Source organism: Leucopleurus acutus (genome assembly GCF_964270905.1).
Source record: "Leucopleurus acutus genome assembly, chromosome: 3".
Lineage (NCBI taxonomy): Eukaryota > Metazoa > Chordata > Mammalia > Artiodactyla > Delphinidae > Leucopleurus > Leucopleurus acutus.
This window is the reverse complement of record NC_139145.1, coordinates 7,064,014-7,200,705: the sequence shown is the minus strand read 5'-3', so window position 1 is coordinate 7,200,705 and position 136,692 is coordinate 7,064,014. Positions and strand designations below refer to the sequence as shown.

Genomic DNA, 136,692 nt, shown 5'->3' with positions numbered 1-136,692 from the left:
GGGCAGAGTCTGTGTGGTGCTGCCGCCGTAATCGCCGCTGCTGCCGCCGCCGCTGCTGCTGCTGCCAGAGCCGGAGCGGGCTGGGCCGCGGAGGCAAGATGGTGGACTACAGCGTGTGGGACCACATCGAGGTGTCTGACGATGAAGACGAGACGCACCCCAACATCGACACAGCCAGCCTCTTCCGCTGGCGGCACCAGGTAGAGCGCGCGCGCCCAGCGCCTTCCCCCACTCTCGGGACTCCGCTTCAGAGTTCTGACTCCTGATACTGCTGGGGGCCCAGCCATTGACACCTGGGTTTCCCACCCTACAGTCTGGACTTTCAGAATCGCCCGGGGTTCTTTGATTCAACTCCGGGGCAACAGAATTGCCGAGACCCTTGAGTTCCTTGCCCGCGATCCTGGGCCCTCCCCCCTCCCCCCTCCCCTTCCAATTTCTTCTTGGAACTCCCAGTTGACCCCTAGGGCACCTTCTTCACAGTTTAGACTACCAAGACAAGCTTTGGATGTGCCCCCCCAATCCATTTGGGACCTTCCACTTACACCCAGAATTCTACCTCAGAATCTGCACCCTGAACCTTTCGGGTACCCACTTATGATCTTGGATGTCCCATTGGCCCCTCCAACCCCCAGAGTTCCCAGTACTTTAAGTCTAGTCTGTGACCTGACTTTCGGAATCTTGACGGTGATTCACATTTAGATCTAGAGGTTCTGCTCCTCTCAATAGAGCAAGGAGTTCTGTCCTCCCCCGAGATTTCTGTTCCTGGCCTGGGACTCCAGCCCACACCCAGGACCCCTTCCCTAGAACGTAGACCGGTGCCCCACCAGGACCCTCAGTCCCATCTAGGACTGGAATTTTGAAACCTGGTTCCCCTTCAGACTGAACCACCAGCTCCGCCCTGATGGAGCATCCAATTCCGGCTGCTCTCCTTCAGCCTCATGCACTGTAGACCCAATTTCCTATTGCATCAGGAAACCCTACCCACGTGGCGTCCTGCCCAGCCAGAGCCCCTGCCCCTACTTGGTACTGCAGGCCCAGTCACCGCCCACCCCCGAGACAGGCTTCCTGTAGGAACCTCCGCCAGCATTGGAATGCCTCATTCAAACCCAAGTCCAGGACCTAAACCCACCCCAGCTTCCTTCTGACCCCAGTTTGGTCTGCTGTTCCCAGACACCCACACTGACCCTGCTTTTACCAGGAACCCTCCCAGTCTGATTCCAAATTCCCTGCCCCTTCTTTTATTTATTTTCTCCCAAATCCAGACCCCAGAATCCCAAGCCTGTGTGTTCTCTCACCCCTCTCCATGACTAGCAGCGCTCTCAGGCCAACAGAATGGCTCTCATGAGACCTAATGTTCTAATCTGCTCCACCAAATCAGAGCTCCTGCACCCACATTCCTCTGCTTGTTACACTCTCAGACTGAGGGCATATGTCTCTCAGAATCTTCCAGTTAGGAATTCCTCACCCCACCTTCCCATATATCAGCTCCCAGTCGTTTATCTAGAAGCTTCTAGAAGGGCACTTCCCCATCCTGCCAAGACCCAGCATTAGTCCCTACATCTGGTTCCCAGTCCCAGTTCCAACCCATTCCTTAAAGCAGCAGCCTCCTGGGTAGTGTCTGCCGGGTGGGCCCCTGGAGTGTAAGGAGAAAGTTCTAGCACTTCTCTTTCTTGCCATGTGTAACATTTTATTATGAAATATTGAAGATCTCTGCAAGCTCTCAAGGCAATTCTTGGGAACACCTATTTCTGTAACATAGTTAATCTATATCACCGTGGGGAGGACGGTTTGGTCCTGCTGAGTTGGGAGGCTGATGTCCCCTCTCCTGCAGCATCCTCCTCCCACCACACCCTTCTCCCTCTTGGCACAAAACCTTTTCCTGGCTTGCCGCTGGGAGCCCCAGGGCTGGAGTGGAGGCAGGGAGCCTGGTGTCTCCAGCACCCGGTTCAGCGGCCACCAAGCCTGGGTTCTCATCCCAGCCCTGCCACAGGGCCATTGCTGCTTTAGGGGGAGCGAGACCCCGCCTCCCTGAGACCATCGTAAGGATGACATGAAATGAGATCTGAAAAGAACTTGGCTCAGGGCCCGGGAGGGAGTAAGCAGGACCAGAGGGGAAAGGGGGATTAGAGAAAAGGTTGCCTGGTGTGCTTCTGAGCACAGGCCTGCCCACCCAGGTTCAGATGCTGGCTCCTGCTGAATCACTGACCTGCTGCTTTGCCCCCAGTGAGTGTTGATCTCTCTGTGCCTCAGTTTCTCCAGCTGGGGATCTTATCAGTATCTACCTCATAGGGTTGTTGTGAGGGTTGCCTTATGTATTTAATGTGTGTAATGCTCTCAGGACAGCACCTGGCATGTAATAAACTGTGTAGAAACTTTAGCCACTATCATTATTATTACTCATGTAATTCACGCTCATGGTAAAAAAATAATGCAAAGGTTCCAGAAGGGGACCAGCGAGTCTTCCCGGCTCCAGCTCCAGCTCCCTGGCTCCCTTGCCCAGAAACAGCCACCAGTACTAGTTTCTTGTGGCTCCTCCCAGTGAGCTGTGTGGTATCCAGGTTCTGTGAGCTTTGGGTCCCCTGTCTGTAAGGAGGGCAGTGACACCTGTGGCCCCTTCTCGCTGCCAAGGCTTCTGCCCTTCCCAGCCTGCTACAGCCCCTCCCGGAGGCGTAAAGCTCAGGCCGGGCAGGCTGCCGCCCCCAGCAGCTCCAGGAGGCCTTTATTTAGCTTTGGCCTCCCTGGCGGCTGCTCAGAGGATGCCGGGAAGATGTTGATGGCCGTCCAGCAGAAACCAGCAGTGTGGTAGACTCCTGCTGCCACCCAAGGCCAGCTATAATGCCAACCGTAACCCTCATAAGGCAGCAGGAAGGCTCCAGGTGACACAGTCCCATCATGGAAAAAGAGAGGTGGCAGAGGCAACAGTGTGTCCTCCGCAAGGCGAGGGCCTCATCCGAGTGGGAAGAGTGAGGCTCAGGGTTGGCCATGTCGGTCCTGTGGGGCGTTAGAGAAGGATTCAGGTCTCCCGATTCTCACCCGCCGTCTTCCTGGCCCTGGGCTAGAATCTGGAGATACGGCCTCTAATACAGCACAGAAGCAAGTTAGCAGACCATTCTGGCGGCCGTGGCCGTGGCCGTGGCCATGACGGCGGTGATGGCAGTTGAGGACACGTGTACTGAATGCTGTGTTGCAGGCAGTTTCCTGGGAGTAACTCATTTAGTCCTCAGAACAACCCTGTGAGACCCCATTTCATAGAGGGGGACACCAAGGCAGGGAGAGATATGAGACTTGGCCAAGGTCACATCACCAGTAAGTGGTGGAGCTGGGCTGCTTTGATGATACAGTAACAACTGCTCCCAGTTACCAGTTATAAGCATTTACTGGATATCGAGCTAAGCACTTGAAGTACATTTTCTTGTTTGAGCCCCAGTACAATCCCCAGAGAGAGACAGATTGTCCCCTTGGACAGACAGTAATGACAGTAGCCAACGTGGGAATGGTGCTGACTGAGCACCCAGCACGGCTCTGGACTGTCTACTTTTATAACCTTTTTTGCTTTTCCCAGTGCAGCCTTGGCACTATTGTCTGCATCTGACAGATGAGGAAACTGAAGTTAGGGGATTGGCCCAGGGACACCCGGCCATTACATGGTGGCTGTGAGATATGACCCCAGGTCTGGTGCCCCAAGGCCTTCCACTAGCGTCTCATCACGTCATCTGATGATCACAGAGGGGCCTTTGGGGCTCAGTGACTCTGGGGGTCGGGCACTTGGGGAAGGCTTTGTCGAAGCTGAGACTTGGGGACAAAGCAGATGGAGTAAGGGGAAGAGAGTTCCAGGTGGGAGGAACAGCATGTGCAGAGGCTAAGAGTCAGGAGAGAGCTGGTCCATTCAGGGCTAGCATCAACCACAGGGGCCGGCATCGGCCTGCAACCCAGCCCCCCAAGGAGCCTTGGCCATCTGGCCAGCGTGGGGCAGGGGTCTGGGGTCCCCTCTGAACCCAGACACTCCAGTCTGAGGTAGCAGGGAGGGCTGTGGTCAGACAGGTACATTTCAAAGACTCCTGTGGCAGGTTCCGAGCCTGGATTGGGGCGACAGCAATGGAAGATGGTGACACCTCTCAGGGTTCAGTCATTGGTCTGGGTTGAGCAGGCACTGCTGGGAGCCAGGCAGGGTTGGAGAGTGACAGGGCCCAGTGATCTGATAGGGGTCGGGATGGGGGACTGAGGAGATGGGGTGCAGTGGAAGAGGAGGTCTGAGGAGTGGCGTCTAGGGTAGGGGGGGACAGGAGGCTGGTGGGCACAGGAGGCTGGGCTCAGGAGGACCTGCTGGCCTGGAGACAGAGCTGGGCGGGCCTCTGCAGATCCAGGTGCAGCACCCGGGGTGGAGCAAATTGGAGAAACAACTGGAAATGAAAAGTGTCAGGGGAGTTTCCTGGTAGCCTAGTGGTTAGGATTCTAGGCCTTCACTGCCGTGCCCCGGGTTCAATCCCTGGTCGGGGAACTGTGATCCCACAAGCCACGCAGCGTGGCCAAAAAAAAAAAAAAAAATAGTGTCAGGATTTGGTGGCAGAGAGGGAGGGACAGGGCTCACAACAGGCCTCAGCTTGGGACAGGAGGCGGGGGCAGGCTCTTTGCTGAGGGAGGACACAGCAGAAAAACAGGTCTGGGGGGCTCCAGTGGGGAGTTCAGTTTGGGGCACAGAATTGGAGGTGCCTGTGGGACACCCAAGCAGCGGTGGCTTGAGGGGCGTGGTGGGCGCAGGAGGGTGCCCGAGTGTTACTGAGGGTGGCTCCAGGGAGGAGGGGGAACCTGGGACCCCGGGGAGGGGTGAGGCCTCTATCCAGCATCTTATTACTTTATTACATCCAACAAGGCTTTCCTGAGTCCGTACTGTGTGTCAGGCCCAGTTCCTGGCTCTGGAGGCACAACACCTTCGTGGAGCCAGTATCCTTGGAGGAGGACAGTGCCCGAAGCATGATAAATAATTGTCACAGGCTGTTGTCGGGTGACAAGTGCTGAGGAGGAAGATCGAGCAGAGCAGGGTAGGGGGAGATTGAGACCTTCAGCTGGGTGGTCAAGGAAGGCCTCATCTGTAAGGGACTTTTTTTTTTTTTTTTTTGCCGCACTGCGCAGCTTGTGGGATCTTAGTTCCCCAACCAGGGATTGAACCCGGGCCCTCGGCAGTGAAAGCACGAAGTCTTAACCACTGGACCACCAGGGAATTCCCTGTAAGGGACATTTGAAGATGATAAGGGGGACTTCCCTGGTGGCCCAGTGGTTAAGACTCTACACTCCCAATGCAGCGGGCACAGGTTCAACCCCTGATCAGGGAACCGCAATCTCGCATGCTGCAGGGCGCGGTCAATGAATAAATAAATAATATATATATTTTTAAAAAGAAGATGTTAAGGATGCCGGGGTGGGGGGTATCTGGGGAGAGAACATTCCAGGCCAAGGGAACAGCCAGTGCAAAGGCCCTGAGGTTTGAAGTGGGTTCGAGAAAAGGTGAGGCAGCCAGTGTGGCTGGAGGGAGGGGGTGAGCAGGAAGAGGTGAGGCCATGGAGGGCACGGGACAGATTGCGCACGGCCCTGCGGGTCACAGGGAGGACTTAGGTTTTTGCTCCAAGTGAGGTGGCAGCCGTAGAGGGTTCTGAGCAGAAGAGGGACCCGCCCTGGCTCAGGTGCACCTGTAGGAGCGAGAGCGGGAGCTGTGAGTCCGGCACACGGAGGTTGGTGCTGACATTCTCCGGGGTCATCCCAGGTGCAGCTGTTGGGGTCCTGGGCCTGGGGCTGGGGTCAAGGGACAAGCTGTTCCGCAGAGTGATGGGCCGTGCCTGTCCCACAGGCCCGGGTGGAGCGCATGGAGCAGTTCCAGAAAGAAAAGGAGGAGCTGGACAGGGGCTGTCGCGAGTGCAAGCGCAAGGTGGCCGAGTGCCAGCGGAAGCTGAAGGATCTGGAGGTGGCCGAGGGCGAGGGCAGCAGGGCCGAGCTGGAGCGGCTGCAGGCCGAGGCACAGCAGCTGCGCAAGGAGGAGCGGAGCTGGGAGCAGAAGCTGGAGGAGATGCGCAAGAAGGAGAAGAGCATGCCCTGGAACGTGGACACGCTCAGCAAGGACGGCTTCAGCAAGGTGTGCGAGGGCCGGGCACACTCGGCAGACGGTGGCAGGTGTGGCCGAGGGGACTGCTCAGGTCCAGGGACGGGTGGACGGAGGTGGCAGGTGAGGGGATCATGTGTGGGGGCCCAGGCAGGTGCGGCACCCCACCGGTACCCCCCCTCTGATCTGCCCGAAGGCCCTAGTCCGAGGCCACACCTGCCACGCCCACGCTCCCGCCACGCTGATGTTCATGGCGCCGTCACCACCTCCACCCTGGATGGGATGGGCGCTGCGGCCGCGGCCCACCCGGCCACGCTTGAGGCGCCGCACAGCCTCGCCCCAGCCCACTCCCCTTCTCACCCCACCACAGAGCATGGTCAATACCAAGCCTGAGCGGGCGGAGGAAGAGTCGGAGGAGGTGAGGGAACAGAAACACAAAACCTTCGTGGAGAAGTATGAGAAACAGATCAAGCACTTTGGTAAGTTGGGCCCAGGTGGGGGCCCGGTGGGCGCCCGGTGGGCGGTGCACGTGACAAGGGGCTGGCCTCCGCCTCCAGGGCCCTTCCAACACCTTGCCAACACCTTCCCGCAGGCATGCTCCGCCGCTGGGATGACAGCCAGAAGTACCTGTCGGACAACGTCCACCTGGTGTGCGAGGAGACCGCCAACTACCTGGTCATCTGGTGCATTGACCTAGAGGTGGAGGAGGTATGTGGAGCCCGCCCTTGGGGCTGGGGAAATTTCGGCTCTGCCCTGGGTCCGCCACTTGGTGACGCCGCGCTTGTTTTCCCCTGACAGAAATGTGCGCTGATGGAGCAGGTGGCCCACCAGACCATCGTCATGCAGTTCATCCTGGAGCTGGCCAAGAGCCTGAAGGTGGACCCCCGTGCCTGCTTCCGGCAGTTCTTCACCAAGATCAAGGTAGGGAGGGGCCGGAGTGGCCAGGGCAGAGTGGAGGGTGGTCCTCCTCAGGGAACCAGCCTGCGGTCCACTGGGGGAGACAGACATGGGTTTACTCGGACTCAAGCCCCTGTGATCAGTCCTCTCCTCAGTCAGGAGAGGGCTGGGCCACAGAGGAGCTGACGAGTGGTCAGCTCCTGGGCAGATTTGGAAAGCCGAGCTGGCACGATGTGCTGAAAGTCCTAAGCTGGGGTGAGGGCCAGAGTCAAGGATGCCTGTGGGTTTCTTAGCTGAGCACCTGAAGATCAAAGCTATCCCTGCTGAGCTGGGGGAGCTGCAGGACAGACTAAGGGGTGTGACCGGGAGCTCCGGGGTGGCTGTGTTGCATTTGAGATGCCCGCTAAACTCCACAGGAGGACCCGGAGGAGGTGGGTGTCACGAGTCTGAGGTTCAGGGGCTTGTGCGGGCAGGGGGTCGTGAGCACAGAGGTGTAAAGTCGAGCTCAGAGGAGGCAGAGGAGAGCCCTGAGGCCCAGGGTGCCCGTCTGTCAGTTCAGGAGCAGATGCAGGGAGCCCTGGGGCGTCTCTGAGGACCTGCAGTGGGGCGGTCTTGGCTCCCCCAGTTCAATCCTGTGCATGCCCCTGCCCCCCGCAGACTGCTGACCGTCAGTACATGGAGGGCTTCAACGACGAGCTGGAGGCCTTCAAAGACCGCGTGCGGGGCCGGGCCAAGCTGCGCATCGAGAAGGCCATGAAGGAGTACGAGGAGGAGGAGCGCAGGAAGCGGCTTGGCCCCGGCGGTCTGGACCCCGTCGAGGTCTACGAGTCCCTCCCTGAGGTGCGGCTCCCTGGGCCCTGGCGGGCAGCAGGCAGGCAGCCAGTGGGGTCCCCAGGCTCCCTGGGACCCAGGTCCTGACCCCACCCCTCTGCACCCACAGGAACTCCAGAAATGCTTTGATGTGAAGGATGTGCAGATGCTCCAAGATGCCATCAGCAAGATGGACCCCACCGTGAGTAACTGCGCCCAAGCCCACCTGGGCGAGCGATGTGTCTCCCCCGCCCCCTCCAGCTCTGCTGCCCACATCATTGGTAGAAGGGTCCCTCCTGGGCTTCTCAAAGGAACAAGGGACGTTTTGTCGCCGTGTGGCCAGCACACGAGGCAGCCAGGCTTTGTGCCACCTGCCCACTTACATTTATTGAGCACCTACTGTGTGCCCGGCGTCCAGATTGAGTGTCCCTGTCCCTGTGGGCTGTTGATGAGCACACCAGCTGACCCCAACTTTGCCAGCAGCTCAGAGTGGCCCAAGGAGGGGGTCCCTTTCCAGCCTCAGTTACCTCATCAAACCACTTTCTCTCGATATTACCTCACGAAATCCATGGGGAGGGCTGAGCACGTAGTAGGTGCTGGTAAAAACAGCAGCTGTTTGGAGCAGTCACCGTGCTGGTAGATAAATACTTTGAGTCTCGATAGACCTCGGTTTGACCCCATTCCTGCTGCCTGTCTCACCCCGTTGGCCACACTGCTTTCCTCATCTGTAAAAAGTCTAGTCGCAAGACCTGGCCCAGGGTTTCTAGACGCTTCTGTGGGAATGAACATCTAGACCAAGGGTCTTCTGCCTATGGCTTGCAGGCTCATTGCCTGTCTCTACATAAAACTTGATTGGAATGCAGCAGCCAGGCTGGTTTATTTTCATCTTGTCTGTGGCTGGTTTTGTGCTACAACCATAAAGTTGAGGCATGATGGGTTGAGAGGTTTTGACAGAGACCATAGGGCCCACAAGCCAACGATATTTACTGTCTGGCCCTTTACAAAAAAGTTTGCTCACCCTTGTTCTAGACTACACTGTTTCAACTTGAATTAAAGTTAAGTGAGCTTTAAAGTTCCCCTGCACCAGCCACATTTGAAGTACTCGGTAGCCACACGTGGCTGGTGGCTACCATATTGTACGGCACAGATTACAGGCCATTTCCATCACTGCGGGCAGTTCTTTGGTAAAGCTGTAATCTAGAAAGAGCAGGAAGCAGGCTCGAGGATGTGCGGGGGACAGGCGGGCCACCAGAAGGTGGCAGCCCAGCCTCACCAACCCACCCTTCTCCCTGCAGGACGCGAAGTACCACATGCAGCGCTGCATCGACTCCGGCCTCTGGGTCCCCAACTCCAAGTCCAGTGAGGCCAAAGAAGAGGAGGAGGCGGGTCCCGGGGACCCCTTGCTGGAAGCCTCCAGTCGGGGCGACGAGAAAGACGTCAGCGCATAACCCACCTCAGCTGCTGCCCGACTGCCTGCAGGCCCCTGTGCGCCCCTTTTCAGAAAACAAAAATAGACACCATCTCCCCAGCTCCTGGCGCCCTCCACTTTGGCTGCTCCCACACCTAGCCCGGAGGGGCCTGCCCACCCCCCTCCACTGACCCCACTCCCCGAGCGCTCATCCAAGTCTGCTTTGAGTCAAGGGGCTTCACTGCCTGCAGCTCCCCCACTTCAGCATTATGCCAAAGGCTTGGGGGTCCAGGGAGGGGTAGAGGTTGCCAGGCTGGTCCACAGGGTATGGGTGGGGTCCCCAGCTGAGGGCCCTGCCCCAGTCACTGTGGGCTCCGTTTTCACTGTTCATCTGCTGTTGAGTCTCCTACATAGTAAGCAGCAATTATCTTCCAATAAAGGATTTCAGATGCTCCGCGAGACCTCAGGAGGGCTGGCACAGCTCTTCCCTTGCGGGGTGGGAGGGAACCCTGGTCAGTGTTGGCGGCTGGGCTTGTGATGCCCCCAGCTTTGCCCTGCAGCAGATGGGCAATGTCCTCCGTCCTCACTCCAGGCTCTCCAGGAATGTATCGTTCCGCCGCCTGGAACACTTCCTCAGGACACCTTTGTGTCAAGGGTTCTCACTCCCCCCCCCCCCCCCCGTAAGTCCTGGGATTATCTCATCCCTCTGAGCCACCCCCCACCGTCCGTTCAGGGGCATCAACTTGCACCGTGTCTCACCTTCCACGTGGCCAGCTCTGCCTCCAAAACAAATCTTGAGTCTGTCCACTGCCCTTCGTCCTCCACCCTGGTTCAGGTCCCTGTCACCTCTGGCCTGCATGCCCACTCCAGCCTCTTCCCTGTCTTCCTTGCCCTCACTGGACCCCAGCAGGCAGCCGCCAGTGGGCACCTGTGAACGCCTGAGTCAGGGCACATCCCTCAGAGCAGAAGCCTAAGACCTCCCTGCAGTTCACCAGGCCCTACACCATCTGCCTGGTCACCTCCCTGCCCTCGTCTCATGTCCTCCCCTTCTCATCAGCTCCCTCCTTGCTGATCCTTAAGCACTTTCAAGTTTTTCTTATCAGTGTGACCTTGGGCACTTTCCTCAGCCTCAGTGTCCCTCTCTGTACAATGAGAGTAATGTTCATGCTCTCCTCCCAGGGTTGCGATGAGGTGTAGGTGAGATAATGTACAGGCAAGCATGGCGCCTGGTACCCAGGTGCTCAAAATCTGGGCCTCGGCACATGCCCGTCCCTCTGCTTGAACACCCTTCCCTTGAAAAAGTAATCTTTTGAAAGCAGTCTTCCTTTAAAAGATAATGGAATATTCGGGCCCCAGGAAAGGCTTAAAGAATACTATAATAAACAAGGACACATCAACTTTTAAGACATGAAATACCAAGGGTCCAGTGAAGCCCACTGCCCACCTCTTCTGGGGGACACCACCCGCTGGCAGCTGCTTCTCACTGCAATCAGAGCTCTGCCACCTCCTCCCAGAGGTCCTCCTTGACCCGCCTTTTGAGTCACGCATCACGTCTGGCCACGCAGCTTCTTCACCTGCCTGGTTTTGCTGATGTGTGTATTGCTGTCTCCTTTATTCTGTGAGCAGCACCACGGCACAAACTGAGTCTTTCTTGGTCCTAAAATATTCCCAGCGCCCCGAAGGGGTCCTGGCCCTCAGTAAATGCCTTTGTGTCCAAGCTGATCACCACCAGGGGTCAACAGTGAGCTGCAAACCTGAGTGGCATTGCCTAATGCTTTTCATATAGATGAGAATGGCTGGTGGGGGGGGGTATGGGGGGCCCTCCTAAGGCCCTGGATAAACCCCACCCATCCAGGATCCACTCAGGATCGTCAACTTGTTAATTCTTTACTGTAAAACTTTCAAAGATAGAATCCATATTCCTGATATTTTTGTTTGACCTCAGGCTTCAGTAGAATTCAGTGCTGTTACTGATTTTTTTAAAAAAATTATTTATTTTTGGCTGCATTGGGTCTTCGTTGCTGTGCCCGGGCTTCCTCTAGTTGCAGCGAGCGGGGGCTACTCTTCGTTGCGGTGCGTGGGCTTCTCATTGCGTTGGCTTTTCTTGTGGAGCACGGGCTCTAGGTGCATGGACTTCTGTAGTTGTGGCGTGCAGGCTTAGTAGTTGTGGCGCACGGGCTTAGTTGCTCCGCGGCATGTGGGATCTTCCCGGACGAGGGCTCGAACCCGTGTTCTCTGCATTGGGAGGCGGATTCTTAACCACTGAGGCACCAGGGAAGCCCTGTTACTGATTTTTGACTTAAAATTTCAATGTTTTGTTCATCATGTTTTTTTTCACATTAATGGTGTTTTTGGAAAATATTACATTAAAATATTTATCTCGATTACTGAGTTGGCGCCCTCTTTGCTTTCATGCCTCGCCTGCCTCACCCTAACACCGGCTAGGATTTAAAACACCAGCTATTAAGAGAGACACATAGAGTAGGTTCTCTCTCTACTCACCCACCACCCACGCTGTTCCCTGCCCCCAGCCATGGGAGCCCACCGTCTACGGTGTCTCGTGACTCCTTCCAGGGTTTCTTTTTGTAAGTTCAAATGTAATCTTACCCCTTCCGTTCCTTTTTCACACAGAGCTAACACACTGCAGTCAGCGACGCGCGGCTTTGCTGTTTCTCACTGAACCTTGTGGCCCTGCAGATTTTTCCTTATCAGTTCATCAGCACTTCCTCATTCTTTCTACTCTGGTAGAAAGCTCCAGTATGTGCACATCTCAGCATTTATTTCACCAGCGTTTTTAACACTTGCAAGTTTTTCCGTCTCTAATTTTACAAGCAATGCAGCGAAACACCTTTGCGCACCATTTTCCACGAAGACAGGCATCCCACCTATAGAGTAAGCTCCCAGAAGCATGATTGGCTGGGTCTTAGCGGCAAACAGAATTCCACTCCAAAGGGTTTCACTGAACAAAATGTAATGATGTGAGTGGGACAGGAGAACCAACAGATGTGTGTTGAGTGGATTCATTTTCTGTGGCTGCTGTAACAAATCACCACAAACTTAGTGGCTTCAACACAAATGCATTACCTTACACTTCCGCCGGTCAGAAGTCTAACATGGGTCTCGCTGCGCTAAAATCAAGGCATTGGCAGGGCTGTGATCCTTCTGGACGCTCTGGGTAAGATCCATTTCCTTGCTGTTTCCAGCTTCTAGGGGCTGCCTGTGCGCCTTGGCGCATGGCCCCCTTCCTCCATCTTCAAAGATGGCAAAGATGAATCAAGTTCTGTCACATCACTCTGACCTCTTTTTCTGCCTCCCCATTCCACTTTTTAAAAAAAGAAATAAATTTATTTATGTTTGGCTGCATTGGGTCTTTGTTGCTGCACGCGGGCTTTCTCTAGTTGCGGCGAGCGGGGACTACTCTTCGTTACAGTGCGCGGGCCTCTCATTGCGGTGGCTTCTCTTGCTGCGGAGCACGGGCTCTAGGCACTCAGGCTTCAGTAGTTGTGGCACGTGGGCTCAGTAGTTGTAGCTGTGGCGCACGGGCTTTGTTGCTCCGTGGCATGTGGGATCTTCCCGGACCAGGGCTCAAACCTGTGTCCCCTGCATTGGTAGGCGGCTTCTTAACCACTACACCACCAGGGAAGTCCAAGTATGAGAATTTCTGTATGCATTAAACACTTAAGTCCCCACTCATAAAATATCTGTAATTTTGTTCCTGGCTTATTTCACTTAATACAGTGTTTTCAAGTTTCATCCATGGTGTAGCATGTGCCAGAATTTCCTTCTTTTTTTTTCTTTATGGCTGAATAATATTCCATTGTAGAATACACCACATTTTGTTTACCCACTCATCCATCGTTGGACACTTGGGTTTCTTCCCATCTCTTGGCTATTGTGAATAATGATGCTATGAACACAGATGTACAAACATCTCTCTGAGTCTGTGCTTTCTTTGTGTATACACTCAGAAACGCAATTGCTGGATCGTATGGTAATTCTTTTTTTTTTTTGGTGGTATGTGGGCTTCTCACTGTTGTGGCCTCTCCCGTTGCGGAGCACAGGCTCCGGACACGCAGGCTCAGGGGCCACGGCTCACTGGGCCCAGCCGCTCCGCGGCATGTGGGATCTTCCCGGACCGGGGCACGAACCCGCATCCCCTGCATCGGCAGGCAGACTCTCAACCACTGCGCCACCAGGGAAGCCCCTGGTAATTCTTTTTGAGGAACCATTAAACCATAGCATGTTTTGAATTCAGTAATGAGATGGGTGTCAGGGGGCTGGAAGCAGAGTGGGGACTTGTCCTCAAAACCATTTTGTGCCTTTTCGATTTGGAACTATGTGAATGAATTACTTATTTTTTAAAAAAATCCAAAAAACAATTAAAAAGAAAAAAAGGGTGGGAAAATTTTGTTTCCTGGAGACATTGAAACCACAAAATTGGATTTCACATAACTGTCCATTCACGGGGGAAGGGACAAATAAATTATAGCCTATTAATGTGTACAGTGCTGCATGACAGAGCAGTGAAACCAGGGAGAGTAACTCACATCAATATGGATGAAATTCATGAACAAAAATGTGGTGAACAACAAGAGAAGCCACCGCAATGAGAAGCCCATGCACTGCAATGAAGAGTAGCCCCCTGCTTGCTGCAACTAGAGAAAGCCCACGTGCAGCAACAGACACAATGCAGCCAAAAATAAATAAATAAATTTTTAAAAATTAATTAATTGTTAAAAGAAATAATGAGGGACTTCCCTGGTGGCACAGTGGTTAAGAGTCCACCTGCCAATGCAGGGGACATGGGTTCAATCCCTGCTTGGGGAAGAACCCACATGCCACGGTGCAACTAAGTCCATGCTCCACAACTACGGAGCCTGTGCTCTAGAGCCTGCGAGCCACAACTACTGAGCCCACGTGCTGCAACTACCGAAGCCCGCATGCCTAGAGCCCATGCTCTGCAACAAGAGAAGCCACTGCAATGAGAAGCCTGCGCGCTGCAGCAAAGAGTAGCCCCTGCTCCCCACAACTAGAGAAAAGCCCGTGCACAGCAACGAAGACACAACACAGCCAAGAATAAATAAATAAATTAATTAAAAAATAAAATTAAAAAGAAATAATGAAATGAGAAGAAGAAGAAAAAAGAAATGCGGTGAAGCAAGTTACGGGGCCCAGCAGATAGATAGGAATTACATCAAGTTCAAGGACAGCCTTCTCCTCCAGACCTTTGTCTCAGCTGTTCCCCCTGCCTGGTACACCCTGCCCCTGACATCCTTGTGTCTCCACCTCAGCTCCTGCAGATCAGAAAGATGGTCCCAGGCCACCCAATCTCCAGTGACGTCATCTCCCTCCTTTGCTTTTTCTATATCGTATCACTATCTGTCACACTATATATTTTTACTTGTTTATCCTTGTGCTTGGCTGTCATCCCATCTAGAATGTCACGCCACAAGTGCAGGGAATTTTATCTGTTCTCTTCCCTGCTGTGTTGCCAGGACCTAGAACAAGGCCGAGCGTAAAGTAGGTGCTCAAGAGATACGTATTGACTAAATGAAAAGTGGCCCTTACTCATTGCTTAGGGGGAGGAAGGGACAGCAACTACTTCCCTCCAGGGATGGGAGTGGAGAGTGGAACTCTGAGATCCTCCACGGTATTTATGCTGGTTTTGTTTTGTTTTGTTTTTTACCTCAGTGGAGGGCACACAGACAATTTTTTTAGATTTTTAGAAAATTGAGAGGGAATTCCCTGACAGTCCAGTGGTTAGGACTCTGTGCTTTCACTGATGAGGGCGCGGGTTCAATTCCTGGTCAGGGAAGATCCCGCAAGCCCTGCGGCGCAGCCCCCCAAAAAAAAGAGAATTGAGGTATAATTGACATATAATATTATGTTAGTTTCAGAAACAACATAATGATTTGATGTTTGTATACACTGTGAAACGATCACCACTATAAGTCCAATTCACATCCATCACCATACATAGTTACAAAAACTTTTTTCTTGTGATGAGAACTTTTAAGATCTACCATCTTAGCAGCTTTCAGTTATACAATACTGTATTATTAGTCACCATGCTGTACGTTACATCCCCAGGACTTATTTATTTTATAACTGGAAATTTGTACATTTTGACCACCTTTGTCCATTTCACTAACCTCACTTCCCCCTGATTTTTTTTTTTTTTTTTTTTTTTTTGCGGTACGCGGGCCTCTCACTGTTGTGGCCTCTCCCGTTGCGGAGCACAGGCTCCGGACGCGCAGGCTCAGCGGCCATGGCTCACGGGCCCAGCCGCTCCGCGGCATGTGGGATCTTCCCGGACCGGGGCACGAACCCGTGTCCCCTGCATCGGCAGGCGGACTCTCAACCGCTGCGCCACCAGGGAAGCCCGAGACAGAGTCTTAACCACTGAACCACCAGGGAAGTCCCAGCACTTGACAGGTTTTCAAGTTTCATGCCCACTGTAGCATGTGTCAGAACTTCATTCCAGGACCCCCCATGGATACCGAACTCTGCAGATGCTCAAGTCCCTTATATAAAATGGCGTAGTATTTGCATATAACCTATGCACACCCTCCTGTACACTTTAAATCATCTCTAGATTACTTACAACACCTAATACAATGTAAATGCTATGTAAATAATTGCCAGTGTATGGCAAATTCAAGTCTTTGCTTTTTTGTGGAATTTCCTTTTCTTTTGATTATTCTCCATCCATGGTTGGTGAAATCCGGGATTCAGAACCTGTGGATACAAAGGGTCAAAGGTATTCCATTGTGCGGCTATATTACATTTTGTTTGTTCATTTCTCTGTTGATGGACGCTGGGTTTGTTTCCGTCTGGTGCCTAGGTGATGTTTTTATTTATCTCGACACCTTTTTGGATGCCTGAAATATTTCATATTAAAACAATTCTGGGACAACATTGTAAAGCAACCATACTCCAATAAAAATTAATTAAAAAAAAAAACACAACAGTTCTGGGGAATTCCCTGGCGGTCCAGTGGTTAGGACTCCAAGCTTTCACTGCCGAAGGACGGGTTCGATCCTTGGTCAGGGAACTAAGATCCCACAAGCCGCGAGGCACAGCAAAAAAAAAAAAAAAAAAAAAAAAAAAAAAAAAAAATCCACCAAATAGATCTATACACAGTGGAAAAGAAAGATATCTAAGAAATATTGTGAAATAAAAAAGATAATACCAGTTGCTCTGCGCCTGGCTCTTTATGTATATTAATTCATTTGATGATCCTGACACACACCTCTGAGTTTGGGACTCCAATTAGCCCCATTTTTTAGAAGAAGAAACTGAGGTATGGTGAGGTTGAGGGATGGCTTGGGATCACACTGGCCTTCTGGCTCCAGCCTTCATGTGTGTAACTCCTCTGTTTCCTCTGGAGTTCAGCACAGAATGTGGTTGTCTGTGGCTACTTATGAGAATGTTCTAGAGGCCATGTGTTCACACACATACAAGGGAAGGATTCCCAACCGACCTCATAGCTGTTTTGGGGAGGGGGCTGACTGTTTCCTGAACCCTCCCATTCAAAAGGACACAAAGAGATTTTTGTTTTAATTTAGCAGCCCCTGACTTTTCCGTGGTTTGGCGGGAGCTCTAGGGAGGCCCCAGCAGGCCTCTCAGAGTCGGGGGAATTCCCCAATTCTAGCTTCCTCCTAAAAAAAAAACCACTGGTCACCCGACCAGTAGTCTCAGTGTGCCCAGGACTGTCCCAATTTTAACCTGGAAAGTCCCTTGCCTGGGAAACCCCCTCGGTCCTAGGCAAACCCCCATGGTTGGTGGGGTAACCCGGAGCCTCCCTGCTGGGGCTGGACCCCAGCTGAGATGTAGGAGTTCAGGAAAGAGGACTCAGGCCTGGGGGGCAGCACATGAGCCTTCCCAGTGGCCTCCATGTCCTATTTTTTCTCCAGCTGTCAAGTGGGGTACTCGTTCCACTTTAAAAGAACCTGAGAGGGCTCAGAGAATTCTCAACTGAGGAATGAGTTGAATTCTCAACTCAAGAGAATTCTCTCTCAAGAATGCCTGGGCCCAGACAGCATCCAGCCTAGAAAAATGTGAACTATTATTAGAGTTTATTATTATGACTGGGTTTATTACCCTTATTGTTATTATTAATCACTCTATCTGACACTTCCTGTCAGTCCCTCCTCGGGTGGTAGACAGCAGGTCCCAGGCCTAGCCCGCCCTCTGTAGTCTGGCCTCCAGGCCCAGCGAGGCCAACCGACCTCATCCAGGCTGGCTGTTGAAGAATCTGGCACACTTGGTTTCCTGCTGCTGCGGTCCTAGTGGCAAAGAGGAAGCTGAGGCCGGAAGGCCATGGCCAGCCCTTCTGCAGCAGAGCAGAACAGTAGCCCCGGCCTAGATCATTCACTCCACCAGCTTCTTGGAACCTACTGGGTGCCAGACACAATTCCAGGCACTGAGGACACAGTGGAGAACCCTTGTGGAGCTGACATTCTGGAATGGAAGCCAGGCATTAAAACTAGTGCTCAAAGAGACTTCCAGTGGAATGTCAGACTGTCATAAAGGTTGCTAAGAAAAATATAGCAGGTGAAGGGGACAGGAAGATGGACTTGCTGATTCAGAATCAGGAGCTTCTGGGGAGTGGTGAGGGTTTATTTCTTGGCCTGGGTATTTGGTTTGTTCTGTTATTGTTGTTTCTTTAAAGAAACTGTTGTTTCTTTAAAACTGGGTGAAGCTCATGAAAGTTTTTTTTTTTCTTTTTATATTTTAAAATATTTATTTATTTATTTGGCTGTGCCGGGTCTTGGTTGCCACATTCGGGATCTTCGTTGAGGCATGCAGGATCTTTAGTTGCAGCATGTGAACTCTTAGTTGCAGCATGTGGGATCTAGTTCCCTGACCAGGGATTGAACCCGGGCCCCCTGCGTTGGGAGTGGGGAGTCTTAGCCACTGGACCACCAGGGAAGTCCCTTAAATTTTTATTTTATATTGGAGTCTAGTTGATTAACAGTGTTGTGTTAGTTTCAGGTGTACAGCAAAGTGATTCAGTTATACATATACGTGTATCTATTCTTTTCCAAATTCTCTTCCCATGTAGGTTATTACAGAATATTGAGCAGAGCTCCCTATGCTACACAGTAGGTCCTTGTTGGTTATCTACTTTAAATATAACAGTGTGTACACGTCATTCCCAAACTCCCAGTCTATCCCTCCCCGCAAACTTCCCCCCCCATAACCATAAGTTCGTTCTCTAAGTCTGTGAGTCTGTTTCTGTTTTGTAAATAAGTTTATTTGTATCATTTTTTTTTAGATTCCTCCTATAAGTGATATCATATGGTATTTGTTTTTTTCTATCTGACTTACTTCACTTAGTTTGACAATCTCCAGGGCCATCCATGAGTCACCTCATTAGCATAAACTCAGGTATGGCTACTCAGGCTTAGACCGAAAAACAAAACATGTTTTTCTCATCTCTCACCTCTGTCACTCAGGAAATTCCAAGGGTTTTAGGAGCTCTGAGCCAGGAACCAGGAACTAAACCCAAATACTATAACAAAACATGATGCTATCAGCTCTTTCACTCAACAAGTTTCAAGAGTTTTCGAAGTTCTGTGCCAGGAATCAGGGATGAAGACCAAATATATATTTCTTGTTATATCACAATATCACACGTGGAAGGGCCAACTCCTTCAGACAAGTGTATTGATGGGGTCAAAGTTCTCAGGGTCATCTGTGTCTGCCCAATATTTCCATTCCAAACCTCTCCAGTCAGTGCCCTTACCTTAGCATAAGAGACCCTGAGCATTTAAATGGTTTCACAATTCTGTAACCCACACAATCAGGCTCTGGGCCCGATCACCCATATCTATAAAGGATAGGAGATTGTGCTCAGACGCTCACAGATGCCCTGTGGGTGATGCAGGGAGGATAGACAAGGAGGTGGGGGTGGGCAGGGGCAAGGGGAGGAGCCTCAGACCAGGATAGAAGCAACTGCATTGGTCCAGGCAAATGATGATGGGGGCTGGACCAGCAGGGGTGAGATTTTGCTGATGAACCCAAGGTTGGTGTGAGACAAATGTGAGATTTTTTTTTTCCTTGAGCTAACCAATATTTCTATATTTCTCTTGAGTCTTCCCATAGGTGGGCTGAGCAGGCACAGGGACATATAACACATTCTCTTTATTCTATATATTTCATTCTGTTATGAAATATACAGACACTCTGGAGATGTCTCCATATCAGTACAGAGCTCCTCTTTTTTTTTTTTTCCCCAGTTGCAAATTATTCCCTTGTCAGGATGCATCACTGTTGATTCCCCAGTTCCCAAGTTCCTAGCACTCACTACCCTCCAAGTGCTAGGCTAAGTCTCTATCTACAACTTCACATTGAATCTCCATAGCTGCCCTGTGAAGAAGAGTCTGTTTTTCCCCACATTTTCTCAGACTAAGATGAGTAGCCACATGCCCTCGGCCACAGCAGTTATGGCTCCACCTTCAGAAATAAACCTGGTTCTGCTCTTTTGTGCTGGGCAACTAACTAACCTCGGAAAGTTACTCAGCCTCTGTTAAAGAAAAAAATGACTCTGACACTTGTTAAAAACTGTCGACTGAAAAAAAAACAAAAGCATGACCTAAAAGTTGAGAGTTATATTTTATTCAGCAGACAAAACTGAGAATTAAGTCTGGGACACGGCATCTCAGATAACTCTGAGAGATTGCTCTGAAGAGGCAAGTGGGGATCCAGGATATACAGGAGTTTTTGCATCAAAGACCAGGTAGTCGGAACATCAAAAGATTATTGTTAATTAAAGAAAACCAGCTATCTCAAGTTAAGGAATTTAGTACTTTTCTATGTATGGGAAGATGCAAGAGTCTGGGCTCACTGAAGTCGTTCCTTTGATAGGCACCTCAGCTATCTAGGGCCAGTATCCTGGGCTTTCTCATCCGGCGTCTCCTCAGGGTGCATCATTGCGGGGGTTGGGGGGTGTGGTGTGCTGTGGCTGATGGCTTGATGGTGGGCATCCTCTTTCTATCCTGAGTTCCCTCCAGGGTCACCATCTGGGGGGCTGTAATGTGATGGCTTGATGGCTACAACATCCTTTGTTTATTGATATGGCAGGCAATATTTTTCATTCACAGAACAGTAAGGAAGACTTTATTCAGGACTATTGCAATAGGCGGATTGCAAAAGGGGAGAGCATTGGGCTCAACTCTGAATGCAGCAAAGACAGCTGGGGATTGACAGCCAGAGCAGAGTGATGAGGTCCATGGAGACATTGAGGGTAGGGGGATTCTTGCTAAAGAGAGGCCAAGGATGTATACATCAATGGTGGGGAATGAGAAACTTGATCAGATATCAAGGGTTGGGGGATGACTTAGAAGGATTCTTTGCTTAGACTGTACTGTGCAGGCCAAAGACAGGACTGTTGCCAAGGTTGAGGAGTAGTCGAGAAGAAGGTTCAGAAGACTACAGTTTGGTCAAGGAGAGAGTCTGTCACCTCTCTGGACCTCGGTTTCTTTCTCTGAGAAATGGGGATAATAGTCCCCAGAGGAACTACTGCTAGCATCAAATGAGATAACGCGTGGAAAACGCTCAGCGCATAGCCTTTCCTGTAAAATGACAGCGACCTACTGTGTAGGCATCAGAACTCGGATCAGGTGGGACGTCCAAGCTGCTACCTTGAGAGCAAGGGGCCCTCGGAGGACAGGGCTACAGGTGATCAGAAAAGGGATGTGAGCTGGTGGGCCGGAAATGCCTCCCTTAGAGGAAGGGGGTCTCAGGCCGCAAAGCAGGGTTGGCCAGGCAGACAGGGACGAAAGGCAGGACAGATGTAGGGCCATATGGCAGGGGAGTTGGAGGACTGAAAGACTGCCGAGCTGAGGACCTGGGCTCGCACCAAGTTCAGGTACGGAAGCCTGACTTAGGCCCACCGCCCGCGTGGGTAATGGAAGCAGCCTTGCCCCAGCAAGACCTCACACTCCCGCCCGCTGCTGAGCAAAGCGTGAAGCCCGCACCAATGGGAGCGCCGCCGTAGCAGCGAGGGGGCGGAACAGAGCGGCCGCCAATGAGTGTGCCCGTTTCAGGCAGCCAATGGGAGGCGGTGTCCCAGCGGCGATCAAGCGGCGGCTGACCCTGGCTGCTGGGCGGGGCGGGGTCCTAGGTTCGAGCCGGAGTTCCCCGGAAAGGGTGAGTCTGGAGGGGGGCGGGAGGGGGCGCGCCCGGGAGGTCATCAAGAAGGATGCGGCCGGCGGGACTGCCCTTTGCAGGAGGTGGGTAGAAGCCCCCACACTGCCTTGGGACTGATTGATGCCCGGTGGGTACACGTCGCGGTTCCCGCCCCTGCCAGAAGGGTTTGGAGATTTCTGTTGGGGGGCGGGGGCTGCGGACCTCACCCAGACCTCATCTTCAAAGCTGGGTCTGGGCCCAATGGGGACGAGGAGGGAGGAGATGGGCACCTGCAAAACCCCATCCCCAAGATCTTATCTCGAACGTTAATAAGATAATAATAGCGAACATTTATCAAGCACTTATTGCACGCCAGGCCCGGTGCGGAGCCCTTTCCCTGTCTCACCTCACTGAATCCTCCCATCAGCCCTTTGAGAGAGAGACTGTTTTATGCCCATTTTCTAAATGAGGAAACAGGTTCAGAGAGGAGTTGATTCTTGACGACTCCGACATTGTGCTATTACAACCTTCTCTTTTCCCCCATCACTGTCATAAACCAGTAACATCGGTCGAATCGCTGACAGCCCCTCCCTGCAAATACTGGAGGCCTCAGGAGGCCTGAGCCCTGGGCCTGGCTCTCGAAAAGTTCCAGATTGTTGGGGAAAGAGCTGAACACAGCCCCTTCTCCGCTCAGGGAGCCAGCAGGGACTGGGGTCGCTGGTGGGGGTAGATGTGGTATGCAGAAATCTCGGCTTGAAAGAGAAAAAGGATTATGATGATAAAACCAATAATGACTTCATTCTTGTTTTTATCATATTTGTTATTTTTTCATGCCTGTATCAAGGTACTGAACATGTGACATGCAGAATTGTGTTGAAACATCACAACCTAATTGATCTACAACTCTAGTGTTTTTAAAAGAAAAGGATGTAGAAAAAATAACCGTAATACAATAATCTGTTTTAGTCACACAATATAAAAAACATGTAAAGTGTAGCAGCAGTAATCAAAATATGAGATGGAGGAGAATGAAAAGTATAATGTTTACCAGTCCTATTGAAGTGAAGCTGTTATTAGCTTAAAATAGGGAGTTACAAGTGTGAGGTATGTTATGTAAGGCTCATAAAATGTCTTAAACTTGTAACGTTAAACTTAGGGTAACCACAAAGGAAAAATCTTATAGTAATTACATCCAAACACAAAGAAAGACAGCAGGATAAGAAACAAGGAACAATGGATGTACAAAACAACGAGAAAACAACAAAATGGCAATAGTAAGTCCTTACCTATCTGTAATATGGTGACAGTGGTGCGTAATTCACTTACAACTCTAGTTTAAAAGTTAAAAAAAAAAAGAATGTAGAAACTTCACAACCATCTCTTCATGGCAACACTCTCAGCATCTCCATTTTCCAGATGGGGAAACTGAGGCCCAGCATGGCTAAGTGACTCATCTGAGTCGACACAGGATTCACCCCCAGGTCTGTCTGGCCACCCCTGTCTTCCTGGTTATTTTGGAAAGGTGGGTTCAGAGCAGATTTAAAAAAAAAATTTATTGGACAGAGCAGATTTTTATATTGGTGAATTTGTCCAATAAAGGGGTTTGGTGGTGTTATTGTTCATGACTGATCTGGTAGGTGGGTACACATACCCCAACTCCATCAAACGGTTGTGGAAACTGGGGCTCAGGAAGCGGAATTGGGTGTCTAAGTTTGCACAGTGAGCAGGGGTCCAGAATCTTCCCCCCAAGCCTCAGTCTGGATGGTTGGAAGGTTGAGGTGCTCAAAGGGGCCTCCAGGCTGAGGCCTGGGGCTGACAGGATGTTGTTCCTTCCCAGACAAGCCAGCTGTCAAGAGCATGCCTCTGTGCCAATGGGGGGCCACCACCAGGGGCAGAAAGCCCGATGGGGATGGAGCTCAGCCCATGGCCACCAGAGGAGGCCTGAAGGTGCTTCTGCACTGGGCCGGCCCCGGTGGCGGGGAGCCCTGGGTCACCTTCAGCGAGGCCACACTGACTGCGGAGGAGGTCTGCCTCCACATTGCACACAAAGTCGGTGAGTCTCGGGCATCAGCCCCATGGCGGGGTGGAGGTGCTGGCAGCCACCGGGGCTCATCCATCCAATCGTCTGCCCATTCATTCAGAGGACATTGAGTGAGCACCTAGTGTGTGCCAACCCCCAGTTACTACATTTGTAGAGCTGATATTCTAATAGGGATCAACAAGAAACACAATCAATAAGAAAACTGTATAGGAGGCCAGAGATCATGGTAAAAGATTTAAAACTTGGGGAGATAAGGGACTGAGCCACGGGTATATCTTGGGGAAGATGGCGCCAGGCAGTGGGAACAGCAAGTGCAAAGGCCCTGAGGTGGGAACTTGCCAGCAACAGTGAGGAGGTCGGTGTGGCTGTAGCCGAGTGAGTGAAGGGGAGACAGGAATAGGTGAGGGCAAGCAGGTGGTGGCACAGGTTGTACGGGGCCTCTTGGGCCTCAGGGAGGACTTTGGATTTTACTCCAAGTGAGGTGGGAGCCACAGAGGACTGTGAGTGAAGAAGGAACGTAATTGGACGCAAGTGTCACAGCTGATCTCTGGCTGCTGTAGGGGGAGCAGACTGTGGCGGGCGAGGGCGGGAGTAAAGTAGGAGGTTATGGGGCAGAAGTCAGCCAGGTTCAGATCTTACAGTGTTTTAAACCCCAGAGGGAGGAGTTTAGGGCTTAAAGCTTTCCCCAGGAACAGTAGTGAAGCATGGAATGGTTGAGAGAGCCTGCAGCACACGTGTTTGAAAGTTAGTTTCTCCTGCCGGAGGGGGAGGTCTCTCCAAGGGGACTTCGCTTACATGCCCTTTCCTCCAGGACGTCCTCTCAAACCCCCTGTCCCACAACTGGATGGGGGCCTTCTGGTAGATTTCTATAACACCTTGTACTTTCCCATCAATGGCAGATTCTTAAAGAAGTACTGGTTTTCTGGGTGGTGTGAAACATGCCTGGCCAAGGACCCAGAGAACCTGATCTTTTTGAGGAAGCAAAAGATCTTAAGAATAACTGGAGCATAGTTTTCAAGAATTTGGAAGGGGAAGTAGGAATTGAAAGCAGAGCATAATTGTCTGGGTCCAGGTCATGGTTATTCAGTGCTGAGGGGGTTGGGCTTTCTCAGGGGGCAAAGGGGAGCGATGGAAGTTTTAAGCCAGAGAGTGGAACAGATTGGTTCTTTAGGAAGTTGTCTCATAGGGAGGCATGCTCTTTCTTTGGGGGGCAGTACACTTGGATGCAATGATTCTTTTCTTTTCTTTTTTTTTTTTTTTGGCCGTGCCATGTGGCTTGTGGAATCTTAGTTCCCTGACTAGGGATTGAATCCAGGCCCTCGGCAGTGAAAGCACCAAGTACTAACCACTGGACCACCAGGAAATGCCCGGATGCAATGAGTTTGGAGAGCAATTTGGCATCGTCTAACATGGTTGAAATGTACATCCCCTGAGGGCACACAGTTCCACTCCTAGATGTGCACTCTACAGACACTCAGCTCATGTGTTGCAGGAGATGTACGTGGGAAAGTTCAGAGTGGCTTCATTTATCTTAGTGAAAATAGGAGACCATCTCAAAGTCTGTGTATAGGAGAATGCACAAATCAGTTTCAGTATGGTTGAACACTGGAATACTATACAGCCAGGAAAAAGGAATTTAACCAAAGTTACATATATCACATGTGAAGCTTAAAACCTATCGTAGCATGAAAAAGCAAATTGCAGGACGCCTATGGTATAATACCGCATTTGAATTTATAACATTCAAAGATGATAGAGAATATGAAAATGATAAACTCTAGTTCAGGAGTATAGTTACCTCTTTGTGGGAGGGGAGAGGAGGTGGATGTAGGTGGGGGCTTCAGTTGTACTTGCCAGGTTTTATTCTTTTTCTCGTGGCTGGTACTTAGGTGATTATAAATTATTCTGAAGGACTTCCCTGGTGGTCCAGTGAGTAAGACTCTGTGCTCCCAATGCAGGGGGCCTGGGTTTGATCTCTGGTCGGGGAACTAGATCCTGCATGCATGCTGCAACTAAGGAGTCTGCATGCCACAACTAAAGATCCCTCATGCCGCAACTAAGACCCGGCGCAGCCAAAACAAAGAAAGAAAGAAAGAAAAAAAAATTTTAATTAAAAATAAATAAATAATTCTGAACTATTTTAGATACAATTTTTAAGTGATGTATATAAAAAATAGATGCTTGGGCAGCCAGTGTGGGGAATGACAGTAAGTTTGGAGGCTGAACTAGGGCTGAGTTTTGGATTTGAAGGAAGTGGGTAGATCCCAGAGAGATGGAGGATGCAGAAAGTACAGGACTTGTGACCAATCTGATGTGGAGGGGGTGGGACGAGTTGAGGACAAGGATGAAGTCCGGCAGAGAGGGGGCAGGTTTGGGGACCTCAGATGAGATCTATTTGGAACAAGGCACATCTCAGGGGGCCCGAGATGTCTAGAGGAAGACAGCCAAGGGGTAGTTGGATATTTCTCTGGGTCTGGAGTTCAGAGAGAGACCAGGCAAAGTGCCAGCAGTCTGTAGAGCTGTCTTAGTCAGTCTATGATAGGTTTTGCTGTAGTAACAAGCAGCCCCCCCAATTCTACTGGGTTAAGACAATGAAAATTTACCTAAAATCTAATGCAGGTCAGATGGTTCCCCTCTATCTTATAGCTTCACCACTAGGCATAAGGGGTTTCCAACATCCCTGGGGCAGCGAAGATGGCAGGAAAGTTTATTTCTAGGCCTGGAAAAATGTACTCCCTTATGCCCACATCCCACTGGCCAAAAACCAGCCCAATGTCTCCATCCTAGCTGCAAGGGAGGCTGGGAAATGTAGTTTTCCTGTGAGGCCATAGGATGGTTTACATATTGCATTGTCCTCTGTTGGCAAGGCAGGAGGCCCAGGGAGGGATTGTGAAGGGAGACAGTGGGCCTGGGGGTCCACAGGGCTAACGGCAGCAGGCATTGACTCCTGACTCATTTCTCCCCTGTCCAGGCATCACTCCACCCTGCTTCAATCTTTTTGCCCTCTTCGATGTCCAGGCCCAGGTCTGGCTGCCTCCAAACCACGTCCTGGATATGTCCAGAGACTCGAGCCTGATGCTGTACTTCCGCATGAGGTGGGTGAAGTCCCCTTGGAAGGCTTTCGTTCTGTCCCCTCCCTCCCCTGTCCCCACCTTCCTGGATCTGGTCTGAATCTGTGCTAAACCCCAGCTGCGCCCCCTCCCTTCCTGCAGGTTTTATTTCCGGAACTGGCATGGCATGCATCCCCAGGAGCCGGCTGTGTACCGCTGCGGTCCCCCAGGGTCCGAGCCTTCCTCAGAACAGGCCGAGCAGGGGGTGCAACTCCTGGACCCCGCCTCCTTTGAGTACCTCTTTGAGCAGGTGTGAGCAGGGCTGGGGAGGTGAGACTGTTGGTGAGGGAGGTTGCAAATGAGGAGTCCTCACTTCCCTCCCAATTTGCTGTAGCTAGTAGGTTTCAACTCATGCCATCTGGGATCCTTTGGCTGCCTGAACCAAAGGGTTTTTGAGACTCTTAGGGTTGTAGGGGTAAGTGCTGTGATTGATTAGTGATGTCTGCCACAGGCATAGGGTTGGGCAGAGGAGGCATACATGTGGGGTCCTTCCCTTCCCCAAAGTGACCAGAAGCTGGGGAGTGAACAGGTTCTCATGCCTCCCTTTCTGCCTAATTCCCCATCCCCAGGGCAAGCATGAGTTCATAAATGACGTGGCATCACTCTGGGAGCTGTCAAGCGAGGAGGAGATCCACCACTTTCAGAATGAGAGCCTGGGCATGGCCTTTCTGCACCTCTGCCACCTCGCTCTCTGCCATGGTGTCCCCCTTGAGAAGGTGGCCAAGAAGATCAGGTATTGAGAATGAGGCGGGAACACTGCATAGGTGGGTGGACATGCCCAGGCATCTGGTGGCCAGGGTAGACCTTGCATACTGTCATGCCTTCATTCATTCAACAAACATTTATTGAGTGCCTACTGTATGCTTGTACTAGTTTTTTTTTTCTTCCAGCCGTGCTGAGCGTCTTGTAGGATCTTAGTTCCCTGACCAGGGATTGAGCCCAGGGCCCTGGCAGTGAAAGCACTGAGTCCTAACCACTGGACCGCCAGGGAAGTCCCTGGTACTAGTTTTGGGTGTTCTGGACACAACAGTCAATAGGACAGACAAAAATCCCTGCCCTCCTGGAGGTCACATCTGATGAAGGAGACAGGCAATAAACAAAATACAAAAATAAAATGTATAGCGTTTTAGACAATGATAAGTGCAATGGGGAAAAATTAAGCAGGAACAGAGGAAGAAGGGGTGTGTCAGGGAATGGGGGGTGTACAATTTAAAGCTGGGTCATCATAAGAACCTGCTGTATAAAAAATAAATAAATTTAAAAAAAAACCTGGGTCATCAGGGAATTCCTCACTGAGAAGGTGACATTCAAATTCAGAAATCTGAAGGAAGTGAAGGAGGGAGCCAGGTGGGTATTTGGGAGAAGAGAATTCTCCACAGAGGGATCAGCCAGTGCAAAGGCCCTAAGATTGTACCATGCTTGATATGTGGCTGGAGCAGGGTGAGCTTGGAGGACTCCCTAGAATTCAAGGGAAAAAAGGAGGCAGGAGTCTGGAGAGCTGCTAGCCTCCACTGCAGTGAGGGCTGGGGCAATCAGGGCACACTGCCTGGAGGAGGCAGCAAGAGAAATGGGTCTTTCAGGACCTGCAGTTCTTTTTTGGCCGCGCCACACAGCTTATGGGATCTTAGTTCCCCAACCAGGGATTGAACCCACGCCGAGTCGTAACCACTGCACCACCAGGGAATTTCCCAGGACTTGCAGTTCTTAAAGCACATATTTTTCAATCCCTGTCGTGTTATCACTGGAGGACTAGGGCTGTGACAGTGAAGCCCAGGAGGCTGGGAAGCCCAGAAGAGGGACCCTATCCAGCCTGGAGATCAGAGGATGCTCCTGGGGGGAGGTGATTTCTGCTAAGACCTGAAGGTTGAGTTGGCTTTATCCAGATGTGGATTGCTTTGGCCAAGCGTTCGAGGGAGAGGGAACAGCATATACAAAGGCCCAGAGGCAGGAGGTGGTAAAGACCTAGTTTCCAGGGGAACTGAACTCGGAATGTGATGGCCCAAATGCAGGAGACGGCCAGGCACTAGTCAGGGAACCTTTTCCCTGAGAGCTCTAGGGAGCCCTGGAAAGCTTGGAAGTGGGGGCAGAAGGCAGCTAGAACCTTGACCTTTAGGATCTTTGTATGCAAAGGTTGGAAGAGGTGGCTTGGGACATGGAGGATGAGGCTTCAAATCTCATCTAAGTGGGCTATACTGGTGCGCAAGTGCAGGGCAGGAGAAGGGGTGAAGGGTATGGCTTTGTGAAGAGCAGAGGGCCTTCCCAGAGCTGTGCCTTTTATTGATAATCACATTAATGATCAAAACATAGCGACTTCTCCAACAATAATAGCCAACACTCACATAGTCCTTATTTTATGCCAATCAATAGTCCTGATTCTCTCATCAGCCCTAGAAGTGGGCACTGTTTGATCCCATTTTACAGATGAAAAGACAGAGCCCTTTAGAGCTTAAGGAAGTTGCCCAAGAGCTGGGATTTCCGACCTATAGTCTCCTCCAAAGTCCTGGGCCCTGGGCCCAGACGCCACCTGGCCTCCCTGTGCTGGCCCTTTATAGCATTCTCTGTCCACCTTCATGACAGCCTGCCTGTTTTTTTTATTGTTTTGGGGTTTTTTTCAGTTTTAATATTTTTTATTTTTATGTTTTAAATTTTTGGCCGCACTGGGTCTTCATTGCTGCGTGCGGGCTTTCTCTAGTTGTGGCGAGCAGGGGCTACTCTTTGGTGAGGTGTGCGGGCTTCTCATTGTGGTGGCTTCTCTTGTTGCAGAGCACGGTCTCTAGGCTTGTGCGCTTCAGTACTTGTGGTGCATGGGCTCAGTAGTTGTGGCTTGCGGGCTCTAGAGCACAGGCTCAGTAGTTGTGGCGCAAAGGCTTAGTTGCTCCGAGGCATGTGGGATCTTCCCGGACCAGGGCTCGAACCCGTGTCCCCTGCATTGGCAGGTGGATTCTTAACCACTGCGATACCAGGGAAGCCCCCCCTAATATTTTTTAAATTGAAATATAGCTGATTTACAATGTTGTGTTAATTTCTGCTATACAGCAAAGTGATTCAGTTATACATATATATACATTCTTGTTTTTTTCATCCTCTTTTCCATTATGGTTTATCATAGGATATTGAATATAGTTCTCTGTGCTATACAGTAGGACCTTGTTGTTTATCCATTCTATGCATAAAAGCTTACATCTGCTAACCCCAGCTTCCCACTCCATCTGTCCCCCAACCTCCTCCCCCTTGGCAACTAGAGTCTATTTTCTATGTCTGTGATTCTGTTTCTGTTCTGTAGATAGGTTCATTGTGTCATATTTTAGATTCCACATATAAGTGATATCATATGATATTTGTCTTTCTCCTCCTGACTTACTTCACTCAGTATGACAATCTCTAGTTGCATCCATGTTGCTGCAGATGGCATTGTTTCATTCTTTTTAATGGTTGAGTAGTATTCCATTGTATATAAGTACCACATCTTTATCCATTCATCTGTTGATGGCCATGTAGGTTGCAGCCTGTCTGTTTTCTAGACGAGGCAGCTGAGGTTCAGAGAGATGAAGCCACCTGCCCCACGTCACCCAGCTGGGCCTGCAATCCCGGCCCCTGACTGGCCCCTCCTGGTCGTCCCCACAGCTTCAAGGACTGCATCCCACGCTCCTTCCGGCGGCAGATCCGGCAGCACAATGCTCTGACGCGGCTGCGCCTGCGGAGCATCTTCCGCAAGTTCCTGCGGGCCTTCCAGCCGGGCTGCCTGTCCCAGCAGGTTGTCATGGTGAAGTACCTGGCCACACTCGAGCGGCTGGCGCCCCGCTTCGGCACAGAGCGCGTGCCCGTGTGCCACCTGGAGCTACTGGCCCAGGCCGAGGGGGAGCCCTGCTACATCCGGGATGGCGGACAGGCCCCTCCCGACCCCGGGCCTGAGTCTGCCGCAGGACCCCCCACCCACGAGGTGCTGGTGTCGGGCACCGACGGCATCCGGTGGCGGCTGGTACAGGCAGAGGTGAGTGGGGCGCCTCTTCCATCTAGCAGTCCAGGGCAGCTGGGGGTGGCGTGCCCTTGCTCAGCCTTGGCCTTGGCCTCCGAAGGTGGTTTTCCCCCACGTGCCTCTGGGGTGTGTCAGTCTGTGCCTGGGAGTCCGTTCCTTTTGTTTTGTTTTGTTTTGGTTTTTTGTTTTGTTTTTTTTGGTCACGCGGCGTGGCATGTGGGATCTTAGTTCCCCGAGCAGGGATTGAACCTGTGCCCCTTGCATTGGAAGAGTGGAGTCTTAACCACTGGACTGCCAGAGAAGTCCCTGGGGGTCTGTTTCTTGGGGAGTGTCCTCTGTCTGCCTGCCCCCCTGGGGACCTGCTTTCTGGGGTCTGGCATCTGGGGCTGAGAGGGTGAGGAACCTCCATTCTACTCTCCCTGAAGTTCCAGTTTCTGGCATGTGTATCTCTCTGGGTGGGTCTCCTGTCCAGCCTGTGACACTGGGGTTGATGGGGGGGTTGCCTGGTCCCTCCAGCTCCCGCCTCTCCCCCGGGGAAAAGTGCAGTAGGACTAAACAGGCACTGCCCTGCTCCATTCACCTGCCCCACGTGCTGGTTTCCAGACTCCCAGTGATGGTGGTGGTGGTGGCGGCAGAAGGATGCCCCATGCTGGCCCATCTGGGAAGAAAGCCAAGGCCCAGGAGGTGGGCAACCAGCCAGTGCACAGACCTCAGGAGGCCCCATGGGCCTACTTCTGCGACTTCCAGGACATCACCCACGTGGTGCTGAAAGAACGCCGCGTCAGCATTCACTGTCAGGACAACAAGTGCCTGGTGGGGCCCGGGACGGGGGGCCGGGCTGACCGTGGGGGGAGGGCTGGGGGACGGTGGGAGCCTCTGGCCTGTGACATCTGCCTGATGTTGTCCTCCCCACCACCGCCCCCTCGCCTGCAGGAGTTGAGCCTGCCTTCCCGGGCTGCGGCCCTGTCCTTGGTGTCACTGGTGGATGGCTACTTCCGCCTGACGGCCGACTCGAGCCACTACCTATGCCATGAGGTGGCGCCTCCGCGTCTGGTGATGAGTATCCAGGACGGTATCCACGGACCCCTGCTGTGAGTGCCGGGAAGGGCGGGCGGGCTGCGTGGTGGTGACTGAACTGGGCATGAGCTCTAGGGACTGTGGGGTTTGAATGAGGTGTGTGCATGTGTGTCTTAGGGTGTGAAGGCCTGTGTGTTCACCCATGTATATGAGTGCACATGTGTGTGCAAGCATCCATGTCTCAGTGTGTGTGTGCCTGTGTGTGCACGTGAGTGTGCATGCACGTGTGCGGGAGCATTCGTGTCTAGTGTGCACACGCGTGTCTGTGCGTGCGTGTACACGTGCAAGGATTTGCTCATACAGCATTGTGCATGCGTTCACGTCGGTGGGTGCTCACGTGGGTGCATGTGTGCACCCAGGGGTTATGGGGGGAGAATGGGCACCTGTCACGGCATGGACGGTGTGTCACGCTGAGAGTGCCTGGGTTGGGGACTGTCACCACACATGTCTGAATGTTTAACAGCCCATTTGGCACGCAGCTGTGTCACTACTCTGGGGAGTGCGTCTTGTTTGGTTTTGTTGTTGGTTTGGCCGCGCCACGGGGCACGCGGGATCTTAGTTCCCCGGCCAGGGATGGAACCCATGCCCCCTGCAGTGGAATCGCGGAGTCTTAACCACTGGACCACCAGGGAAGTCCTCCAACTGCATTTTAAATTGTCAGTGTGTGTTTTTGCACGTGACAGGACGGGTGAGTTTTGCTGGGCTATGCGTTGTCCAAACGCTGGTGGTTGTTCAGATATACGTGTGGGTGTTTACACCCCTGCAGGCATGTGTCTGTCCTGGTACTTGTGGATCACTGTCTGAGCATTCCTGCTTGGACGTGTGGGGCTGAGAATGTGAAGTGTCAGGGCTTATGTGGTCATCAGGTGTGTGTGGCCATCCTGTATGCTGCCGGGTTGGGGTCTGTGACTATCAGCTCATCTGGTCATTGGCCCTGTGCCTGGGTATCTCCTGTCCTATCTGTGACACTTGGACTGGCCCCTGGGTCAGTCTAAGAGGTCTCACCCTTCCAAGCCTGTCTCTACACCAGAGGAGGGTGAAGTGGTCGTTTCACCTCTCAAGGGCTGTGGCTGTACGGGCCACACGGGCCATGTGGCCTATGGGCCATGTCAGCGTGTGTCTTAGTCCATTCGTGCTGCTGTAACAGAATGCCAATGACTGGGTGGCTTAGAAACCACAGATGCTTATTTCTCACAGTTCTGCAGGCTAGAAGTCCAAATTCAAGGTGCTGGCAGATCCAGTGTCTGGTGAGAGCCCCACCTCCTGTTACATAACCAAAGTTCAGTCTTCTGGCTGTGTCCTCATATGGTGGAAGGGGCGAGCAAGATCTCTGGGGTCCATTTTATTTTTGTATTTATTTATTTAAATTAATATATTTACTTAATTTTTGGCTGCGTTGGGTCTTCATCGCGGTGCGCTGGCTTTTCACTGTGGTGGCTTCTCTTGTTGCGGAGCGTGGGCTCTAGGCACACGGGCTTCAGTAGTTGTGGCGCTCAGGCTTTAGTAGTTGTGGCTCACAGGCTGTAGAGCGCAGGCTCAGTAGTTGTACCACACGGGCTTCGTTGTTCCACGGCATGTGGGATCTTCCTGGATCAGGGCTCGAACCCGTGTCCCCTACATTGGCAGGCGGATTCTTTTTTTTTTTTTTTTTTGGCAGGCGGATTCTTAACCACTGTGCCACCAGGGGAGTCCCTGGGGTCCATTTTATAAGTCACTAATCCTATTCGTGACGGCTCCACCCTCATGACTTAATCACCTCCCCAAGACCCACCTCCTAAGGCCATCGCCTTGGTCGGGGGTTAGGGCTTCAACATAGGAATGTTGGGGGGACACAGACATTCAGTCTCTGGTACCACATACGTAACTGTCAGAGTCTGTGTGGCTGTGTCACCTTGTAGTACCTGTTTGTGCTTATGACAGTTGTTCCCTCTGGGTCTGGGATGCCAGTGCCCCTGTGCTGTTATGTTACACAGCGGCTGTGTCTGCGATCTTTCATACTTTTTTTTTCTTTTTTTTTTTTGGCTGCACTGTGCGGCATGCGGGATCTTAGTTCCCCAACCAGGGATTGAACCTGCGCCCCCTGCAGTGGAAGCGTGGTCTTAACCACTGGACTGCCAGGGAAGTCCTCTGTCTGTGATCTTTTCCTTTCGGTGTGTGACAGACTGCATTGTGCGTCACCCTGGGAGTGGCAGTGTCTATGGCTGGGTGTGTGCCCATCTGGCAACTGATGGCTGTTTCCCGTGTGTGTATGTGTGTGTGTGTGTGTGTGTGTGTGATCTTGTCGGCCACGGTGTCCACAGTTGTTACGCACGAGCATGTGCCTGTTCCGGTACCTGTGTCTGTGTGTGAGTTTTCATGCATGGGACAGGGTTACCTGCGTGTGTGTGTTCAGACACAGTGTCACCACATAAGCCGTGTCTGACATTTATCCCAGCTGGAGTGTGCCCTGCTGGGCAGGTTTTGTGTGTCCTTGTTGCCAGGTGTGGGTCCAGCAGTGCTCCCAGGTGCCCTGATGGTGCCCCTTTGTGCCCCCACCCGCCCAGGGAGCCATTTGTGCTGGCCAGGCTGCAGCCCGAGGACAGCCTTTACCTCATCCACTGGAGCACCAGCCACCTCCACCGCCTTATCCTCACGGTGGCCCAGCGTGACCAGGTGGGCCTGGGGCGGGGGTCCTGGGCTGGGGCTGGGCGTGCTCCCTGCCTGGACCCCTGCTCACCGCCCTCACCCCTGCTGCCACCTGCTCCAGGCACCCGGCGTGAAGGGCTTGCACCTACGGAAGTTCCCCATCGAGTTGCAGGCTGGGACTGTCGCGCTGGAGGGCTGGGACCGGTCCTTCCCCAGCGTGCGCGAGCTGCGGATTGCCCTGCAGGGCTGCTCCCTGCGGGCCGGCGACGACTGCTTTTCCCTGCGCCACTGCTGCCTGCCACGGCCAGGAGGTACCAAGATGGGGGTACCACGGGGCTCGGGTTGGGGGGGGCCTCTTCCCTCCGTGCCTACTTTCAGGGACTGCTTCCATCCCCAGAGATCTCCAACCTCATCGTCACGCGGGGACCTCGGGCCAGCAGCAGGCCACTCAACCTCAGCCATCTCAGCTTCCACCAGATCCGCCAGGAAGACATCACCCAGGTGCGTGGCGCGGGGGTGGCCCCTGCGGGCGCGGGGCACCAGGGAGGCAGCCTGGAGCCGTTGTCATGGAGATCTTCCACACCATGTCCCCCCAGCTGTCCCACTTGGGCCAGGGCACGAGGACCAATGTGTATGAGGGCCTCTTGCGAGTGGGGGGCGGAGGCCCTGAAGAGGACAAGGTGGATGGCGGGGACCCCCCCATGCCCGGGGCGGGCTGTGAACAGGAGCTGCGAGTGGTACTCAAGGTGCTGGATCCCAGTCACCATGACGTCGCCCTGGTGAGTGAGCGTGGCCAGGGGATGGGGGGCAGGGTGAAGAGGGTCAGGGTCAGGGCCTGCAGCCCCCTGACCTGCCCCGTCCCCACAGGCCTTCTACGAGACAGCCAGCCTCATGAGCCAGGTCTCCCACGTGCACCTGGTCTTCGTGCACGGCATCTACGTGCACGGCTCCGAGAGTGAGTGGGCCCTGCCCCACCCCCGACATACACACACCCCCCACCCCACTCTGCCCCATTTACAGCCCGACCCCACTTACACTCTTGACCTGCATCCTTATCCCTGACTGCACACTGACCTTTGACCTACACCGCACCCCTGAACGTACCCCAGCCTGTGCCCATCGACTCTCATCTCCAGCCTAAACCCTGTCCACACCATGACCCTTAGCAGCTCCCTGATCCCTGGCTACGCCCCAACCGTCTACCTGCACCCCGACTCCAGACTGCATCCCTAGCTCCATCTACCACCCAGACACCTCTACAATCCAGCCCCTGTGTATCCTCTGACCCCCTCGATACCGTGACAGCATGCAGACCCCAGCCTTGTTGGCCACCCCGATCCTCCCAGACCTCAGCCCCTGCTTCTCCCCCCGCTCTCCCGCTACTCTGTGCGCACCTCCTTGTACAGGGTGCCCACGGCCGCCCCCAGACCCGCCGACCTCAGCACCATGTGTCCGTCTCTCCTGCTTTCCCCGCAACGCTGGCCTAAGTGCCGAGCCTGCGCACCTCTCACTGCACAGGCACCCCCAGCCCTGTGGGATCCCAACCTCCAGCTCCACTTCCTCCACTGGTCTGCACCCTCCCCCCGGTTCCCCAGTCCCGTCCTGACCTTTGTCACTCACTCGCAGCCTCCTCTCTACCCCAGCCCCACCCTGGACCCAAATGCCAGCATTCAGCTCGGCCTCACCCTGCACCCACCTCCGCCGGCCCTCGGTACTGCATTCCTCCTCTCCCCAGAGTCACTCCCGAGCCTCCCCCCACACCCTTGCCCGACACCTTCCCCACCTACAATCCCAGCACCCCCACCCCCCGCCCCGTCCTGCCCCCTGGCGCCCTGGAGGGTAAGCTGCTGGGCAGCACCTGCAGTGGCTGGGCCTTTGCAGATATCATGGTGACGGAGTACGTGGAGCACGGGCCCCTGGACGTGTGGCTGCGGCGGGAGAGGGGCCGCGTGCCCCTGGCCTGGAAGCTCACAGTGGCCCAGCAGCTGGCCAGCGCCCTCAGCTACCTGGTGCGTGGTCTGCGGGCGGGGCCTGCGCGGGTGGGGAGGGCCAGGGCAGCTCCCACGTTGCGTATGGAGGCCTGAACGCACCCATCCATGCACTGGATCTTCCCATGAACCTTCTCTGCTCACGCACCCCTGTGGCTCCCATCTCTCCCCACCTCCTCCACTTGGTGTCCAAGGCCCTGTGGCAGTCGCCTCTGTCACTCTTGCCAGCCCTTCCCGGTCCAGTCACCCCAGTTTCCAGAACACCCCCTGTGTGCCGGGCTCTGTCCTAGGCCCTGGGGACCCAACAGAGAACAAAACAGACAGAAGTTTCTGTCCTTGGGGAGCTGGCATTTTAGTTGGGAGGGACAAGCGAGAAATAATAATTCGTACATTACATTACATAGTACGCCAGAAAGTAGCGAGAACTGTGGGCAAAAAAGCAGAGCTGGAGAGGAGGATTTGATACAGTTTGGGGAAGGGGTGATGTCTTAAACAGGTGGGTTGGGGAAGGCCTCACTAAGGTGACCTGGAGGTGACATGGGGTGAGGGGAGAGCTGGGTAGTTGTGAGTGTATCTGGGGGAAGTGCATTCCAGGCAGAGAGGACAGCCAGTGCAAAGGCCCTGGGGAAGGAGCATGTCTGCCATGGGTTTGGGGACCACAGTAGGGTCCTCTGGCCTTTTGTTCCTGGCTGAGAGCCTTGGCCACCAGCACTGGGAAAACAGGAAGGACCCACTGGAGACCCAGTGCTGCCTTGTCACTATGACAATGGACTGGCATCTCCATAACGACCATGATTGTCTTTTTCACTTGGGCTGTCCCTGGGGGGACCATGTGGGATGGGGTAGGGGTGGGGTCTACAGCCCCCAGTGGCCACGCCCCCTTTCCCCCCTACCCCAGGAAGACAAGAGCCTGGTTCACAGCAACGTGTGTGGCCGGAACATCCTCCTGGCACGGCTGGGGCTGGCGGAGGGCACCAGCCCCTTCATCAAGCTGAGTGACCCCGGTGTGGGCCTGAGCGTCCTCTCCAGGGAGGGTGAGGACGCAGGCAGGGCTGGGCACAGGGGCGGGCTTCCCCCACTCCTTTTACCTTGCTGACCTCTGACTCTGGCCCCCAGAACGGGTGGAGCGGATCCCCTGGACAGCCCCTGAGTGCCTGTCCGGTGGAGCCAACAGCCTAAGCACTGCAGCCGACAAGTGGGGCTTTGGTGCCACCCTCCTGGAGATCTGCTTCGATGGGGAGGCCCCCCTGCAGGGCCGCAGCCCCTCCGAGGTATGTCCAGGGGACCCCTGGGCCCTTCGCACAAAGAGGGCTGGCACCGCCAAGGAGTCCAGAGGGTACATTCAGGGTCCAGAGCTGCCTCCCCTCTGGCTGTGCAGCCTCATCTCTCTGGGGCTCCATCAGGTCATCTGTCAGTTGCAGTGAACTGCAGTCCCAACCTCATAAGGTCGTTATGGCACAAAGCAAATAGATCACATGCTTTAGGCAGAGTGACCAGGGCATCAAGGGGGAGGCACAGGCTGTCGGGAGGAAGGGGACCCAGAGGATGGCCCTGACCCAGCTGAGGGATGGGGCAGGGCTTTCCAGAGGAGGTTTTAATCTAAGTGCAGAAATATCAGTGTCCCAGGCTAGGAAGAGCAGCCTAGGTGGTGGACACAGCCTTTGCAAAGGCCGGGAGGCTTTGGGACATTCAGGGATCTGCAGTATGCAAAAGCGTTCTGGGAGCAGAGGTGGGTGGAAGGCAGGGCAGGAAGGGCCAAGCGTGAGATGCTCCAGCACAGCACAGCCTGCTCTCCTTGGGTTCCAGTCCTGACTGCGGTGGTGGGCAAGGCTGCATCCCGTTGCCGAGGCTCAGGGGCCTCATCTGTAAAATGGGAATGACAAGAACGAGGACCTGGCTGGTCTAGCCCTGCTCTGGGGACTTGACTCTGCCTCTTGGGGAAGGGGACTGAGGGTGTACACTGACTCCTTCCGGTCCCCTCTCCAACAGAAAGAGCGCTTCTACCAGAAGCAGCAGAAGCTGCCTGAGCCCTCGTGCCCAGAGCTGGCCATACTCACCAGCCAGTGCCTGACCTATGAGCCAGCCCAGCGGCCATCCTTCCGCACCATCCTGCGTGACCTCACTCAGCTGCAGCCCCAAAGTGAGCATCACTCCAGGGCGGGGACCCTGGAGGGGGGGAGGGGCTGGGATCCCTGCTGACTCAGGCATGGTGCACCCAAGTCTCTGTACAGTGGCTGAGGGTGTGTGCCGGTTTCTAATTCACTTAAGTAAGGGGGAGGGGAAGCCCCAAGCTCTCCTTTATGTTTTGCTTGGGGAGAGCCACGGCTTCTTTGGATGAATTAGACCCTGGCAAATTTTTTGGTTATTAATGAAAAGTTTGTGCCCTTTACCCAATCTCAGAACATCCCAGGTGTTGGTTATGGTGCAGCCAGCTCTGTGTTTTGGACAATAAGAGGAATTTTCCAGCCCTTGCAAAAAAAAAAAAAAAAAAAAAGTTTGCTTATCTCTGGGATCGGATGCTGGGGATAGCAGTAGCTGGCTTTCTGTGTCCCCAAGTGTGGACCGTTTTGGAGAAAGGGCTGTGTTCCAGACTCACCCACTGTAGCTCTTCCAGATCTCGTTGATGTCTTGTCTGTGAACCCGGACTCACCGGCGTCAGATCCTACGGTTTTCCACAAGCGCTATTTGAAAAAGATCAGGGATCTGGGTGAGGTAAGGGCGAGGCCTGGAGGACCTGCGGCGGGGCATGGGCCCTGGCCTTAGGACTCTCAGCTTCAAGGGAGGCCCCGGGGAATTGAAAGGGAGGCCTCAGCCCCAAGGGGACCCATCCACATGGAGTAGGTGGGGCCTTGGATTTTCCAAACAAACCTGCCTGGAGGTGGGGCCTGGGGAGCTGGGGGTGGGGCTGACGCTCCTGCACGCTCCGGCCAGGGTCACTTCGGAAAGGTCAGCCTGTACTGCTACGATCCAACCAATGACGGCACTGGTGAGATGGTGGCCGTGAAGGCCCTCAAGGCAGGCTGCGGTCCCCAGCTCCGTACAGGCTGGAGGCGAGAGATCGAAATCTTGCGCACACTCTACCACCAGCACATTGTCAAGTACAAGGGCTGCTGCGAGGACCAAGGTGGGCGGGGCCTAGAGATGTAACAGGGCGGGGCTATGGCTTGGGTGTGGCTTGGTGGGCGGGGCCAGCAGGACCTGGCCAATTAGAGCCTCTCAGCCCCAGGCTGGAAGATGCAGTTTGCAGACACCAAGGTGGGCGAGGCCCGGCTGCCTCCTTTCCATCCTTAGGTGCTCTGCTGGGGCCAGGATGGGTGGGAGCCACCGTCAGCTCCCTTGCCTGTGGACGGGTTCAGGATGGGTCCGCCCCACCTGAGGACTGGTCCTAGTGTGGATGGATCTTGGTTTTCCCTCCCCACCTTGGGATAGGGGGTGCAGGGTGGGCAGCCTGTGGTCCGGGTCTCTACCACCCTTACGGGCCGCTCCTCTCCGGTGTCAGGCGAGAAGTCGGTACAGCTGGTTATGGAGTACGTGCCCCTGGGCAGCCTCCGAGACTACTTGCCTCGGCACAATGTCGGGCTGGCCCAGCTGCTGCTCTTCTCCCAGCAGATCTGCGAGGTGGGCCTGCCTGCCCCTGCTCCCAGAACCTGCCCCCTTCTTTGGCTTGGCCTGAGCTCCCTATCTCCCCCGCCAACCCCGCTGGGCCTGCTCTCCTCCATCCTTGTCCATTCAGCAGATCACCTGGCCACACCCCCGCTGGCCCAGGCCCCCACCCCCCTCCCAATTCTCCCGCCCCCTGCCCCGGGGGAGCCCCCCATGTGGCTCCACCTCTGCTGTCTGGCTCTGCTCCTTTTCTCTCTGGCCCCAGCTGCCATCCTGCCCGTTCTCGCGCCTGGTCCCCGCCAACTTGACTGTCCCCTAGCCATCCTGGTCACTGCTTCTCAGGCCCGGTCCTGCCCCCGCGCTGATCCTGACTTGCCCCACCCCCAGGGTATGGCCTACCTGCACGCGCAGCACTACGTGCACCGAGACCTGGCCGCACGCAACGTGCTGCTGGACAACAACAGGCTGGTCAAGATTGGGGACTTCGGTCTCGCCAAGGCCGTGCCCGAAGGCCATGAGTACTACTGTGTGCGCGAGGATGGGGACAGTCCCGTGTTCTGGTAACCAGCGGGACCCAGCCGGAGGGAGGGGTGCCAGGGTCACCTGGAGCAGACAGGGTGGAGGAGATGGATTCCGGGGTCTCAGACGACAGGGCCTGGGTCAAGTGACACTGCCCCCCTCTTAAGGTTGGGGCCCTAACTGGGACCACAGGGCTCCTAAGCCTCAGGTAAGGACTCCAGCTCGGTCTGGCCCAAGGCCTGAGTGCCCTCTCTCCCCAGGTATGCCCCGGAGTGCCTGAAGGAGTGTAAGTTCTACTATGCATCCGACGTCTGGTCCTTTGGGGTCACCATGTATGAGCTGCTGACCTACTGTGACTCCACCCAGAGCCCCCCCTCGGTGAGCGCCAGGCCCGCACCCCGACCCCATCCTAGAGGAGTTAGCGAGGCATGCATTCAGTTCCCAGCTCCCCCACCCTAGCAAGAACTTAACCTGCCTGAGCCTCACAGTCACGTTCTGTAAAGTGGGCCAGTTACACTGCAGAGGGCTTGGATTGTGACCGAAACCCACTCAGATAGGAACGGCTTATTCTGCCATTTGCAAACCCCAAGGGGACAGTGGGAACATGGCTTGATCTAGACCTTCAAATGCCATCAGGAATCCCATTTTCTCCAACTCTCAGCTCTGCTGATTTCCATGGTAGCATTTTGTTTTTTTTGCCGTGCCACGCGGCATGTGGGATCTTAGTTCCCCCATCAGGGATCAAACCTGTGCCTCCTGCAGTGGAAGCACCGAGTCTTAACCACTGGTAGCATTTCTTAAGCAAGCCTTCCCTTTGTTGTGGCAACAGTGGACCCAGCTGAGGGGAGGAGGGTCTTTCTCTTTCCAGCATAATTCAGGACTCTCTGATTGGCCCAGCTTGACTCACGTGCCCTCCAGGGAACCACTCACTGTGTAGTCCTTGGCTGAGGGGAGGAGCCTAGAGTATGTTAGGGGTTTATTCCCAAAGCCAATCAGAGTGCCTTTATAGGAAAATTTTTTTAAAAAAATTAAAAAAATTTTTAAAAAATTAAAAAAATTTTCTGAACAGGCAAAAACAACTTGCTGAGGTTTAATAATAATAGCAAGCACCTAATTCAGACTTACTCTATGAATATTAGTTTATCTAAGTTTCACAATAACCCCAGGTGGCAGATGTTATCACCCATTTTACAGATGAGAGAACTGAGGCCCAGAGAGGCGAAGTCATAAGACCAATGTTATGCAGCTGAGAAGTGGTAGAGATGGCATTAGAACTCCTGCCGTCCGGCTTCAGACTCTTGACCTCTATCTAGGCAGCCCCGCCTCTTAAAAAGAGCTTGTCCTGTTTCTTCTGTAGAAATTCATCGAGCTCATAGGCCTCACCCAGGGGCAGATGACAGTGCTGAGGCTCACTGAGCTGCTGGAACGAGGGGAGAGGCTGCCACAGCCAGAGAAATGTCCCTGTGAGGTGAGACCCTCCCTTTTCCCCCTGCCCCCACCATCGGACCAGGGAGAGAGCAGAGATCACAGCCTCAGTTTTTCCTTCCCCAGATCTATTGCCTCATGAAGAACTGCTGGAAAGCAGAGGCCTCATTCCGCCCGACCTTCCAGAACCTCATACCCATCCTCAAAACGGTCCACGAGAAATACCAAGGCCAGGCAGCCTCAGTGTTCAGTGTCTGCTGAAGCCCGCCAGCAGCTCTGCTTGGGGGGATTGGAGCAGACGGTACCCACAGAGAGGGCCTCCTGCTTCCCACCCTAAGAGGAGCCCAAGAGGGGGTGGTCAGCCTCACTGACTCCCTGTGCCTTACTCCTGTCTGGATGCCCCACCCCTCTGAACTGACTTTCCTTGTCTTAGTCCGTTTGGGCTGCTATAACAAAACGCCACAGACTGGGTGGTTTATAAACAACAGAAATTTATTTGTCACAGTTCTGGAGGCTGGGAAGTCAAGATCAAGGCACCAGCATGGTTGAATTTTGGCAAAAGCCCTCTTACTGGTTCATAGCCTATGCCTTCTTACTATGTCCCCACAAGGTCCAAGGGGGCAAGGCATCTTTCTGGAGCCTCTTTTATAAGGGCACTAATCACATTCATGAGGGCTCCACCCTCATGACCTATGCACCTCCTAATACCATCACGTTGGGTGTTAGGATTTCAACATAGTGATTTTGAAGGGACAGAAACGTTCAAACCATAGAACCTTCCAAAATCATGAGCCTGACACAGGCTCCTGAGGGATCCAGGACAAGCAAGGAGCTAACCAGGCCCTTGAATCTGATCTTTTTATCTTCCCCCAGCTCCTGCCCTTGGAGCCCACTATCTCCCCTAACTGGTTAAAAACTCGTATTTCCTCTGCTAGAGGCATGGTCCTTGGGCCCTTCTTCAGCAAGTGTCCACTCTCCTGGGGACTGCAGCTAGAGCAAGACACTCATTGCAGAAGAAGTCAGATTCAACTATTGAACCTTTGCTCACCTCTAAATCACCGGCCAGCAATTAGACCAATGCCTGGAACACAGAAGGCCCTCAAGATGTATGTTAAATATATCAACAAAGGACCTGGAGGACCACATGCCATGTAAATAAGATTGCCAGTTTCACCTTTTTCTCGCTGTGTGACCTCAGGCAAGTGGCTTCCCCTCTCTGGGCCTTAGCTTTCAACTATGAACTTGGGATGGTCATGCTTGCTGCCTTGTAGGACTAGTGTCAAGAGCTAATGAGGGCTTCCCTGGTGGTGCAGTGGTTAAGAATCTGCGTGCCAATGCAGGGGACACGGGTTTGATCCCTGGCCCGGGAAGATCACACATGCTGCAGAGCAACTAAGCCCATGCATCACAACTACTGAGCCTGCGCTCTAGAGCCTGTGTGCCACAACTACTGAAGCCTGCGCACCTAGAGGCCGTGCTCTGCAACAAGAGAAGCCACGACAATGAGAAGGCCACGCATTGCAACAAAGAGTAGCCCCCGCTCGCTGCAACTAGAGAAAGCCCGCGCACAGCAACGAAGACCCAACACAGCCAAAAATAAAAACAAATAAATAATTTTTTTAAAAAAAGAGCTAATGAGGTCATATCTGTCAAATGCTTAGCAGAGAGATATGCAAACAACTGCTCAATAAACATTTGATATTATTGTTAATCTGGTGTTTGCCAATGTGTTTCTGCTTAACAGGTATACTTGAGATGGGTCTGCCACATTGTGAAAGGCAGTTAGATTTCTTTCCCATGGGACTTCCTAAGACCCTGTGCATTGCAGCCCTCCTGACTGGTCAGTTTCACACTATTTTAGTGATATTTGCTTTTTATAACAGTTTTTAAAATTAAATATTCATTATAATTGTAAATCTTCCTTTTTTTTTTTTTTGATATTGCCGTAGGCAGTGAAATGTTTCCCTCCTCTGTCCATCAGCCACCACTGTCACCTCCCCGGGAGACAACTAATGTTATCTGATTTCCTCTTTTGGCTTCCAGAGACATTTTATCCAGATACAAGGAAATCTGTGCACATGTTACATTTCCCCATCTTTTGCAAGAATAAGTGTGTGCTGCTATATAGAGCTCTAGCCTGTATCTTTTCTATTTTTTCCCCACATAATAGGCCTTGGAGGCAAACAGTGTTTTCTCTTTCTATTTTATGGTTGTGTTGTAGCTCATCATTCAAATGTCATCAGCATTTGTTCATGTAATCATTTCTAATCCTTTGCCATACCCTGGGCTGCTGCAGTGAGTAAGCATGTGTGCACATGGTTTCACCCACATTCAAGGGTATCTGTAGGACAAATTCCCAATGGGAATAGCTGCACGATCTAACCTGGTAATTTGGAAAGTCATTGCCACTAGAATATATTTTGATAGGTGATAGGGCAAGTCTCTCCTCATTCTTTTCTCAAAATTATCTTGGCTTGTTCTTAGGCAGATACTTTTTCTTTTTGCCTTCTTTTTTATAAAAAATTATTTTCCGGGACTTCCCTGGTGGCACAGTGGTTAAGACTCCACGCTCCCAGTGCAGGGGGCCCAGGTTCGATCCCTGTTTGGGGAACTAGATCCCACCCGCATGCCACAACTGAGAGTTTGCATGACACAACTAAGGAGCCAGCGAGCCGCAACTAAGGAGCCCTCCTGCTGCAACTGAGACCCAGTGCAACTAAATAAATATTTTAAAAAAATTATTTTCCGTTATGGTTTATCACAGGATGTTGAATGTAGTTCCCTGTGCTATGCAGTAGGACCTTGTTCTCTCTGTTTTATTCGTTTTCTTTTTTCTTTTGTCATACCCAGTTACATGGAGATTTTTTTGCCTGTTTGGAAGTCTGGTATCTTCTGCCAGAGTTCAGTAGATGTTCTGTGAGAATCCTTGCACATGTCAATTTTTTTTTTTTGGCCGTACGGCATGTGGGATCCTAGTTCCCCGACCAGGGATGGAACCCATGCCCCCTGCAGTGGAAGCGCGGAGTCTTAACCACTGGACCACATGGGAAGTCCCTGTAGATGTTTGTTTGTTTGTTTTTTGCGGTACGCGGGCCTCTCACTGTTGCGGCCTCTCCCGTTGCGGAGCACAGGCTCCGGACGCGCAGGCTCAGCGGCCACGGCTCACGGGCCCCCCTGCTCTGCGGCATGTGGGATCTTCCCGGACCGGGGCACGAACCCGCGTCCCCTGCGTCGGCAGGCGGGCTCCCAACCACTGCACCACCAGGGAGGCCCTCTGCCCATGTTTGAATTGGGTTTGTTGCTGAGTTGTAGGAATTCTTTATAATCTGGATATTAATACCTTAGCAGATATATTATTTACATATACTTTTGATTTGGGTTTTAGTTGGTCTCTGGGCACCATGTGCGAAACGGATTTTTGGGAGGCGGGGCAGGCGAGGAGAGACCTCATTGGGGAGGGTACTCCAGGTGAGAGAGGAGGGGGTGTGGCCTTAGGGATGGGGAGAGTGGATGAATGCTGAGTGCCATCGAGATCTTCAACAAGGTCCCTCTCTGGAGCTCAGGTCAGAGGCACAGGAGGCAGGTCAGAGGCCTGAGAGATGGAACTGATGGAGGTGGGAGTCCCCACCTGACCCCTCTCCCCGCCCCGCCAAGTCCCTGCTGTTGGGGTAAAGAGACCAGCTACCTGGAGAAGAAGGGCAAGGGGGGAGGGGGACAGGGGTAAGAGCCGGTTACAAGTAGCACCCTTGGCAGACGGTGGCTCAGGATTTAGCTGTCCCCCAAGCACTCTACCTCAGCACTGCACACAGGGAATGGGGGACCCCACCCACAAGATCTTCAAAGATAAGGGGCCCTATAAAAGCCACCCAGGCAGCCAACACAGAGCCTAGCACAAGTCCCCAATAAATGTGGGCTCTGTTCATTTTCATGGCTTCACTTATCTTAGGGGTCCCTCGTTATCACCCCCCAAATCTCTTATTTGCCCCCCAGGAGTGTTGGGATCTCGCTCTAACTGTGCGAAGCCCTGCCTAGAAGTCCACCCATTGTTGTTGCCTCCTCGAAATGTTGCCTTGAAATCCCACCCTATCCCTTCAAGGAAAGTGATTATCCCCCGTTAACTTCCTCTTTGGGAACAGAACACCCCCCCTTCACCTAAGTTCAACAGGAAGGAGGTGTCTCACCACCTCCACCCCCTCCCCCCTCCAGGCTTTCCTGTGCTAAAAACAAAGGAAGAAGACTGCATTAGCACTTCCTGTGGGTTCATGGTGGGGGGGGCGGGGGTGTGGGGAGGGGCGGTGACTGAGGTTTACCCTACCTGAGACTCCCTGGAGACTGGCCAGCGCCCTCCACCTCCCTGGGCCCCCCCACTCTGGAGCCCTGGGGCTGCGCAATATTCCCCTGCCCCTCCCTAGGCCTGGGCAAGGTGTAGCCCCTGGACTTCTGCATTCTTAACTGCGGTGGCTGTACTTCCTTCCCCTGGGTGACCCACCTGCTCTCCAGTGCCCAGCGCCTCATTAAGGCAACTTCCTCCTACAGGCTGGCCACCATGATGCCCTCAGGGCCCCTGCCCAGGGCCTGCTGGACTTCGTTCATCTCTCTGCTTCTAGTCTGCTGTCTGCTGCCCCCAGGTGAGGCCCGGCAAGCTGGGGGGGGGCTGGAGTTGCGGGATTGGTGGCGGAGGGGAAGGAGAACAGAGCGCCTCACACCCTGCTGCCCGGGCTGTGCCAATAACACTTCTTAAACTCAGATCGGCCAGGGGGCTCCCCAGTGTCCTCGGGAGAAAGTGGTGGCCTCTTAACACAGCCTTCAGGGCTCCCGGAGAGACACAGTCCCTGCATTTGACTTGTTCTTCTCCCTCTGCACGACACACCCACACACACACAAGCACGCATGCATGCATGCATTCCCTCCCTGGTCCATCTGGACCCTCAACCTCTGCATATGCTCTTCAGTCTGCCAGGATCACTCTTCCCTTTCACTTGGCTAACGCCTCCTTGACACTTTAAAACTGACCATAGTGGTCCCCTCCTCCAGGAAGCCTTCCCTGACTCACCTCCTCCTAGAGGCTTGATCAGGGCTTCCCCTGGCCTCCCTCCCAGCTCTCCTTGGTTCCTGATCCATCATCTGTCTTCCTCACTAAACTGAAGCACCATGAAGGCAGAGACCATCATATCTCGGCAAGAGGAAGTTTTGAATGGTGGAGCCTGCAAATGGGTGGGTTGGGGGGCACTGGAACCCCCAGGAGAGCTTCCTTCTGTTCCCCCAGGTACCCAAGGGCAGGAGTTGCAGCTGCGAGTGGAGCCGCAGAACCCAGTGGTGCCTGCCGGAGAGTCCCTCTTGGTAAATTGCAGTACAGATTGCCCCAGCGCTGGACTCATCTTCCTGGAGACGTCCCTACTCAAGGAGTCGGTGGGCCGTGGCCTGGGCTGGGCAGCCTTCCAACTCAGCAATGTGACTGGTGACACCCAGCTCCTCTGCTCTGGCTTCTGCAATGGCTCCCAGATGATAGGCTTCTCTAACATCACAGTGTACCGTGAGTGGCTGTGCCTGGAGGTGGAGCTGGCTTCGGGCAGCAGTGGGGCTAGATAACCAATGGTGCAGGGGAGCGGGGCGGGCATGAGGGCCCTGAGTTTGCAGGAATGGACCTGGGCTCTGACCCAGAGCTTGGACCTGAATGTGTGTGTGTGGGTGTGTGTGACAGAGACAGAGACAGAGAGATGCATCTCAACCACATGCCAGGGCAGCAGTTGTGAATTAATTTATTTGGGTCCCAATAAGCATTTTAAATATATCTGAGGAATTCCCTGGCGGTCCAGTGGTTAAGATTCCATGCTTTCACTGCCAAGGGCCTGAATTCAATCCCTGGTCAGGGAACTAAGATCCCACAAGCCATGCAGTGTGGCCAAAAAAAAAAAAACCAACAACAAAACAATAGACTAGAAAGTAGCAGAGTACATCAGTCATGGTGCTTACTGTTTTGTGAAGCCATAGAAAAGTGTAGTGTACATGTGTAACTGTGTGTATGCTCCTGTGTGCACCAGTGTCTGTATGCGTGTTTGTGTACCTATGTGTGTGTCTGTGAGCTTCTGTATCTGTCATTATCTCTGTGAGACCGTGTGAGCGTACCTGTGTGTCTGTATATGTGTCTGTCTGTATGTTTGTGTGTGCCTGTGTGTACGTGTCTCTGGATTTGTGTATATCTCTATGTGTGAATGTCTATATATGTCTGCATGTCGGTATCTGTGTATCTCTGTGTGTGAGCAAGTGTGGATGTCTGTGTCAGTACGTGTCTGTATATGTCTTTGTGTGTATTTCTGTTGTAACATGTACATCTGCGTGTGTATATGTTTGCCTATGTGTGTATCTGGGTGTCCCCATCTGTGTGACCGTGAGATGCTTCTGTCCAGTGCTGTGCAAGAGCCTGTTGGTCCTGGCTCATGAGAGTCCATGGTGCTCGTCTCTTCCCAGCTCACTGAGCGGCTGATTTCAAGCTACTCAATGCGTCACACTGAGTAGCTTGAAATCAGCCAAAGTATTTACACCACAGAAATTGGCAAATGCTCCATGTTGGGGCTCCCCCACCTCACCCCAGAGAGCCCAGGCATAATCAGCATTGGCCAGCATACCACTGTCCCTCAACCAGAGGTTAAGATGGGGGCCTCCTTGTTAAATATTCTAAAATTACAGTTAGATGTTAAATATTTTCCGTAGCGGCCAGTCCGTAGGCCTGTGTGTGACAGCTTGAGACCCAGGCTTGAGAGATGCTCCCCCAAAGGAGGCCCAGGGTTTGGTATGTGTGCCTGTGAGGGCCACTGCAGCTGCAGCTGGGAGAGGACCCAGCCTGGGGCTGTTGAGTCCCCAAGGACTGTGCAGAGCACCCTCAGAGGCTGCCCTAGGCCTTGAGCAGCTGGGACTGATTGGGGAGGGCTAGACCAAGCTCTGGGAAAGGCCAAGACCAGAGTCCAGGCCAGAAGCTGGGAGGAGGGGTCAGGGGAGTTTCTAGACCTGATATCAAGGAGGCAGGTGGACACACAGGTCTGGAGTTTGGGAAAACCCCCGTCTAACCCTGGCTCTGCCCTTTCCTGGCTGTGCGTCCTTGGGCAGATCACCTCATCCTCACCTCTCTAGGCCTCAGTTTCTCTATTCATAAAAGGGAAGAATAATAGAAGAGATTTCACTTGGTTGCTGTGTGAATGAAGGTGGATGACATCTGGAAAGTCTAAGGAAAACTCAAAATAAACAGGAAATTTTATGATTACTATTAACATCATAAGTGGCCATAAACTTTAGTCCCCTTCCTTCCTTCCCCCCCCCCCCCCCCACTTAATGGTGAGGTCCTTGGGAACAGAAAATCTGACTTTTATTTCAGTGCCTGGCAAGGTGTCCAACAAAACAGGAAATAATAATCATGATGCTAATGATAATAGCAAACACTTATACTAGCACATTTCTAAGCCCTGGAGGTTTATTAACTCAAAGTTCACACTTCTGCACTGGGCCACCCTTGACTCCTCGCCACTCCCTAGTGTGGAGGCTGCCAGGCTGGCTGCTAAGTTCTACTCTCCCCTTCATACCCCCCACGCAGGGTTCCCGGAACGCGTGGAGCTGGCCCCCCTGCCCCACTGGCAGCCCGTGGGTGAGAACCTCATCCTGCGCTGCATGGTGTCCGGTGGGGCCCCCCGGGACCACCTCACCGTGGTGCTGCTTCGTGTGGAGGAGGAGCTGGGCCGTCAGCCAGCGGGAGACGGGGAGCCTGCCGAGGTCACGGTCACGGTGCTGGCGAGCAGAGATGACCATGGCGCCAATTTCTCTTGCCGCACGGAGCTGGACCTGCGGTCCCAAGGGCTGGGACTGTTCCAGAACAGCTCGGCCCCCAGGAAGCTCCGAACCTTTGGTGAGGGAAGGTGGGTGCAGACGGTGGGTGATGAGCGGAGCCAGAGTAAGGGTGCCCTGGCGGCGGGATTCCTGAAAAGGGAGTGGCCTGGACCTCAAGGGCTTTTGGGAAAACATGCCTTTAGCGACGGGTAGCCTCATATGGGAGGCTTGCAGCCATAGGACCTTTGGAGAAGGCTGTGAGTGCGTGTCCTGGGAAGGGGGTGACCCAGGCCGCAAGGTATCCTGGGAAAGAAGGACCCTGGTTTGTGGGGATGAGTGTCATGGGAAAAGGGGCCTCCACGGCTGTGAGACCTCCTCCCGCTCACTCCCACCCTTCTTTCAAGCCATGCCCATGACGCCCCCGCGCCTCGTTGTCCCCCGGTTCTCGGAGGTGGAAACGTCGTGGCCCGTTGACTGCACCCTGGATGGGCTCTTCCCAGCATCGGAGGCCCAGGTGCAACTGGCGCTGGGGGACCAGATGCTGAATGCCACAGTCGTGAGCCACGGTGACACACTCACGGCCACAGCCACAGCGAAAGCAGAGCAGGAGAGCACTCAGGAGATTGTCTGCAACGTGACCTTGGGGGGCGAGAGCCGCGAGACCCGGGAGAACGTGAAGGCCTATAGTAAGAGGGGGCGGAGCCAAAATAGCTCAGGAGGCAAGGGGCGGGGCCTCCATAGCCCAAGGGGGCGTGGCATCGGGCGGAGACTAAACCGGAGAGGAGCGGGACCTAAGTGACCCGAGAAGAAGAGCCCGAGCGCCCCAAACTGGGCGTGGGCTGCAGAGTAGATGAAGGCGTAGCCTGGATACTCCGAGGGGAAGGAGGCGGGTGGGGGCGGGGCTTGACCTAAGGGAGGTGTGTGGTCATGAAACTCCTGGGCAATGCTCCGCCTTTAGGCTTCCAGGGGCCCAACCTGACCCTGAGAGAACCTAACGCCACCGAGGGGACCACAGTAACTGTGACTTGCGCGGCCGGACCCCGAGTCCGGGTCACGCTGGACGGAGTTCCAGCCGCGGCACCGGGACAGCCTGCCCACCTTCAGCTAAACGCCACTGCGAAGGACGACAGGCGCACCTTCTTCTGCAATGCCACCCTCGAGGTGCATGGGGTGATCTTGCACCGTAACAGGAGCGTCCAGTTGCGTGTCCTGTGTGCGTAGGTCATTCTGACCTTTAATCCCTTGCTTCCTTGATTTGGGAAGACTTGTCTCTCCCTTGTCCCATTGTGCCTCGGGTGTGTCGGGTGTATCTAATCATTTGGTGGTCCCACAGACGGCCCCAAGATTGACCGAGCTACATGTCCCCAGCGCTTGACGTGGAAAGACAGGACTATGCATATCCTGCAGTGCCAGGCCCGGGGCAACCCAAACCCCAAACTACAGTGTCTGCAGGAAGCCTCCAAGTTCAAGGTGCCCGTCGGCATCCCATTCCTCGTCAGGTTAAACTATAGTGGCACTTACAATTGCCAAGCGACAAGCTCACGGGGCACGGACGTTCTGACAGTGATGATGGACGTTCAGGGTGAGCCTAGGCGGGGCGTATTTATTCTAGACGGGCAAGCTTAGGAGGGGCCGAGACGCGTGTATTTATTCCTCGCTTTTCTGCACAGGTCGGAACCCCATCGCCATCACCATTGTCCTGGGGGTGTTAACGATCTTGGGCGTGGTGATCCTCGCTGCGGCCTCAGTGTACGTCTTTGGGGTGCAGAAGCGGCGTGACATCTACCATGTGAGGCAAAGCAGCACCCGGTTGCCCCTCGCGCCTCAACAGCCCGACGAGGCTGTGGCAGTGGAGTTATCCTGAGCATCAGAGTGCCATGATACTGGGCAAAGTGCCGTGATACTGGGCAAAGACGACGGAGGTTTGGCTGCATCCCCGAATTCCGCACTAATAAAGGCTTTAAAATCTGCACACTGTGGCTTGCCATCCCACTGCTCCGCGCGTCCTTTGAGTGACACCTTGATAGCGGAAAAGGGCGGAGCCTGTAGCGCCCAGACGCGGCTTGAACTCTGAGAGGCGGGCGGGGCCTTATCCAATGGGCTGAGGGGTCGGGAAGGAGGCGGGGATTCTCTCGGCCAATCGGCGGACGCGCCCTCGTTGCCGCTCTATGCCGCTCCGCCTCGGCTCGCTGGTCCCAGAAGGCGCCGGGTTTCCCAAGATGGCGGCCGACGTGTCCGTTACTCACCGGCCCCCGCTGAGCCCGGAGGCTGGGGCCGAGGTTGAAGCTGGTGATGTCGCGGAGCGCCGGGCGCCTGAGGAAGAACTGCCGCCGCTAGATCCAGAGGAGATCCGGAAACGCCTGGAACACACCGAGCGCCAGTTCCGTAACCGCCGCAAGATACTGATCCGCGGCCTCCCGGGGGACGTGACCAACCAGGTGTGGGGGGGTGCCCTGTGGGAGCGTGGCGGGAAATACCACCGTGCGCGTGCGCGGGGGGAACCGGGCGACACCAACGCTCTGGCGGGGGGCGTAGGCTGAGTCCAAGCGCGGGATCCACGCGGGGTCGGGAGAGACCAAGAGCGGGATGTGGGGGGTCGGAGATGGAGGATGAAACCAACTTGATTGAGGGGACGTTGTTAGGGGCGACCACAGGCTTGGACGAAACCAAGTGATTGAAGGGGGCGGGGAATGGAAGGGGGCGGGCAGCTTTGGCCACGTTGGGGGATTGTGAATGGGCAGCCAGATTGGGACTGTGGAAACCGGGACGCCAGTTTCTTCCTGCTCTACCATGGAGTGGTGGGACTTCATATCCATAAGTTTCATGGTTGACGAGACTATGCCTTTTCCTAGCAAGCGTTTATTAACTCCTTTTAGAGGTAGATCCGGAAGTTATAGCAGCTTCTGGGGTCTTTTTTCCCCAAAAGCCTCGGGATTAATTTGGAAAAATGGAGTCTCCTCCTGTCCCCATGCCACAGACCTGCAGAAAAGGAGGGGGGGGGTGTTGTTCCACGTAGCCCCCCCTTGGCTGATCTGGCCAAGGGTGCTCTTCTGTTGGGGCCAAATGGGGCAGGACTTCCCAGTGCTCTTTGAACCCAGGAAGATTGCATCTGGTCTGCCCTGCCCATCAGCGATGGAATGGGTTCTTTGTTCCTGCTGTGGAGAATCTCTGGTCTCTGGCCCACCAACACACCTGCCATTGGCTCTCTCTGCCCATGGGTGGTCACATGGCTGGTGGGGCCCTAGGAGTGTTGGGAGGAGTGTGACTTGGGGACAGACCTGGGGCAGGCGCCCCTAAGCATAGTCTGGTTTGTTTCTAGAGTCAGCCATCCTCCTAGTGCCCACACCATCTCTCAGCTGGGAACACGCTGTCTCTCCTGCAGGGTGCACAGTGTGTCTGGCACACGCAGACCCCAGAGCCTCGCCTCCATAGCTGGCTTTCAAGAAGGCAGCCCTGCCAGTAGGAGGGAATGGGGAGGCACGTGAAGCCACACAATGTGGACTTATTAAGTACACAGGGTCCCCAGTCAGGTACCCATGGGTGGCATACCCACTGCTGCCCTGACCAACTGCATGACCTGTGACAATTTTCTTCACCTTTCTGAGCCTCAGTTTCCACATGTACAAAATGGATTTGTTAATACTTGATTTACAAGGTTGTTGGAAAGAGTCAGTCTTGAAAGCCGAGGTTCAGATGGGTTAAACAACTTCCCTGTGGGTGTACGCAGAGCTGGGACTTGAACTCAGACACACCTGACTCTCTAATAAGAGTGTGTTTTGTTGGTTAAAAGCATGGGATCTGCAGCTAACCTCTGAATCCCAGCTCTGCCAGGTATGGCCTCAATGGCCTTGGGCAAGTAGATGCTCTGAGACTCAGTTTCCTCCTTTGTAAAATAGGGATGGTAATTGACCTGCCCTCATAGCTGGTCCATGTGAAGGTGGCACTGGGTTGCTCCCTTCAGCCTTCGGTGATTCCCTGTCCTTTGGCTTCTGTCTCCACAGGAGGTACACGACCTGCTCGGCGACTATGAGCTCAAGTATTGCTTTGTGGACAAATACAAAGGGACAGGTTTGTGGGACTGCGGGGTGGGCTAGGGGCAGGGGATGACAGCCCCTGAAGCTGGGAGAATCTTGGCCCAGTGTCTCATGAACTTGAGGCCCAACATTCAGCAGTGATGGAGGGGATGTGGACCAGAAGGAAGCCAAGAGAATGGAGGGGCACCAGTTGTTCTGGAGGACTTGCAGGAGAAGATCAGACAGGCGTGGGTGACTGGCCGGCCGGGGGGATGGCTTGGGAATGGGTACCCAGTGCCCAGGTATCTGCTGGGTAGCCTGGAAGAGGAACATCAAGGATGCCCCACGATGGGCGCCCAAGATGAGGGACAGATTGGGGCAACAGTCTGTCCTGCGCTTTACCTAGGGTACATCTCTGCCGAAATGGCAGCCTCCCTCTGGCCTCTCTGCCTCCACGATTTTACTCCCCTGCTTGCCTTCCCCCAGACCGCCAGCTCTGATGTGACTGCAAATCTGATCATACCTGGTCCTAACCCTGATCATTCTTCTCTCTTCTCAAAACCTGTCTGAGGCTCCTCCTGATACTACCTTGCAAGGATGTGCCTCAGCCTCATCGTCTCCTCAGGTTCCTAAGGTTCCAGGCTGTTCCCTCTGCCACTGTTCTTAGCTGTCTCCTGTTCCATCCAGCTGGCGTCAGGCAGCTCCTCACAATGCCCTGAGCGCACCCCACCCCCACCCCATCATAGCACCGACCACCCTAGGCTGTCGCTGCCAGCCCACTCACCTTCCTCCTGCACGTGGTGGTCAGTTCTGTGAGAGCGGGGACAGGTCTTGTCAGCCTTGGCCCCCTACATGGGAGGCTCTCCGTGGGTGTCTGTGCCCACAAGGCTTTGGGCCAGATGTTAAACCAGCCAGAGCCTTTGCCTGTGAACTATAGTATGGTTGAGAAGGAACTGAGGACTGGTGAGCCCTCGAGACCTAGCTGGTGGGCCGGAGTAGTGCTTAAGATCTTGGGCCCTGGAGGCAAATGGACCCGGGTTCTAGTCCTGGTCTGTCCTCACTCTGTGGCCATAGGCAAGTGATTTACCCTCCTCAGCTTTGGTTTTCTCACCAGCAAATTGGACATGACCTGTTGGAGTTGGCCGTGAAGCCAAACGTATTAAAACACCTGAAAAACTGTGGGTGCCTGGGAGCCGGCCTGCCTGGGTTCAAGTCCAGGCACTTGGGCAGGGCACTGCTCTGGGCCCATTTCATTGCTGGAAAATTAGTGTTTGTGAGGAGTAAGTTATTCCCATTTGACAGACGAGGAAATAGACCTCAAAGCCACTCAGGGGCTAGAGTTGAAACCCAGGCTCCAGTGACCACATGCTTAACCACTACCCTGTGTGTCACCCGAGTTACACATGTAGTTCTTAGGATGGGGCCAGGCTCCCAGTAGGTGAGCGTCACCGTGGGTTGCAAGGAGGTGCTGACTGTTGTTGCTCAAGGCTGGTGACTGTTCCCTTCAGGTGCTGCCTGCGATGTCCTGGCTGTTCGGTGTTCTGAGGTCACATGTGGTTTGGAGGGAGGTCGGTGCGGGCCACCATGGGGTGGAGGGGCAGGCCCTCGGGGGCCCCACTGACCCACACTCCCTCCCGCTGCAGCTTTCGTGACCCTGCTGAACGGGGAGCAGGCCGAGGCCGCCATCAGCGCCTTCCACCAGAGCCGCCTGCGGGAGCGCGAGCTGTCGGTGCAGCTGCAGCCCACGGACGCCCTGCTGTGCGTGGCCAACCTGCCCCCCAGCCTCACGCAGCAGCAGTTCGAGGAGCTGGTGCGGCCCTTTGGCAGCCTGGAGCGCTGCTTCCTGGTCTACAGCGAGCGCACCGGCCACTCCAAGGGGTATGGCTTCGCCGAGTACATGAAGAAGGACTCGGCCGCCCGCGCCAAGTCGGACCTGCTGGGCAAGCCGCTGGGCCCACGCACCCTCTACGTGCACTGGACAGACGCCGGGCAGCTGACGCCCTCCCTGCTCCACTCCCGCTGCCTCTGTGTCGACCGCCTGCCGCCTGGCTTCAGTGATGTGGATGCCCTGCGCCGGGCGCTCTCGGCCGTCCACACACCCACCTTCTGCCAGGTGAGCCCTGTGCCCAGTGCGGGGATCTCGGGGAGCAGATGCGAAGCCCAGAGCACCTCAGAGAGGCTCTTTGAGTCACCTGCTCTCTCCAGTCTCCTGGGTCCCATTTCAGTAAGGCAGCAGCGATGCCACTTTGAAGGGGCTTCTTGTTAGAAAGGCCACATGGTGCAGTGCGTGACGGCCCACCGAGGAGCCAGGTGGCTGGGCTTCAGATCCCCGCACACCCTCTGGCGACTTGCTTAACCTCCCCACTGTAAAATGTAGGCGAGGCTACCTTTGTTAAAAAAAAAAAAAATGGCTGTGAGGCCTGCTCACCCTGTGTTCACATCCACTTCTGTGCTCACGCCTCCTGGGTCCCAGGCCCCGGGCCCAGCATCAAGGAGGCTACTCTGGAGGAGCCCACAGTCCATTTAAGCCTTGAGGTCAGGAAGTTGGACGTGGCCAGATCCCAGCCCTGCTCTGTGGCAAGTCACTCACTCTCTGAGTCTTGGTTTCCCTTCTCCATAAGAAGGGGTTCAATACTCATGCATTGGTTTAGCAAAACAATCCCTGGTTCATTCTGGTCTCACTTTTTGGGCCCTTCTGTGAGGGTGTCTAGCCCCATGACAGGCGCGGTGGGGCGAGAATAGGCCAGACCCAGCTCTTGGAGAGCTTCCAGGTGGTCGTGCCCACAGACCCCCAGGGTGGACATTCCTTCAGCACTCACTGGGCTTACCTGCAACCCCTCCATCCTGTAACAGCCTGGAGAGGCAGGTGTCATCCGCTTCTTCAGGTGGGGACACTGAGGCATGGAGAGGTCAGTTGACATGCCCCAGGACATACAGCCAGGGTGTGGCAGAGCCAGCATTGGAACCCCAGGCCACCCTGGAGGAGGCTGGTACTGGGCTCAGACCCCAGCTCTGTGGCCTTGGGTGTTGGTGCTGGGGAATTGGCGTTGGTAGGAGCCCCTCTCTTTGCTCACTGCTGCCTCTGCCGTGCACCTACTGTGTGCCAGGCCCTGGATGGGACTCAGGACACAGATGACATATACATATAGCTTAGCAGCCACCTCTTCTCGTGTGGAGATTGTAGGGCTGTGGCCAACTACAGGTTCTCTCTCTGGGCCTTGCTTTCCCCATCTCAAAATGGGTCTGGCCGTGCTCTGTGACTAGGTTATTGCAAACGGCTACTCACGCATTCCTCCACTTAGGCATTCACCAGATGTCTGTTGAGCACCTGCTGAGTCCCAGGCCTTGAGGAGACCGCCTCCGAGGAGCCCAGTCATACTGGGCATCCTGGTTGAACGGTCAGGATGCTCATCCTGATTGAACGGTCCCCTATTTAGGAACCTTGTGGCCTTGATTGCTCTTTGACCCCTTTCTCTATTTGTCTGATGAGACGAGCGTGACTGTGAGAAGAAGCACATCCAGGCCTTGGTGCCGGGCCTGGCCAGGGGTGAAGGTGAAGTGCTCTCTAGAGGTGGGCTGAAGGCCTGAGCCTGCTCTGCCTGGGCACTCAGAGTGGGCACTGGGCCCACGCCCACAGCCTCCCCGCCCCTGCTGAGCACACTGTTGAATCCCCACTGCTACCCTGCCAGGTGGGTCTAGTGGCTGGGCCCATCTTACAGATGAGGAAACTGAGGGCCATGGACGGGCACGTGCAGTGGCTTCCGCAGGCTGGCCTGCCAGTAAGCGGTGGGCTGGGAGCCAAGATCAGGCAGCTGACCCTGGGGCCCCCGCTCTCAACTGGGTGCCCCCGCCTCCCACAACGGGAGTTTGCTGCCCATGTGGGGGGTGTTTTATTTTTGACATAATCAAGAGAAGATCATGAAGGAAAGCCCACAGCAACTCAGTCCAGTTCACTTTGCCAGTTATCCACAGGCCAACTGACGTATCTTTTTATATATGTATATATAATTTTTATTTATATATTTACTGCCGTGCAACATGTGGGATCCTAGTTCCCTGACCAGGGATTGAATCCATACCCCCTGGAGAGGAAGCACGGAGCCGCAACTGCTGGACCACAGGGAAGTCCCTGTGTATCTTAATTGCTTCATTTTATTGCAGAGTTGCTTAAAAATGTTTGAATGCTATGGATGTGTATAAAGCAGGTGTCCCAAGACCCTGGGGTGTTATAAAAAGCCTTTTCAACTTGATTCGTTTCTATGAATGGGCAGTCCAGGCCCATTTCGAAATTTAGCATGTCCACAAGGGCCCTGCAGTGAAGACTCCCTCCTGGCTCCGCAGGGTCTTTTCCTACAACCCCTTCTCAGAGCAGTTTGTGTGTGTCCTTCCAGTGAGATTTTATTATGCATTTCAAATGGATATGTATATATGCTCCTGCATTCCCCTTTTCTTGACTCAAATATTGCCATGCCTGCATTGGTTTGACTTTATCTTGGGCGTCTTTCCATGTTCAGAAATGAGAGCTTTCTCATTTCTCCTGTAGCTGCGCCATATTCCATTTTATGGACTCTGTGCTATGTCCTACTGGCGGGCAGCGCGTTGCCCCAAAGCACACTGCAGTCATCCGTGCGGCATTCTGGACCCAAGAGGAACAGCACTGGTTCTCAGGACAGCCATTGCCGCGCCAAGGTGCCCAGTCCTGTTGAGGGCTTCTTCCTGGCCTTGTCTGACCCCAGCTCCAGCTCTGTGGCCTGGGCAAGGGACTGCCCCTCTCTGAGCCTCAGTTACTTCACCTGCAAAGTGGGAGTGCTGAAACAGCGCCCGTGGCACCTGGCCCAAGGGCGCGCAGGGCCCAGCTGAGTGCTCTCACAGTATCTGCTCGCCCTGGGACAGCCCCGGCCCACAATTCCAGCGCCTACAACACCCTGAAAACCAAGAGTTTTGTTCCGACTTGGGCAGGCTCACTGGGCAGCAAAGCCTGAGTTGAACTGACGTGGGGTCGTCTGTGGCCTTTGTCTTTGCATCTTGCTGCCGGGCTATTCACAAGCTTGATTTCCAGGGTGCCTCAGAACCCACTGCGGGTGACTGATACATAATACAGGGTGTGTGCGGCACCCTCCTTTCTCATCTCCCAAACAGCCTCAATCCTGGAACATATCTGGCCCCAGGGTCTGGAGAGGGGGCTGTGGGCCGGAAGTATCAAATGACTGCATCAAGGGGGGTGAAGGGGCCTCTCTGGCCTGCTCGTGACCACATCCCTGTTCCCGCCACTCACTGGCTGTGTGACTCCACCCTCCGGCCCAGCACCACCAGCCTCAAACCCAAGCTTGGTGGCCACCTGCCTCACCACCAGGCTGTGTGCCCTTCCCAGCCCCATCTGCATCCTCGGCCTGAGGTCTGTGGCAGGGCTGCACTTCCGAGCCACCTGCTTCTTCTGCTGGCCCCTCCTCTTTGAGCCCTGCAGCATGTGCTCGGGAATCCCAGGCAAAGTCCCAAAGTGGCACTGGAGCAAGGCCTGGGGGAGTTGACCCATATGGAGTGGGTCGTGGCTCTGCTCTCCCACCAACAGTATGACCTTGGGCACGCTGACCTCTCTGAGCCTCAGTTGCCCGCTCTGAAAAATGGGCAGAATGTAGCATCCTGGGGCCATTCAGAAGATTCGATGAGCTAACGCTGAAACCAGGCACAGGACAGTGCAGGGCCCCGAGTCCATCCTCTCTGGGGGTCACTGTCATCAGGATCCTCATCTGGTCGCCGTTGTCACTTCACATGATGGTGGTCACTGCCACCCAGGTGCTTATGACTGCCTCTGCCCCCACCCCCCAGCTGGCGTACGGCCAGGACGGGCAGCTGAAGGGCTTCGCCGTGCTGGAGTACGAGACGGCGGAGATGGCGGAAGAGGCACAGCAGCGGGCAGACGGCCTGGCCCTGGGGGGCAGCCACCTGCGCGTCTCCTTCTGCGCCCCTGGGCCCCCTGGCCGCAGCATGCTGGCTGCGCTCATTGCTGCCCAGGCCACGGTGAGCGTGTGCCAGAGGGAGGGTGCCCCAGAGGGTGGAGATGGGGGAGCCAGGGGACCAGGCGGGCACCCTCTGTGGCCAGGCAGGACCCTGAGCTGCTCCTCTGTTCCTTTCTGCAGGCCCTCAATCGGGGCAAAGGGCTCCTGCCCGAGCCCAGCATCCTGCAGCTGCTCAGCAACCTGGGGCCCTCCGCTTCCCTCCAGCTGCTGCTCAACCCCCTGCTCCACGGCGGCGCAGGTGGCAAGCAGGGTAAGGCAAGCAGGGGCCAAGCGCTCTCAGAACCGGGCACCTCCCGCAACCGTTTCCACCCGAGCTTCCAGTGACATGAGCCCATGCGCAGGGGCTGGGATGAGAGTGATGCTGCCCCGAGGGAGCTGGTGCCCTGAGCCCCTTGCAGGGGAGGCAGGGTGGTGGAGGGAGGGACCGTCCCCTCCTGGGGGGGACTCATCTCCCAGGCCCTTTTCTTTGGTTGTCAGTTGCCCTCTGGCAGCTTCAGTTTCCTGCTCTCCACAGGCCTGGGTCTGTGTTTAATTGATGGGGGGTTCCACCCGGGGCCCACCTCCCATTTTCTGGGTCTCCCCATAGGCCTCCTGGGCGCACCCCCGGCCATGCCGCTGCTCAACGGGCCCGCCCTGTCCACAGCGCTGCTGCATCTCGCCCTGCAGACCCAGAGTCAGAAGGTAACGGCCGGCCATGGGCCACGGGCTCCCTCCTCACTCACATCCCGCAGCCCCTCGTCATTCCGTTTCCAACACCGCTTGTACCCACCAACGGGTGGTTCACCATCAGTGGGGCTGTGGACCATCAGACTGTGGCCCTGGGGCCCATTATGGGCCCCGGCCTGTCGCAGGTGCTCAGGACTCAGGAAGTGACTCAGTCAAAGCTGAGGCTGCACAGGGGAGTAGAGGGGCCTCTCATCCCCACCCCCTCAACACACACACACACACACACACACTCACTCACTCACTTTCTCTCTCACTGCCCTGTGTGGTTTGATTCACTGGGGCCAAGTCAGTGGTGCAGATGTGTCTGATGGTAACTGACAGAAGGTAAGGTTGTGTGTGGGCTTGGGCCGTGTGTGGCTAAGAGTGACTGAATCCACATGTGGCTGTCACACGCCATGTGCCTGAAGTCGACGTGGTGGTGTGCGTGTTAAGACGCTGTGCTTCCGTGATAATCAGCAAGCGGGCTGGGTGTGAGATGGTGGGTGCCAAAGAAGGACTGTCACAGTGTAGATATTTCACAGTAATTGACAGTGTGGGTGACAGGCTCTGATCCGCTGCGCATGGTCCGTGTTCCCTGGGTCTCCCCAGCACCTTGGGCAAGCCCTGGCATGCAGGAGGCCTCGGTCACCATCGGCTGGGTGGGTGATGCCCAGGCTATCACAGACATTGGGAGATACTCGGTGTGTCTGCCTGTGATTGGCTGTGGGCTGGAGTCTCGGTGTGCTGGGCATTGTGACCCACTGCCCTCGTCTCCAGCTGATTGTGCTCTGTCCCTAGAAACCCGGGATCCTGGGAGACTCTCCCCTAGGCACCCTCCAGTCTGGGGCCCAGCCGGCCAGCCCCCTCCTCGGGGAGCTGTCTGCAGGTAATGCAGACCCTGCTCCTTCCCATCTCTGTGGGCCCCACCCCACTTCCCCTTCCTGGGCCCCTTTCCTTACTGGGCGTGGTAAATTCCCAGCTGTGCAGCTTTGGGCAAGTGACCTAACCCCTCTGGGTCTCAGTGTCCTCGCCTGTCAGTTGAGTGTGTGGGTGCGCACCTCCCTGGGGAGCCATGAACATCTGGGAGTTGATGCACTTTGAGGGCCCTGCTCAGTGTCCAGCACATAGTCGCCCCCCGGCTGCTAGCCCTGGTCCAAGCGGAGGCTGTAGGACCCTGGGAGGAGGTGGCCTGTGTGGTCGGGCTGCTGACACCCTCCTCCTTCTCTCTGTAGGAGGGGGCCTGCCCCCGGAGCTGCCGTCCCGGCGAGGGAAGCCACCACCCCTGCTGCCGCCACTGCTTGGCCCCTCTGGGGGTGACCGGGAACCCATGGGCCTGGGTCCCCCAGCACCCCAACTCACTCCACCCCCTGCTCCTGTGGGGCTTCGAGGCACTGGTCTCAGAGGCCTGCAGAAGGACAGTGGGCCTTTGCCAACGGCCACTGGGGTAAGGCCCTGCCTGCACCCAGCACCATTGCAGCCCCCTGCCTTGCGAGGGCCCCCCTGCCAGGGGCCCTCGTGAACCCGGCCCTCCTGCCACAGGTCTCGCTGCTGGGGGAGCCTCCCAAGGACTTCCGGATCCCCCTGAATCCCTACCTGAACCTACACAGCCTGCTCCCAGCCAGCAATCTGGCGGGTAAGGAGGCCCGGGGCTGGGGAGGCGCTGGGAGAAGCCGCCGCCCAGCTGAGGGCCCCCTGCCTAACCCCCCAGCCCCTGGAGGTGGTGGCAGCAGCAAAGCTTTCCAGCTCAAGTCCCGCCTGCTCAGCCCCCTCACCAGCGCCCGCCTGCCCCCCGATCCAGGGCTGCCCGACAGCTATGGCTTCGACTACCCCTCAGTAAGTACCTGGCCGCCCTGGGGGCAGCCCTCCCAAAGGCCGGCTGCTGTGGCCCTTTGTCCCTTGGGAGCAAGTCACTCTCCAAACCGACATTTCTCTAGTACTGATTGTGACAGGCCAAGCGTTAGGGAGACAGCGGGGAACGTGCTGGACACAGTCCCTGCCCTTAAGTCTCTTGTCTGTTTGTCTCGGCGCATCATCAAACCCTGCTTCCTGTCAGTCAGTTTCTCTCTCCCAAGAGGCCTGCAGCCACACTTCTGCTTCTCCTTAGAGACAGGGCTCAGCCTCCACTCTGTCTCTCTGTCCTTCTCCCCCTCCTCCCCTCTGTGATTCATGTCTCTGTCCCTGGAGAGCTGCTCTTTCTATGATTCCGACTTCCTCTAGGCCAGACGTTGCAGGCTGGCCACCTGTGTTGTGTTTGGCCCACAGTGGGTTTTTTAAAAAATAACCGAAACAAATGCCAGTGCCAACATAAAAAAACCACAGGAGTTCACACAACCTGGATGCCCTGCTTGCCTTGAGAACTCCAAAGCCCTGGCTCCATTGGGGCCACACACTCTCACAGCCCTCTGGGGTCCAGGTACAGTCACCCCCCTGGGACTGGGTACCTATTCTGTCTCATTGCCCCACCCTGCTGGCTGAGTTTGCCCCCATACACTAGAGTTTGCCCTCTCCTGGAGGGGGCTGACTTCCCCGGTGACAGCTGTGCCGTGGAATTGAATCAAGGGTGAGGTTGGTTACAGACCCCAACCCAACGTGCTTCTCCCACTTTCATTCAGGATGTGGGACCTCGGCGGCTCTTCTCCCACCCACGGGAGCCAACCCTCGGGCCTCATGGACTCAGCCGACACAAAGTAAGAGCTGCCCTGTCCATCCTACCTCCTGGGTGTATCGGTTAGCTTTTGCTGCATAACAAGCAATTCCACCACTTTGTGACTTAGAACAGCAAATATTTTATTATTTTTTCACCATTCTGTGGGGTGGTGGGTGGGCAGTTCTTTGCAGTCACCTGGCAGTTCAGCTGGGGCTCAGCAGTCCATGGTGGCTTCCTTCATATAACTGGCAGTCAGTAGGCTGGGGAAGAGCCTCGGCTATAGTGATTTATCTGCTCCACATGGAGCTCATCCTCCAGCAGGCCCCCCTGTGCTCATGCATGTGGTTCCCTGGAGGAGGGTTCCCCAGAGGAGGAAGGGAGGGCAGGCCCCTCTGCTGGCATTGTCACACCACTGTCGTATTGTCCAAAGCCCAGAGTTGTTTGGGGGACAGAAGGGGTGATACTGCAATGATCCGTCTTACTCAGCCAGCCCCCTTTCTGCAGATGTCCCCCCCACCCAGTGGCTTTGGCGAGCGGGGTGGCGGAGGTGGCAGTGGGCCCCTCTCCCACTTCTATTCGGGCTCACCCACTTCCTACTTCACCAGCGGCCTGCAGGCTGGCCTCAAGCAGAGCCACCTTAACAAGGTGAGGAGCCTCCCAGACTGAGCACAGGTCCCCAGGGACAGCCAGGATGCACGGGGCCCTGTGACCTTCAGTGCCAAGGCCAGGGTGGTGGCAGGGGTCAGTTTTGCTCAGGGCCGAGCTGAAACAAGCCATTCTCCCTGAGCCTGTGTGTCTTGTACCCAGTATTGCCCAGGCTTCTTGGCCTCTCACTTCCTCCCCCGGCAGTCCAGGGTGTGGGTGGTATAGCCTCAATCCACAGATGAAGAAACTGAGGCCCAAAGAGATGAAGTAATCTGACCCCAGTCTCATAGCTAGTAAGTGGCAGCAGCAAGATTTGAACCTGAAACCCTTGCCTCTGCTCTGGAGGCTGCTTGCTTTCCCATCCCACATCTCTCCCATTTCTCCCAGGCGGTCGGCTCCTCCCCACTGGGCTCTGGAGAAGGGCTCCTGGGCCTCGGCCCTGGGCCCAATGGCCACAGCCACTTGCTGAAGGTACGGGCGAGGGGTGGGGACACTCAGCTGGGGAGTGGTGGCCCCTGGGTGGCCCCTGACCCGCCACCCCTTCCCCTCTGTCTCCAGACCCCACTGGGTGGCCAGAAACGCAGCTTCGCCCACCTGCTGCCCTCACCCGAGCCTAGCCCAGAAGGCAGCTATGTGGGCCAGCACTCCCAGGGCCTTGGAGGCCACTACGCAGATTCCTACCTGAAGCGCAAGAGGATTTTCTAAGGGGCCAGTGCTGGAGATGCTCAAGGGCCTGCACCAAATCGCTTTTGGGTTTTCTGGTGTTTTGTCTTGTGTTATTTTTCTTTTTTTTTTTTCTTTTCGGTAATAGAAAAATTTCTGAAAGACTTTGCTGACCAACCAGCAGGAGCCCAAGGAATGTAGGGGCGTCTGGGAGCCACTCTGCACCTCTGGCCTGCTCCCAGTGTGGAAACCCTGCAGCCTTAAGAGGGAGAGGCCATGGCCTGCTCTCTCTCCCCACCCCTGTGTCCGCCTGTGTTCGTCTCTCTGGGAGTTCTCTCCTGCCTCGTCGCTCCTGTATCTTGGCCTTTCGAGTGCCTTGGAGGTTTCCCTGACCTCCCGTGAGGATCAGAGACTGTCCCCCTTTTTTAACTTTGACAGCTGACTTTGGTTTCCTTTTCTAATTTTTATTATTTTTTAAACAATCCAGGACGACCCCCAGCTCTGATTCCTTCAAGGCCCAGCGTGTCTGGGCCTCCATTCCACACTTTTCGGTTTGAGATGGCTCAGCCCTTTTTTCTGTTTCCCACAACTGCTGCAGGCATGGCTGTCTCCTGCCCCTGCCTGCCCTCTCTGAGCTGTACTCCAGGTCCGGGTCCCCCACCCCCTACCACAGCCCCCTCGCCTTCTGATGCCTTAAAAGCCAGGCTCCAGGCCCCAGGCCCCGCTGGCCAGAGCCTCTCAGATGCTGAGCTCCGGAAGCTTGACTCAGGACCAAATGGCTCTGGCCTGGGGATTGGGCCCCTCTACCCGCAGTCCCCCATCGTGGGGACAGTAGAAGGCCAAAGCCTTGGTCTTGGCAAACCAGTCCCACCAGCCCTCCTGCTCAGGCTTAGGTGCAGGGATGGGCTTTCTCTGCCAGCTTAAATTGGTCCCCCTGCTGTCTGTCTGTCAGGCATTGTGCATCTCACTGAGCCTCTGCTGTCTCCTCCATGTTGAAGATGAGCTCTGCCTCTTCATCCCCAGGCCAGATCACCCGGAGCTGGCCTCCCTTTGGCCCAGTGTTAGAAAATTCAACAACATGCCAATAAGCTCTGCCCCTGCCCACCAGCAGGACATGTCAGCCTGAGGTGATCCTGGGCCCTGGTCCTGGCCGGCTGGGCCACCAGCTTCCCTCCCCTGACTCTGGGGGTCCACATCCACTCCGGGCCGGGGGGGTGTCCTCTCCCCAGTCTTCTCACACAGACCTTTGCTGAATTAAAGTTTGTAAGTAAATGGTTTTAAAGAAAGCAGACCTGGCTGGTTCTTGGGGTAACAGTGGGCCTGGTGGGAGGTCTGGGAAAGCCCTGCAGGTCTTGGTGCAGCCGAGCCTGCCCGGCTCCTCACTTTGGCAAGCCTCCTCCTGGACTCACTTCTGTCGCACGCCCCCACGCAAAAATGTCGGCGCTTATGTTCGGGCAATTACGGGCCCATCTCTCTCGCGTGCGCCACGGCGCATACTTAGTCTCTGGGTCACATGATGCCTGTCATGGCCGCCTCCGTGGCCTGGGGAGGCGTGAATGCTGGGTTCCTGCTGCGGGCGGCCAGGGGTGCCTGGTGGTGCCGACCCGGGGGCTTTTGGGGGTCCGGGGAGGCGGCGGCGGCGCCTGCGACAGCCAAGAAGTTCCGGGCGACAGGTACCTGGGGCGCTCCGGACGGGCAGCGTTAACCTATTGGACGCCGGCCGGGCGCGGCATGGCTGCTCACCCAACCGTGTTTTCTAGGCTCGCGCCCGGCGGGGGAGGAAGAAGCCGGCGGCCCCGAGCGGCCCGGCGACGTGTGAGTGTGGGGGCCAGGTCCCCCATTACTAATTTCACGAGGTTTCTCCGGTCCTCACCTAGCCCTACAGCCTCATCCCTGGGTCCCCCTTCTGTATCACCCTAATCCCCTGTCCATCAAGCCCCAAACGCGACTCCCTAATCCTAGATGACACCTGGTCCCTGTGCCCATCATCCAGTTCGTCATCTGCACCCCGATCTGTCCTCAGGGTGAACGTGGTGTTCGTAGACCGGTCAGGCCAACGGATTCCGGTGAGCGGCAGAGTCGGGGACAATGTTCTCTACCTGGCCCAGCGCCATGGGGTGGATCTGGAAGGTGGGAGCCGGGCACAGGGAACTGGGGAGGCCCGTATTCATTCGTTAAAAAAACCCCATAAGTCAGATATGATTCTCCACTACTTAACCCTGCATGGCTTCCCACCAAACATGGGTAAACTTCAGACTCCTCACCACAGTCTCATTCCCTGCCTCTTAACCTTCATTCATTCAGCAGTTATTTATTGAGCATTTGCTAGAGGTTACTAAAACTCCTGCCCTCCAGGAGCTTGTATTCTCTTCCTTTTTCCTCCCTCTCTTCTAGCCACACTGGCTTTCTTGCTCTTCTTCAAACAGCCCAGTTCATGCCTGCCTCAAGGCCTTCGCATTTGCCGTTCCATCAGAAGTGCTTTCCCACCAGATCTTCTGGCTCCTTCTCATCCTTCAGGTCCCGATGTAAATGTCATCTTCCTGACAGTCTTGTCCCCCTCGGTCCAACTAAAGTCCCCATGCCCCGATAACTGTCATCTCAGTGTGTTTTATTCTCTGCGTAGCACTTCTCATTGTTTTGTTTCCTTCTTAGTCATCTCTCCCCAGAATCAGATCAGAAACCCTGTTTGCCTTGTTCACACTTATTTGTTGCCTGTCATGGTATTTAGATGTAACAGGTATTAAATCAGTATTTGTTAGAGGAAATACAATAATAGCAGACATTACTTTAAGCCTGTTAACACATATTAACTGATTGAATCTATTCCGTGAAAACTTTATGCAGGAGGGGAGAATATTATCCTATCTTATAGGTGAGGAAACTGAGCCTTAGGTTGAGCAGACCTGGTCCAAGTTCAAGTAAGTGGCAAAACTAGATTCAAGCAAACCCAGCCTATTTTAGCCACTAATCTGTGCTGCTCTTCTATGAATATTGAACACTTACTGTGTGCCAGGTAGCAATGTAAAAAACAGATAAGGCCCGTGTCATTTCACACCAATTTCAACCTAATAGGGACAATAATCCCATGCATAAACATGTAATTATATCATGAGCAACTGGGAAGAGCAGTCTTTTAAAAAGTGTACAGGGGGCTTCCCTGGTGGCGCAATGGTTGGGGGTCCGCCTGCCGATGCAGGGGACGGGGGTTCGTGCCCCGGTCTGGGAGGATCCCACATGCCGCGGAGCGGCTGGGCCCGTGAGCCATGGCCGCTGAGCCTGTGCGTCCGGAGCCTGTGCTCCGCAACGGGAGAGGCCACAGCAGTGAGAGGCCCGCGTACCGCAAAAGCAAAAGCAAAAACAAAAACAAAAACAAACAAAAAGTGTACAGGGTTAGCTGTTGGGTATATGTAATAGGGAGCTGCTTTAATCATTAGACGGGGAGAGTTGTAGGAATGTGTGTGTGGGGCGTGGGGGTCATAGCAAACCTACCTAAAGTTCTGTTCTGGAATCCAGTGATTGGCAGTTCATGACAGAGATTAGAACATGAATTTTCAAGGCAAGTGGGCTGTGTTCAGATTTTGCCGTTGCCAACTGTGTGACCGTGAGCAAGGTCCTTAGCATCTCTCGGCCTCATCTATAAAATGGGATAATTTAGTTCCTATCTCACCAGATTGCTGTGAGGATTAAACAGATCTCATGTGTAGTGTGTAGTACCTGGCATATAGTTGGTGTGCAGTGAGTAGTTGGGACGGTTACATTAGATAATCTGTCTCATGGGGTAAGGACGCTAACGAGTTGGGAAAGAGGGCTGAGGAAGAGATGCCTGGGAACTACTGGCAGTTTCGAGGCCCAGACAGTTTCTTCCCCAGAGACTGGAAGGGTGGGCAAATTAGTCACCGTAGCCCACAGGGATGGTCTGCTGGTTCAGGAGGCTGCCTTGCAGCACTACTCTTATTGTCCGACATGTCCGGAAGAGAAAAGAGAATTCTGTCCCGTTCACTTATAACAAGTATCTCTGGAGCATCTACAACCTGCCAGGCTCAGTGCTGAGTACAGAGAGAAGAGGGCAGGTTGACAGAGCACAGGTAAACCCAGAAATTATGATGGTAATTTCACACTGTGATAAATACTGTCCAGAAATTATTTAAGAGATAACAAGGGTCAGGGGAAGGACAAGAAATGGGGCACTTGGAGGACAGTTGAGTCCCCAAAGACAACAAGGACGTAGCCATGGAAGGAGTGGAGAGAAGAGCATTCCAGATCAAGAGTATGGAAGATGCAGAGGTCCGGTGGTGGGGATGAGCTTGGCATGGAGGAGTTGAGTGAGGGGGCCGGTGTGGCTGAAGTGGGTGAGTGTGGGGGTGGGAGCATCTCAAGGACTGAGTGGAGGGGTTTGGGTTTTATTCTAGCTATAAAAACCCTTTGGGGGGGAAAAAAGAAAAAAACCTTTGGAAGGCTTTAGGCCAGGAGGAACATTATTTCGGAGCACAGTTCCCAGTGATCAATCAGAAGGTTGGGAATGTGTCCAGGGGCAAGCAGGAAATCCCAGACTCCCCATCTTCCAACCCTTATTCCCTAACCCCTTCCCCTGCTGCAGCATTAGATGCTGAGTGAGCCGGTCCCTCCTTCAGCAGCAGCAGGGAAGCCCAGCACAGTGGCAGGGTCGCAGCAAGGGCCCACAGGCTACAGGAAACCTGCCTGGCCTGTCCCCTCTCAGCTACACTGAAGTCAGGTCCACGCTCATTAACGATTCCAGGTATCCAGCCTGGTCCTCAGCCTGCTGGGGAGTTTGGGGGAAACCCCGGGCGTCCTTTTGCAAAAACTATGTGCAGGTCAGGAACAGCCAGCTAAGTCAATGACAGGGTGGGTGGAGGGTGCCCACAGTGGGCGTGCAGGCCCGGGAGGGAGAAATGAGGGTCGAGTGGTGAAACGAAGGGATTCTTGGGAATTCCCTGGTGGTCCAGCGGTTAAGACTTGGCTCTCACTGCCGTGGACCTGGGTTTGATCCCTGGTCGGGGAAATAAGATCCCCAATCCATGTGGTGTGGCCAAAAATAATAATAATAATAATAAAGAAACAAAGGGATTCTCCTTTATGTCCTTCACTGAATGGCACCTGCCTGACCACTCCCCTTACCAATGCTCCCTCACTTGCTGTCCCCAGGAGCCTGTGAAGCCTCCCTGGCGTGCTCCACCTGCCACGTGTATGTGAGCGAGGACCACCTGGACCTTCTGCCTCCTCCTGACGAGAGGTGAGCAGGGGGGCCCCTCCCAGCTCTGAGCTGCAGGGCTTGGTTGCTGAGCCTTGGCGTTCCGGGTGTCCAGAGTTCCACCCCGTCAGCAACAGAGGGCAGCCCCAGCTTTTCTCCCTGCTCCTGCTGCTGGCAGGAGAGCTTCCTTTCTGGCCACTCCCCTAGACCCATTAATAATCGCTGCCCCCCTTGCTCCAGGGAGGACGACATGCTGGACATGGCCCCCCTCCTCCAAGAGAACTCCCGGCTGGGCTGCCAGATTGTGCTGACACCTGAGCTGGAAGGGGCTGAATTCACCCTGCCCAAGATCACCAGGAACTTCTACGTGGACGGCCACGTCCCCAAGCCCCACTGACTCAGGCAGCTGGATGGTCCCAGACACTCACGGCCCCAGGGCCAGGACTGGAGGAATAGCCAAGTTGCCAGCCCCGCCCAGAGCACGGGACAGGCCCGGGAGAGATGGCGGAAGCAACCGGAAGGCCAGAACGCGTGCTTCAGAGAGATCCCGCGTCCAGGCTCTGGTGGGGACAGGGCCCCTGTTGGGTCAGCCTCCCCAAACCCCTGAAAATGGGGGTGTGGATAGGGGTGGAACCTAATCGGAGAGATAATAAAACCGGCTCACAGACTTCCGGCATCTTGAGTGTCCTTGCGGGGGGTGCGGGTGGGAGTACAGGCCCTGGGGTCTACAACTGCAACTTCCAGGCCTCCAGCTTTCCCCTCCCACGGTGGTGATGGGCCAGCGGGGAACTGAGAAAGAGGCCTCATAGTGAGGGCCCGCGAGCCTGAGGATCAGCGTGGCAAGGCCCCGCCCCTCAGCCGCGGAAGGATTTGGAGGGGTCCAGGCTGCTCTTGGCCGAAAGGGGTGATCAGGCCACCTAAGCAGGGTCGGAAGGGAGAGAGGACGGAGGCTGGCCTGAGGGTGGAGGCTTCGAAGCCCGTGCCCAATATCGCAGGTCAGAGGCGCCCGATCCCACTGGCCCCGCCCCCCTCAGGTGGAGCTCCTTGCACCCAGGGCCAGAAGCGCCCCCGCCCCAAGCAGGTGGGGCTCATCGGGTGGGCCCGGCGTGGGCGGGGCCGGGCGAGATTTGGGAAGTGGGTAAGGGCTGGGGCACAATGGAGGCCGAGCCAGCCCCGGACTTGTCGATGCTTCGAGAGCTGCTGGCGCCGCCCTGTCTGGACCCCGAACCGCCCCCGGAACTCGCCACCCAGCAGGCACCAAAGACCCCAGGATGCCTCAGACCCAGTGGCAGGTGCGTTAAGGAGCGGCCCTTCCCCCAACCTGGCCCAGTGGTCAAGGGATCATGACCTCTGGTTCCTGGGGTTACTCAGGGGTCAAAATGTTAGTTCCTGGTACTTACAAGGAAGAGGTCCCGGTCCCCAGGGATACTTGGAGTCATATGGGGGTCAGAGGCTATACAGTTCTTCTTGCCCCCTGTGCCTGAGACTCATGTAGGTACCGCCCAGGGAGTGGGGTGACCGCACTGCCCCTTGTCCCCAGGTCCTTCTGGCCTGCACACCAGGACTCGGTCACCGCCCTTCACTTCCTCCAAGAGACAGCAGAGGGGCTGGCCCAGCCCGCCACCTGGGACACTCAGGCCCTAGGGCCCTGCTGGGAGCCGAAGGCCCTGGAGACTCTGGGAGCCCTACCTCCGGCCAAGGATACCAAGAACATGCTGACCCCAGTCAGCCAGCAGAGCCGCAGCCTGGGGCCCCGAGTGGCTCCCCCGGCCTCTTCAGCCCAGCCACAGAGGAGACCCCGGAAGCAGTCGAACCCCCAGCGGGGCGCCGAGAAAGTGGACCCCCAGTTCGAGGGGGTGACCCTGAAGTTTCAGATAAAGCCAGATTCCAGCCTACAGATCATACCCACCTACAGGTAGGGGCTGGCCTGAGCAAGGGCACCCTTTATGCAATTAACAGTGGTAACAGTGCAGAGGCCCGGGGGCAGGTGCTCCCAGGAATGCCGTCATGGACTCCCACCTCAGCCCTGCCTTACAAATGGCCCCATCTCTGAGCGAGACCTCAGACTGGTGTCAGTCCCTGTCCCTGCTGCTATGAGCCAGTCACATCCAGGTCTGAGCCTGGGTCTCTTCTTAAGAGGCCTGACCATACCTGGAGCTGCTGCTTCTGTTAGTTTTTCCAGCAATGATAATAGCTACCGTTTGTCAGACATGACAACAGTCATAGAGGTAACAGGTAGCACTTGGTGTGTATGGGCTCGCTGAACCCCGTGAGGCCCACTTTACAGATGCAGAAACTAAGGTACAGAGGATGAGATCTCTTGTCCTTGGTCACACGGCAAAGAGGTGGGAGAGCTGAGCTTTCAACCTGGCAGGCTGGGGAATTCCCTGGCAGTCCAGTGGTTAAGACGTGGACTTTCACTGCCGTGGGCCGGGGTTCCATCCACAGTCGGGGAACTAAATTCCCACAAGCCGCTGGTTGCAGCCAAAAAAAAAAATAGGAAAACAAAACAAAAACAAACCTGGCAGGCTGGCCCCAGGCTTACTGTCTTTTCAAATGGTTATGTCTGTGATATTAATGAGGTGCAAGGCCAGGACTTTCAGACATCAGATGCCTCCTTGGGGGTTGCCTGATCGTAAATCTTCAATTGGGGGCTATCTGGGACAGCATACAGACAGACCCTCGGTGCTAACACCTTGTCTACTCCCCAGCCTGGCCTGCAGCACCCGCTCTCAGGGTCCCCCACCAGGCCCTGCCAGAGTCCCAGAGGCCAACGCAAGAGGCAGCGAGGCTCTGGGTGAGTCCTGGAGACTTGAGAGCTATAAATACTTGGGGGGGGGGGTACAGTTTCATTTCTTCCTTGTCTTTCTCCCCATCCCGCTTCCCTATTTAGACCCATCCAGGAGTCTCAGCATCCCCCTCCACTCAGGCTGAGTCACCCACGCCCCCGGCTTCTTCCTCTGCTGAGCTTTGCCATCTGTCTCCCTTCTTGGCTTTCCCTCTGTCTTAGATCTGGCAACACCGGGGCTGGCCCGGAGCTGGGTGGGGCCTTCACAGAGACCCCACCCCCCCAAAATGCCCATCCCACACAGGCCTCCTGAGCTCGGACTCTTGGCCTCTGACCCTTGCCCTTTGGCCTCTTCCCTTTCAGGGCCCCGACGCTGTGCTTCCTGTAGGACCCAGAGGACCCCACTCTGGAGAGATGCCGAAGATGGGACCCCCCTCTGCAACGCCTGTGGTATCAGGTCCTCAGAATGGAGGAGGGATTTGGGGTGGGGTCTTCGCATCAGTCCATGCTTAGCCGGTGTGGGGTTTGCGGAAGAGGAAACACCCACCTCTTGGGGAACGGGGCTCACCCGTGGTGATTTCTGGGCCCCTGCTGAATGTTGGTTTCTTGCACTCCCATCCCAGGTACAAGAAATATGGTACCCGGTGCTCCAGCTGCTGGCTGGTGCCCAGGAAAAGTGTCCAGCCCAAGAGGCTGTGTGGCAGATGTGGGGTGTTGCTGGGTCCCCACCCAGTCCCAACTCAGGAAGGGTAAGCCTTTCCTCACCCAGCCGAGCCTGTCCTGCCTCAGTTTCTCCAGGGGAAGAATGGGCTGAAGGCCTCCTAGGGGAAAGAACTTGGGTCTTGAGGGGTGCAGCCTGCCTCCTCTCTGCCCCCTCCCCATTCAGAGACACCAGGTGGAAGACCCAGGCCTCAGGCCCCAGAGCTCCTGGCTCACGGGGTCACTGGCCCCCTCCTTGGCCCCTGCTTCAGCCAGGCTTGGCTGAGAACCTCACCCCCTCAGGAAATGCTCGTGGCTGTGAAACTCATATTGTTAATAGCAGTGACAATAAAGAGCAAAACTCCTCAGATAAAGGGCACTGTGACTTTGGGATCCCACCTTGCGCGCTCTCCCCCGCCTCTCCCCTGGCCCAGGAATGTGGGGAAGGGGTTTTCTCGGTGGGGTTCTGAGGGACACACACAGTCGTGTAGACAGGCACCACCTGGGAATTAGCCCCATTCATTACAGCACCCCATACAGGGCGACAGCCACCACATGCAGAGACAGACAACACGTTCAGAAAGATACACACAGTGGGACATCCCCAGGGGTCCAGTGGTTAAGACTCCCCGCTTCCACTGTAGGGGGCACAGGTTCAATCCCTGGTCAGGGAACTAAGATCCCACATGCCTTGCGGCACGGCCAGAGACGCATCAGCAGACACATATGTGCCGACAATCACGAGACAGACCACACACAAGACAGCAAGACATTGACAGACGCACATCCACCAATAGACACACGTGTTGATGTACACACAGGACACATACACATGCACGATACAGACACACATGAAAGAAACATAGGTGGCACAAGTTGGCCCACGGTGATACACACACAAGTGGGCCCTGTATCTGGCAGCTCCACCCTTGCCTAGAGAATGTCTCCGTCCTGCATCCTTTCACACACCAGTCCCTACTGTGTCCCCTCCTCCCTTTCAAGATCTCTCTAACCCCACCAAAGTGTGTCCCCAACCTGAAGCCAAAAACCACATGGGAGACGCTGAGCTCTACCCCTGTTGCCAGGACACACAGGCCACCACTACTCACTGGGAGGGAGGGAGGGAGGGAGGAGGGGGGCATCAAGGATGGGTGAGATGCAGAGTGGGCAGGGGTGGTCCCTGCTGTCAGGGGTGAGTGAGGCCTGCAGGTCCACTGGCCCTGGGAAGGCGAGCCCCTCTGAGACCCCCTTTGACTCTCCTGAGTGAGCCTGTGGGGAAGGCTTGGGTCCAGATTCCTCAGCCCTCGGATCCCTGACTCATTCAGTACCCCCCTTGCTTGGCTCAAAACACCCTCCCCCAGGTCTCCCGTAGCTGCTGCCTTTCGCATCACTGGAGTGGGGGTGGGCTCTGCCCCAACACCACATCTTCAGAGACCCCTTCCTTGACCCCCCCCCAGCCTAAAATGGACACCCCCCCTCCCACCCCACGTCAGGCTCTAGTTCAGCTCTTTGCTCATCTCTATCTTAGAACCTACCAGAAGTTTCACCTCGCTCCTGGTCCAGGGTTATTTCATTCACATTCATCTCCCCTACTGGACCATGACTTCAGAGGTCCAAGGTCACCACCTCTCTGTTCTTGACCGTGATATGCCCCCCCCCCCCACCACCAGTGCCCAGCATGGAGAAGCTCTTCGGGGAGAGACACAGCACACGAGGGTCTCAGACTGTGTGTCTACAAACCCCTGGCTGTTTTTATCGACGTAGTCAACATTTATTGACCAACTACTGTGTGCCAGGTCCCAATGAGGCACTCAGTTATGAATGGAACAGAGATCCCTAGCAAAGCCAATATTCGAGAGTGACAGTAAACAGGTATTCAGTAAGTATCTAATAGAATGTCAAGTAGTGATCATGCTACAGAGAAAATAAAGTATGTAAGGAGGTGAGGAGTTGGGCTGCTACCGTGTTCTCAGGGAAAGCCTCTCTGAGCAGGTGTGACCTTTGTGTAGAGACCTGACAGTAAGGAACTAGCTGGGAATTCCCTGGCGGTCCAGGGGTTAGGAATCCGCGCTTCCACTGCGGGGGGCACGGGTTCGATCCCTGGTCAGGGAACTAAGATCCCACATGCTGGCAGTGCGGCCAGAAAAAACAAAGGAACTATTTGAAATGAGGACACCTGGGGCAGAGGTAATGGCAAGAGCAAAGGCCCTGTGGCAGGCAGGAGTTTGGGATTCACAGAACCTCAAGGATGCGGGCGGGCAAGGAGAGAGGTGCTGGGGGCCGGACAGCAGGGGCTGCACCACGTTTGGGCCTTGTGGCCTTTTGTACCTGGCACCCGGCACTGGCTTAGTCTCTAGTGCCCCAGTTTCCTGCTCTCACTTTTGCTCCCGAAATGTTTGTGGGGGGCAGCCGGTGGAGCTGGAGCAGTCCAGGCCCGCTTCCTTCTGGCAGCTCTGTGTTCCTGCTTTTGAGGGAGGAGGAAACGGGGGGTGGAGGAGGCCCAGCTGTTCTCTCCTTCTGCTGTGCGGGGTGAGGGGGTTGACTGGTGGTGAGCAGGGGGCGGGGATGTGGCTGATACCCTATGTGTCTCTTCCGAATCGTGATGGGCCAAGTCGAAAGGCAGCTTGTGGGTAAACTGAGGCACCACAGATGGACACAGGAGGGAGGAGGCCTTGAGGGTGGGGCAGGGGTGCACCCTGTAATAGGAGGGACATCGCAGCGGCTGACACTCGGAGCTGCAGCTTCCTTTACCCATCCCTGCAAGGCCTCAGGGCTGGGGCGATGCCCAGACCCCTGGGAAAGGCCTCCACCCATCCAGGGAAGGCAGCCTCAGCTCCTCCTGGAAGCAGGCCTGGGGGAAGCACCCAGCTCCCACCCCCAACATTAGCCGGATTAGAGGGCAGCGCTGGGCGGAAGAGATAAGCATAGAGAGGGAGGAAGGAGCCAGGTCCCCACCCCCGCCCAAGGGTCCAGGGAGAACACGAAACAGGGCGCGGAGAGCGCAAACTCCCGGTCACATCGCGAAATGGCGGCTTGGACTGTGCCTGACACGTAGTAGGCCCTCAAAAGCAAAAATGGTTTTTTGAATAAACACCCACAGGGTTGGGATTCGAACCCTGCGTTGCTTCTGCATCGCGGACTGAAACAGATGGAGCCGAAGTCCTTTATAAAAACTTTATTGGGGAAGGGGGGTAGAAAATGGGGGGTGACGCCCCTGGAATTGAATTAAATAAATAAATAAATAAATAAATAAATAAATAAATAAATAGAACAATAAATAAGCCCCCGTGTGAGTCTGGGGGGCGTCCCCCGGCCCGCGGGGAGAGGGGAGCAGGCTCACGCTGACGTCAGCTGGATGGCAAAGACCTCGCCCCCCGCCGGCGCCTCTGCGGTGCCCGCAGCTTCAGTTGCACCTTCGGCGCCCCCGCCCCCGCCGGCGCCGGCACCCGCGCCGTTGAGACACACGGCCTCACCCGAGCTCTCGGCCTCCTGCACATTATATTCGCCCTTCTTGCAGGCGGTGGACTGCACGTAGAAGGCCAGGCCGGCCCCCGCGGCCAGCAGCGCCGCGCCCCCAGCCGCGCCGCTCACAGCGACCCATAGCCACGGACCTGCGGGGTGCGGACGCTCAAAGAAGGTGGTCGAGCTCCCCCCACCCATCCAACACACCAAGCCCGGGCCACTTCTGCCCCTCCCCACAGGCATGAGGTCAGTTCTCACGTGCCTGGCAGGGAGCCCCAGGGAACCCAGCCTTGGAGGAAAGGAGAGACCCCAGTAAGGCCACCCCCAGCTCGGGTGAGGCCCTAGACGCATTTTATGGGCCACCCCATCACAGGGAGGATTTAAGCCCCTAGCCCCAGAGATACCCAGGAAGTCAACCAACTCTCCTCACCCTCAAAAGGATGGTGGGGCGGGGGGGAACCCAGTCATTCCTCCACCCCAGAAAGACCCCAGCCCCAGAGATACGCGAAGCGGTAGCAGGATCCTGCTGGGTCCCCACCACTATCCTCTGCCTCTGTCCCTCTCCAGACCCCCTTCTCCACAGCCGCACGCTGGAAGGTGAATTGGATCAAGCCTTCACCACGCAGAACCCACCCAAAGTTAAGTCCCTCCTCACAGCAGTCACAGCCCCGAAGGTTCCCTTCCCTTGGGCTCGTCAGCGCCCTCTCCTTCCACTTGCCACCCCCACTGCGCCATCAAAGCCCCACCCGCCAGGGCGCCCCTAATTTCCACCCCGGCTCACTTCTGTCTCATCTGTGGGGACTGAGAGGGAGGCAGGGACGGGGTCAAGAGTCCCAAGGCGCGGGTCACAGCCCCCTGTAGATCCCTCGCCCAGGCCCCCCCCCACACCAGCTGCTACTTACCAGCCACGCGCACGGTGATGCGCCGGGTGTGGCGCCCATGCGCGTTGGTGGCTGCGCACTCATACTCGCCGCCGTGGCTGCCCATAGCGCCCGCCACGCTCAGCGTGCTGTTGTTGCTTGACAGGCCGATGTTGAGCGCCCCCGGGGGCGCACGCCAGCTGATCTGGGCTGGGGGCCAAGCCTCCGCTCGGCAGGTCAGCGTGAAGTTCCCTCCTGGCCGCACGCCTCCTGGAGGCGAGGCAGCCAGCTCGGCCACGACGGGGCGGTCTACAGGGGACAGGAGGTTGAAGGGGCCAGCCGCTGACCGAGAGCCCCCTTCTGAGACTGTCCCTCTTGAGATGAGCAGGCAAAGATCCTGCCTCACTTCAGAGCCCCATCCCCCTACAACTGGACTGCTGTCGGGGCTAAAATCCTGAGCCCTGCTTCACTGAATGGAAGGAGGTGGGGACCCACGCCAGGGCCCTTCAGACCCAGAACTTGAGGGGGCGGGGGCGGGCTCGGGCTCTTGTTCCCTAGAGTTTTCATTACCCTTAACATTTCATGTTAAGGCCAGGATTCCTTGTCCCCAGAAATGGGACTGGGGAGGTGCCCTTGAACTCCCCCGGGGAATCCCACCTCTTTTAGTCACTGTGCCCGAGACCGGATGCCCTCTATCTGGTGCTGCCCGCAACTCACACTCCACGCCCACAGTGACGATCCGGGCGTCAGTGCCGTGCGCGTTGGTGGCCAGGCAGCGGTAGATGCCTGCATCCTGTCGGGACACGCGCAGCCGCTGCGGCCGGGGCGCGCCCTCCCGGGAGCAAAGCACTTGTGGGGAGGGGCGACCCCGGGCGGAGCAGGCCAGCGCAGCAGCGTCGGCGCCTTCCAGCCATGTCTGGTGACTCGGGCAGGTAGATTCATCCATTTGCGGTGGCGCTGCAAAACAGCCATGGGGTGGGGGCGGGGGGGCTCGTTGTTCAGGGAGAAGCCGGGACCTGGAACACCCCCTACTCCCCGCCCGCCTGGGCCTCGCTCACACTCCGCGCTCACGGTGACCATCTTGACCACGGAACCGTGCTGATTGGTGGCGTTGCAGATGTAGGTTCCGGGTGCCAGTTCTCTAGGGATTTGAGGGGCTCTGGGACCAGGGTCTGGGGGTGCCAGCGGCAGCAGCGCCCCCTCGCTGGTGCCTCCGGAGCCAACGCACTCCACGCTCGGCTCTGGCTTCCCATCCACCTCACAGGAAAACAGTTGCCCAGATCCTTCCACCCACGTCCAATTGCTAGGGCAGCTCACCTCCTCAAAACTGGGGCCATCTGGGGGGCAGAGGGACTGGAAGTCAGGACAGGGTGATTCCGACGTACCCCGTCCTGCCCTGTGTTGCCCCCACTCACATTCCACCGTGACGGCTACATTTTTGGCTGCAGACCCTCGAGCATTAGTGGCTTCGCAGCGGTAGGTGCCCGCGTGCTCCCGGACCACACGCAGTGTGCCCTCGACGACCCTGGCTTCCCCAGAGCGCACACAGTTCACGTTGGGTGGCGGGACCCCATGGGCCACACAGCTCAGGGAGGCCTCTGTTCCTTCCAGCCAGGTAATGCGTTCAGGGCAGCCCACACTGTCCAGCGCTGGTGCGTCTAGAGAGGAGGGTGTTGTTGAGTTTTGGGGTTTAGGGACAGGTCTAATGTCCCTAGACCCTTTTCCCCATCCCAGGCGGGTAGGCTACGCTCTGCACAGGGACACCAAAGCAAAGGAGTTTCTCTCCAGTCAAGCCGTGCACTGTTTTGGGACTTCCTGTGCCCTGAGGTGTGCTTTTTTCCTGATTCCTACAAAGTGCTCACAGGACCCTCCCCAGTCTTTAGCTTAAAAATTGTTAGCCGGTTTGGAGCACCCACGTTTCCAAGACTCAGCTCAAACGCCAGGCCCCAGGCTCCTGTGGACACGTCCACCCCCTCCCCTCCATCCTTCTCTAAGATCTTCCCCTAATCCGGCTCACCAGCCTCTTGCCTTTCTCAAAATCCTGCTCAAAGGCACGCCTCAGACCCTGTTTCCACCTTCCTCTGTAGTCAGGCCACCCCTAGACACTGAGAACCAGACAGAGGTGCGCCCTATGCACCTCCACTCACACTCCACCGTCAGAGTCACGTCCTTGACCGCCTGGCCCTGGACGTTGGTCGCGGTGCAGTGGTAAGTTCCAGCGAGTGCGCGAGTGACCGGACCCAGCAGGCCCAGGGCCAGCACCGCCCCGCCGTCGGGCCGCGCACAGTGCACCGAGGGCTCTGGGTTTCCACGGGCCTCGCAGCGCAGCGTCTGCTCGGGCCCCTCCGGCCACGTCCAGCTCCTGGGACAGTCCGAATCGTCCAGCCGGGGGGCGTCTGCGGGCAGGGGCATGGGATACAAGAGGCTAGACGTGGACCGTGGGGAAATCCTCCACTTCCATGACACGGCCAGAGACCAGGCAGGCGGAGGTAGGCGAGAGGTTAAAGGCCAACTCACATAGGACGCGCAGCTCGGCGCTCTCGTTCTTTCTCAGGGTCTCCCCGTCAACTTCGAGGGTGGCGTCGCAGAAGAAGCCACGCCTGTCGTCGTTCTCGGTGGCGTTCAGCTGGAGCTGGGCGGGCTGTCCCGGGACCGCGGCTGGAATTCCGTCTAGTGTGACTAGGGCTCGGGCCCCGGCTGCGCAGGTTACTGTCACCATCTTCCCCTCGGGGGCGTTGGGCTCGCTCAGGGTCAGGAGGGGTTCCGGGAAGCCTGGGGACGGGGCATTGGCCGGGAGACCACTGACCATGCCCCTCCTGCGGTTCAAGGCTGCCCCTTATCAGCCCGAACCTTCCCCACTTCAGCCAAACCGTGGGTACCGTGCCCTGCCCCTCGGGCTGTTCAGGCTCCTCTCCCTTCTCGCCCCGCCCCTTTGAGGTGGTCAGGCCACATCTCTAGGGATCCTCGTCGGGTCTGCGACCTTCCCCTTTGGGCAGCTCAGACTCCGCTTCTCCAGCTACTATTGAGTCTTCCATCTGCCCCGCCCCCTCGGGACTCTCGGGCCACGCCTATTCCGATACCAGGGCCCCACCCACTATTTGCCCCGCCTTCGCCTTCCTCTGGCTCCACCCCCGAGCCGCCGAGGCCCCACTTCACTCCCTCTTACTGTAGACAGTCACGTTCTCTTGGGTCTCTCGACTCTCGCCCCCCAGGGTCACGTTGCAGACCAGCTGCCTGGCGCCCTCCTGCTCTGCGCTAGCTGTGGCTGTGGCAGTGGCCATGAGAGCGTCCCCCTCGAGGGTGACATCGGGACTCAGCCTCTGGTCCCCCAGCGCCAGGTAGACCTCAGCCTCCGAGGCTGGAAACAGCCCGTCCATGGCGCAGCTTACGGGTCCTTCTGAGCCCACTTCCAAGAGCCGGGGGGCAGCGAGGCGAGGGGGTTCCGGAGGCAGGGCTGGGAGTAGAAGAACAGAGCTTGAACTTACGTATTGAACGCTCAATATGTTCTAAGCGCTTTACAGGCACTCTATTATGGTATTATCCTCAAGGCACAGAGGGGAAAATAACTTTCAGCTGGTGAGTGTTAGGGTAAGAATTAGAATTCAGATTTCTCTGCCTCCAAGCTTCTTAAACATCGGCCCGACCCCCCTGGGTCCCCTCCTCACACCCACTCACCGAAGGTTCGGAGCTCTCTGGGGGCTGAGCTGTTTTCAAACAGCCCCAGGCCATGCGGCCGAAGGTCCAGCTCCGCACGGCACGAGAAATTGGCCCCATGGTCCTCCCTCCGAGCAAGTACCGTGGCTGTGAGCACCGCACCCCGCGCTCGGGGTGGCTCCCCGGAGAAGCTGCGGCGGATCAGCTCCCGGGCGCCCCGCAACAGGGTCAATGTGAGACTCCCACGAGGCCCAGCGCCGGGGACCCTACAGCTCAGGGTGAAGTTCTCGCCCACTGGCTGCCAGGCAGGCAGCGGCACCAGTTCTACACGATCCGGCCGTTCTGCAACGGGGGAACCACGGCTGTTGGAAATGCCAGGGCTCAGCACGACGTGGCTTGGAACCCAGGGGCCAAGAGGGGGAGGGCGTGCTGATCCAGAGGGTGGGGCCTGTAGGAGAGGACCCCGTTACCCAGGGGGCGGGGCCTGGAAGGGAGGGAAAGTAGCTTGGCCTCTGAGAACTCACGAAAAGTGCGAATGAGCCCGCGAGCCTGCAGTGTGCGTCGCGCGCAGCGGAAGAAGCAGACGGGCTGGGTCTCCGGCTCTCGGATGTCCACCAACTGCCGCGCCAGCCAGCGCAAACCCCTCTGGGTCCCATTCCGGCGCAGCGAGGTCTCCAGGCCACCGCGCTCGGGCCGTGGGCAGTTGGTGCTGCAATTCAGCCACAGCGATCCCCCGCGCTCCACGAGCGCCACGCGGGGCTGTAGGTCCGCCCAGAAGGGCTCTTGCGCGACCACTGCCCGGAGAAACGCGAGCTCAGCCTGGGAGCCACCTCCCCGGGATCTAAGAGCCCCTATGCAGACTCAGGATTCCCAGGGAATGAGCAGAGGCCACAGCCAGGAGTCCCAAGTCCTGCCCAGGTCTCAGGTTTACAAGCGCGCTCCCACGGTCCAGACCTCGAGGGTGTCTCTGGTACATTGCAGCGGAGAGCCCTTCTCTCCAAGGTGCGGATGGAGTGACGGGGAGGAATGGGGGGGGAGGGGAGAGATGAGAGGAAACATGGGGTTTTCAACGCACACAGCAATGCTGGGAAGAGGGGACCCCGGGTGGGGGAAGGGAAGCGGACTGGTTCTCACGGTTCTCGCCAGGAGAAGGGGAGACTGGTTGAAGCGAGGGCAAAAGAGAGATGAGGCTGAGTCAAGCGAGGTTAAGGGAGGAGTCCAAACCCGGGTGAAGAGTACGGAAAGAGGACGCGGGGCTGGGCTCATGAAAGGAACCGCGGGAACAGCCGATGGACTCTGTTGCCAGGGCTCCGGGTGGAGCGGGAACAGTGCCTAGGAGTCACGGCAGTTGGTGAGATTTGGGTCTTCGTGGATTTCGAGTGGTGAAGATGCCAGTCCGTGGACCATGGTGCATAGCAGAGGGTGAGGAGGTACCCCGGGAGGGGACAGGGGAGATAACGGAGTCTCCAGAGCTCGAGGCTGGGTGCAGAAGAGCACCCAGGATCTCGAAGAAGGTAGGGTAGAGACCTGAGTGAGCGAGGAGTCCGGAAGCTTGGTGTCCAGTGTGTGTTGGGGGGGAAGAGGGATAGAGAAGAAGGCCCTGGGCTCAAGGTGGGGGCAGAAGCGTGGGAGCGAGGCGAGGGAGGAGCGGGGAGGGGCTTGTGGCCGCTTCTCAGGTCCAGAAACTACGACCCCGCCCTGTCCACCCTGAGCCGGACCGGCTCTTACCTGAGAGACCGAAGAGCCCCAGGCCCAGGGCAGCCCAGAGGCCGAGCAGCGCCCGGTGCAGCCCTGGCGAGGGTCCTGGCATCGCCGCCGCGGGGGAAGCGCAGGAGGCGAGGGGAGCGCGAGCGCTGAGCTGGGCTAGAGGACTGCGCGGCGCGGCGGGTGGGGTGTGGAGGAGGCTGAGTTGCGCTTGGGGATTGGTTTAACGTTGGTAACTTGGTTTCCAAGGAGGGGGCGGCAGCAGAGGCGGCGCGGGGAGGGCGGGAAGGCGAGCGTGCCCCAGGCTACCGGCTTTGATGAAGGCGTGCTGGCAGGAGCGAGCGACCCCCAGGGTCTACATGGAGGCCGGCCCCATTGTCCGGAGACTTCTGGGGGCGGCTGCGCACTCCAGCGTCGTCCCCGGCGGCGACGCTGAGGTGGTGGGGATGCAGGGTTGCCCTTCTCAAACCCCCACCCCACCCCTTGCTTAGATGCTATGATAATGAGCTGGACTCCGAGCTCCGCCTCCACATTTAGCCCCTCCCACCAGCCCCCCCCTTGGAGCGGAGATGGGTCGGGGGCTAGGGGAGATTTGAGACGTGCAGGCTGGGGATGAGAAGGCTCTAGGGGAGGATGTGGGGATGCCTCCCTCACTGATCCTTCCCCTTTTAACCCCTGGGAGCTGAGGGTTACAGCTACGCCTCTAGTCTTTCTCTGGCTCCGCCCCCGCACGCGACAGAAGGGGCGGGGACGAAAGTGACAGCGAGTTGGGAACGAGTGTGCTTGTGCGCAGCGTTCTCGGGCGTCTAAATTAGGGTCGGCTCGGCTCTGGGTCTGTATTTACCCAGCGTTCAGCGGGCACGTGTCTACGCGACTTGTGTGAGCAGGAGCCGCCAAAGAGCGCCTCTGAATCCGCTTTCTGCTCGGCGGGCGGGGCCCTGGACCACGCGGGCCTTGCCAGGCATCCACTGCAGGCCCCGATTCTGCGTCCACGCGAGACCAAGAGACGAACTGTGATACTTTTGACTCCGTATCTGGGTTCCAGGTTTGGACACCCTCCACGTGCTCACCAGGCCCGGTGACTAACCGGACGTTTCCAGGATGCGAATCTGTGACATACACCACCGCCCCCCCCCCACCTCACCATCTGGTTGCTCCTTCCCCGCAGTCAACACATGGGTATCTTTTCTGCGTATCCACGTTCCTCACAAAGTACATTTGACCCAGCCCACCTGTGCTCTCACTCCCAGAACTAATGGTGAACTATGGGGATTAGTTCTCTCCCCACCCCTGCCCTCCAGGAAAGTGCAGGGTCTAAAGGGCGGGGGGGGGGGGGTAGGAAACTTAACATCCAATCAGAGCTGCTGCGTGGCAGCGCTGGAGCCAATCAGGAGAAGCCATACCATGAACCAGCCTTCCCACAGCCTAAAGCCCCGTGGGCCCATGCCTTGCCCCTCTGCACTGCACTGATAATGCCCGCGGGAGAGGTTTTTACTACATCGGCTGGGAATGCAGAGGGAATGGGGCTCCGGCATGGGAGACCAGAGTGAAAAACCTCAGGTGCCCTCAGGGAGACAGGAATTTGGAGAAAATGATAGAGGCAAGGCCAAAAAGAAGACCATTTCAGTCAGAGGAAGTGCACTAATGGGGGACCTTTATGCCCAGGGGCAGAAGCTGGCTGAGGAAGGCTTTATTGATCCAGGCAAGGTTCCCCCAAATGTTCCAGATTCCTTTTTCCTCCAGCTCAGCCAGCATGGACCACTGCCTCTATGCCCGAGACTTCATCGACAGGTACTTTCTCAGGCAGAGGGCCCCCACTACAAGAAGGATCCCCACAAGGGCTGCGATGGAGGTGGAGGCCAAGGCTTTGGACGCAGGGCTCCAAGCTGGAGACAAGAGGGGAGAATTAGGAACAGAGCACTTGGAGGTGTGACAACCCGCATGGACATGCTCTGGCTTGGCCCACATAACCCTTCCCCACTCTTCCCAGGGTTATAAGGGTGCCTCACCGAGGACTGGCAGCGTCATGGGTGCCGAGCTACTGAGGACCACCAGGCCATCGAGATTGAGGCGGGCGTAGCAGGTAACGGGCTGCCCGAAGTCACTGGGCCTGGCGCGTAACGCGTAAGTCAGCGTCACGTTGGCCAGATCCCGGCCGGTGAAGCGCTCCAGGCTCTCGGAGTAGATGACCCGGCCACCGCGCCTCAGAATCACCACCAGGAAGCCCACGGGGAACACGTGTGTCACATGGCAGCGCAGAGTGTACTCACTGCCCATTAAGACCGGAGGCTCCAGGATCACGCTGCGTGGCTGTTCTAAAGCAAGAGGGGGCCGCTGGGCAAGGTCCGAGGGCTCCCCCTAGCGCGACTGTCCGTTACCCCCGCTCCGTCCTCCTCCCCGCACCCCAGCCAGGCCTGAGCCCCTGTCCCTCACTGTAGGCGGTAATCCTGGCGGTGGCCCCCCGCGTTTCTCCCGCGCAGGTGACGAAGCAGTGCACATCGGAGCTCCAGGCCCTCACATCCAGCAGCTGGTAGGATACCCAACCGGGCCCACTGAGCGTGTCGCCTCGCCGCAGCTCGGTGCGGAGGCTGGAACCCTCCGGTAGGGGGCAGCTGCTGCTGCAGTTGAGCCACACTGAGCCCCCCGGCGGCACGGCCTTGAGCTCGGGGCTTATGCGCACCCAGAAGGGTGCTGAGGTCTCCGGGGGCGCGAGAGAGGGGCCTCCCGGGCCTTGCGTCCGCGCACTCCGGCGCCTCCGCGCGCTCCCGCCTCGCGGGTAGGAGGGCGACAGCAAAAGCAGCAACAAGAGGAGGAGCAGAGACCCCATGGCAAAAAGCCCGGACTGAGGGGCCCCGCGCCAGGGAGCCAAGGCTGGCTCCGGAGATAAGGAGGCCCGCAGCACCGCCTCTTCAGCCCCACCCCGGGCAGAGAGAGACAGAGGCTCCGGGGGGCCCCGGAGCCCTGCGGTATACACCCCACTCCCGCAGCTTAAGAATGGGATTCTCCACCCCATTCTAAACCAAATGTCATCGTGTTTTTCTGGAGAGGGATCTTTAATTTTCACTAAAGTCTCAAAAGGCCCTAATAAACCCCAGATTTGGATTAGAGCCTGAGGGCTGGACCTTGAACTGGCAGCCTTCTCTTGGGGCAGGAAGTGGGAGGACAGGCCAGAAAAGGCTCCAGCTGGACATGACACCTCCCCTCAACTCACACAAGGCCAGAAGGATGAAATAGCTTTATTAGCACAAGGGAGAGGCTTCCGCAGTTGGGAGGGGGTTCTCCCAGGCCTCTCCTCCCCACGGCCTGCAGAACCCTCGTCGCTGCAGGAATTTGGACCTGCAGACTGTTCTGTTCTTGCATGGCCCCACTGAGATGGAAACAGGTAGGACAAGGCAGGGACACACAGGGGTTGGGCACAGTTTCCTGGGACTCCATGGTTTAGCTATCAAGGAGTGAACACCCACGTTTAGGCATGCCACCAAGTGTCATTGTGAGCACTAGCAGACATGGGTATAGGTGGAGAGGTGGGTTATCAGAGGTCAGTGCCAGTGCTGGGGTGTAAGGGCTCAGTGGGTCATCTCTGGGCATGTCACCAGCTATACCTTGTCACCGTTACTAATCCCTTTCTGGGAGAAAGCAGCTTGGCCAGTGGAGTGGGAAATTCTAGCCCCACTTAATCTTTTTGCCAGGCACTCTTGTGCAGTGCACAACCAGTACAACTGTAGCTGGCGATCCTGAATGAGATTAGACTGAGAGCTCCCTGAGGGCAGGAATCAATGTTCTTCTTGTTTACCATTCTAGCCCACATAAAAGGCACTCAATAAATAGCTAGTAAGAGAACAAATGAATAAATAGGTCATCATCAAGAGTTGGGAACAGTCTGTGGACAGCAATGCTGGTGCTGGCTTCTGTCAGAGGACGTGTGGGGATTTGTGTTTCAGTGCTGCATGTGTCTGTGCAGGGCCACTTCTCTCTTAGGACCGTAAGGCCTCAGCACACGCAGGAGGGGGTGAGTTTCAATGTTTCCCAGTTGGGTGTCCCCATGCTGGAGGTCAGGGTCTCCATCATACACCCTCCGGCCAGGTCAGACCTTGACATCCCTCACATTGATGCCCTGAGCCTTGGCCCCTTCTTTTGTCTCAGTCCTGTGGCTCCACATCAGGTGTGAGGCCTGGGGGTTATAAGTGTGCAGGGGCCATGACCCCAGATGCTGTCTGTATCCTGACTGAGGCCTCTCTCCTGTCCTCTGGCACCCTGGGAAGGTGGGTATAGCTGAATGGCATATGTCCACCACTGTTCGATGCAGCCCTGCTTGTCACAGTTTGGGGGCTGAGGAGGTCCTGTCCGGAGGGGGTAGGCTCAGGGCGGCGTGGCTGGTGTGGTCAGTTTCATGGCAGCCTCTTCCTGGGCCTTCCGGGCCTTCTGTAGCTCATATTTCTGGATCTTCCTCTGGTAGTTATAGATGTAAATGGCTGCGCCCACAGCGCCCAAGATCATCACAAATGCCACCGGAATGACGATGGCCATGTTATTCTGGTGGTCTGTGGGGAGGACACAGGGGGCGGTGAGGGTTGAGCTGCCCTCACTGCCCCTGCCCTGCCCAGCCCTGAACTCCAGCACTTACAGATCACATTGATGACAACTTCACGGGTAACCTCACCGCGAGTGCTGGTGGCCCGACACTGGTAGGTGCCTGCAACCTTCCGCTCGACGGGTCTCAGGTCCCCAATGGGTAGCAAAGCCCCATCCTCTTTCCGGCTACAGTTCAGCTTGGGGGTTGGGTTCCCCCAGGCCTGGCACCTCAGGGTCTGCTGGGAGCCTTCCTGCCATGTCCAGTTTCCCAGGCAATCCCTCTCGTTCAGTCGGGGGCCATCTGAAGAAACACAGCAAGATGAGGGACGGGGTCAGGGACCAGGACATCACTCACCATCTAGGTCTAGGTAAGAAGACTTAGGTAGGAATCTGGGGAAGGGGCTCACTAGGGTGGGGGTGGGAGTGGGTGGAGGCAGGAGTTCTCGGGGTCTTAGGGGTTGGGCCTTGGAGGTAAGGGATCATTGTCTAGCAGCCCCACTCACACAGGACACGGAGCTCCTGGGTCTGGTTCTTGTGTACCACCTGCTCAGCCACCGCCAGGGCAGCAGAGCAGAAGAAGCTGCGTCCGTTGTCCTCGGCGCTGGCATTCAGCTGCAACTGGGCCCTCGGGCCCGGAGGCCTGGCTGGGGCCCCGTTCAGCGTCACCACAGCTCCAGCCTGGGCCTCGCATTCCACGTTCACCGTAGTCCATTCCGAGACCTCGGGCTGGCTCAGGGTCAGGTTGGGAGCCGGGAAGCCTGGAGGTGGGGTGCACAGTGAGCCCCGCCCCTGGCATTAGCCCCACCCCTTCAGAAGCCCCACCTGGGTTTCTACTTACTGTAGATGGTCACGTTCTCCAGAGACCTCCGGCTCTGCCCTCCCAGATTCACCGCACACGTCAAGTACTGGACGCCTTCTTCCTCCACCTTTCCCTCGACCAAGGCTTTGGCCAAGAGTGAGTATTCATTGTACGTGATCGTGGTTTGCAGCCTCCTGTCCCCCAGCGCCAGGTAGACCTCCGCCTCCGAGACTGGGAACAGTCCATACAGGGTGCAGCTCACCAGGCACTGTGTGCCCACTTCCAGTACCGGGTGCGTAGCAAGGTGCGGGTCGGTCGTTGGTAGGACTGGTGAGAGACAGTGGGTGTAAACAGAGAGGAGACAGACATCCTGAAGCCCTTTCCCGGGGCATTTTCATTCCCCCACCTGGAACACCCTCTTCCCGGGAGACTGTGGCCTGGGTCACCCTTGTCCCAGGACACGTGTACCACTTGCCCTGGGTCACAGCCTTCTCAGTGGATCCTGCAGTCCAGGCACCACATCCCAGAACACTCCACCCCAGTGGCCAAGAAGATGCTCTTCCCAGAAACCTTTGCAATCAAGGTTGCCACCTTCTCAATGCCCCCACGGCCAGGGGCCTCTCCTTCCCAGAGACCTCACACCCCAAGCAGGAAACCCCTGTCATCCCATCCTCTCTACTGGCTCCCCAGTGCCTCACCAAAGGTTCGGAGCTTCCTGGGGGCCGAGCTGTTCTGGAACAGTGCCAGCCCTTGGGACCGCAGGTCCAGCTCCGTGCGGCAAGAGAAATTGGCGCCGTGGTCATCTCTGCTCACCAGCACCGTGACTGTGACCTCGGCAGGCTCCCCGTCTCCCGCTGGCTGACGGCCCAGCTCCTTCCCCTCACGAAGCAGCACCACGGTGAGGTGGTCCCGGGGGGCCCCACCGGACACCCTGCAGCGCAGGGTGAGGTTCTCGCCCACGGGCTGCCAGCGGGGCAGGGGGGCCAGCTCCACGCGTTCCGGGAACCCTGGAGGGGAGGGGAGTGTTGTTTGAACTGGCTGGCCGCCCGCCCACAGGAACGTCGGGGCCCTGGCTACACCTGCTCGGGAAGTCTCACCACGCTCTTCCGAGAACACACCCCAAACCACCTAAACTAGAGAGGAATGTTAAGAGTTTCAGGATAACCCAGTGAGAAGTTCCCAAGTGGTTGTGAAGGAGGCAGAATACATTTTTATTCACTGCAGCATCTGAGAGTGAAAAGTGGGAAAGAATTTCGAGGTGTGTTGCCAGGAGTCCTGGCAAATGAATACAGTTCATTTAAGCTGTCCAGTCTCTAGACGTTGTTGTAAAAAAACTCCTGTTTTTCCTTGTCCTTTTTTTGGCCTTAGCATTTTTCTCCATAGCATCCCTCACCTCTGAGGTAAGAGATCATCTACTCAGTTAATTTGCTTTTCCACTATTCCTGTCATGGAATGTCAACCCAGGAGGCCAGGGATCTTTGTCTGTTTTGTTCCCTGTTGTATCCTTGACACCCGATACGCACTCTATTTTTTTTTTTTTTGGCCACGCCCCGCGGCTTGTGGGATCTTAGCTCCCCGACCAGGGATCGAACCCACGCCCTTGGTAGTGGAAGCGCAGAGTCTTAACCACTGGACCGCCAGGGAAGTCCCTTAGGCACTCTATGTTTGTAGAAAGAATAAGGTTGAGACACCCACACCGATGCGAGGCCTTTCAGGAGCTTGCTTTCAAGGGTTCCCGAATGAACCGTGTGATCCCCTGAAATGTTAAAAATCTAAGAACCACCCACAGACCCTCAGAACGAAACCCTGAATATCCCCTGAAAACACTACACGCGAGCTTGGTTGCCGGGGTCTCCATTCTGCATGAGGTAACAGAATTCCAAGCCTGGATCGCCAGTGGAAATTGCCCGCAGAGCCCTGGTGAGCTGAGACTCACTCCCCGACCCCAGGCTCCCTAGGGAGGGGTCTTGAAGCCTCCCACTTTCAGTCCCTTCTCAAGAGGCCCTGAAATGTCACTTAAACAGTAGTGATGTTGGGAGTTGATTTTTGGACATGAGTCCACCTTCTCCCCAGGTTGCCAACCTCCTGAATAAAGCAACCTTTCCTTTTCCAACCTAAGGGGGGGGGGGAAAGCAGTGATGTTAAAATGTCAGGAGCCTGGAGTTGATTCCTAGCTCTGCTGGTTCTTTGTTATGGCCTGTGGGGGAGTGACTTTGCACACTGGAACAGTCCCAGCCCTCGGGGCTACAGAAATGCCTCAGTTTTCTAAGCTGTAACCTGGGGCTAATGAAGGTAGGACTATTATTATCGTTATTATTATTATTAGGACTATTATTAATCCACTTCAGAAGTTGAGAGTGACTGTACATGGGCATGAGGTTACTTTTTTTTTGACTTTTGATTAAATGTTTATTCATTTTAATTTTGCCTTTTTAAAAATTTTGAAGCCAATATATTGTGTTTTCCACATCTGAATTTTTTTGTGTGTGGTTACTTTTTAAGGTGAGAGATATGTTCTTAAACTAGACTTCTACAACACTATAAATACTCCAAACTTCATTGCAGTGTATGCTAACAGCTGTTAAAAAAAAAAAAAAAAGGTTGAGAAAACCCTCAGACGTCCAACTCTTACCTCTGACCATCTGTTGCAAACTCCAACTTGCAGAGCTGGCGGCCCCCTCAAACCACAGCCTCCAAATGGAACTCACATCTTGGAGCCCAGATCCTTGCCCTGAAGGCCAGACTGGGGGAGGAGGCCTGTTCTGCCTGTACCTCTCCTTGACTTCCCATCTTTAGTCCCTCACTAAGTCCTGGTCACTCCACTCTTCAAATATTTGTCTGCCCCTCCCTTCTCGTATGCGAAACTGCGGTCAACATGCACGACCTGGACTGGGTCCATGGGCAGCTGCTCTCTGGCTTCCTGTAAGGTCAGCCCTCTGCTCTGGATCCCTGGCCTGCTCACACACCCTCCATGGCTCCCTGTCACCCTAAGAAGAAAGTCTCAGCTCCTCGGCCTGGCATTCAAAGTCCTGCCAAACTCAGCTCCAGCCACACCGATCTGTTGATATTCAATCCCTCTTGCCTCCCCAACCCCAGGTCAGCATGTTTCCCCACTCCAAATCTTTGCCCAGGCTATTCCCTCTGTCTAGAATGCCTGTCTTTACCAACTCCTACGCATCCTTCAAGGCCCAGTTAGGGTCACTTCCTGCAGGAATTACAACTCTTTCTAGACAAAGCTCAGCCACCCAGAGATGCTCCCTCATCTTTACACTGGCAGTGGGGCAGGACCAAGCTCGAGTCTCTCCTAGGTGACCCCTTGCTACTGTGTGCAGCCGTCTGTTCCATTTCACAGAGGTGAAAACTAAGGCAAAGTCTGGCACCCGAAGAGGGAGAAATATATCAGGGCCAGGACTCAAACCTGGAGGATTGGGCTTTCAACTCTCAGGGTGAGATGCAGAAGGTCCTGTGAAAAGGTTTTCTGGGGGTTTTCAGAGGCCACCGGGAATGTTTGGGGGCTTCCCTCACTTGGCCAGCAGCTGCTCAGACATCCTCCAAATCAGAAACAAAGCTGATGTTTGCCCCAAAGCTTCTTTTACGCAGGCCCTGTGAAGGCGGAATGTCCTCCAGGCCTCACTGCATCATTAGACCCTTCCGAGGGGGTCTCATGTGAAAAGCAACCAGGAAGCCACGTATTCCCCCCTCCCCCCCTCCCCACATCAGAGTCACCCAGTTGGTGGCTCCCCACCCAGTCACCCAGTCCCATGCTGGGACTAGAACCCAAGGCTGTCTGATCCCAAGGCCAGTTGGCCAGTTCTCTTTCTTACTTCCTTTTTTATTTTGTTTTGTTTTCATTTGAATTTCATTTACCTATGTATTGCTTACAGTCATGCTAACTCACTGTCACACTTCAAAATGCCCAAAGTGAAAAAAAGGCACATGGAGAAAACTCGCTCCCTGTGCTCTCCCAGAGCCCTGCACCTTCTCTCCTCACAGCCAGCTATATTGTCATTTGTTGTATTTCCTTTCTGGGCCCTTTAATGCAGAAACACAGCCTCCCTAACCCCGAGCCCATGGCTCCCTAACACTGTGGGTGACATGCCACTCATTCTGGGCATACCTTACTTTTGAACTTGACAATACATCTCGGAGCATCTGTCTCATTCTTTTACACGGTTGCATACTATTCCACGGGATGACTGAACCACAGTTTCTCTCCCCAGCCCTCTACATTTGAGTGCCTTGCAAACTTTTACCCTTTCAGATCAAGCCACAGTGAATAACCCCACACTCCCTCAGTACCCTGGTGGGTGGGGACACCTATAGGCCCAATTCCCAGGAGTGGGTTTTCTGTGTCAAAGGACCCAGACATGTGACATTTTGAGGACTGAGTCCATACTTGGAAGTCACCCCCAAGGAAGTTCAAGGAAGGGTTCTAGATGACAATGAGACTTTCAGAAGATGGGCCCCCTTGCCCTTCAGTGAGACCCTACCCGCCCCCACCCCCAAGTAACAAAGGCTGTTCCAACCTGCTGGGGACTCCCTCGTCCACCTCCCCAACCCAGGCTGCCTAGTCCAGCCCCCGGGCCCAGCCACTCACAGTATACGGTGAGGTTCATCAAAGCTGATGACTGGTTACCGAGACAGCTCGAGTAGCATATTGGAAAGCTGTCTTTTTGCACGTCACTCAGTTCAAAAACCTTCCAGTTGTTCCCATGGTCTACTTCCCTCTTGGCCAGCTGAGTCTCTAGGCCCAACATTGTGTGTTGGTCACAGGAGGTACTGCAGTTCACCGTTATGGAGGCTCCTCGGGATGTGATGGCTTTTTGAGGATGCACTGACGTTTGGGCACCTCCAGGCCCTGGAACCAAAAGATGTGGAGGGGTCAGACATGACAAATCGGGCTCATTAACATTACTGCATCCAGCCTGTTCTGGGTGCTGCGGACACAGCCTTGAACAAGACAAAACTCTGCTTTCAGCGTGGGAGACAGAAAAATTCACGAGCACACAACATAATTAATAACTGATGCTGACAAGAGCTTTGGCAAAAACAAAATGGGATGATAGAACAGACAGTGCCTTGGTGACAGGGTAATGTGTGAGCAGAGATCTGGATGATGAGCGGGGGCTGGCCATCGAGAGAAAAGGGAAATGAGTTCCAGGAAAAGGAGCAGGAAGTGCAAAGGTCCTGGGGCAGGGTGGCTGGAGCAGAGTCACAGGGATGAGTTGGGGGGAAATGGGGTCAGGAAGATCATGCAAAGCAGTGTTAAGCCACGCCAAGGAAGTGTTCTTCATTGCGAGACAATGGGCAGCCATGGAGGATTTTAGCAAAAGAGGGGCATGAAGTCAGTGTTCTTCCCCCCCACCCCGCAAGAGGTCAGGTGGAGGGAGTCAGTCCTCCAGGGATAAAGGGGTTCCAGTCAGGCTGGTTCCTCACCCACTTGGACAACTGGTTTCCCCTCTCAGGACCTCATTTTCCCCATCTGTAAAGTGGGTGAATATAGTCACCCCAACCCCTGCTGATGCAAGTAACTCCTAGCACAGGGCAGGTAGCATGTGGCTACAGGTAAGAAGGAGGGGGCTTGTTGGGATTAGCTCCCGCAGACTGTGGTACCTCCAAAGCTAAAAAGCAAAGTCTGTCTGAGCCCACCCATCTGAAAGCTGCCCCCCACCCCGCCAAAGACCTCTGCCTTCAGCTTTGGGTCTACTCCATCTGGGATGGAGGCGTGCGGAAACAGCAGCTCCATGAATTCTCAAGGGTGATTCTGGGGTCGCTTCCATTTCACAGACGGAAATGGTGAGACCTGAAGGGAGGTCACTCAGCTAGAAAGTGGTAGAGTCCAGATTAGAGTCCGGATTAGAACGCTTCATTGAGCTGGTAACCACGGTGTGGTCTGCTCATGAATTTTTCACTCTTCTGCTTCCCGACACTGACCACCATTTGAGACCAACTGTCCCCCTTCTCCCCTCCCTCCTTCTAGCTGGAGTTGATGAAGGGCTGCTGGGGCATCCCATTCCTTAGCCTCTGCTCCCTTGGCAAGTCAGCCCTGGAATTCCCCTGAGCAGAGTCCTGGACTTCCCCCAAGGGCACGGGATGAGGAACAGAATGTCTGTGCGTGTGTGTGTGTGTGTGTGGGGGGGGTCCCAGTCTACCTAAGCTTGGCACGGGGCCACATCTCTACACGGTCTGACCACCTCCTGGGGCCAGGACACAACCGCTGCGATGTGAACACTATTAACTTCTCCATTTTACAGCTGAAAAAGTGAAGCTCCTCTGGGAGAGGCAGCCCATAGTCCGAAGGCACACAGCAAGCCATGATGTAGGGTCTGGATTTGAACCCATGGCTGTTGACTTTCAATCGATGGCTCTAGCCCCAACTTCCCATAAACAGCTACCTAAGTACCAGTGTCCCCAGCCGGTGGGGAGCCGGTCCTCCTACCGCTCCCAGGGCGCAGCCCAGATCCCAAGAGCTAGCCCGACGGCAGCCCCCCCATCCCTGATCACCTGGGAGCAGAGCCCCGAGCAGGGCCAGGAGCGCAAGCGGCGCGGGATGGGCAGCGCCAGGAACCATCGCAGGCGGAGGCAGGTCGGACGAGGTGGCGCAGAGGCGTGGGCGCGGACTGTGGAGCTGAGGACCTTGTGGGTCCTTTTATAGCGGCCAGCCAAGGGGGGCCGAGGGGGCGGTGCTGCCTTCCCGGAAACCTCGCGCTTTCCTCTCCGGAACGAGGGCTCGGGCATTTCCGGATTGAGAGGGTGCCGGGGCCGAGCAGGGTCGTACCCTCTCGCGGGCCGCTCTCGCACCGGAATTTCCGAATTGAAGTAGTGAGGGCTGCCTGGCGGCAGCGGCCACAAAACAACCCGGAGACTGCTCCCGGGGCTAGGGGTCCCGTCCCCGGGCTCGGCTACCCCTGATTCCGCGTTTACACAGTGCTTTATTGGATACTGCCAACCACCCTGGACGGTAGGGACTAAACTGAGGGGTAAACTGAGGCTCCAAGCTGCGAGGTCATTCGAACTCCAGTCTGACTCCCCATTGCACGCAGGCCTCTTTAACCGAGTGGACGGTCCCTCGTTTCGGTGGGGCCCCAGGAATCTTCCTGGGACACTCTCGATCAAGGGTGCCCCTCCCCAAAGGGGCATGTCCCCGCCCAGTGACACCGAGATTCTCTGAGAAGCGGCCGCAGAAAGCCCAGGCACTTTCTGTGAACCCTGGGGGGGAGGACGTAAGGCGCATCACGTCCGGGGCTCCGCGTCCCCTACCGAGGGGGGTTCCCACTCCCTCGCGGCCTCGCTTCCCCTTTCGGCCACCAGCGCGGGGGCGTCTTTACAGCTTCCAGAAAAAGGAAGGAAGGCGCGTGGTCCTGACGTGCCGAGCCCCTCCGTTGCAGTCTCCAGGCTCCGTGGGGAAACTGAGGCCGCAGACCTTGACGGGGGAGGAGAGAGGGGGCGCTCGAATGCTTGCCTTCTGCAGGGAAACTGAGGCAGCTCCCTGGCCCCGGAATGGGGCGGGGAGAGGGGGCGCTCAAACCCCTGTCCTCTGCTCGCAGCTCCCGTAACTCGAATCGCGGGCGCCAGCACTAAATCTGTACGGGTGTTTGCCCCGGCTTGTTCCATTAGGGTGTTTGGGGGACATTGTGAGATCCCGCGCCGCGTCTATAGGCCGTCCCACGCCACCGCCTCCCCCCAAGCCACGCCTGCGCGTGTGACCGCCCAAGACTCGGCATCCATCACGTCAGGGCTGGGGATCCTGGAGTCTCCGAGAGCAGAACCCAGCCGCCTAAGGCTTCCTGTTGTGGCGCGCGCGCCGCGTCGCCAGGGAGACCTCAGAAGGGCCAAGGAGGTCGCGCAGCAGACGGGGAAGGGAGGGGGCTTCAAGGACGCTCGACCCCTTCCTCCCGGGGAAGGGGCTGCGAATTACTCGCCAGCCGAAAGAGTCCCTCGCTCCGCCCCGATTGTTCCTAAGGAATTTCCACGGGGATCTTTCTTCTTGCAGTGTGGAAGGTGTTGAATTCCCGCCCCAAACGCACTGGGCAAAGGCGCAGAGCGGGGGCCGGGGACGTCCCTGGGAGGGTCTGGGAAAATCCTCCGCCGGGGGGTCATTTTCCGGAGGATTTTTACCAGGTTCGGATCACTGCTTACTTTGGCCTCTGTCCCAAGTGCGCGGGCGGCGAGCTCCCCCGCGCGGCTCTGGTCCCCCTTACAGCGGTAAAATCGTGCTTCTTCCTTCTGTCTCTCAACACTTGCTACGCAGCGTCGATTGAGAGCCTGCTGTGTGCCAGGCATCGTTCCAGGTGCTGGGGACGCAGCAATGAACAGAATAGACCAAAATCCCTACCGTCATGCAGAGATCGTCTTAGTCCGGACGACACATACAAAAATAAGGTATATGGAGACATAGCTTGTGATTAGTGCTAAGAGAAAGTAAAGCAGGGAAGGGAATAGGAAATGTGAAGGTTAATAAACCTTTAAGTAGAGTATTCTGGGAAAGACTGAGAAGGTGACATTTGAGTAAAGAGCAGAGAGTCCTGACAATATCAGGGAAGGAGTGTACCAAGCAGAGAGCACTGAATGTGCCAAGGCCCTGAGGTAGGAAGGAGCTGCCTTAAGGAACAGCCAGGAGGCTAGTGTTGCTGGAATGCAGTAAGGGAGCGAGAGGATTGGAGGAGAGGAGGGAAGGAGGGAATGGGGTAGCGCATGGCCTGGGGAGGACCTTGGCCTTTCCTCTCAGTGAGGTGGGAGCCATGGAGGGGTCTGAGCAGAGCAGGGACACGCCCTGACTCAGGCCTTTACAGGCACCCTCCTAAGACAGCAGGAGCTAGAGTCAGGTAGTGGGGAGGACAGGGTAGAAGGAAGCCAGGAGACGGGAGAGGAGGTGACTGCTCCAGTGCAGGGGAGCAATGATGGAGCCTGGAGTGGGCAATGGCACTGGGGAGATACGGTCCAATTTGGCATTTATTTTGGCAGCAGGTCCAACTGTGTTTGCTGGGATGTGGGGGGCAGGCAGAGTCAAGGTCAACTCCTTGGTCTTGCTCTGAGGTCCTAGGAGGGTGGAGGGCCATTTCCTGAGATGAGAATGGGGTGATAATAGGGGGCAGTTTGGCAGAAGAAGCACGCACCCCCTAGTCTATGTTCCCTTTGTGCTTTCTTGAAAGAAAGGGAAGCAGATGTTCCCCATCCCTTTGCTGCAGCTACCAGGAAGGGCAGGGCTTCCTCCAGGGTGCCAGGCAGTCTCAAGAAGGTCAGGGAATGGCCCCACTGCAGACCAGAGGCTGTGGACCCAGGGCAGAAATACCCAAACCCCACTCCATGGCATCAGGCCTGCTCGCCCCTCATTCTGAGGTCTGGCGTGACCACCTTGCAGTTCCCTTGACCTGGAATGCTCTTCTTGTCCCTGATATGGCCAGCCCTTTCTCAATGGCCTGAGCCTCTTCCTAAAAGCTTTCCCGGAGGCTCCCTGACTCCCTGACTCCTTCCATCCTGGGCCACACCCTAAACGTTCCCTGTCACTTGCTCTAATGGTTTCATTACTGAAACTTCATTCACTTGCTGAAATTCTTTTGATTGACCTGTGTCACGTTCATTTGCATGAGCTCCAGAAGGCCAGGGACCCTCTCAGCTCCAGCATCTGAATCAATGTCTGGTCATTATAGGCAGATGGTCAATACATATGTGTTGAATGAATGAACTTCTCTTATTCTCTGAACATTCTGCACATGCTGTTCCTCCAGCCCAGAATTCCCTTCCTACTGCTTTTACAAGAGGTTACCAGAGGATTTCATCTACCAGGTTGTAACAGGGCTAGGAGCACAAAGAATTGAACCTGGCCCCTGCAGTGAGAGTGCCAAGTCCACTGGACCGCCAGGGAATTCCCAGATGTCTTTTCAAGAGAACAACTTTGTTTCCTTCAGATAAATACCCAGAAGTGGAATTCCTGGATCACATGGTAGTTCTATTTTTATTTTTTAAAAATTTTTATTGAAATATAGTTGATTTATAATGTTATAGGTAGTTCTATTTTTAATTTTCTGAGGAACCGCCATACTGTTCAGGCCATCGTCTGAGTAATATTCCATTGTAAGGCTATATCATTTTGTTTATCCATTCATCAATGGATAGACATTTGGGTTGTTTCCACATTTTGGCTCTTATGAATAATGCTGCCATGAGCATTCAGGTACAAGTTGTTGTATGAACATGCTTTCATTTCTTTTGGGTATATACCTTGGAGTGGACTTGTTGAGTCCCATGGTAATTCCATGTTCAACTTTTTGAGGAATTGTCAGACTGTTTTCCATGGCAGCTGCACCATTTTATCAATACGTTCCCACCAGCAATGTACAAGGGTTCCAGGTTTGCAATTTCTCCACACCCTTGCCAATATTTATTTTGTTTTATTATTATGGTGATTGCCATCCTAATGGGTGGGAAGTGGTATCTCACTGTGGTTCCCCAGTCCTTCTGATCTGTCCAGTGGATAAGCCAAGCACAATCCTGCAGCAAAGGCAACTGGGGGTGTGCACGGACCAGCAAGTACCGAGGGGATGTGGCCAAAGTGCACCTGCCACCAGCTGTGACCTTGAGCAAGCCACTTCCCCTGGTGGTACCTAGATGGCCTCAGCTGTAGAAAGGGATGGTAATGCATCCCTCAAAGGGTGGGTCTAAGATTTTTCTTCTTTTTTTAACATTATTTACTTACTTTGGTTGCGCCAGTTCTTAGTTGCATCAGGTGGGCTCCTTAGTTGTGGCTCGCGGGCTCCTTAGTTATGGCATGTGAACTCTTAGTTGTGGCTTGCATGTGGGATCCAGTTCCCCGACCACGGGTCGAACCCGGGCCCCCTGCACTGGGAGGGCAGAGTCTTATCTGCTGCCTCACCAGGGAAGTCCCGAGATTTCAGTAAGACCATTCATGTGCAGTGAGAACAGATAACAGGAGTTACAAGTTGTCTGTTTCCATAGGACTCAGCTCTTAGAATCCCCCCTCAAACTTCCTAGGCAGAAATACAGACTTGCTCCTCTGTTCCCACAGGTTAGTTCATTCTAGCATCACGGTTCCTCATCAGAGCCCCAGGGTGTAAAGCAAAAATGCATGCCGTTTGGATGTTGATCAAAATATAACTTGGGGGCTTCCCTGGTGGCGCAGTGGTTGAGAGTCCGCCTGCCGATGCAGGGGACACGGGTTCGTGCCCCGGTCCGGGAAGATCCCACATGCCACGGAGTGGCTGGGCCCATGGGCCATGGCCGCTGAGCCTGCGCGTCCGGAGCCTGTGCTCTGCAACGGGAGAGGCCACAACAGTGAGAGGCCCGTGTACCGCAGAAAAAACAAAAACAAACAAACAAAAAACCCATAACTTGGCTTCTCCTTCCACTCTTTGAAAGTTTATTCTGTGGTGGACTCTGCCTTGCCCCTGGCTGAGAATCCTGCCCCGGACTCAGGCCCCGATCAGCATCACGTTCAAATCTCGGAACTTGGTGTTGGATGGGAGCCCCAGGTGAGGCTTCTCCAGGCTGGAAGCCTTGGTAGAGAAGGGCCTAGTCCCCCTGCTGTTGACCCTCTTTCTGTCCCCCTCACCTCCTCTCACCAGCCTGTGGGTCCCTCCTGCCCAGCCAGGTGCAAGGAGGAGGGGACAGGGCGTTTCCTCCATGGCTGGTGGCTTTGCCCTTTTGGGTACCCCAGCAGCGTGTTAAAGTGTTCTGGGGGGTCTCTTTGAGGCCTCCTCTTCCTGGAGACCCCTTCACTGGCATGGAGGCATCTTTGATATGGGTTGTGGCTCTTCCCTCAGCCCTTGGGGTCTGATCCTACCCTCTTATTTCTCCTGGTGGGCCTCCATGCTGACCACCAAGAAGCAGACATCCTGACTCCACCATGAGAACCGCCTACCTCTCGCCCCTGGATCTCCTGGGAGTCAGATCCCAGCCCTGTTGACTCACTCGAACTTTCTTAAGCCAGGGTCAGCCTGAGTCTTTGGTGTCCTGCCTTCAGGGATATTTTCCAGAGGCTGTGAAGTCACCTTCCTCTCTAGGCTCTGGGTTAACGCATGTCCCAAGAGGGTGTGATAGGGCTTTTTGTTTTGTTTTGGCGGCGCCGCGCAGCATGTGGGATCTTATTTCCCCGACCAGGGATGGATGTGCAGGTAGCACGTCTGAAGCTCCTCTGAAGAAATGTCTTCACCCATCTCTCTCTTTCTAAAAAAAAAAAAATTATACAGAATTTCAAAATAGACATCAGCAAAGAGGACATGTGATGAAGCCACATGTGCCAACTTCCACAGTCCTCATGGCCAATCCTGTTCCTTCCTTCCCCTTACACCCTGTCATGGGTTCAACTACGTCTCTTCCCCAGAGGAAAAAAAAAGTGCTAACCCCCAGATTGTGATCTTATTTAGAAATAGGGTCTTTGCAGATGATCAAGTTCACGTGAAGTCATTAAGGTGGGCCCTAACCCAACCTGACTGTTGCGCTTATAAAAAGGGGAAATTTGAACACAGACACACACAGAGGGACAATGCCATTTGAAGATGATGACAGAGATCAGGGTGATGTATCAGGCCAAGAAATACCAAGGATGCCAGCAAACCACCAGAATCTAGGGGAGGGGGATGGGACAGAGGCTGCCTCACAGCCTCTGAAGGAATGACGTCTTGATCTTGGTCTTCTGGTTCCAAGAACCATGAGATGGTATTTTTCTGTAGTTGAAGCCCTAGTCTGTGGTACTTTGTTAAGGTAGCCTAGGAAACTAATACACGTACTATGCCCTGATTATTAGCACATTCTAGACCCCGGATCGTTTTTTTCTGATGTCTTTTTCCATCCTCGATCTGGCAGAGGGATCCCAGTGTCAGCAACAGGTTCTGACCCCTTCCTTCACCCTGTTTCCTGATGGCTGTGATGTGGACGACTGAGCCTGATTACGCATAGCTACGACTAGGCTGGGCACTGTCAGGACAACAGATGGGTCTTACTTGGGGCCTCGGTGTCCCTGCGGAGCTGGTGAGAGGCACAGGGAGAGGTAGGTAATGGTTTGGGTTTAGCCCAGCATTTCCCAACCAGCCTCTGCACCCCTCCTTCTTTTTTAAAAAAAATAAAATTTATTTATTTATTTATTTAGGCTGCATTGAGTCTTCGTTGCTGCATGCGGGCTTTCTCTAGTTGTGGCGAGCGGAGGCTACTCTTCGTTGCAGTGCACGGACTTCTCATTACAGTAAGCTTCTCTTGTTGCAGAGCACGGGCTCTAGGCGCGCGGGCTTCAGTAGTTGTAGCTCATGGGCTCTAGAGCGCAGGCTCAGTAGTTGTGGCGCACGGGCTTAGTTGCTCCGTGGCATATGGGATCTTCCCGGACCAGGGCTCGAACCCATGTCCTCTGCATTGGCAGGTGGGTTCTTAACCACTGTGCCACCAGGGAAGTCCCTGCACCCCCTTCTTACTACTGGCTCCAAATAGCTTTTTCTTCTTTTAATTAATTAATTAGGCTGTGCCGGGTCTTAGTTGCCGCACGCAGGATCTTCACCACGGCATGCGGGACCTAGTTCCCCCACCAGGGATTGAACCCGGGCCCCCTGCATTGGGAGTGCAGAGTCTTACCCACTGGACCACCAGGGAAGTCCTAGCTTTTTCTTTTTTACTCAGTCAAATCTGATGCTTTAAGGATCACAATTTATGTTCATTGAGGACTTTCAAAGAACGTGTTGTAAGCTCTGAAGGCACTCCCAAGAAGCATTCCAGAGATGTTTTCAGCGAGGAGCAGCCCAGTCGATGGGTCACTGTGGCCGCCTGGTTGGGCCTGCACACCAGATGGCAGTTCTGGCTTTTTTTTGCATTCATACTGTTTTATTTTTTAAGATTTTTAAAATAAATTTTATTTTTGGCTGCGTTGGGTCTTTGTTGCTGCATGCGGGCTTTCTCTAGTTGCTGCAAGCGGGGGCTACTCTTCGTTGCGGTGCGCGGGCTTCTCGTTGCGGTGGCTTCTCTTGTTGCGGAGCATGGGCTCTAGGTGCATGGGCTTCAGTAGTTCTGGCACGTGGGCTCAGTAGTTGTGGCTCGCGGGCTCTAGAGCGCAGGCTCAGTAGCTGTGGTGCATGGGCTTTGTTGCTCTGCGGCGTGTGGGATCTTCCTGGACCAGGGCTCAAACCTGTGTCCCCTGCATTGGCTGCCAGATTCCTAACCGCTGCACCACCAAGGAAGCCCCAGGCTGAGTTTAAAGAAACTGACCTCATTACTTTATAGTCTGTATTGTGACAATTAGCAACAACAACAACTTGTGGGGGGCAAATAACACCAGCAGACTCAAGGATCAGGATACCGGTTTGGTGTTTTTAAAAAATGTTTATTCACTCATTTATTGACCACGTTGATACTGACTCTGTGCTTAGGGAAAATCACTGTGATGAAAGCTCAGGTCTCCACACTGCACCCACTTGGGGAATCAGGTCCACACTTGGACTGAAGGACCATAATAAATGGGACCACAAGCCCCGTCAGGGATGCAAGCGCTCGGTGAGAGTGCTTGGGATTGGGAGGCACCATGAGTGGGTTCCTAGCGATGGCTGGTTCTCTGCGTGCTCTGAGGCTGACTCACCCCAGAAAAGTTGATGGTGGGTCATTTCTATAAACAGTGCCTTGAGGCAGCCGGGTACCCAGCGGTGCCGCGCACCGGGGAAAGAGCCTAACTCGCCAAATGGAATTATTCACAAAACGGCAATGAGCTGTTGTTCTGTTTCTCCTCTTTGATTAAAAAGTAAAATTTATCTTACACAAAAGAGACTCGGGGCAGGAGCTGCCCCAAGCTCCTGTCAGCGGCCCCTTCCCGGTAGTGATGCCTGCTTGGCTGCTCTGTGAGTGGCCTCAGCTTCCCACCGGGATGAGGGGTTCTGGCCGCCCTTGCAGGGTGAGCGGGAGGCGCCCAAGCCCACCGGGGGCTCGGCCGGGCTCGGAGCAGGCGCACCGGGTGGACAGCGAGCAGGAAGGAGGGTGGCCGATGGGCCCTGGGGGTGCCGCGTGGGGCTCAGGGGAAATCGCGGTAGGGCAGGCGGAAGGGGTAGAGGGGCGTGTGGCGCGAGTCGTGCCAGAGCAGCTTCTCCTCCAGCAAGGCGACGGTCGGCAGGGTCAGGACCAGGGTCTGGTGCTTGAGCATGCTGTGCACGTTCAGGCCTGGGGGGGCGGGGTGGAGGCACAGTCAGGGCGGGTCCCCCCGGCCCCCAACAGAAACACCAGGGTCTGGTGTAGGGTCCCGAGCCCCGTAGCCTGGGTTCAAACCCTGGCTCAGTCGCTCACCCCCAGCGAGACCCTGGGCAAGAGACTGCCCTTAGCTGTCAACTTCCAACCGAGAGCATCCTAAGTACCCAACTCTGCCCTGCGCTTGGGCACGGTTCCCACCTCACACCCCAGTGCGGAAGGCTGACGGTAAACAGAGCAGATAAACAAACACAATGTACTGAGGGAGGTCCATGGGGCTGCAGCGAGTGATGAGGGGAAGGAAGCGGAGGGCAGGGCAGGGCATGCAGGGTCTGTGGTCCTCCGGGGAAGACTTGGGCTTTTACCCTGAGTGACCAGGGAGCCCTGGAGGGTGGTGGGTAGAGGAGGGACAGGACCTGACTCAGGTGCTCAGGCGCCCTCTGGTGGCCGTAGTGGGAGCGGGGGTGGGGGGGACGGGAGTGCAGGACAGACTGTGGGGAGGAGTCGGTCAGCAGGAGCCTGGGACCAGGGCACAGGCCACTGTGCCCTAACTGTGGCAGTCCAGGCAGATGGTGGGAGCTGGCCCAGGGCGGTGAGAGGCGGTGGGATTCTGGATATGTTTGGAGACAGCGCTGACAGGGTGAGCTAACAGACTGGAGTGGAGGGGGACAGTGTGGTTTGGGGCCAGAGCTGCTGGGAGGAAGGTCTCGTGTGCCAGGATGACTAGCAGAGCCCACGTGCCGCTGTCCAGGAGGCAGCCGGGCACACAGTCAGGAGACCAGGAGAGAGCCCTGGGGATTAGTCACCGCAGCCACTGGTGTGACGTACTCAGGACAGCCCTGATCCTGCGTCTCCAAGTGAGGAGCCGGGTGGGGACAGCCAGTGGGCCCTCAAACTCACTCCACGCCTGGCACCGTGGCCCAAGCTTGGACAGATGTGACCTCAGAGCGTTTTCTGGCTGCACCGTGCAGCTTGTGGGATCTTAGTTCCTGGACCAGGGATTGAACCCGGGCCATGGCAGCGAAAGCATGGAGTCCTAACTACTGGACCACCAGGGAATTCCCCTCAGAAGTTTTAAGAAACACATCATTCTCCCAATGTTCCGTCTGGGCAAACTGAGGGTTGGGCGGGGGAGGGTGGTCACTGCCCAAGGCCACTCTGTGACCAAGTTGCAGATACAGGATTTGAACTGGCCCATGCTGTACTCTCTGGGGGTCTGGGAGACAGAGCGGGGCCCTTTGCTCACCAATAGCAGGGACTAGGTTGAAGGTCTTCAACCCAGAGGCAGCTGCCACAATGTTCTGGGGCATGTCCTCGTTTTCTCTGAAACAGAGGCCAAGAGGTGAGCCCCTGCCGAGGATGGACCGCCCCCCCGTCCCCCTATCCCGGCCACCCCTGCTCTGCCCGGCACCCTCACAAGTCCACAAGGAGGACGGAGTCGCCCCAGCGGCGGTAGCGGGCCAGCTCCATCAGGTACTGGGGGTCTGCGGTCGGCAGCTCCAGGGAGTCCACGATGTGCAGGTCGTCCTGGTGGGAGGAAAGGACAGTCTGAGCCCACCCTGCACCCACAGCCCACACCCCAGGCCCCCCGTGGCTCCCGGCAGGACTGCTGCTGTACCTGGGCCAGCTTGACTGTCAGCGCCACCTTGAGGCCCTGCACCCGCACTTTCATGGGCAACATGTAGTAGTAGCTTGTGGGGCCCCGGGGGCCATGGGCAATGCCTCCTGTGGGGGCAGAGGTACGTGAATAGGGGAAGGCCCCAGCCGGGCTTGGAGGTCAGAAATCTGCCCCAGTGGCTGGCACAGGGGAGGCGGGAGGGAGGCTGCTCTCGGCCAGGCAGAACCCCAGCAAAGAGGGCAGGGCCTCAGGTAGGGATGGAGAGGGGAGGTTGCATCAGGCATCACCTGGGACAGGTAACTTCACCTCACTGGGGCTTGGTGTCTTCAGCCGTCAAACCTGGGGTGAGGATGGTCTACCCGTGTGTCCTCCCTCTGCTGGGCGCTGGGAGTGCAGCAGGGAACATGCGGGACAGGATCCCTGCCCCCACGCCATTCATATTCAGCCAGAGACTTGATCCCAGAGGGAACCAGGCAGCACAGGGGGTTGCAGGGGGTGGGGAGACCCAAAGAGGGTCAGGGAGGGCTTCCTGGAGGAGGCATGGCCCAAACACATGGGAAGGATGAGAGGGATTGGCCAGACAAATGGCAGATGACTCTGAGTCAGCTCTGTTTGGTCTTGGAGGGTGTGCAAGGGACAAGGGGGTGCGGTCTGCAGCCACCAGGGCCTGGAAGGCCAAGATGAGGGGCTCAGACTTCACGCAAAGGCCGCAGGAGCTGGGAGGTTTAGGAAGAGCCCTCTGGGTGCTGTGTGAAGTGTGGGCCAGGAGAGGTGAGATAGGAAGTGGGGCAAAAGGGGCTGTGGCCATGGCCTGATGAGAGGCCAAGGCCAGAGCTGCAGGGAAATGGGGCGAAGTGGATGGACTCTCCAACCTCTGACCGCACGTGGGCAGACCTGCTTACCTCCTCGCCAGATTGGGGAGCGGATGCTGCCATGCCTGGCACGCCCGCTGCCTTTCTGTGGCCAGGGCTTCCGGCCACCGCCCCGCACCTCAGCCCTGGTCTTGGTCTTGGCATAGCTCTGTGGGCGCAGAGTGAGGAAAGAGTCAGGTTCACAAGGGAGGTGCCATTGCAGACGAAAGGTGCCAGGCCCAGGAACACAGCAGTGAGCTGGGCGGACTGGCCTGCCGCTGGGGAGCCGGACAGGAGACACAGAGACTGGGGCTCCATCGGGACAAGCACGGAGTGCTTTGGGAGGGAGAGAGGAAGGGAGAGATAAATCAAGAGTTCCCTCCTGCACTCCAGAAAGTCAGCCTCAGAGAGGCAGGGGCTCTGCTGCCTGACACACAATATGTACTTAGTATTTTTTGAATGATTTCCATGTAGTTGTAACTAAAAGGAAGCTGGGGGAATTCCCTGGCTGTCCAGTGGTTAGGACTCTGAGCTTCCACTGCACGGCACAGGGGTTCGATCCCTCGATCCCTGGTCAGCGAACTAAGATCCTGCAAGCCACGTGGCCATAAATAAATAAGTAAAATTAAATAAAAAAATAAAAGGAGGGCTTCCCTGGTGGCGCAGCGGTCGAGAGGCCGCCTGCCGATGCGGGGGACGCGGGTTCGTGCCCCGGTCCGGGAGGATCCCATGTGCCGCGGAGCGGCTGGGCCCGTGAGCCATGGCCGCTGAGCCTGCGCGTCCGGAGCCTGTGCTCCGCAACGGGAGAGGCCACGACAGTGAGAGGCCCGCGTACCGCAAAAAAAAAAAAATAATAAAAATAAATCAATAAATAAAAGGAAGGTGGGGCGTGGAGAAAGACGCGGGGGTTAGGGAGAATCAGGGAGAGGTGCGGGTTAGAGGATCATGCAAGGCTTCCAATGCCAGGCTGACGACTTCATTTCCAGGGCCACGGCGAGCCAGGGAGGACTTGCCAGACTTGAGGTGGGCGGATGCAAGGCGGGGACTCTGATTGATAACAGCATCATCAGCGCTCTTGGGTAAGATCCAAACACCTTACGTTGCCCCTGTTGACCTCCATGGCCACACTGGGCCCCTTGTGATCCCTGCCACAGAGGCTTTGGCTGTGTTGCTCCGACGCCCTCCACCCCAGCCCCACTGCCCGCTTCACCTGGTTAGCCTGTCACACACCTGAGGTTAAACGCCCCTTTCTCTGAGACAACTTCCCTAGTTATACATTTACAGGCATGACTACTTGATTCATGTTCTCCTCACCAGCTAGACTGGGAGCTTCAAAAGGACAGGGACCTTGCCTGTCTTGTCCCCCAGCACAATGCCCAGGGCACAGTGGCAGTTCACAAAATGCCTGGCAAATGGCCCATCGGTGAATGGGTCAGGAGAGAGAAGATGGGGCCTGAGCCCCACAGTCCAGAGAAGACACAGCAGGGGCATCCTCTGCCCCCCCACCCCCGCCCCACTCAGGGCACTCACAATTCTCTTGAAGTTCTTCTGCCAGATGGCAACCTGGTGCAGGATATCCAGCCTGTGGAGGAAGGAGACACGACAGGCCCACTTCCACTTAAAACCCTCTCCGCCCGACTAGATGAAAACTCCGGGGCTTCCCTGGTGGCACAGTGGTTGGGAGTCCGCCTGCTGATGCAGGGGACACGGGTTCGTGCCCCGGTCCAGGAGGATCCCACATGCCGCGGAGCAGCTGGGCCTGTGAGCCATGGTCGCTGAGCCTGCACATCTGGAGCCTGTGCTCCGCAACGGGAGAGGCCACAACAGTGAGAGGCCCGTGTACCACAAAACAAACAAACAAACAACAAGAAAAAAACCTCCGGCTCGTCCCCATCCACTTCCAGGGCCCTGTGTGACCTGCCCCGGTCCCTCTCTGAGCCCATCTTGCAGCACCTCCAGCTCCACTCTGTGTCCGTTCTATGGAGTCCAGCCTCCAAGCTTCTGCACTTGCCGTTCCCTCTGCCTGAAATGCTCTTCCCCTGGCTGGTTCCTTTTCTGCCTACCAGTCTTAGCCCAAATGGTATCTCCAGGAGGAGTCCCCTTGCTAAAGAGGACTTTACCTTACTCCTTTCCTACCATTACGACTTCCTTACTGCCACTTCTTTACAGACTCGTTTGCCTCTCTACCCCTGTGCTGCTCCATACAGTAGACACTGGCCACATGTGTCTGGCCACCCCTGAAAGGTGGCCAGTGCTACATGGTGAAATGACAAGATTTTAGATTTATCAGGCTAAACGAAATATATTATTGAAATCAATCTCATTTGTTTCTCACTATTTGAAAGAAAACTTGGCTACTGGAAGAATTTCAGTTACATGCGTGGCTCGCATTGGACAGTGCTGCCAGGCTGGTTTGCCAGGGGTTGGCAAACTATGGCTAGTAAGGCCAAATTTGGCCTGCTGCCTGTTCTTGTAAATATGTTTTACTGGAACACAGCCACGCTCATTCACTTACACACTGTCTATGGATGCTTTTGTACTACATCAACAAAGATGAGGAGTTGCCATGGAGATGTTACAGCCTGCAAAGCCAAAAACATTTACTCTCTGGCTCTTTACAGAAAAAGTTTGCTGATCCCGGCTTAGACTGGGAGCAACATCAGCAACCTCGGTGCTCATTCACTGCTGTATCCCTGACCCCTAGGATGGAATCCGGCACATAGTAAGTGCTTCATAAGTATCTACAGAATAAACAAAATATGTCGTTTTTATCACCCTCTAGCAGACTGGGACTTTGTAAAGACAGAGAGCAAACCATACAAACAAGTAACAGTAATAGATTAATAGCACTTATGTGCCAGACACGTACACGTAAGAGACATCACACACCTTGGCAAGCGAAAACTTGGTCCTGGGAGTTGGCCCATATAGGGTTGAGATCTGGCTCTAAAGTTTATAAGCTGTGTGACCTTGGGCAAATTTCTTAACTTGTCTGTGCTCAGTTTCCTTACCTACGAAATAAGAATAATAGAATCCATTCCTAGGGTTGCTATGAGGATCTAGTTAACTAAACTGCAAGTAGGGTGACTTCCCTGGTGGTCCAGTGGCTAAGACTCTCCGATCCCAATGTAGGGGGCCCAGGTTTGATCCCTGGTCCGGGAACTAGATCTCACATGCCACAACTAAAAAGGTTCCGCATGCCGCAACTAAGGATCCTGCATGCTGCAACGAAAATCCCCCACGCGGCAACCAAGATCCTGCGTGCGGCAACTAAGACCTGATGCAGCTAAATAAATATATATTTTAAAAATGCAAATATGCTCCCCCCCCCAAAAAAAAGGGAATTCCCTGGCAGTCCAGTGGTTAGGACTCTGTGCTTTCACTGCTGAGGGCTGAGGTTCAATCCCTGGTTGGGGAACTAAGATCCTGCAAGCCACGTGGCCAAAAATAAAATAAAATAAAATACAAATAGACTGTCACAGGCACACAGTAAGGACTTAACCACTGTTAGTGCTCATTTTTGCAAAAACCAATAACAGCAACAATAACCAATATTTCTACAGACCATATTATGGGCTAGAATGATCTCATTTAATCGTTTGAGGTTTGACAGAATAGAGACACTGAAGCACAAGGGGGAAGGCAGGATTTGAATCCAGTCACTCGGGTTCCAGAGCTCTGCGTCCCTAACCCTCAGAGGATGTTACCTCTCAGCCCTCACCTTCACACAACTCTGCAGCAAGAAAAACCATCATTCTCTCTTTTTTTTTTCATCACTCTCTTCTAACAGGTGGAGAAACTGAGGCTCGAGTCCAGGTCATCCTGATTCCTAAATCCCCGCTCCTCGTCCCTCTGCCACCCAGTTTACCATTTCGGCTCCCACTTACCTGGGCGTCGCGGAGAAAACGTCTGGGTGCAGCTCGGTCAGACCCAAGCGCTCCTGCTCGTAGCCCCGCAGGGACTCGACCCAGGCCTGCACGGGACGCCGGTGCGCGAGTACCGGGAGCTCGCACCTGCGCAGCACGGGCACCCGATGACCTGGAGCGATTGGGAGGTCAAGGGTCAGGAGCAATGGTCAGAGTTTCCGGTTGCCTCCCCTCCTAGGGCAACCCCAGCAACCTCACCCGCGTTCGCCACCGGTTCTGGTTTCTCCGCCGGCTGCACTGCCTCTTCTGCCAGCGCCTTTAGGCCCTGTAAACGGTAAGCAAGACTGAGAGACGATCCCCGGACCCTCCAACCTTTGTCCTCCGACCCCGCCCTCAGTCCCCGGCCTCACCCGGCAGCCCTTGGGCCGAAGCCAGGCCCGCGCCCCTGCCCGGACTAGCTGCAGCATTGTAGCGCAGCTCCCCACGCTTAGAGAGGTCAAGGCTTCCTCTGCTGGACTCTCTCGACGCCTCGCGATGACGTCACGCCCGCGACGACGCCGGCCGGGCTTGTATTCGGCGTTAGAAAGCTGGGCGAGCAAGAGCAAAGACGGCGGGGTCCGCTAACGCCTGTCCCTACCTCCGCCCCAAGACTAACCCCAGACGCTAATTTTCACTGCTGGCCTAAAGAACCCTCTGCAACACCTGGGAGTGCGACCCGACAGCAAGAAACCCCGCCCCCTCTTCGGTCCCGCCCCCAAAGAGCCGGTGCGGTAATCCAGCCGACGAAACCTCCCTGCTCAAAGGGCACGCTCCTCTTTCAGCCAATGAGCTCGTTCAGTCTGGAAAAGTGGCTGGGCGGTGCTAGGGCGGGCACCTAAGGGAATATGGCCAATAACTGTTAGGCTTTTTTTTTTTTTTTTTTTTTTTGTCGGCCACGTCCCCAGGGCCCGCCCGCTTTGGGCCTCCAAGACCGTAGTGGTTGGTTTCTCCAGAAACGTGGTTTTGTTTGCTTGTTTAAATGCAGGGCATTATCTCTCACAGAAATCCCTCAGGGTAGGGCCTGGCGGATCGTGCTTCTCCTCTTAGATTCCCCCAGGGCACGTCCCCCTCAAATGCGTCAGGTTAGGAGATGTGTCTCCCCCCATCTCCTAGGCCAAGGTCCTGTTGCATCTCAGACTGCCAGGGCTCTCCGAGAGCAAACTGGGGAGTCCACAGATCCTGCGTTGCCTCCCCCGTCCACTCTCACCAACAGAAATCCAAACGCTCATTTTGTAGGTTCTTTGCCACGTTCCCCGTCAGGCCTCCAGGCGGCGCCACGAGCCCATAGCTGCCTGCCCTGGCGGACCAGACCTGAGCACTTGATTACCAGTGAGAAATGGACCGAGTTTAGCCGCCGAGACCGGTGGTCTGGGAGCCAACCTCAGTGTCCTCATCTGGAAAATGGGGAGGTGTGAGATTCGATGAAATGAAGGCAAATGCATGCGTAGCTTTATTATTATTACTATTATTTTGAAGGTGAGTTTTATCATCAAAGCAAGACAAGAGCCAAGGTAGGGGACTTCCCTGGTGGTCCAGTGGTTAGGAATCCGCCTTCCAATGCAGGGCACGGGAGTTCGATCCCTGGTGGGGGGAACTAAGATCCCACATGCTGCGGTGCAAGTAAGCCCGGGCGCTGCAAATGGAAAGAAGACTGCATGCTGCAACGAAGAGCCTGCGTGCCACAACTAAGACCCAATGCAGCCAAATAAAAATAAATAATAAAAGGTCAAAAAGGAAAAAAAAAAAAGCCAAGGTAGGGATGGGGGTGGACCGTGGAAGACTTGAAGGCTTTTGTTTTGTGTTTTTGCATCTGATATATAACATATGGATATTTTTGTGAAGTATTAATGAAAACTTATAATGTGTTTCGTTGTGCATTCTATCCTTGCAAGAACTGTGGATATGTGTTTCAAACTCCACACACTTTGCAATTTTAAAAGGTCTTTTAATTTTGTACAATTTTGTTTATTCATTTTATGTTTGCATAAGTAATTCACACACCTCATAAAGAAAAGTCCAAAAACTACAAAAAGAAAGCTAGAGTGAAAAGTCTGTCTCCACCCTCTGTTCCCTGCCCTGCCCCCACCCACCTCTTTCCCTTCCCAGAAGCCACCACCACAACCAGCTGTGTGTCTTCTCCCAGAACCAGTTTATTATTTTACAGACAGATTTACATGTCTATCCTGTGCAAGAGAATTTAGATTTTATGTGGTGAAGGACGGAACAGCACTTAGCTGCTTAATGATTTATTGGGCACCTACTGTGTACTGCTGGGGTAAATCCAGCAGACACCCTTGAGATACTCACAGCCCAGTGCAGAAGGTTGAAAGATCAGAATGGGGGAGGGGAGGTCTATGGGATCTGTGGGAGCACAGGGGAAGAACTGCTAATCTGTGGCGGCGGGGGTCTCAGAGACAACTTTTCTGAAGCTGCAACCGGAGAGCTAAGGCTTGAGGGTCCATCAGGAGTTTGTCCAAAGGAAAAAATGTGATCCAGGCTGAGGAAACAGCAGTTGCAAAAGCCAGAAGTGGGGACTGGGGGAAGGGGTGGCTGGACTTTCCTGATGGCCACAAGCTTAGTTCATTGACTCAGTCATTTATGTTGAACCCACCTCAGGGCCTTTAGTACTGTTGTTCCTTCTGCCTGGATCATACTTTTCCCAGAGCTACACATGGCTTGATCCCTCACCTCCAATTCTTTGCTCAAATGTCACCTCCTCCGAGAAGCCTGTCCTGACCACCCTATTTCAAATTGCAATCCCCACCCTTGGCCCTTCTGACTGCCTTATCCCGCCCTATTTTTTTCCCATCAGTACTCATCTTCTAACATCCTATATAATTTACTGGGGTTTTTTTTAAAGATCTTTATCTTTTAAAAAATATTTGTTTATTTATTTATTTGTATGCATCGGGTCTTGGTTGTGGCGTGTGGGCTTCTCTAGTTGCGGCACTCGGGCTTCTCTCTAGTTGTGGCGCGTGGGCTCTAGAGCGTGGGGTCTCAGTAGTTGCGACATGCGGGCTTAGTTGCCCCGCGGCATTTGGGCTCTTAGTTCCCCGACCAGGGATCCAAGGCAGGCGTTGGAAGGCAGATTCTTAACCACTGGACCACCAGGGAAGTCCCTCCTGGGTTTTTTTTAATGCTTTTTGTCTATCTCCCCTACTAGAGAAATTTTGTCTCCCCCTCTTGGCAGAAATTTTGCTCTGTCTTGTTCCCTGCAGCCAGCATAGTGCCTGTAACACAGTGGGCGCTCAATACATGTTTCTTGAGTGAATTCCTTTGTTCATCATCCTAATGCAGGGGTATTACCAGAAACAGAGCCCCCCTCTCTGTCTCTTGGGTCTCAAGATCTGTAACCCCCTGAGGTCACAGGTACATAAGGTACCCAATGAATGATTATTTACCCAATGGCACTGGAGTCACATAGACAGGTTCAGATCCAGGGGCTGCTGCTAATTGGTTGGGTGTCCCTGGGCCAGTGGTTAGCACTTTCAGAGTTTGGCCCTAATTGGTAGGTGGGACACACACAAACTCTCCCCTACTGAGCTGTGTGGAGGATGAGTTCTTTCCTTCCACCCTCAGTTCCCACAGTGTTTTCCCCCACCCCCACAAAGGGAGCCTGTAAATACTTGAGTCAGATCCGTCCCTTCTCTGCTGAGAACCCTCCATGCCTCCTACAGCAAAAGCCAAGGTCCTTAGAAAAAAAGCCGAAGTCCTCACTGCAGCCCACAGTGCACTGCAGGACCTGTCCTCACTTCCTCTCACTGTCCCCCTCTATTTCCCTGTGGTTTCCGCCATACTGGTCTTCTCACCAGAACCTGTCAATCTCACACCAGCCTCAGGGCTTTGCACTGGCTGTCCCTTGTACGTGGACCACTCTCCCCTAAATATCTGCATGATTCACTCCCTCATCTCCTTCAGGTCTTTACTCAAATGTCACCTTCTCAGGTGACACTGGGTCTAAAAATCACAGTCCCTTCCTACCCCACATATCTAATCTGCCTTCCCAGTATCATTGTTTCCAGAACTCACACCACATTCTAACAGATGACATCATGTTCTTATTTATCCTGCTTCTTGTCTGTCTCCTCCACTAGAACATCAGCTCCTGGAGGATAGAGGTCTTTGTTTCTTTCACGGCTGGGCCCCCATGCTAAGAAGGAGAAGGCTGCCAGGCACCCAGAAGGTTCTCAATACATAGTAATTGAACAAATGGAATGTAGAGAAAGCAGTTTGCACACGGTTCCCCCACTACCATTATTGATTGTGAGCCTTAATGAAAGGGAGGTAATGACCTGGAGACCTTCACACTGCGAGGCTCAAAGTTTGACCGTTTTGGCCCAAGCCTGGGTGGAGTCAAAGGTCGAGATGTCCAGCCCATTCCTGTGGATCAAAGGCTCAGTTGTAGGTGACCTCTGTCCCCAGTGGGCCAGCATCAGCCTTGCAGCCCGGAGAGGGTCTTTGCTGGCCACGGGCATGATAGCAATTTAGGGAGCATATATTGGAAGCTGGAGGGCCCCCCAACACCTGGCCATTCCTAGCCCCCCATCACTGTGCCAGGGTTTTCACAAAGGCCAGAGTCAAGGCTGGAATGTTGGGGGGCAACCTTCAGATAGAAGATGCAGGGTATGAGTGCAGGATTGATAGGGGGGCGGTCTGACCTCTTTGGGGGAGCTGTTTAAAGTACATCGCCATCCGCTGCCAAAACATGTGCTGTGTGTTTGTTTGCAGCTCAGTTTGTGGGTGACTGCCAAGCGTGTGAGGAGGAGGAGGGATCCCCATTGAGGCGTTCTCCGCCAACCCCTAGGGACGGGCCTGATTTGCATAGATGTTTCCATTCCCTTCAGTTCAGTGTCAAAGCGGGTGCGTGGAGCAGAAAAAAAGGCGCAGAGACAGCCCCTGGGTTTTGGCAGAGACTCAGACCCCCTCAGGGCTTGAACCCCTGGGTAGGGCACATGGGCTGTCTGGGCCTCAGTTTCCCCCTCTGTAAAATGGGGGTATAATCACCCCTTCCTCATGTTTTGTGTCAGCCTTGCACCTGTGTACACTCAGGTCACCCATTCCCTGCTCTGTCCCTGCCCCATGGCTAAGGGCTGACCCCTGCACAGGATAGCCCCCTTGTCCCCTGCCATCTGTGCCCAGATTTAGCCAAAGGCAGGCACTGAGGGTAGATTGGAGGGCGAGAAGATGGGAGAAGCCAGGGTAGTTCCCCTCATCTGCTTCTGACAGCATCTCCCACTGGACACGGCCTCCCTATTTGTTAATATGCAAGTTATCTCACCCCCACCATGCTTTGGTTTCTCATCTAGGTCACCAACCCCTGTATTAAAGCCCCTCTGTTTGAGATATGTCTGTTTTCCTAAGTGGACTTTTACTGATGTAAGGCAGTTGTGAGGGGTTTCTGTTTAAGATACAATTAAAAACAAATAAAGTCTCCCCTTTTCAGTGTACAGTTCCACAAGTTTCCGCACACATATACAGTCATATAAACGCCACCACAATCAAGATATAGAGTTGTTCCATTACCAAAAAATTCCCCCACGCCTTTTTGTAGTCAACCCCTCCCTCCACCCTCAGGCCCTACGAGTCACTGGTTGCTCACTGTCCCTATAGTTTGCCTTTTCTAGAATGGCATAGAAATGGAATCATATAGTATATAGTCTTCTGCGTCTGCCTTCTTTCCCTCATCGTGATGCATGTGAGATTCATCCATGTTGTTCTATATCGCTTGTGCCTTTCAGAACTCGAGGTTTCAAATATTATATGCCTGAGTGGTCTTCCACGTGAAGATAGACTGCAGTGTGTCTATTCATCCCTCAGTTAAAGGAGCTGTTGTGAGCTTTTGATGCGCTGATGTTTGCAAACAGCTTAGGACAGTAACTGGACAGTAACCCAGTTATTATGCTGGAGGGGGGCTGAAGTGGGCCTTTGGGGTTCCCCTCTCCCCTAACTATGTACGTCTCCCTCATCTGGAAGAGACAGCCCACCCTTCCCAGGCTCAATGGGCTAAAACTGCATCTGGTGCAGATGTGGCAGGGACTGGCCTCCACCGGCAGCCTCCCCACCCCATTCCTGAAGCTGAAAGTGGACCTCAAGCCCATGGATGGACGAAACAAGGCTGCTGCAGCTCCGCTGCCTGCCAAGATCAGCATCTGGAAAGCTTCTCTGCAGCTGGGCCCCTCCCCCAGCCCTGGGGTGATGTTGAGAAAGTTGGGACCTGTCTCAGACACTTCTCCTTGTGCAGTTCCTTCTGCCAAAACCTGAGAGCTGGGGGTGGGGGGAGAGTGGAGGCCCAGAGTGGATGGAGGACAGTCCCAGACCTCATCAACTGGGGGGAGTTCACCAAGTTTGGGGTGGGGTGGGATCAGAGGTCAGAGGGTTTCCTTCACCTCTGGACTACAGGGAAGAACATTCTACATGTCACCAGTGACCGACGTGGTCCTCAGTGATAATCACCGCCCTTCTATTCCAAATCAATGGGGGAGGAATGGGGACGGGCGTCACTACGGCAGGACTGGGTCTGGGACTTGGGATGAAAAAGAGGACAGAGAGCTCTAGTTCAAATCCTACCATGGCTGTGTGCCTCACTTTCCTCATCTTTAAAATGGGGTAAGGAAAAGGCAAAACTATGGGGACAGAAAAAGATCAATGACTGCCAATGATTAAGGACGGGTCGGGGGGGTAATGGATAGGCAGAGCACAGAGGCTTTCTGGGCCAGCGAAACTATTCTGTATGATACTATTGATATAATGGTAGATATGTGTCATTATACATTTGTCCAAACCCACAGACTGTACAACACCAAGAGTGAACCCTCATGTAAACCATGGACTTGGGGTGATAACAATGTGTCCGTGTAGGTTCATCAGTAGTAACAAATGTGGGCTTCCCTGGTGGCACAGTGGTTAAGAATCCGCCTGCCAATGAAGGGGACACGGGTTCGAGCCCTGGTCCGGGAAGATCCCACATGCCGCGGAGCAACTAAGCCCGTGCGCCACAACCACTGAAGCCTGCGCGCCTAGAGCCCGTGCTCCGCAACAAGAGAAGCCACGACAATGAGAAGCCCGCGCACTGCAAAGAAGAGTGGCCCCCGCTCACTGCAACTAGAGAAAGCCCGCGTGCAGCAACGAAGACCCAATGCAGCCAATAAATAAATAAATATATTTTTAAAAAAAAGAAAGTAACAAATGTACCACTCTGGTAGGGGCTGTTGACGGTGGGGAGGCTATGTGTGTGTGGGGCGAGGGATATATGCGACATCTCTGTACTTTCTGCTCAATTTTGTTTTTGGGGTTTTTTTGTTTGTTTGTTTGCTTTTCTTTTCTTTTTCGTTTTCTTTTTTTGGCCATGCCACGTGGCATGCAGGATCTTAGTTCCCCGACCAGGGATTGAACCTGTGCCCCCTGCAGTGGAAGCATGGGATCCTAACTACTGGACCAGCAGGGAATTAGCTCTGCTCGGTTTTGCTGTGATCCTGAAACTGTTCTAAGAAATAAAGTCTATTTAAAAAAAATGGGATGATGATGATAATCATAATACCCACCTCCTAGGGTTGGAGGATTCATAGAGCCGCACCCAGCACAGTGTGTCCGTGTGAGTGTAAGCCACTATTGTCAGTGGCCCTGTAATTACTGGAGGCTGCTCCAAGCCTCTTCCTTTTCTTCTTTTTCCCCTGCTTGGGAGCTCCCCAAGGCAAGGACCCCGTTTCCTTCCTCTTCTGCTGTTCTCTTACTCAAGGATCCCCCCTAGGGAGGGTTCACCTTTCCCCTTTGACACCCTGGACCATCAGGGCGTCTATGCCAGTGTTTCCCAATTCTCTAGCCCGTTCCCTCAGCTGACCCAGTGGAGACCTCATGTTACCCCAGAAGTGGGAGGTGAGGGGGGGGGAGGCAGAAGTGGCTTGCTGGTGTATCTGTGTATCCCTGGGGACATCACCTTTGTCTAGGGGCCATGGTCCCCCTAACAGACGGCCGGATATGTCTGCAGCCTTGATAGTACCCCCCCACCCACAGGTCCCTGAGGGGATAGCAAACTGCTGAGCCAGCCAAGGCAAGCTGGGGGGGGGGACTTCCTCCCCAGCTCTCAGATCCTCACAGAGGGCTTAGATTTCCGCTCTGATAGCTCTCTGGCGAGGAGAGGACCCAGTTTTTTTAGTACTTTGTCCTTTGTGGGTTGAACACCTGGTTTCTAGAGGTTGTACAGCTGCACTTCATTTGGGCAGAGGATTCGGTAAGGTTGTGCTGAGGTCTGAGTGGACCCCAAGATCTGGCCCGGAGCTAAGTGGACACTGAAATCTGGCTCAGGAAAGGGAGTGAATTCACTCTCTGGCTTTTCTTATCTTCGCATCAAAGCCCTGCTACCCTGTGTTAGAACGGTCTGGTTTCTTCGGTCTCCTCCAACGCACTGTCAGTTTTGGTTGGCAGAAACCAACGAGGTATCACCAGAGCTGGCACAGAGCATTCTATGTTGCATTCTATAAATATATATGCTGTATACCTGTATGTAACATTAATATATTGACTAATATTCATTTCCTTATTCATAACTTAAATATGTTTATTCTTTTTTTTTTTTTTTTTGCACCCACGGTACGTGGGCCTCTCACTGTTGTGGCCTCTCCCGTTGCGGAGCACAGGCTCCGGACGCGCAGGCTCAGCGGCCATGGCTCACGGGCACAGCCGCTCTGCGGCATGTGGGATCTGCCCGAAGCGGGGCATGAACCCGTGTCCCCTGAATCGGCAGGCGGACTCTCAACCACTGCGCCACCAGGGAAGCCCCCAATATGTTTACTCTTAATATAAATTTATTTCATAGCGACACGTTGAATAATAGCGTAGATGTTTATTAGCAATGTTATTGTTTATTTATCTTATTGATACTATTTGTTATTATTATTATTACAGGAACAATTTTACATTAGAAGTCTGGTGATTTGTTACCTTCGATTTGATTTTTCATGTCTTTGTAAATTTTTTGAATTGGTAATATGAGCTAAAAATTCCAAACAGTCCCCCCCCCACCCCCAGGGTACACCATGAAAAGTCTGGTCGCCTCTCACCTGTTCCCCTGCCACCCTCCCCGTCCCCCTCCCTGGGGGTAACCGCTGTGACGGTGTCTTGTGCCCTTCTCCTGGAGATGGCCTGTAGGTCCACAGGCAAATGTGTGTGTATTTATACAGCCCTTATAAATATACCCAGAAATGCAGGCAGGCAAGCAAGCAACTGGTTTACATTGCGCTTTTTTCATCTTCACATGTTGAACACAGTTTCATATCAAGACTACTCCAATTTTACTTTTTAATCGGCATAAACAGATCAACTTTAATTTCCTTTTTCAAAGTTTTGCAGTTCAACACTGCTTATGGAGTGCAATATGCATACAGAAGAGTGTGCTGAACTTCTCCCTTTTTTTTAAATGGGTTGCATTGTCTGGGATTTAAGCATCCACAATTTTTTGGTAAATTTTCAGCTTTTCTGAGGTATCCCTGACATGTAAAATTGTAAGATATTTAAAGTGTACATCCAGGTGATTGGATATATGTATACGTTGTGAAAGGAGTCCCCCCCATCTAGTTAATGAACACATCCTTTACCTCACATATTTATCTTTTTATTGTGGATGTGAGCGCATTTAAGTTCTACTCTCTCAGAAGTTGCAATTGTTTGATACAGTATTACCAACTGTAGCCACCATGCTGTAAATTAGATCCCCAGACCTTATTATAACTGAAAGTTTGCACCCTTTTACTAATCTCTCCCTATTTCCCCACCCACCACAGCCCCAGCAACCACTTTTCCTACTCTCTGTTTCTGTAAGTTTGACTTTTTCTTTTTTAATTCCACATAAAAGTGATACCATGTGGTATTTGTTTTTCTCTGTCTGGCTCTTTTCACTTAGCATAAGGCCCTCAAGTTTCATCCATGTTGTTGAAAATGACAGGACTTCCTTTCTCATGGCTGAATAATATTTCATTGTGTGTGTGTGTATGTGTATATATCTATATCTATCTATCTATCTATATCTATATCTATATATATATCTCACATCTTCATCCATTTATCTGTTGACAGACACTTAGGTTCCATACCTTGGCTATTGTGAATAATGCTGCAATGAACATGGCAGTGCAGATACACTTTTTTGTCATTTTGCTTTTCAACACTCTTCACTGAAGTATCATATACATATAGGGAATTCCCTGGTGGTCCAGTGGTTAGGACTCCACGCTTTCACTGCTGAGGGCCCAGGTTCAATCCCTGGTTGGGGAACTAAGATCCCACAAGCCACGTGGTGCCGCAAAAAAAAAAAAAAGATAGAGAAGATAGATAATACCCTCTCCCTCCTTTTTCTTGCACTGTCTGGGTATCAAGCAGTCTACCTTTCAATTTAATTTATTGTTGGAATAGGGCACATGTTACAAAAGTCAAAAGGTACAAAAGCGTTCACAGAGTGAAAGCTACCTCCCTCCTGTCCCCTGTCCCCTATCTTTCAGTTCCTCGCCCAGGAAATTTATCAGTTTCTTCTTGCAATATTCTGGATATTCTGAGCACATACAATAGAACATCAACTCCATCGGAACAGGGAGTTTTATCTGTTTTGTTTCCTGATCTATCTCCAGCCTTTTAGTATGGTATCTGGCACATAGCAGGTGCTTACGGTATGTGGTAAGTAAACATATAAGTAAGTAAACATATAAGCAGATTATGTATTCATCTTCACAAATAGTACCTCCGGAACATAAGTTCCACGAAGGCAAGGGCTTTTTTTCCTGTTCTGTTCACCGCTGTGCCCAGCAGGTACACCAAAAACATTTGTTGAAGGAGTGAGGGGCGTGTTGTCTAGTCACTGATTTCACACACACGCGTCAGTAAATGAAGGTGTGCTTCATCTCTGCAGCCAGGCACCCAGATATGCCCAGGAAAAGCTGAATGAGGAAAAGAGGGAAACTAAAGAACTGGATAGGACTTCCCTGGTGGTCCAGTGGTTAAGACTCCACGCTTCCATTGCAGGGGGCACGGTTTCCATCCCAGTCGGGGAACTAAGATCCCTCGTGCCACGGCAAAAAAAAAAAAAAAAGTGGTGGATAGAAGATTGGGCCTCAAAACTTGAAAGGCAGGACTCAGCCTGGGCCTGCTGGTCAACCACAGCGAGAGCAATCGACTGACAGAGGCAGTGGAAGCTTCTGGGTGCTCCCAGTCTTCTAGGGCAGAGGGGCCAGCGCCTGAATTCTGGGGCCTTATCAAGGCAAAAACCAATCCATTCTTTGAGGCAGGGCCTGGCACATAGTAGGAACTTGCTTATTTGTTGGATGAATACACAGTGGACACTTAATGCCTATTTGTTGTGTTGACACTTAGTAGGTGCTTCGTGGCTTCTCGCTGAGTAAATAAAGGGGATTCCATGTGCTCCTCCAATTCCAGGCTCCCAGGGGTGGGCCAAGAGTACATCTGCAATCCAAGACAGTCGTTTCAGGTTGAGGTCACCTGGCCAGGAGCGACTGGACAGCACGGGGCTGCGTGACGTCATGCGCCGACCGCTTCTCACGGGTGGGGGCTGGGAGGGGCAGGGCTGGAGGTGGGGGTGCGGACAAAGGGACCCCGCGCGCCTCCTCCCCGCCCGCCTCCTCCCCGCCCGCCCTCGCGCGCGCCCAGCTGGGCAGGCCACATCTGGAATTCATTGCTGCTGCCGCCGGAAAGGAGGCGGAGACAGGGCGGGGCAAGTGGGGGCCGAGGCGGCGCCTCTCCCGGTCCCCCTACGTCCCCGGTCCCCAGCCCCGGGACGCAGAGGAGCCCGGCGGGCAGTCCCAGCCCTAGCCGCGGCCGTCCCGGGGACGCAGACGCCAAAGCCCCTCCGGCCAGGGCAAGGACCCGGGTCGGCCTAGCCAGGTGAGCGTGCGTGGCGAGGGGGAAGCAGAAAGGGCGGGCCCTGGTCCCCGGAGGTCGCGGGATCGGAGCTAGGGGCGCCGGCCAGGGGTCGGGGGCGTCGCGGGCGCGCACGCGCCGCCCGTGCTCCTGCTGCACCGAGAGAGTGGTCATCGTGCGCCCTCTCCACGACCCCAAGAGGCCCCACTGCCTCAGCCGCGAACCCCCAGACTGAGCTCCCGCCTTCTCCAGCGGCAGGAAGTTGGCCCCGAGGAGAAGGCGGAATCCGAGCGCTTTCGGCCGGAGACTGGGAGGCTGGATGGCGTGCCCCCGGACCGGGGGTTTGGGGAGTGTGTATGGGGGAGGGGAGGACTCCCCTCTTTGCTGACTCCGGCTGGGCGAAGGCGAAAGGTGCCGCGCGCCGCAGTACCTCCAGGCCAAGGGGCGGGGCCCCAGAGGAAGGCAGTTGCCCACCTCCTCCACATCTGGTCCTCTGCCTCAGTTTCCCCGAGTTGTTCGGCTCTTCCAGTCCCCCCGCGGGGTCGTGGCTTTGTTCTGGAAGGAAACTGAACCTGACTGCGTGGCTCCGGCGTCTCTTCTTTCCCCTGGGACCCGGGGATGGGGCGTGGGTGAAGGCACCCGTGGCGCGGACCCCGCGTGGTTCCGGGCCCAGCCAAGCGTGGGAACCTCGCCCACTCCTCTGGCACGAGTTGACTCACCCGGGGATTTCCATCCCCTCTCCCGACTGTGCCCTAATCGGACGCTCCGGGCGCCACGCGCTGAGCCCACGGTCCCCCGCGTGGTGCGACACGCGTGCGGCATTCGCGGTGCAGCTGCTGCTGGGATCTGTCCCCACCTCTCCCCAGTCCTCTGGGAATATCGAGGCTGGGCCCCTGGCTGGACGCAGAGGAGCCCCCCACCCCCACTTGGAGATGTGTGGGTCACCCGCGTGTGGCTGTCGCGGGAGAGAGGAGGCGCGGCCCTAGAGGCAGCGAGTGTGGATACCGTGCATTCCACCGCCAGATAAGGAGGCTGAGACTGCAGCCCGAGGGCGGGGTCGGGTCGTGGCGCCGTCTCCACGGAGACGCCCAGCTGGGCTTCGCCTGGTGGGGGCGGCCTCCCAGCGGACCAGGGGCGTCTCCAGCCTCCCTTGCTGTTGTTTGGGCCTGGGCTGAGTTTAGGAGCCTCCGCCCTCGGGGGCCCACTGGGGCCTCGTTCGTTTGGTCATCCACCCACCCATCCATCCATCCATCCATCCATCCATCCATCCTACATGTTTTCTGAGCGCTTTCTGTATGCCAGGCATCATTCCAGGGAGTGAAAACAGACTTAGTTGCTGTCCTCTGATACACATTCTACCCTGGAAACAGACAGAAAACAAGAAATACAATCGTTATTGCTGAAATTGGCAAGTGCTGTGAATATAATAAAAAGATGCTGAGGTAGAAAGGGCCTAGGGAAGGCGGCTAGGATAGCCTGGTGGTTAGAGGAGGCCGCCAAACAGAAACCTGAAAGATGGGCTTTGTGGGAAGGCCATGTCAGGTGGAGAAAGAGCAGAGGCAAAAGCTCTGAGGTGAGAACGGGGCTGACACGTCAGAGGCCGGTGTGGTTGCAGTGGACTGGCCCTGGGGGAGAGTGGGAGGAGGCGAGGTGGCAGGGGCCAGGCCATTTTAGGTAGTGGGGAGCCATGGAAGAATCTGGAGCTGAGGAGTGACATATTGGAGCTATAAATTTAAAAGCTCCCCCTGCATGGAGACTGGCAGTGTAGAGGGCAACTGAGGGGAAACCAAGCCTAGGGGGCTGCCCTAGGGCATGGGGCATGGGACCAGTGAGTGCCCAGGGGAACAGTAACCACAGGGTCTGCCTCCATGGAACTTGGGGGAGGGTCTCCTGGAAGCCACTGAGGCTTCCTCTTGCCTTCTACTCTCCTAATCTCCCCCTGAACAGTCTTGGTCTGTCTCGCTTGCCTTCCCTCCAAACCCTGTCACTTGTCCCCCTTGCTCCATTTCAGGCCCGGCCATTCCCCAGTGCTGAGCCCAGGGACGTCTTCTGGGAGGGAGTCAGGCCCTGTGTTAGCCAGGCCTGGGAGCCTGACACAGGGAGGGGAAGCAGGAAAGGCCTGGGGGTGACTGTGCCAGCCCCAACCTCCAGACCCTGCTTCCTCTTTCTGGGAAGCATGAACCTGCCTTAAGCAAGGTCCTAGTGGAGAAGACGGAGGCACTGTGGGCCTCAGATTCCCCTTCTCTAATGAACCACCCCTCCTGAGGCTGCCCAAAGTGAGGATCTTCCCCTCAGGGAAGAAGACAGACATTTTGGTCAGTCCCTGGGGTACGAGGGCTGAAACCATTTCTTTCTTTTTTTTTTAATAAATTTATTTATTTATTTAATTTTTGGCTGCGTTGGGTCTTTGTTGCTGCGCGCGGGCTTTCTCTAGTTGCGGAGAGCGGGGCTACTCTTCGTTGAGGTGCGCAGGCTTCTCATTGCGGTGGCTTCTCTTGTTGGGGAGCACAGGCTCTAGGCACACGGGCTTCAGTAGTTGTGGCACACGGGCTCAGTAGTTGTGGCTCGCGGGTTCTAGAGCGCAGGCTCAGTAGTTGTGGCGCACGGGCTTAGTCGCTCCACGGCATGTGGGATCTTCCTGGACCAAGGCTCAAACCTGTGTCCCCTGCATTGGCAGGCGGATTCCTAACCACTGCGCCACCAGGGAAGTCCTGAAACCATTTCTTATTTCCCTAGGAAGCGGCCATAAATCTTTCTCTTGGCTGCCAGACAAGAGAGGGGTCTGAGCGGCGGCGGAGGGGGCGGCCTTGGGACACACCCTGGGCTTCTAGCCCACCAGCAAGTGTGCTTCCCAGACCTGCGATGGGTCCTTGATTCTCAATTATGATCCCCAGGAGGGGCAGTAGGCCAGGGCAGCCTGGGGGCGTCTGGTCGGGGTGACCCAGCGGTCAGGCCGTGGTTCAAACTCTCCCCAGGGACATCCACACAGTCTTAATAATGTCCTGGAAAGAAGTGAGCTCCAACCGCCTGTAAAGGACCAGATCAGTAGTGCTAGCCATAGAGCGCCCCCAACTGGGCCAATCGAATGTCGAGGATGGAAAGCTCAGGCCAATAGGCGAATTGCTCAATGCCCTGGAATTGAAAATGAGCCAATCAGGGCGCGGGCTGTTTCTGGCCCGACGGCCGGTCTGGTAAGGCCCAGACCTGGGCCAAGCCGGCTGCAATGGGCAGAGGGCATCGGGGCGACCGGGGCTTGTCCGGCAGGGGAACAAGGAGCCTCTGTGTGGCGATCTGGGCGGGGCGACAGTCCCTGGGGATGTGCACAAGCCCTTCTCTGTTCCCAAACTAGGACGGATGTCCCTTCGCCCAGGGGGAGCAGCTGTCTCTGTCGGGCCAGGAGCCAGGGCACCCCCTCTGAGGGGGTGTCCGGGACTGAGATGGCTGGACGACCCCGGAAGCCCCTCATCACTCCCAGGCTCACTGGGAACCGGCCTAACCAGCCTTTTCTGGAACGGTGCTCCTGGCACTCCTGGCGTGCACGTGGTCCTTGCTAGGCGTGTTTCCAGGGACCTGGGGAGGTCTCTTCCCACGGCCCCCCCGCATTGAACTAAAGGCTGGTCTGGAGCTTCCTCCTGGCTCCCCTGTGCCCCTCGTGAAAGGCAGTCACTGCACCAGCTCCTCTGAGACCCCGCCCCCTAACTACCAAGCTGGGGGGAGGCCATGAAGTCGGCCTCTCACCCTCTCTGCCCACGAGCATCTTCCCGCCCCTTCCCCCCACGGCTCAGTTTTCCTTGAGAGAGGGGTGACTCAGGCTTTCATGAAAGCGAATACCGTTCCCCCCTCCCCCCAGGGCTTCACGCCCCCTCACCACTCACATGGCTTCGCACAGCTGCCCCATCCTCCCAGCCAGGACCTCCCAGACGGGTCTCCTGTGGCTCCCCCATCCCATCACCCCCTCCCAGCCTCCCTGCACCGGATGTGACTGAGGAGCCGGGACTCAACCCTGTTTGTTCCAAGGGCCTCACATCTGGATTTCATCTTGGCTGGGGAGGGGGGTGCCAGCGCCCTGCCCACCATGCTAGGACCCTCTGTCCCAGGGCAGGGCTAGATGGTGCTGATGAGATCAGGCTGTTGGGAATCTTGCCTGGTTGGCTCACTCAACATCCCTTACCAAAAGATTGGGAGGAGAGCACCTAGTCCCTAGCTGTGGGTGTGGCAGGAAGAGGGAAGCTAATAATATTAGCTAATAGTTATTGAGTGCCTGCTGTATGCTAGGGGTGCCTCGTGTATCGTTCAACGGGATTTTCCCATCACCCCTCTGAAGTGGGCTTTCTTCTCCCCACTGCACAGATGAGGCCATTGAGGCTTAGAGGTCAAGTGTTGAGTGACTTGGCACAATATCCCACAGCGTGTCAGAGGTGGAGCGGGGTTGAACCTTGGATTGCCTGCAGGGTCTGAGTCCTTGAAAATGACGTGACCTCTGTGATGCTCAAACCTCAGGTGTCTCCCCAAGACCTTATCTGGGGAACACGTATGGCCTCTAGGCTTAGACCCAGCCTGAAATCCAGGGCAGTGGGTGGATGGTGCTATCAGCGAGAGCATCTCACTGACCCAGGTTGGCAGGCGGCATGAGGCCTGAGGCTCCAGTGTTTTCAAGAAATGAGACAATCCCTCCAGGTCCTGGCTACGACTCCCTCTCCGGGTAGGTGGGTAAGGCTTCCGGAAGTCCATTTTGTGTCTTTCATGCCCTTTGGGGGAGCTTCTGTTCCTCTGAAGGACACTGTAGCCTAGAGGTTAGAGAGGCTTTGGAGTGCGTCTCTGAGGCTCTGGCCACTGACTAGCTTTGAGGCTTTGGGAAAGTGAATTGAGCTCTCCGGTGTCCCATTTGTAAAGCAGAGATGATGATAATTCTGACTTCACGTGACAGAGTTGGGACTTGAACCATAGCCGTCCAGAGTCAGCCCAGGCAGCAGCCACGGCACTGACCCGTCTGTCTATCTTTTCTCTCTGCAGCTCTGACAGCCCCATGGCCCCAGCCGGCTACTAAGCCCCACCATGGGCAACGTGTACTCAGAGTACCTAAGCCCCAGCAAGGTCAAGGAACACTATAATTACACCAAGGAGAATCTGGACACGACGGAGACGCCCTCCCGCCAGGTGGCCTCAGCCCTCATCGTCATCCTCTGTTGCGCCATCGTGGTGGAAAACCTGCTGGTGCTCATCGCGGTCGCCCGCAACAGCAAGTTCCACTCGGCCATGTACCTGTTCCTGGGCAACCTGGCTGCCTCAGACCTGCTGGCGGGCGTGGCCTTCATAGCCAATACTTTGCTCTCGGGCTCTGTCACACTGGGGCTGACACCCGTGCAGTGGTTCGCCCGTGAGGGCTCCGCTTTCATCACGCTCTCCGCCTCTGTCTTCAGCCTCCTGGCCATCGCCATCGAGCGGCACGTGGCCATCGCCAAGGTCAAGCTCTACGGCAGCGACAAGAGCTGCCGCATGCTGCTGCTCATCGCGGCCTCGTGGCTCATCTCGCTGGTTCTCGGCGGCCTGCCCATCCTTGGCTGGAACTGCCTGGGCCACCTGGAGGCCTGCTCCACCGTCCTGCCGCTCTACGCCAAGCCCTACGTCCTCTGCGTGGTGACCATCTTCTCGGTCATCTTGTCAGCCATCGTAGCCCTGTACATCCGCATCTACTGTGTGGTCCGCTCCAGCCAGGCCGATGTGGCTGGCCCGCAGACACTGGCCCTGCTCAAGACGGTCACCATCGTGCTGGGCGTCTTCATCTTCTGCTGGCTGCCCGCCTTTAGCATCCTCCTCCTGGACTATGCCTGTCCTGTCCGGGCCTGCCCTGTCCTCTACCAGGCCCATTACTTCTTTGCCTTTGCCACCCTCAACTCACTGCTTAACCCTGTCATCTACACATGGCGCAGCCGGGACCTGAGGCGGGAGGTATTACGGCCGCTGCAGTGCTGGCGGCGGGCAGCAGGGGTGCAAGGGGGGCGGGACGGGACCCCGGGCCACCGCCTCCTGCCTCTCCGCAGCTCCAGCTCCCTGGAGAGGGGCACACATATGCCCACATCACCCACGTATCTGGAGGGCAACACGATGGTCTGAGGGGCAAGTGGGCTGACAACCAGGCCACCACAGCAGAGGGCTCCGTGGAGAGGCACCGGGTGCCCTGGGACAGAGACATGGGGCTGCCAAGCAAGATGCCCCCATTCCACAGACCTGGGTGATGCTGACGATATTTCACACCTGGGCTGGCTGACCGAGGCACTGACCAGTTGGATGGCACAACTGCAGCCGGGTCCTGGAGGCCAGCGAGGTGGCTGGAGTGACCTCTTCAGAACTGGATCGTGGGGAGGGCCGGGCGGGGGGCAGACCTGGAAAGAGCCCAGGTGACAGCAGGCAGGTGCTCGAGAGGAGCACAGCGCAGGGGCAGTCTGAGCTTCCGCCCTGTGCCTGACTTCCCTCTCTGAATTTAGCCCCCTTGCCACCTTCTCTTGTGGTTCCACTTCCCTAGAACCACTGTCCTGAGGGGCTGGAGACCTCCTCCCTGACCGTTCTGGGCGGCCCTGGCTAACAGTTCCCAGGCTCAAATCCACAGCTTCCCCAAATTTCACCAGCTGCCGCTTTGGCAACTTCTTCCCTTTCTTCTGACTCTTGTGAGTGAGATGCCAGGAAAGCACGTGGCGGTGGGGAACTAACCCCCATTCTCAGACCTCATTGGCCAATTGCACTATTCGGGGCACAGAGGAATCACCCAGGGCTGGAAAAACCGGTCTGGGGGCCTGAAGAGGGCTCTGGGCCTCCCAGTGGGGCAGGGTGGAATTGGAGAAAGTTCTAGGGGAGCTGTTGGTACAGGGCCCCAGACCCCCAAAAAACAACCACCCCCGAACTCTCTCACCTCCAGACCCAGCCGAGGTACCAGATCTCATAAGGCAGGGCAGCCTTGAGCCCGCTGTGCCTCCTTTCAGGTTGTCTTGAATGGAGCATGGGGGTAGGGGTGCCGAGGACAATTGTGGGATGCCCTCCTGTTGCCCGCTTCAGAAGGACTTTGTTAAATTCTGTGGACAGATGGAAGGGACATTACGGTACAAATGTATATTTATGTGTGCCTGTCAGTGTCTGTGTGTGTGTGTGTGTGTGTGTGATGTCTGTGATCCCTTCTGCTCACCCTGTTTCCCCAGAATCGATGCTATTTTGTCTCCCCACGTCTGTGTTGAAGCTACCAAAGAGGGATCTGGTCCCCGCACAGACTCCTTTGTAATTCCTTGCTTACATCCCCACTTGAGAGCTGGGGTGCAGCTCACCTGGGGGAAGGAAACTTCACGCCTCAAAATGATTTCTCATGACTGCAAAGGCTGGGAGAGGGGATCTCTGGGGGGGCTAGGAGCCAGTCGGGGGCTTGTCTCCCCTCATACAGCTCCCCGGATGCCCCTCGTGCCTGAGACCCAGGCCCAGGCCAATAAACGGTTCAATGTCTCTTTCTGGTGGTTGTTGTCTTTTTAGGCTTAAGGTGGCAGTTCCCCCATTAGCATCCTGTGGCTGGGGGTGGATGGGACAGGGGAGGGTGGCTACTGCTCAGACAATTCATCCTTTGCCAGCCTTTCCTCAGTGCCCCCAGCCCTGGCCCAGCCAGAGACAGGATTGCAGTGGCTTCTGAGAAAACAGGGTCAACACTGACTTTCTCCCTAGGGCAGTTATCTGGCCCCTCCCAGTGATTAATTAGGCCCAGGACCTCCATGCTATCCTTCAAAGAGAGAGCCTGGCAGGCGGTGGGGGCCCCCCTGCTTCTTCATCCCCAGTACACATCCCTCCTGGGGAGCTAGAGAGATGGTCTTGGGAGACAAAGGCCCAGATACCGCTCTAAAGCACAGTGTTCCCGAAAGGAATGGCCCACCCTCCTCAAGCACTTTCCAGGCAGGAAGACAGAATCCCCAGGAGGCTGGAGTTACTATAAACTGCTTTTATGGAGATGTGGGTTCAGAGAAGTTAAGTGAGCTGCTCAGGGTCACACAGCCGGTTGGGCCAGTGCCTGTCTGGATTTGAACTCAGGCGGGCTGACTCTAGATCCTGCCAGCTCCACCACTGGGTGAGAGAAAAGATCCTCAAACCCCTCTTTGCCATGGAAGGAGTGAGGAGTGTGGGCTGCCAGCCTCCACCAGCAACAGCAGGATCCAGGATATGCCCAGCTGGGATGCAGCTGAAAGGTGGGTCCCTAGCTCGGCTCCAGAGTGACCCTCCCTCCTTTGCCCACAGGCACAGGGCCCAGCGGCTCCTTTGAAGATAGATCTGGAGCTTTGATGGGGAACCCAGGCCCTCAAGCTGAACCTCCGCCCAGCAACACCAGCGCAAAGCTGGGGCAGCCAGCTGAGGCGAGGAGTGGGGCAGACGGTGGCCAGAAGCTGAGACCCACACCCCCCATCGGAATTCCCCTTCCTCCAGCCATTCAAAGACAACCTCTGGAAACCTGAGCCCCCGCTGGGATTGGGAGGAGGAAGAAGCACAGGCCAGGCCAGAGTCAATGAATTTCCCGCAAACACCCACATGCTTCCTTCACCTGCTCCTTCAGGCATCCGCTCAAATGCCATCTCCTCAGAGAAGCCTGCCCTGACCACCTTCTTCCCTCTGTCTAGCCCCTCACCTTCTTACCACCTGGCGGTGTAATACACATCGGTCTACTTCTCCCTAATTAAAATATTTACTTTTTTTTTTTGGCCGCACCACAAAACATGTGGGATCTTAGTTCCCCGACCAGGGATCGAACCTGCGTCCCCTGCATTGGAAGCACAGAGTCTTAACCACTGGACCGCCAGGGAAGTCCCTTTTTTATTTAATTTTTTTCCTAATTAAAATACGAACACCTTGCAGATAGGACTGCATCCTATTCACCACCATCTCTAGCATCTTTCTTAGTACTTGGCACGTTCCCACCAAAGGACCTTAGCACCTGCTGTTCCTTCTGTTGGGAATGATCTTCCTGCAGACATCTTTGTGACTCTTCTCTCCTCCTTCAAGTCTGTATTCCAATATCACACCCTGGGTGAGGCCTCTGGCCATGAACACAATTTTTTTTTATCCTATCTACCTCCCTTGCTACTCGCTAATACGCAACACATTTCGCTTCTTTATCTTGTTCATTTTATTATTATTATTATTATATTTTTGGCCATGCTGCGCGGCATGTGGGACCTTAGTTCCCCAACTAGGGATCAAACCCATGCCCCCCGCATTGGAAGCGCAGAGTCTTAACCACTGGACCGCCAGGGAAGTACCTGTCTTGTTTATTTTCTATTTCCCCTTTAGAATGCCAGTCCCATTCTAAATGCCAGACAGCAGGAGTTTTTGTCTATCTTGCTCTCTGAATGGCCTCAGTGCTCAGAGCAGTAGCCAGCTCACAGTAGGTGCTCAATAAATGTTGAATGAATGAAAGCCAAAGCAAATGGGTGAATGTTAAGTGCTGTGAAGAAAATAAAATAGGAGAAGCAACAGTTTTGGGGTACTGTATTCTGCAGGGAAGGCATTATTATAGGCACTCTGACCGAGAAAGAAACTGAGGCACAGAGAGGTCAAGTAATGTGCCCAAGGTCACGGAGCATGTGAGTGGAGGGGTCTGGATTTGAACCCAGGCAGTCCTTTTATTGGGCTGCACCACTCAGCTTGTGGATCTTAGTTCCCCAACCAGGGATCGAACCTGGGCCCCCTGCAGTGGTAGCATGGAGTCCTAGCCACTGGACCGCCAGGGAATTCCCTTTTTTTTTTTTTTCCTTTTTCTTTTTTTCAGGCAGTCCTTGATTGAAGACCAAATCACATCTCATTCTCCTCAGTATGGCCGTCTGAAGAACTGATTTGCTAATATCTCTCAAATCTCAGAGCCTAGAATGGAATGGACCAACCTGTAGGGAGGCAAGATGACTTTCACCTCCTTTTTCCCTACAGAGGCTGTTGGCTATTAGGGAGCATCAGAATCGCCTGGAAGAACCTGTTAACATGCAGATTCTTACGCTCCCCAGTCAGAGATTCTGATTAAATAGGTCTGGAGTGACCCTAGCGATGCATGTTTTTCATCAAGCCCTGCCAGTGATTAGAAAAAGCATCATCTTGGGACTTCCCTGGTGGTCCAGTGGGTAAGACTCCGAGCTCCCAATGCAGGGAGCCCAAGTTCGATCCCTGCTTGGGGAACTGGATCCCACATGCATGCCGCAACCAGAAGATCCTGCATGCCACAGTGAAGATCCCATGTGCTGCAACTAAGACCCGGCCCAGCCAAAATGAATAATAAATAAATATTTTTTTTTAAAAAAGAAAAAGCATCATCTTGGGACCATATTCTGAGAAACATTCTAGACTCCTTAATCTAGAGCAGTGCTGTCTAGTAAAACTTTCTGTGGCCATTTAGCACGTGAAATGTGGCCAGTGTGAAGCTGAATTTTAACTTTAATTAACTTCAGTGTAACTGGCCACATGTGGCCATTGGCTACAGTGCTGACTGCACAATTCTAGATTCCATATCTGTAGTTTCTGCAGCATCTGAGCAGCTGAACTCACTTGGCGTGATGCTGCCATTTCAACAAAAATTCCCGTCTTCCACTACTATCATTGTGAATGACATTGTAGCTTCCGTACATCACTTTATGATTTTTGGACTATTTCTTTTAATAATGATATCAATGATATTCTGCTGTTAATGACAGAAATATTCGTACCTTAAATAAGAGAGATTAATTTCTCTCTCATATATAAGCGTTGCAGAGAAAATTGAGCCTGGGTAAGAAGGACGATGCCCACTTACCTGCAGTCCAGGCTCCTGTCTTTCTGTCTGTTTATGTATCTATCTATTCACACATACATCTACCTAATACTTCACTGTGTTTCCTAAGGACAAGGCATTCTCTTATATAACCTCAGTAAAATTATCATAATCAGCAAATCTACAAACCTTAATCAGATTTCACCAATTGTCCCATTACCGACCTTTATAGCAGAAGAAACTCCCAGCTCACTTTTTGCATTCAGTTGTCTTTTTAGTTTCCTTCAATCAGAGCAGTTTCTGAACCTTTCTTTGTCTTTCATGACCTTGACATTTTGGAAAAATATAGGTCAGTAATTTGGTAGAATGTCCTTCAACATGGGTTTGTCTGATGTTTCCTCATGATTAAATTCAGGTTATGCAATTTTGGCAGAAATACCAAGGAAGTGATGCGTCTTTCTCAATTAGTTCCATCACTAGCAATGCTAACTGATCCCTTGGAAGTACCTGCCAAGTTTCTCCACTTTATTTTTTTTAATTAATTAATTAATTTTTGGCTGCATTGGGTCTTCGTTGCTGTGCGCAGGCTTTACTCTAGTTGTGGTGAGCGGGGGCTCCTCTTCGTTGCGGTGCGCGGGCTTCTCATTGCGGTGGCTTCTCTTGTTGCAGAGCATGGGCTCTAGGCACACGGGCTTCAGTAGTTGCGGCACACGGGCTTCAGTAGTTGTGGCTCGCGGGCTCTAGACCGCAGGCTCAGTAGTTGTGGCTCACGGGCTTAGCTGCTCCTCGGCATGTGGGATCTTCCCGGACCAGGGCTCGAACCTGTGTCCCCTGCATTGGCAGGTAGATTCTTAACCCCTGCGCCACCAGGGCAGCCCACATTTGTTACTGCTGATGAACCTGCACGGACACACTGCAGTTTCCCATAATTTGGTACTGGTTGATGGCATCCCCTTATGTCATTTAACAGGTTCCTTTGTCCCCAAATTCAAGAATTGAAAGATATTCAATTCTTTCTAGGTGGTGCTGGAAACTCACCAGGAGGACATGATGTCTGGCTGTCTCTCTCTTTTACTGAGGACTAAGACCGATCAAGGGGTTCACGTGCCATCAGCCTGATCCTGTGTTTGTAAATTCCCCATCCGACTGTCCGCTAATGGTTTGATCACCCGTGGACTGTCGCTTGGACCTATCACTTCATTAGTCATCTTCAAAGGGATTCTGATCCATCTCCCCATCCTCACATTCTGGCCATCTTTCTCATTTGTCTACAAAGCAAATGTACTTCCCCGAAGTCAGACATCCGACATCCACCACCTTTCCCTAAATGTCTTGTCTGAGAATAGTTAAATCTGTCACGAAAGGGAAGTGAATTTGGGTAGGTCTGACTCATTGTTGGCAGCATTTGTGGGGTTAGTTTCAAGAGTGCATACTCTAAAGTTAAAACAAAAACCGAAAGGGCTTCCCTGGTGGCACAGTGGTTAAGAATCTGCCTGCCAATGCAGGGGACATGGGTTCGAGCTGTGGTCTGGGAAGATCCCATATGCCGCGGAGCAACCAAGCCCATGTGCCACAACTACTGAAGCCCGCACACCTAGAGCTCATGCTCCGCAACAAGAGAAGCCATTGCAATGAGAAGCCTGCACACCGCAACGAAGAGGAGCCCCCGCTTGCTGCAGCTAGAGAAAGCCTGCGTGCAGCAACGAAGACCCAATGCAGCCGAAAATTAAAAAAATAAGTAAATAAATTTATATTAAAAAAAAACCCAAAACAAAAAACAGATTTGAATCTCAAATCCAACACTTGACAACCCAAGTAGACTTTTGGCAAATCATCTGACAAGTCTAATCTGGTTTCATCATCTGTAAAATGGTATGTTCATAATCCCAACCTCAAATGCAAAATGGTACTGCCACTTTGGAAAACAGTTTGGTAGTCTCTTAGAAAGCCAAACATAAACTTACCATGAAACTCAAAATAATTACGCTAAGTGAAAGAAGTCAGACACAAAATATCATAAATTGTATGGTCCATTATATGAAATATCCATAAGAAGCAAGTCTATAGAGACAGAAAGTAGATTGGTGGTTGCCTGGGGTTGAAGGTAGAAATGGAGATTAACTGGAAACAGGCATGAGGATTCTTATTGGAGTGACAGAAATATTCTATAACTGGATTGTGATGATAATTGCACAACTTGGCAAATGTACTAAGAAAACATTGATTTCTACTTTTTTTTTTTCTTTTGCAGTACGCGGGCCTCTCACTGTTGTGGCCTCTCCCGTTGCGGAGCACAGGCTCCAGATGCGCAGGCTCAGCGGCCACGGCTCACGGGCCCAGCCGCTCCGCGGCATGTGGGATCTTCCCGGACCGGGGCACGAACCCGTGTCCCCTGCATCGGCAGGCGGACTCTCAACCACTGCGCCACCAGGGAAGCCCTCTACATTTTAAAATGGGTCAAAATTTTGTGGTATATACATTTTACTTCAATAAGCTAATTCCAACCTCTCAAAATACTTATTGAACACTCTATTTTATTCCTACCCTCAGAGATCTTACATTCTAGTGGGGGAGACAGGCCATAAAAGTAAATATATAATACAATGTTAGGAAGTTTCCATTATGGAGAACAGTATGGAGGTTCCTCAAAGGAGTAAAAATAAAGCTATCATATGATCCATCAATCCCACTTCTGGGTGTATATCCAAAGGAAATGAAATCAGTATCCTAAAGAATATCTGCACTCCCATGTTTATTGCATCATTACTCACAGTAGGCAAGATATGGAAACAACCTAAGTGTTTGTCAATGGATGAATGAATAATGAAAACATCATACGCACATACACACACACACACACACACACACACACACACACAGGGAATATTATTCGGCCATAAAAAAGGAAATCCTGCCACTTGCAACAATATGGATGAGCCTGGAGGACATCACGCTAATTGAAGTAAGCCAGAAACAGAAAGACAAATACCGTATGATTTCATTTACATGTAAAATCTAAAAAAATCAAACTCACAGAAGCACAGAGTAGGATGGTGGTTCCCTGGGGCTGGGGGATGAGGGAAAGGAGGAAATCTTGCTCAAAAGATTCAAGCTTTCGGGCTTCCCTGGTGGCGCAGTGGTTGGGAGTCCGCCTGCTGATGCGGGGGACATGGGTTCGTGCCCCGGTCTGGAGAGATCCCATATGCCATGGAGCGGCTGGGCCCGTGAGCCGTGGCCGCTGAACCTGCCCGTCTGGAGCCTGTGCTCCGCAACGGGAGAGGCCACGACAGTGAGAGGCCCGCATACCGCAAAAAAAAAAAAAAAAAAAAAAAAAAGATTCAAGCTTTCAATTATAAGATGTATAAGTTTTGAGAATCTAAAGTACAGCATAGTGATTATAGTTAATAAAATTGTATTGTATTTTTGAAATTTGCTAAGACAGTAATGTTCTCACTACACACAAAAAATGGTAACTAACTGAGGTGATAGATGTGTTAATTAGCTTGATTGTAGCAATCATTTCACAATGTATACATAAGTCAAATCATCGCATTGTACACCTTAAATATATGCAATTTTTATTTGTCAATTACACCTTAATAAAGCTGGGGGGAAATGCTTCTTAAACTTCCCAAGTGGGGAGGGTGTGAAAAAAAATACAGCTACCTGGGCCCTACCTGGGCCCTACCAGGGCCTGGAGAATCTGACTCCAGGGCCCAGGACTCTGCATTTTATACTGTACCCCTCCTGATGTGAACCATCCTTGACTTACAGTTTTCAAAATGCTGATTTGGGGCTGGTTTTAGGCTGTAAGATATTGCCCAGAGGAAATATGGCTGGAATGAGGCCACTGCTTTGTGACTTCCATGGGTCTAAATCAGTCCTTCTCATCCAGGGTGATTCCACGCACCCACGGGACCTTTGGCGATGTCTGGGGACATTTTTGATTGTCCCGCCTGGGGGTAGGGGCGCTACTGGCGTCTAGTGGGTAGAGGTCAGGGATGTCACTAATCATCCTGCAATGCACAAGGCAGTCTCCCATGACAAAGGCTCATTTGGCTCTAAGTATCCTAAAGTGGTGTCCAGGCAGTGGTGCCTGCCCTTCCGGGTCCTTCCAGCTGGTCAGCTGGTTCACCTGGGAGAGTGGAGATGCCCTGACTGGAGTCTCTCTTTGCCAGGTAGTTGTAATAACTTGGTGATTGCTTTTGGAGAGGTAGTTTTGGCTAATTAGCGGTCATTTCTGGGAAGGAGGGGTTTCATGTGAAGTTCTTCGATTCAGTGGCTAGAGCAGGCCCCATTCTCATCCCTGCTCTGCGTGGTGAGGACGATTTTCTTTGCAGCTCAGGAGTGGACACGGTGTGTTTTGACTTCGTGTGCCAGGAGGTGAGTGATGCCTGGAGGGCTGACCACTGTTTTTCTCTAGGGACTGGTGGCTGCAGATGGGTGGTGGCCATGGGACCCAGGCCAGTTGAAGGTGGCTGGGGTGGGCTGAGGGAGGCAAGGTGGGACCTATGTGTCTTAGAAGGAAGAAAGGAATGAGGCCCAAGCTTGAAGTGAGTGACAGAACTGAGGAGAAGTACC

General features: G+C 54.8%; 11 protein-coding genes across 12 annotated transcripts; 7 read left to right on the top strand and 4 right to left on the bottom strand.

The window, feature by feature from the left end:
• Window positions 1-19: 19 nt before the first annotated feature.
• CDC37 (cell division cycle 37, HSP90 cochaperone) lies at window positions 20-9,656 on the top strand. The gene is made up of 8 exons (XM_082837102.1): window positions 20-200; window positions 5,843-6,124; window positions 6,462-6,570; window positions 6,684-6,799; window positions 6,890-7,012; window positions 7,646-7,828; window positions 7,929-8,000; window positions 9,094-9,656. The coding sequence occupies exons 1-8, from the start codon at window positions 99-101 to the stop codon at window positions 9,244-9,246; spliced, it is 1,140 nt and encodes a 379-aa protein (XP_082693228.1). The 5' UTR covers window positions 20-98; the 3' UTR covers window positions 9,247-9,656.
• Window positions 9,657-22,282: 12,626 nt separating this feature from the next.
• Window positions 22,283-43,810, top strand: TYK2 (tyrosine kinase 2). Its single transcript, XM_082837034.1, has 24 exons — window positions 22,283-22,863; window positions 23,179-23,394; window positions 26,354-26,477; window positions 26,595-26,742; window positions 27,062-27,225; window positions 30,117-30,483; window positions 31,072-31,281; window positions 31,402-31,559; window positions 34,089-34,197; window positions 34,292-34,481; window positions 34,568-34,671; window positions 34,767-34,949; window positions 35,038-35,125; window positions 36,052-36,179; window positions 37,057-37,192; window positions 37,275-37,429; window positions 38,148-38,298; window positions 38,773-38,870; window positions 39,090-39,282; window positions 39,658-39,776; window positions 40,149-40,321; window positions 40,541-40,658; window positions 41,638-41,748; window positions 41,832-43,810. Exons 2-24 carry the CDS (start codon window positions 23,199-23,201, stop codon window positions 41,964-41,966), a joined length of 3,558 nt encoding a protein of 1,185 aa, XP_082693160.1. The 5' UTR covers window positions 22,283-22,863; window positions 23,179-23,198; the 3' UTR covers window positions 41,967-43,810.
• A 2,441-nt stretch (window positions 43,811-46,251) lies between these two features.
• ICAM3 (intercellular adhesion molecule 3) lies at window positions 46,252-51,486 on the top strand (the record flags this gene model as incomplete). The annotated part of the gene is made up of 7 exons (XM_082837080.1): window positions 46,252-46,333; window positions 46,972-47,238; window positions 49,291-49,599; window positions 49,925-50,206; window positions 50,479-50,733; window positions 50,854-51,102; window positions 51,191-51,486. 7 exons carry the CDS (start codon window positions 46,252-46,254, stop codon window positions 51,382-51,384), a joined length of 1,638 nt encoding a protein of 545 aa, XP_082693206.1. The 3' UTR covers window positions 51,385-51,486.
• Window positions 51,487-51,707: 221 nt separating this feature from the next.
• RAVER1 (ribonucleoprotein, PTB binding 1) lies at window positions 51,708-65,487 on the top strand. Its single transcript, XM_082837058.1, has 13 exons — window positions 51,708-51,958; window positions 53,522-53,588; window positions 55,177-55,646; window positions 59,360-59,551; window positions 59,671-59,800; window positions 60,137-60,231; window positions 61,054-61,141; window positions 61,488-61,699; window positions 61,795-62,088; window positions 62,868-62,942; window positions 63,407-63,547; window positions 63,935-64,018; window positions 64,106-65,487. The coding sequence occupies exons 1-13, from the start codon at window positions 51,740-51,742 to the stop codon at window positions 64,250-64,252; spliced, it is 2,214 nt and encodes a 737-aa protein (XP_082693184.1). The 5' UTR covers window positions 51,708-51,739; the 3' UTR covers window positions 64,253-65,487.
• Window positions 65,488-65,723: 236 nt separating this feature from the next.
• On the top strand, window positions 65,724-70,073 carry FDX2 (ferredoxin 2; the record flags this gene model as incomplete). The annotated part of the gene is made up of 5 exons (XM_082837133.1): window positions 65,724-65,883; window positions 65,971-66,025; window positions 66,234-66,340; window positions 69,374-69,461; window positions 69,660-70,073. 5 exons carry the CDS (start codon window positions 65,724-65,726, stop codon window positions 69,814-69,816), a joined length of 567 nt encoding a protein of 188 aa, XP_082693259.1. The 3' UTR covers window positions 69,817-70,073.
• Window positions 70,074-70,574: 501 nt separating this feature from the next.
• Window positions 70,575-72,960, top strand: ZGLP1 (zinc finger GATA like protein 1; the record flags this gene model as incomplete). The annotated part of the gene is made up of 5 exons (XM_082837127.1): window positions 70,575-70,711; window positions 70,960-71,334; window positions 72,131-72,216; window positions 72,571-72,664; window positions 72,831-72,960. 5 exons carry the CDS (start codon window positions 70,575-70,577, stop codon window positions 72,958-72,960), a joined length of 822 nt encoding a protein of 273 aa, XP_082693253.1.
• A 3,282-nt stretch (window positions 72,961-76,242) lies between these two features.
• On the bottom strand, window positions 76,243-82,692 carry ICAM5 (intercellular adhesion molecule 5; the record flags this gene model as incomplete). Its single annotated transcript, XM_082837052.1, has 11 exons — window positions 76,243-76,517; window positions 77,271-77,537; window positions 77,946-78,185; window positions 78,287-78,565; window positions 78,644-78,886; window positions 79,376-79,624; window positions 79,746-80,000; window positions 80,395-80,682; window positions 80,904-81,224; window positions 81,407-81,676; window positions 82,611-82,692. The coding sequence occupies 11 exons, from the start codon at window positions 82,690-82,692 to the stop codon at window positions 76,243-76,245; spliced, it is 2,769 nt and encodes a 922-aa protein (XP_082693178.1).
• A 1,599-nt stretch (window positions 82,693-84,291) lies between these two features.
• ICAM4 (intercellular adhesion molecule 4 (Landsteiner-Wiener blood group)) lies at window positions 84,292-85,413 on the bottom strand (the record flags this gene model as incomplete). Its single annotated transcript, XM_082837126.1, has 3 exons — window positions 84,292-84,472; window positions 84,596-84,901; window positions 85,020-85,413. 3 exons carry the CDS (start codon window positions 85,411-85,413, stop codon window positions 84,354-84,356), a joined length of 819 nt encoding a protein of 272 aa, XP_082693252.1. The 3' UTR covers window positions 84,292-84,353.
• Window positions 85,414-85,804: 391 nt separating this feature from the next.
• ICAM1 (intercellular adhesion molecule 1) lies at window positions 85,805-94,563 on the bottom strand. The gene is made up of 7 exons (XM_082837082.1): window positions 94,462-94,563; window positions 92,555-92,815; window positions 88,656-88,964; window positions 87,997-88,284; window positions 87,662-87,916; window positions 87,211-87,459; window positions 85,805-87,127 (listed from the first exon to the last, which is right to left on the bottom strand). The coding sequence occupies exons 1-7, from the start codon at window positions 94,526-94,528 to the stop codon at window positions 86,946-86,948; spliced, it is 1,611 nt and encodes a 536-aa protein (XP_082693208.1). The 5' UTR covers window positions 94,529-94,563; the 3' UTR covers window positions 85,805-86,945.
• Window positions 94,564-102,265: 7,702 nt separating this feature from the next.
• MRPL4 (mitochondrial ribosomal protein L4) lies at window positions 102,266-110,180 on the bottom strand. 2 transcript variants are annotated; one of them, XM_082837121.1, is made up of 9 exons: window positions 109,871-110,180; window positions 109,719-109,785; window positions 109,482-109,632; window positions 107,125-107,176; window positions 105,646-105,763; window positions 104,744-104,850; window positions 104,543-104,652; window positions 104,372-104,448; window positions 102,266-103,101 (listed from the first exon to the last, which is right to left on the bottom strand). In XM_082837121.1, the coding sequence occupies exons 1-9, from the start codon at window positions 109,925-109,927 to the stop codon at window positions 102,956-102,958; spliced, it is 885 nt and encodes a 294-aa protein (XP_082693247.1). In that variant the 5' UTR covers window positions 109,928-110,180; the 3' UTR covers window positions 102,266-102,955. The 2 variants fall into 2 exon arrangements, with proteins under 2 accessions (XP_082693247.1, XP_082693248.1); XM_082837122.1 differs by having other exon boundaries at window positions 109,719-109,776.
• Window positions 110,181-126,413: 16,233 nt separating this feature from the next.
• S1PR2 (sphingosine-1-phosphate receptor 2) lies at window positions 126,414-127,555 on the top strand (the record flags this gene model as incomplete). Its single annotated transcript, XM_082837103.1, has 1 exon — window positions 126,414-127,555. One exon carries the CDS (start codon window positions 126,414-126,416, stop codon window positions 127,470-127,472), a length of 1,059 nt encoding a protein of 352 aa, XP_082693229.1. The 3' UTR covers window positions 127,473-127,555.
• Window positions 127,556-136,692: the final 9,137 nt, after the last annotated feature.

What these genes read in the sequence shown, in the direction of transcription:
- ICAM1 (XM_082837082.1), bottom strand. Translation starts at nt 94,528, where the DNA reads ATGGTTCCTGGCGCTGCCCATCCCGCGCCGCTTGCGCTCCTGGCCCTG. An exon ending in GCTCGGGGCTCTGCTCCCAG is followed by an intron (nt 92,816 to 94,461) that starts GTGATCAGGGAT and finishes TTTTGGTTCCAG; the next exon opens with GGCCTGGAGGTGCCCAAACG. An exon ending in GGAGAACGTGACCATCTACA is followed by an intron (nt 87,917 to 87,996) that starts GTAAGTAGAAAC and finishes CCCCACCTCCAG; the next exon opens with GCTTCCCGGCTCCCAACCTG.
- RAVER1 (XM_082837058.1), top strand. Translation starts at nt 51,740, where the DNA reads ATGGCGGCCGACGTGTCCGTTACTCACCGGCCCCCGCTGAGCCCGGAG. An exon ending in TCATTGCTGCCCAGGCCACG is followed by an intron (nt 59,552 to 59,670) that starts GTGAGCGTGTGC and finishes TCCTTTCTGCAG; the next exon opens with GCCCTCAATCGGGGCAAAGG. An exon ending in AGCAGAGCCACCTTAACAAG is followed by an intron (nt 63,548 to 63,934) that starts GTGAGGAGCCTC and finishes CATTTCTCCCAG; the next exon opens with GCGGTCGGCTCCTCCCCACT.
- MRPL4 (XM_082837121.1), bottom strand. Translation starts at nt 109,927, where the DNA reads ATGCTGCAGCTAGTCCGGGCAGGGGCGCGGGCCTGGCTTCGGCCCAAG. An exon ending in AGAACCGGTGGCGAACGCGG is followed by an intron (nt 109,633 to 109,718) that starts GTGAGGTTGCTG and finishes CAATCGCTCCAG; the next exon opens with GTCATCGGGTGCCCGTGCTG. An exon ending in CTCCCCAATCTGGCGAGGAG is followed by an intron (nt 104,851 to 105,645) that starts GTAAGCAGGTCT and finishes CTGCCCCCACAG; the next exon opens with GAGGCATTGCCCATGGCCCC.
- TYK2 (XM_082837034.1), top strand. Translation starts at nt 23,199, where the DNA reads ATGCCTCTGTGCCAATGGGGGGCCACCACCAGGGGCAGAAAGCCCGAT. An exon ending in AAGGTGGCCAAGAAGATCAG is followed by an intron (nt 27,226 to 30,116) that starts GTATTGAGAATG and finishes TCGTCCCCACAG; the next exon opens with CTTCAAGGACTGCATCCCAC. An exon ending in GCCAGGAAGACATCACCCAG is followed by an intron (nt 34,672 to 34,766) that starts GTGCGTGGCGCG and finishes ATGTCCCCCCAG; the next exon opens with CTGTCCCACTTGGGCCAGGG.
- CDC37 (XM_082837102.1), top strand. Translation starts at nt 99, where the DNA reads ATGGTGGACTACAGCGTGTGGGACCACATCGAGGTGTCTGACGATGAA. An exon ending in GCAAGGACGGCTTCAGCAAG is followed by an intron (nt 6,125 to 6,461) that starts GTGTGCGAGGGC and finishes ACCCCACCACAG; the next exon opens with AGCATGGTCAATACCAAGCC. An exon ending in TTGACCTAGAGGTGGAGGAG is followed by an intron (nt 6,800 to 6,889) that starts GTATGTGGAGCC and finishes TTCCCCTGACAG; the next exon opens with AAATGTGCGCTGATGGAGCA.